Source organism: Ceratotherium simum, chromosome 8, assembly GCF_057802395.1.
Source record: "Ceratotherium simum simum isolate JZ-2026a chromosome 8, ASM5780239v1, whole genome shotgun sequence".
Taxonomy (NCBI): domain Eukaryota; kingdom Metazoa; phylum Chordata; class Mammalia; order Perissodactyla; family Rhinocerotidae; genus Ceratotherium; species Ceratotherium simum.
In genome coordinates, this window is record NC_141907.1 from 72,288,444 (window position 1) to 72,432,622 (window position 144,179).

At 40.6% G+C, this 144,179-nt stretch overlaps 1 protein-coding gene across 9 annotated transcripts; it reads right to left on the bottom strand.

The window, feature by feature from the left end:
* Positions 1-9,435: 9,435 nt before the first annotated feature.
* Positions 9,436-77,495, bottom strand: ABCG2 (ATP binding cassette subfamily G member 2 (JR blood group)). 9 transcript variants are annotated; one of them, XM_087434570.1, is made up of 16 exons: positions 77,382-77,495; positions 56,168-56,389; positions 48,402-48,461; positions 47,410-47,524; positions 46,436-46,588; positions 43,257-43,414; positions 37,092-37,243; positions 35,451-35,555; positions 33,886-34,136; positions 29,605-29,687; positions 17,355-17,444; positions 15,759-15,883; positions 14,541-14,695; positions 12,376-12,465; positions 11,393-11,475; positions 9,436-9,640 (listed from the first exon to the last, which is right to left on the bottom strand). In XM_087434570.1, exons 2-16 carry the CDS (start codon positions 56,368-56,370, stop codon positions 9,493-9,495), a joined length of 1,971 nt encoding a protein of 656 aa, XP_087290696.1. In that variant the 5' UTR covers positions 56,371-56,389; positions 77,382-77,495; the 3' UTR covers positions 9,436-9,492. The 9 variants fall into 9 exon arrangements, 8 of the variants coding, with proteins under 8 accessions (XP_087290696.1, XP_004431001.1, XP_087290692.1 ...); XM_004430944.3 differs by lacking the exon at positions 77,382-77,495 and adding an exon at positions 76,434-76,530; XM_087434566.1 differs by lacking the exon at positions 77,382-77,495 and adding an exon at positions 67,639-67,766.
* Between the last annotated feature and the right edge of the window lie 66,684 nt (positions 77,496-144,179).

A 144,179-nucleotide genomic window follows, 5' to 3' on the forward strand; every position in this document is an offset into this window, starting at 1 on the left:
GGCCAGCCCCCAAAATAATTAATTTATCCTCTACGTTATAGATCAGTTCTTCTGACATCCAAGAAAATAAAAACAAAATTCAAAAGAATATAGACATTCTGGGCGCCAGCCCAGTTAAGTGCACGCGCTCCACTTCTGCGGCCTGGAGATCGTGGGTTCGGATCCCGGGCGCACACCAACACACCACTTGTCAAGCCATGCTGTGGCGGCCTCCCAAATAAAGTAGAGGAAGATGGGCACGGATGTTATCCCAGGGCCAATCTTCCTCAGCAAAAAAGAGGAGGATTGGCAACAGATGTTAGCTCAGGGCTAATGTTCCTCACACACACAAAAAAGAATATAGACATTCCGAACTAAATTTCTATAAAGTAATATTTTCTTTTCTACTTTAAAGGACCTATGCTTTTACTTATACTTTTAAAAATGTTCTTAATTTAAAAATGGTTAAAATGGTAAATTTTATGTTATGTATTTCTTACCAAAATAATTTAAAAAGAATTATTTAAAAGGTAATTGTAATACAAAGGCAGGATACGTATAAGAGGATGTATTTAAATTCTTAATTTTACAAGTAAGTATTAAGAGGTGACGTCAGCATCATGGCGGAGTGAGCTTTCCCGTGAATTCTTCCCCCACAAGATACAACAAAAGCAACAGCCACAGACCAACAACGGAATCCCAGACAGTGAAAACCTAGAGCGGAGGGACCCACACTGCCGCACATCTGAGAACGGAACGGAACGTGCTGGGCCCCCGGAGGAAGTGGGGAGAGGTAAGGAGAACTCCGCCGCTCCCTCCCCATCAGATCAGCGATCCCGGTCCGCGAGGCTCCCAGAGAGGGGGGAGGGGCGGCCCTCGGCCGGGAAACCGTGGCTCTTCGGACTCTCTCAGCCAGTGGGAAACTCCCGCACAGAGGACTCAGAGGAGCCACAGGGCTACCATCAACACCTGAGCACCCCAGAGAGCGGATAAAGAGGGGCAAACGAGAAGCCTCCCACGTCAGGGACCCAGAGGTCAAAAGAGAGAGCTGCCCCCTCCCCGCAACCCGGACTCTGCAGCTCGACCAGACCAGACCTAGCGATCAGAGGCAGACCTGAACAAACTGGACTGGACCCGTGGATCGCAGCGGGAAAAAAAAACAAAACAAAACTGCGGATCGCAGCAGAAAAACTGGGGCAGAGCACAGGGGGCTTAGACTACACAGCCCTTTACCACCAGACAGTGGCGGCAGGTGGAAATTGCAACCAGAGACTTCCAGGATGAGGAAAATCAAAACCAACACAGGAACCACAATGCAAAAATATATGAAATCACCAGACCAGAAACAAAATGACAAGCACCCAGAAATCAACCCCGAAGACACAGAAATCCATAAACTAAATGACAGAGATTTCAAAATAGCTATCATAAAAACACTCAACGAAATACGAGACAACACAGACAAACAATTCAATGAGATTAGGAGTTTCTTCACAAAAGACATTGAAATCATAAAGAAAAACCAATCAGTGCTGATGGAGATGAAGAACACAATGGAGGAGATAAAGGAGAATCTGGAATCTTTAAAGAACAGAGCTGACAATATGGAGGAAAGAATTAGTACTTTAGAGGCTAGGAATACAGATATACTCCAGATGGAAGAAGAGAGAGAACTAAGACTAAAAAGAAATGAAGAAAGACTCCGAGAAATATCTGACTCTATTAGAAAATGTAACATAAGAATTATAGGTATTCCTGAGGGAGAGGAGAGGGAAAGAGGAACAGAGAGCCTATTCAAGGAAATAATAGCTGAAAATTTCCCAAATCTGGGGAAGGAGCAGGAAATACCAGTAAGCAAAGCCAACAGGACACCTATATATATTAACAGACAAAGGCCTTCACCACGACACCTAGTGGTAAGGCTAGCCAGGGTCAACGACAAAGAAACAATATTAAGGGCAGCTAGACAAAAACAAAAAATAACGTACAAAGGAACTCCCATCAGGCTCTCAGCGGATTTCTCAACAGAAACTTTTCAGGCTAGAAGAGACTGGAATGATATATTCAAAATACTAAAAGACAAAAACTTTCAGCCAAGAATACTCTATCCAGCAAAAATATCCTTCAAATATGATGGAGAAATAGTAACTCTCCCAGAAAAACAAAAGCTAAGGGAGTTCATGGCCACGAGACCCCCACTACAAGAAATACTCAAGAAGGCCCTCAGGCCTGAAAAAAAGAGAAAGGGAACACAAAGCTTGGAGGAAGGAGAAAAGTAGGTAGACAAAATCAGAGAAATAGTAGATCTTTACCGGAATAGGTTAGCAACCACTTAAATACTAAACTCAAAGATCAAAGGAAGAAATTCACCAAAAATAAATTTAACCTCATCACTGTAAACACACAGCCACAACACAAGATAGAATAAGGTATAACAAGAGCAACTTAGAAGGGGAAGAGGAAAGTGACTGAATTGACTTAGTATAAGGAAATAGGAGGCTATCAGATAATGGACTATCTCATACACAAGATTTTTTGCCCAAACCTCAAGGTAACCACTAAACAAATAATCAAAGCAAAACCACATATGATAAACAAAGAGAAAACTAGAAGAATCATAAGACAGAACAACCAAACTGAATTGGCAGTCCAAAACAAATGGGACAAGAAACAAAGGAAATGCAAAAGAACCAGAAAATAAGTGACAAAACAGCAACATTCAGCCCTCATATTTCAATAATTACCCTAAATGTAAATGGATTGAACTCTCCAATCAAAAGACACAGAGTGGCAGGATGGATTAAAAAGCAAGACCCAACAATATGCTGCCTTCAGGAAACACATCTTAGCACTAAAGACAAGCACAGGCTCAGAGTGAAAGGATGGAAGACAATACTCCAAGCTAATGGCAAACAAAAGAAAGCAGGTGTTGCCATACTCATATCAGACAAAGTAGACTTCAAGATAAAACAGGTTAAGAAAGACAAAGAAGGGAAATATATAATGATAAAAGGGACACTCCATCAAGAAGACCTATCACTTATAAATATATATGCACCCAACACAGGAGCACCAATGTACATAAAGCAACTATTAACAAACCTAAAAGGAGAAATCAACAACAACACAATAATAGTAGGGGATCTTAACACCCCACTTACAGCAATGGATAGATCATCCAGACAAAAAGTTAATAAAGAAATATTAGACTTAAATGAAAAACTGGACGAGATGGACCTAGTAGACATATACAGAGCACTCCATCCAAAAACAGCTGAATACACATTCTTCTCAAGCGCGCATGGAACATTCTCTAGGATAGACCATATGTTGGGAAACAAAGCAAGCCTCAATAAATTTAAGAAGATTGAAATCATAACAAGCATCTTTTCAGACCATAAGGCTATGAAACTGGAAATGAACCAGGAAAAAAAAACTGGGAAAGTGACAAAAATGTGGAGATTAAACAACATGCTACTGAACAACCAATGGATCATGGATGAAATTAAAGGAGAAATCAAAAACTATCTGGAAACAAACGAAAATGATAACATGCCATATCAAACCATATGGGATGCAGCAAAAGCGGTCCTGAGAGGGAAACTCATAGCGATACAAGCCCACCTTAACAAACAAGAAAAAGCCCTAATAGGCAACCTTAAATTACACCTAACAGAACTAGAAAAAGAAGAACAAACAAAGCCCAAAGCCAGCAGAAGGAGAGAAATAATAAAAATCAGAGCAGAAATAAATGATATTGAGACCAAAAAACAGTAGAAAGGATTAATGAAACAAAGAGTTGGTTCTTCGAGAAGATAAACAAAATAGACAAACCCTTAGCCAGGCTTACTAAGAAAAAAGAGAAAAGGCTCAAGTAAATAAAATTAGAAATGAAAGAGGAGAAATTACAACGGATACCATGGAAATACAGAGGATTATAAGAGAATACTATGAGAAATTATATGCCAACAAATTGGACAATCTAGAAGAAATGGATAAATTCTTAGACTTATACAACCTCCCAAAATTGAACCAAGAAGAAATGGAGAATCTGAATAGACCAATAACAAGTAAAGAGATTGAAATAGTAATCAAAAACCTCCCAAAAACTAAAAGTCCAGGACCAGATGGCTTCTCCAGTGAATTCTACCAACCATTCAAAGAAGATTTAATACCCATCCTCCTCAAACTATTGCAAAAATAGAGGAAGATGGAACACTTCCTGAATCATTCTATGAGGCCAACATCACCCTGATACCAAAACCAGACAAAGACAATACAAAGAAAGAAAATTACAGGCCAATATCGCTGATGAACATTGATGCAAAAATCCTCAACAAAATATTGGCAAACCGAATACAACAATATATTAAAAAGATCATATACCATGATCAAGTGGGATTTATACCAGAGACGCAGGGATGGTTCAACATCCGCAAATCAATCAACGTGATACATCACATCAACAAAACAAAGAATAAAAACCACATGATCGTCTCAATAGACGCAGAGAAGGCATTTGACAAGATACAACATCCATTTATGATAAAAACTCTCAATAAAATGGGAATAGAAGGAAAGTACCTCAACATAATAAAGGCCATATATGACAAACCCACAGCTAACATCATACTCAACGGGGAAAGACTGAAAGCCATTCCTCTGAGAACAGGAACGAGGCAGGGCTGCCCACTCTCACCACTCCTGTTCAACATAGTACTGGAGGTTTTGGCCAGAGCAATTAGGCAAGAAAAAGGAATAAAAGGAATCCAAATAGGTAACGAAGAAGTGAAACTCTCACTATTTGCAGATGACATGATTGTATATATAGAAAACCCTAAAGAATCTGTTGGAAAACTGTTAGAAACAATCAACAACTACAGCAAAGTTGCAGGGTACAAAATCAATCTACAAAAATCAGTTGCATTTCTATATGCTAATAATGAACTAAAAGAAAGAGAGCTCAAAAAGATAATACCATTTACAATTGCATCAAAAAGAATAAAATACCTAGGAATAAATCTTACCAAGGAGGTGAAGGACCTATACAATGAGAACTACAAGACATTATTGAGGGAAATCCACGACGACATAAAGAAATGGAAAGATATCCCATGCACGTGGATTGGAAGAATAAACATAGTTAAAATGTCTATATTACCTAAAGCAATCTACAGATTCAATGCAATCCCAATCAGAATCCCAATGACATTCTTCACAGAAATAGAAAAAAAATACTAAAATTTATATGGGGCAACAAAAGACCCCGAATAGCTAAAGAAATCCTAAAGAAAAAGAACAAAGCAGCAGGCATCACAATTCCTGACTTCAAAACATACTACAAAGCAATAGTAATCAAAACAGCATGGTACTGGTACAAAAACAGACACACAGATCAATGGAACAGAATTGAAAGCCCAGAAATAAAACCACACATATACGGACAGCTAATTTTCGACAAAGGTGCTAAGAACATGCAATGGAGAAAGGAAAGTCTCTTCAATAAATGGTGTTGGGAAAACTGGACAGCCACATGCAAAAGAATGAAAGTGGACCATGTGCTATCGCCATTCACAAAAATTAACTCAAAATGGATCAAAGACCTGAGGGTGAGACCTGAAACTATAAAACTCATAGAAGAAATTATAGGCAACACACTATTTGACATTGGTTTTAAAGGAATCTTTTCGGATGACATGCCTACCCAGACTAGGGAAACTAAAGAAAAAATAAACAAGTGGGACTTTATCAGATTAAAGAGCTTTTACAAGACAAATGAAACCAGAATCAAAATGAACAACCAACCAACCAGCCGGGAGAGAATATTTGCAAAACATACATCTGACAAGGGGTTGATCTCCATAATATATAAAGAACTCACACAATTGAACAACAAATAAACAAACAACCCGATCAAAAAATGGGCAGAGGAAATGAACAGACACTTCTCCAAGGAAGATATACAGATGGCCAATAGGCACATGAAAAGATGCTCAACATCACTAATCATCAGGGAAATGCAAATCAAAACAACACTAAGATACCACCTCACGCCTGTTAGAATGGCTATAATCACCAAGACAAAAAAACAACAAATGTTGGAGAGGATGTGGAGAAACAGGAACCCTCATACACAGCTGGTGGGAATGCAAATTGGTGCAGCCTCTATGGAAAACGGTATGGAGACTCCTCAAAGAATTAAAAATAGAGATGCCCTATGATCCAGCCATCCCACTACTGGGAATCTATCCAACGCACCTGAAATCAACAATCCAAAGAGGCTTATGCACCCCTATGTTCATTGCAGCATTATTCACCATAGCCAAGAAGTGGAAGCAACCTAAATGTCCCTCGACTGATGACTGGATTAAGAAAATGTGGTATATATATACAATGGAATACTACTCAGCCATAAAAAAAGACAAAATCGTCCCATTTGCAACAACATGGATGGGCCTGGAGCGTATTATGTTAAGTGAAATAAGCCAGAAAGAGAAAGACAAACACTGCATGATCTCACTCATATGTGGAATATAAACCAACACATGGACAGAGAAAACTGGACTGTGGTTACCAGGGCAGTGGGGGTGGGGGGTGGGGGGTGGGCACAAGGGGTGAAGGGAGTCATATATGTGGTGATGGACAAACAAAAATGTACAACCCAAAATTTCACAATGTTAGAAACCATTAAAACATCAATAAAAAAAAAAAAAAGTAAGTATTAATATTTTTGGCTGTTTTGTTTCACTATATTTGTGCATAAAGTATAGATATATATTTCTCTCTGTAATGAGGGCAGAGTGTAGACAGAGAACTATGAGCCAGGTTATATAAAAAGGAGAAACTGCAGGGGCCGGCCTGGTGGCGCAAGCGGTTAAGTGCACACGTTCCACTGCAGCGGCCCGGGGTTCGCCGGTTCGGATCCTGGGCGCGCACAGACGCACTGCTTGGCAAGCCGTGCTCTGGCAGCGTCCCATATAAAGTGGAGGAAGATGGGGATGGATGTTAGCCCAGGGCCAGTCTTCCTCAGCAAAAAGAGGAGGATTGGCAGATGTTAGCTCAGGGCCTATCTTCCTCACACACACAAAAAAAGGAGGAATTGTACCAAGAACAAAAACAACTGAAATAATACTGATGGTCAATAACAATAAAGTAAAAAGAGGATGTGATAATGTGTTACAAGATGAAGTTTTACTCAGATGTCATAAAAAAGATAAAAATGTTCCTTAAAGTTCAAAGATAAAAATACAATACTATGTCATCAGATTGATCTTGCAACAATATGGCAGGGCACCCACTGACGCTAACCCAAGATGACCACTCACAGGGAGGCTGCATTCTGGAGATCCTCGGCTCATTTACTTCCTATAATACTGAAAAGTATGTATGTATGTATGTATGTATGAATGTATTTATTTATTTATTTATTTTCATCCCCAAAGCTCTAGTACATAGTTTTAAGTCCTTCTACTTCTATGTGAGCCACCGCCACCACATGGCTACTGACAGATGAGTGGTGTGGTTCTGCTTCCAGGGAACCAAACCCAGTCCACTGAAGAGGAGTGTACCAAACTTTAACCACTAGGCCATCAGGGCTGGCTTGAAAAGTATTTACTTTAGGGATTACGGCCGGTCCCGTGGCTTAGCGGTTAAGTGCGCGCGCTCTGCTGCTGGTGGCCCGGGTTCGGATCCCAGGCGCGCACCGACACACCACTTCTCCAGCCATGCTGAGGCCACATCCCACATACAGCAATTAGAAGGATGTGCAGGGCCGGCCCCGTGGCTTAGCGGTTAAGTGCACGCGCTCCACTGCTGGTGGCCCGGGTTCGGATCCCGGGTGCACACTGACGCACCGCTTCTCCAGCCATGCTGAGGCTGCGTCCCACATACAGCAACTAGAGGGATGTGCAGCTATGACATACAACTATCTACTGGGGCTTTGGGGGAAAAAATAAACAAAATTATTAAAAAAAAAAAAAGAGGGATTAAATGTGATGTGATCTCCTAAACTGGATCTTGGAACAATAAACGAATATTAGTGGAAAAGTGATGAAATCTGAATAAAGTGCATGATTTAATTAACAGTAATGTACCAGTGTTAATTTCTAAGTTTTGACATCTACCATGGTATATAAAATGTCAACATTAAGGGAAGCGGGGCAAAGGGAAAATGGGAACTTTCCACACTATCTTTGCAACTTTTCTGTAAATCTAAAATTATTCCAAAATTAACAGTTTATTAAAACGGGGAGGGGGGACTTAATTAAGGATGTACCTGTGCATACAGGAACACAAAACTGAGCTCTAGTGATGTTCTGATAACACAGCAACAGAGGGGAGTACACAAGTGTCATTGCAAAAACAACCCAGAGAGAAGGGAGGACGTAGTGATTGGGAGAAGGGCACGAGGGGGCTTCCATGTGCTGGTAATGTCCTATTTCTTGACCTGCATTGGTGGTTGCATGGTATGGTCCTTTTATGATAATTCATTGAACTGTACTTTCCCCTACATTACCCTCCAATAAGAAAGAACTTAAAAAAAACAATTCCCTATTACTGGTAAAGGTTAGAATGAAGAGAAGATGTGTCAATAAATGAGATGTGTGTGTAGGGAAGAAACTGGCCTTTATAGGGCCAGTTATAATAGTTATTATATCATAAGTCTAAAATTTTCAGAGCTGGGAAGGATCTTGGAAATTGCCTGGCGTGAACAGTTCTCTACGGAAGTAGCACTGGAGGTACTGATGCAGTGGGACTCAAGGGGCCCAGACATCTGTATATGAGCAAAGTTCCTCAGGAGACTCGAATGCACACCCAGGTCACAAATCACTGAACCACCCCACAAGGGGTAAGTCACCAGACTCCAGGCCCTCTAAACCGACAGTCCAAAAGCCCAGCCAATACCCCTGAGATATTCAAATTCCACTAGAGAGAAATCTCAGTAAGTTCTAATACCCTTAAAAGGCTTATCAAAGCTTTTTCTATCATATTGCCATTTTTACCCTGTAAATAACACTGCGTTTTTTTTCAACACAGTTTAGACCTTTCACTACAGCATTTATATATATATACATTTGTTATTTATTATTTATTAAATAATGGCAGACTATAGATTCATATAATATTGAACTGAAGGGCAACTAACCCACCTATTTATTTTAAAGATGAGGAAACTGATACCAGAGAAATCAGTAACTTGTCATGAGTTTCTAGAATTCAATTCTTTTTTAGGTCAATAAACTAAACTAGATTTCTCCCCCATGGTTACTGTCTGACTAGATGAACTAATATGCAGGACATAATATCACTAGTTTATGTCTTGGTTTCCTTCACATATAATTCATGAAGTTCATTGTGATTTCTAGGAATGTTTCTGTTGAAAATAATTCTTGCTAAATAACACTATGATGGCAAATGAAAAGAAGACAACAACAAAACTTCAATGAAGACTTAAAATAATAAATCAAGGTGTTCTCTTTTTAATATGTGCGTAAATCATGTAATATAAAGAGTTTAAGAATATTTTTTAAGAAATAACAATTTTAGGTAGGCAATTGTAAGGAAGATAACAGTCATGCACACCAGGGCTACATGATTCTTCCACAGAGCCCAAGGTGACAGATCGATGCCCTGGTTTTTCAAATATTCTTCGCCCGTACATCTGAAATTCAACAGGAAAAGAATATGACTTCATTCTTAGCATCTGTCAAATTTTACTCAATACATTTACTGTTCCTTAGTTAAAGAAGCCTATAGGTTACCAAGTCTTAAATAACTATCTCTTCATATATAATAGGTAACAGTCAATGAGTACTTACAATTCTGCCAGATACTACGCTAAGCAACCTGCGTAGAGTAGTTTAGTTAATCCCTAAAACAACCCAATGGGGTAGATATTATACACATTTAAAAGATGAAGAAACTAAGGTTTAAGGTGCCTGGCCAAGGTCACAGACTCATACTTTGAACTAAGTTGCTAGCATCTCCAAATTCATTTGTTTCCAAATCTACGATGCTGCTCTCTCAAAGGGCAGAAACTTTTATCAAGTAATTTTTCATTTACTCCTGATGGGGAAAACCTCAGCTTTAGCAGATGACAACTAAGGCCCTTACAAAGATGATCAAAGCTCTTTATAGGACTCATTACACACAAATCACCCATGCAAAAGAACACAGCTAAGAATTCTAAAACTAGGAAAAGAGATGAGTAAGGGCTTCCTGCCAGAGTTGCACTCCGTTGGTTCTTATACCAAGAATGGAATGAGCATCACAGATGCTCAGCTGCAAGGCATCACCAGCAGGCCCAGTGATCAGGTGTAAGCCTTGGTGGTAGCTGGGGTAGAGCAGGATGGAGCAGCCTCACCACAGGTTAGAACAGCCCCTGGTACTAAAAATGCTGGGCACAGCCACAATTATTGCCTGGTACCATTTTTTGTGCAACTCTTAGAATTTAGCTGTTCAAAAACAAAATGTTACACCCACACCAAAAGAGAGGGACTGGGCAGGATAAAGAAAACTTCTCTTCATAAAGGTTTTCCAGCAATACTTCAAAATAGCATTTTGTCCTGTTATTAAGCATTATTTGTATTCTACTTGAATGGTCATGAGATTTAGGATGCCAGCATTCCTTTTTCTCTCATTAGTCAATGTATCAAAATTAAACCATTAACAACCATTCATCAAAAAGGAAAGTGTTACTCAATTTTTAAAACACCATCCTCTAATTTTATTAAAATCTGCATTTCTCTTTTATTGACATTATGCAAAAAATGGGATTTCCTTCTCAGCTTACTGAAATATGTGTTTCTTTCTTTAGAGGATACATCCTTCAATAGGGAGTATTCCAAGTCAGTTTAAAAATAATAATAATAACCGTGCGGACTTTGATTTCACGATGTCTCCTAAATGCAGGAGGATGAGGCAAGTGCCAGGAGTATGGCAGGAATGTTCACTCCCTTTCCGCTCCTGCTGCCCTTTCAGCTCTGACTAGCAGCCCTGGGCTGGGCTCTCAGGAACCCACGAGTTCACAGATCCACACACTTCACACAATCTGTACAGTTCAGACACCTTGCTACAAGATCAAAGCAGCTCATTACAAATTCAAATGTTCTGAAAATAAAAACTAAAATCCACAATCAAAACAGCAAAAAGATCTTTTAAAAGGTCCCAAACAAACAACACATAAGAAACACTTCTCCAACTTACATACAATTTTGACCGCAGTAGAGTACCTAGGAGTGGTACAGCACCTCACATGCAATTTAGTGTCTCGCAACTCACTTTATGGAGAAGAAAATGTAGGCTCAGAAATCAGTGTCCCTGTAAGGACTCATACCAGCTCTAAATCCAGCGGCCTTTCTACAACACACCACAACAATAAGCAAACCCATTACAACACTGAATGCAAACTTACATTGCATAGCTACAGCTATCGTTTGCTGTTGTATTGAGTCCTGGGCAGAAGTTTAGTCCCAAAAACTCGTTATACTGCAAAGCCTGTAACACAAGGAGGAGCAGGGCAACGTAGATAGTTTTAAATTTCAAAGTTTCCAAAGAATTATCCCGATCACGTCCTCCTAGTTTAATCTTCATTGTTATTTCTAAAAATAAACCAAGCTTCACATTCACAGTCTTTGTCACACCAAAGCAACTAAAATTATTTTCCCTGGCAATCAAGAGGCCTTGGGCTGGGATTTTGGCATCTAATACAAGGGAAGTAAAGTATTTGGCCAAGAAGGGAGACCTCTGGCTATATTACCCCATTGCTCTTTCTTCTTCTTTCTCCAATATTATAACCCCATAAACGCTATAATTAAAGTGATACAGTGGTACTCAATAACTATTGTTAATTTATAGCAACAATCTTTTTTATTTTCTTGTTTGTTTTCATCAAAACCAGGAATAATCTTTGGGAGTTAGAAACTCAATCATACTATATTAAGACACAGTTTTCTTTGGAGTTGATTCGCTTTCTAAAGCCAATAGGCTGTAAGTCTTATACGGTCTTTGTTTTTCTTCTAATTTCCCTTTCAATATCAAATATGTATTTTAGGCTCCCATATTCTCACTTATTTCCTTATTGAACTGAAACAAACTCTATTTTTTTACATCAGTTAGTCAGTCAATCTTTCTCCTTCACTATGAGTTATCTCCCCAGACTTCACCTCCTCAAACAACAGGGAGACTGGAGAAACCCCAAGTGACCACCAAGGTGACCTCTGGCCTTATGTTAACCAAAAATAATACAAAATTCTCATCCATTGCTCCCAAAAGGAAATTCCTGGATGGGAGACTTTCACAGCTCATGGCCAGGGACATGAGACGGTTAGGCTTTACTTTGGTTGTTCCCAGCTTGGGAACAAAGATTCGGTCACATGACAGAAAAGGAAAACTTACCGTATAGCCATATCGGGGAATGCTGAAGTACTGAAGCCATGAGAGCCAAGACGCAATGGTTCTGAGATTTACCAACAGCCCTGAAAATATCTATAAAAAGCAAATACCAAGAATCAGAATAGGTGGAGTCATCTCATGAATTCTAGAGACTATCCTCTTTAAGTCCCCTAGAACCTTGTAAACATTTCTGCTAAGGCCAACTCTTTCTTAAAATTCCTTTCACTACTCTCAAGACTTACCATATCCTCTCTGCATGTGCATACCTCTCCATAGCTGGGGCAGTTTATGGTTTTAAAGGAATGACAATATATTTATGATATATATTTCATTTAATTGGAAGATCCTTAATTGTCAAGGCTTTTACTTTCTCTATAACTGCACACAATGGGAGGTCAGTATGCACTGACTGTTCGAACGAGACAACCTCGGTATGTCCCCACCAATCAACACACTGGACTATATCCTGAGCATCTCACGCCCCTCTCTACTTCCATAATACAGTAAGATTTGTTGTTTACAATGGTTTGCATTCTATGTCCATATGACTTTAGCAATAATTTGGAGTTCAGAATGCATGCTTAAAACCAAAAGCCTAGAACTGATACACAGCATAATGTGGTGGAATGCAGCATAAAATATGGTCAATACCTTTGTTTAAATTTACCACAAAGCAGTATTACAATGGAGAGCCCAGGAAGGACCGATCCAGCAAGAGATGGCTACACAGGAAGAGATTCATATAAAACTTCTAACTGGCACTAGGCATGCTGGGATGGGCCTAACAGTGACAATGTTGCTGGTGTGACTATGTATTTTTAAACTTGACCTAACCAAGTGCTTAACATATAACATGCAGCATCTCTGAGTAAAATCCGATTTTATGACTGGTTTTAAAAGTTGTATATAGGAACCTTTAAATAATAAATCAAAGCATCTAATATATCAAACAAAACATTTTTATATATTGAAGGACATTTATTGGATGACATTAGAGGAAATGTACACAAGGTTTGTCACTTTCTCAGTAATGTTTACATTGATAGTTTTCAAACTCAGAAATGGAAGAATTATACTTTGGCAAGAGTTTGTGCTAATTACGTACCTTTTAAAGACATCTACTCCTACTCTAGTACTCTAGCAAGAAGGACATGTGTATTAAGTAAATAGCCTAAGCATTCCTGTTTCCTTGATGCAGTAGGGAAACATGGTAAGTGGTTCCCTTCACCTGTTGATTCAGCTATGTGCGTGCAAAATTGAGGGGCATGTAAGGTTAGGATTAAGTAACCGTTAAAAAAAAAAAGGTAAGCAGAAATATATTGATTTAAGAAAATGTCAGGAACCCAGATCGCAGGGGACCTAGTACTGTGTGGACTTCGGAATTTTTCAGTATTTTTTTTTTTTTTTTTTTGTGAGGAGATCAGCCCTGAGCTAACATCCGCCAATCCTCCTCTTTTTTTCGCTGAGGAAGACGGCCCTGGGCTAACATCTGTGCCTATCTTCCTCCACTTTATATGGGACGCCGCCACAGCATGGCTTACCAAGCAGTGTGTCGGTGCGCGCCCGGGATCCGAACCAGCGAACCCCGGGCCGCCGCAGCGGAGCGCGCGCACTTAACCGCTTGTGCCACCGGGCCGGCCCCTTCAGTATTTTTTTAAAACACTCCTTTTCAAAATATAGGAGGGACCCAAGATAGACTACCCATGCCACATACTGTTCTATTTCTCGTGGAGCTTAGCCTTTCCCTTGGAGAGCAAAAGATCCAACCCAACCGCCTCAGCTGCTGGTTCAATGAGCCAGCAGTTCTCCTACACCAGCATAACCTGTCGTTTTTATGAGGGAATCTTCCAACCAAAATTTTTCTGGTTTTTGAAGTTCTAATTTATCAAGGTTTCACTATGTCACCAAGAAGCATCTTTAAAAGCTCATTTATAACAACATGTTAACTAAAGTTACAGTAACTATGTTAGAACAGAAGCAGAAAAGGCTGAGAAGAGTCAAGAAAAAGCTGGTGCATTCCCTAATATAAGCTACCCTTCAATACATGGCCTCCTTAAAGCAAATAGTCCCCCTGACAAAATCCAAAGCAGGTTTTACATGACAGGTGAATTTGCAGGAGGGTGTGAGGGGAAATAATTACTTCTCAGAGAAGCACAGTTCCGACTCACCATCATAAACACAAAACAGATGGTCATGAGAAGTGTTGCGATGGAGACCACACTCTGACCTGTTGCTACGGCCAGTCCCATAGAACTGGCTGAATAAGCCACCATCATAAGGGAAAACATCATGATGAAGAAGGCCTCCACCTTTGGTTTCAATCCTTTGGAAGAAAAGAGGGAGTTAATCCAACTGCCTAGGTCACTGTGTATCTGGGATTGTTTGTTGTGCAAATAACACTATGATAACCCATAACCCTAGTCTCCTGAGACAAAGTACCATATAACTCTGGGGTTGAGGATGGGGTTAAATTAAGTTTCATAAAACTTACTATTATGGGTCGTATGATCTGAAGATTTGGAACAGCCATAAGAACACCAGTCAGGTGTCTGAGGATCTAGGTTCTATGCCTAATTCTTTATGACACACCTCTTATTTGTAAAATGTAAGTTTAAACTCAATCAGTGGATCTTCTCCTGTAGTGCTTCGTCAAAAATACATATATATATTTCTGGTGTGTTTGTGTGTTTATCAGTAAAATATAAGGAAATTCTGATGCAATGAGCCTGGGTGAAGCCTAAACACAATGCACAAATGAATCTTCTACATCTATCAAACAAGTATTTTTATTAAACCAATAAACCCCAAAAATTATTCTTTCATTATCTTTATACACATACACACACACACACACACAAATATAAATAGATAAGTAATAAATATCCCAGCTCCAGCTCCTCTAGCATAGTCACAAAGAGTTTTATGAATGCTCTCCATATTTGTATATGACACAAAGCATCTCTCAGTAAAATATAGTTTTATAAATAGTTTTAAAAGTTGGTTTGGGGGCCAGCCTGGTGGTGTAGTGGTTAAGTTTGGTGTGCTCCACTTCGGCGGCTGGGGTTCAGATCCCAGGCACGGACCTATACTACTTGTCAGCCATGCTGTGGCAGCGACCCACATACAAAATAGAGGAAGACTGGTGACAGATATTAGCTCAGAGCAAATCTTCCTCAGCACAAAAAAAAAAAAAAAAAAAAGTTGGTTTGGGAAAGTCTTGACAAAAATGTCCTCAGAGAATAGTTATTTCAGAATGTGCAGTGGATAGATGCTCCCTTATCTCATGGCTTGGTTTACAGTTTTGAGAACCAAAATACTTGCAAAAAGAAATTAGCTTCCCCTCATGCCCAAGACTAAAGACACATACTTTTTGTCTTATTGCTTACCTAACATGAAGTATATTATACAAGTAAATAAAATACTTGGTATCATCCTCATGGGTAATAAATCAGATAACAGTTTTCCAAAGAAATAAGATGACACTCTGTAGTATCCACTGATATATTCATGTCTACAAAACAAAAATTCATATCATCCATCATACATTAGTTTAAGAAGGCACAGACCAGATGATTAAACCACTTACTGAACAGATTTCTGCTGCCACCAGAGGTCTAACACCTACAGCTTGTCACATCCTCAAGGTTAACCTGCCACCCTTCATCCCTGTCAGCATCAGGCACCATCTCAGGTGGGCGTCATCCCCAAGGAGATGATGTCATACCCAAGGAGCTCTGGGCAATGAGCCCTCTTCTCATTATGGAGCCCCCTCCTCATGCCACCCACTTTGCCCTCAGTACACCTACTCCAGGTAAACAGGTTCTGCATCTCCTTCCTCTCTTCCCACACTGGCTCTCCTTGAAGAACAGCACGTCAGTAGCTGATCTCAGCAGTCGGAGAGGCTTTTCTTTCTCCCCACTTCTGATTATGAAGAAGCCCCCTAATGCAGGGGGCTTGACTATTACTCAAGCCCCCCAATGCAGCTTCAATCACTAAACTCTTTCTACTTCTACTCTCATGATAAAAAAGAAAATGATGGGACCGGCCCAGGGATGTAGCGGTTAAGTTCACACACTCTGCTTTGGCAGCCCAAGGTTTGCAGATTCGGATCCCAGGCACTGACCTACACACCACTTATCAAGCCGTGCTGTGGCAGGCGTCCCACATATAAAGTAGAGGAGGATGGGCACAGATGTTAGCCCTGGGCCAATCTTCCTCAGCAAAAAAGAGGAGGACTGGCAACAGGTGTTAGCTAGGCCTAATCTTCCTCACCAAAAAAAAAGAAAGAAAGAAAATGGCACTTCTTCCTTCAACCACCATGCCTGCCAACCATACATCCCTGTCAGCTATCATATCTTATTTTCTCCCCTCTGAAGTTCTAGATCCTTCCTCTTCCTGACAATCTTCCTGCTGTAATTCCAAACTCTTCCACCAACATCTTCATTCTTTCCCTCTCTAATGATTCCTTTCCTCAGCTTGTAAATATGGGCAAATCTCTTCCAACGTTGAAAAACACAAGAAACAAAGCAGCCCGCTCGTTATTTTAAGGCTGTCCTCTGGCTCTTTCCATCCCCCTTCCATTGAGGGCTAAGCTTGCTCTACATTCTTTGTCAACTTTATCTCCCCATTTGCAACTTGCTGCTCAATCCACTACTTTCTTTCTATCAAGCCCCTCAAACTTTACTTATGAAGGTCACCATGACTTCTCATTTGCTAAAAATAAAAGATCCTTTTCAGCCTCTTTATTGCTTGCTTTCTCTGCAGCATTTGGATTTCCTGGCTATGTCCTAATCTTGAAACTCCTTTTCCCCTTGGTATCAGGCCCCACATGCTCATGATTTTCCTCCCAGACTCTGACTGTTTTTTTGCCATCAACATTGGTAACCCCCAGGAACCAATCGTGGCCTGATTCTGGACGTGACCAGTTTGACCAACAGCCCTGATAATGGATAGCCCCCTACCTAGAACAGAGACCTACTCACATGAAGAGCTTCTTCTCGATCACGAAGAGCTCCACGACGGACACACTGGTGAAACACTGGTTGGTTGTAAGGAAGAAGAGCACCCCAGCTCTGCGATGAGAGAAAGGGAACAAAAGCACCAGTCAATTAAACCTTCTTAGGTCAATTTTCTACCCTCAAAACTCTTTCCTCAAATGATATCTTATAACAGTAGACAGACAACTGCTCTGGTTAAAGCAGAGAGGAAGTATGAGCCCCATCAGGTCTCTCCCCTACTCCTGCATCTCCACAGTGCACCCCTGGAACTCCATATAGCACAGTTTGAAATTCACGATTCTGGGCTACTATGGATTGAACTGTGTCCCACAATCCATACTTTGAAGCCCCGACCCTCGACGTGATAATATTTAGTGACAGTGTCTTTGGGAGGTAATTAGGTTTAGATGAGGTCATGAAGAAAGGGCTCTCATGATGGGATTAGCGCCCTTAAAAGAAAAACGAGAGACATCAGAGCTCTCTCTCTGACAGGCGATGACACAGCAAGAAGGCAACAAGCCAGAAGAGGGCCCACATCAGAACCCAACTATCTCCAGAACTGTAAGAAATACATTTCTGCTGTGTAAGCACCCAGTCTGTGGGTCTTTGTTACGGCAGCCATGCTGATGATTACACAGGTCGTAAAAATACTACTGCCTTGAATTTTAACTAACAAGAACACCAAGCACCATTACTATGTATGAACAGAGAAACAGTGAGCCAAATAAAGCCCGCAAAGGTTAAAAACCTTTATTGGCCACTTTTTAAAAGTTGAGTAAAGAAGAAACTAAGACATGAGGTGGCAAAATGAAAGACAGCAGAGGGAAACTTCTATCCACACGTTATTATATATATACATCCACCACACAACCATCAGCAGTCAACATGGCTTCCAGTGTGCTCAAAAATGAAAATAAAGTGGTGCTTATGAAGGAAAAATTAATTTGTGTGCCTGTAAGAAAAGAAAGACTATTAACGTTTCTTTCTCAGCAAAATAACTAAGGTAAAAAAAGAAAAGTACACAGTTAATCAATACTTCAATAGAAATATGGATTTTACAAAAGCATGCCAACATCCCTGAAACAGTGATGGGCTTCCCTTCGTAACCAAATAATTTAATTGGAATTGAGGGTGTGAGTTGAAACTGAAAGAAATAAAGTGGGGCCGGCCCCGTGGCTTAGTGGTTAAGTGCGTGCGCTCTGCTGCTGGCGGCCCGGGTTCGGATCCCGGGTGCGCACCGACACACCGCTTCTCCGGCCACGCTGAGGCCGTGTCCCACATACGGCAACTAGAAGGATGTGCAGCTATGACATACAACTACCTACTGGGGCTTTGGGGGGAAAAAATAAATAAATAAAATCTTTAAAAAAAAAAAAAAAGTGGTACATCATTTAAAAGACACAAAAATAAGAAAACATTTTAAAAAACATAAACCCAAGATTACAACCCCAAAAAGAAAAAGTCCATAGACGCTCAGTAATTGTTTTTAACACCAAAAATAAATAAATAAAGAAAGAACTTAGGGAACAGGCCGTTTTAAAAGTAAATGTTTATACAATAATTAATAAACGGAAAATAGCCAGGCCTATTACACAAGCAGCTATGCAAATTTCTATGCACAAAAAAGCCTAATATCAAGCAAAAGCTAATCTCAGAAACATGGGACATGGCAGTAATTCAGCTCAATTTGTTAGTAAGTCTTACATCTAACAGTACAATAATGTTCATAATGATTCTGAACTAGTAGATAGTGAAATGGCTTCTAAATCATAAGATAATTTATTTTATAGTAAATATAGTTTTTATTGTTAAAAAAATTTAATGTATTCTAATTCTTTCCAAGGTGGTAATCCAGGTCTGTAATATATAATTATTGATCCATATTTTTTTGAAATACCTTTCTCTTAATATACATTAATTTGTTTAGCTATCACAACTCTGTAATGTAACTATTAGGAAAAGAAGCTCATACTCTACGAGTGATTAAAACCCAGCTTGTCAGTTTACAAGTCAGAGAAAGAGCAAAGAGAACATCTCTCTGGGATAATTCATTCCCAAAGAAGAGAACCAAACCACTGGCCTCCTGAGCAATTTCAAATGATGAAAACATGGTAGCAAGCTTAAGCCAAACACACAAATTAGGGCCGCCCCATGGCTTAGCGGTTAAGTGCGTGCACTCCGCTACTGGCACCCTGGGGTTCGTATCCCGGTCAAGCACCGACGTACCGCTTCTCCGGCCATGCTGAGGCCACGTCCCACATACAGCAACTAGAAGGATGTGCAACTATGACATACAACTATCTACTGGGGCTTTGGGGAAAAAAAGGAGGAGGATTGGCAATAGATGTTAGCTCAGAGCCAGTCTTCCTCAGCAAAAAGAGGAGGATTAGCATGGATGTTAGCTCAGGGCTGATCTTGCTCACAAAAAAAAAAAAAAAACAACACAAATTAAAATAAATCCAATGCCCAATTTCTCCAGAAAACATTTGAAGAAACAGCTAAAGCTCTTCTTCATTTCTCTGGATTCTTCTACCAAGAGTTTTAATGGCTAGATTTCCAGTTCCTTTTTAAAATTCGAAATGATAACAGGTTACTCACTATTTTTTCCCAAATGCTTCCTGTTGCACAACACAAAAGGTCCATGGGCTCTAGATTCTGGGATGTATAATCTCTGCTTGGTGAAAATATGGTATCTACACAGGGTACAAACCATTAACTACTAGCAAGTTTGGAAACAAGCGAGAGAAGAACACAGCCCTCAGGGAAGGCAAAGAAAAACAACCATATAACTCTGGAAAGAGCTACAATAAAAATCCGTTGTAGAGTAATATTATCTGACTCCACACAGGAGATATTTTATTTTACCTGAGTGAGGAATTGACTTTCATGCTTATTCTTTCTTTCATAAACAATTACCCTTTTCCAGACATCAAAATAGATTCAACTTAACTTACTGCAACTTTTCTCAATAGTAAAATGGGGATAATACCATTCACTTCTGTGGCCAGGAGTGTAACCTGATTCTGTGGGTATAAAGCTTGGAGATCAGAGTCGGGCACAGTGTGGGTCTCCATACACGAAGCCCAAGGAGACTCTGGGGTCTGTGACATTGACCTATGTTCAGAGCATGCTAAAGCCCATTACAAAGTCTTATCATGAAACAGTACTTTTTTTTTTCGCTGAGGAAGATTCACCCTGAGCTAACAACTGTCACCAATCTTCCTTTATTTTGCATGTGGGTTGCTGCCTCAGCATGGCTACTGACGAGTGGTGTAGGTCCATGCCAGGGACCTGAACTTGGGCTGCCAAAGTGGAGCACATCGAACTTAACCACTAGGCCACCAGGCCGGCCCCACCCATGAAACCGTATTTTTAAGGGCACTTTATGACTAACACTAGGTAAGGTAAACTAACATTAAGTGCTAACCATATAATAGAAAAAACTGAGTCCCAGCCACCTCCTGACATCAAACAAATCAAAAAACAGAAAGGAAATTAACTCACAGGTAATAAAAGAAAAAAACAGATAAAACTGGAACTGGACTATGCCAAAATTTAAAACTTTTGTGCATCAAAGGACACTATCAACAGAGTGAGAAGAATGCACAGAATGGCAGAAAATATTAGCAAATTCCTATCTAATAAGGGGTTAATATCCAGAAATATAAAGAACTCTTACAGTTCAACAACAACAACAAAAATCCAATTAAGAAAGAGGCAAAGGAGGAGCTGGTCCCATGGCGTAGTGGTTAAGTTCGATGCGCTCCGCTTCAGCGGCCCAGGTTCAGAGGTTCAGATCCTGGGCACAGACCCACGCCACTCTTCAGCCATGCAGTGGCAGCAACCCACATACAAATTAGAGTAAGACTGGCACAGATGTTAGCTCAGGGCTAATCTTCCTCAAGCAAAAAAAGGAGGATTGGCAACAGATGTTAGCTCAGGGCAAATCTTCCTCAGGAAAAAAAGGGTGGGGGGGGGGGGCAAAGGATTTGAATAGACATTTCTCCAAAGAAGACATAATGGCCAATACGTATGCACATGAAAAGATGCTCAACATCACTAATCATTAGGGAAATGCAAATCAAAACCACAATGAGATACCACTTCATACCAATTAGGGTGGTTATTATTAAAAAAACAGAAAATAACAAGTACTGGCAAGGCTGGGAAGAAACTGAAAGCCTTGCGCACCGCTGGTAGGAATGCAAAACGGTGCAGTTGCTTTAGAAGACAGCATGGTGGTTCCTCAAAAAATTAATGGAATTATCAAATGATCCAGTAATTCCACTTTTGGGTATATACCCAAAACAATTTAAAGAAGGTGACGTCAGCAACATGGCTGAGTGAGCTGTTCCCTGTGTCTCTCTCCCTTCGAACTACAACTAAAAGGACATTCATTGATCAGCAGCGGATACCCACACAGCACATCAGGATGCCTGAGAAACCGGAACAGCTATATATCTGAAGGTGGATCGACTACCTCCTGAGGAGGTGGTGGAGATAGGTCCCCCCTGGACCCGAGGCTGTACAGGGCATGCGTGCAACTTCTTTCCCGGCTGGGGCAACCATAGCACCGCTGCGGCCCTGAGGGTGGGAGCATGCCTCAACGCGATTGTGGAAACAGGTGATGGCAGCCCTGAGCCCCCATGTGATTGCCATCTAGTGGGAGAGCCCTCAGGGCCACATGGCCCACAGAGAGCAGTGCCCGTTTGGACCCAGTGGGGAAGCCCCGCCCACCAAGCACAAAAGCTGGTGGAAACTAGGAGCAGAGGGCGGCTGAGATGCTGCCCAGGCAAACGAGCTCCTGGCTGCCGTGAACACCCATAGTACTGCTATGGCCCCGAACGGCAGAAGTGTGTCTCAGCAGGACTGTGGGAGCAGGCAGCAGTAGCCCTGAGCCCCCGTGTGATCACTCTCTCGTCCAGTGGGAGAATTGACAATCCCACCGCAGTCCCAGGGAGTGGCTTTGGCTCGGTACCCGAGGGGAGGTCCCACCCACCAAGGACAATGGTTGGTGCGACCTAGGAACAGAGGGCGGCTGAGCTCCGAGTCCGGGTGAACAAGCTCCCAGCTGCCGTGAATGCCCATAGTACCGCTGCAGCCCTGAAGCGGGGAACACAACTCCATGGGTCTGTGGGAGCAGGTGGCAGTAGACCTGAGCTCCCATGTGATCACATTCTCATCCAGTGGGAGAATCCATAATCCCACCAGGGTCCTAGGGAGTAGTTTTGGCTCAGTCCCAGAGGGGAAGTCCCACCCACCAAGCACAACAGCTGGTGTGACCTAGCAGCAGAGGGTAGCAGAAACTGAATGAGCCCCCAGCTGCTATGAATGCCCACAGTACCACTGCAGACCCAAAGCGGGGAGCACAACTCGGTGGGACTCTGGGAGTAGGTGACAGCAGCCCTGAGCCCCCCGCGTCACTACTTTCCCATTCGGTGGGAGACCCCACAGGGCCGCTGTGATCCCAAGGAGTGATCCAGGCTTGGACAGGCACAGCTGAGAGGGATTGTGGCAGCAGGCTCAGATTACACAGCTCCCGCCCATCCCCCCACCCCCCAAGTAGCAGCAGGTGGAACCTGCGTCCAGAAGCTATCACTATGCACTGGCACAAATCCACTCCATCAAACAGTATAAAGAAATATATTAATACTTCAGACCAGAAGGAAAAAGAAAAACACCCAGAAATCAATCCTGAAGGCCTGGAAATCTACAATCTAAATGACAAAGAATTCAAGACAGCCATCATAAGAAAACTCAACTAGCTACAAGAGAATTCCGGAAGACAGTTCAATGAAATCAGGAACCAAATTACTGAACAGAGGGAATTCTTCACAAAAGAGATCAAAACTATAAAGAAAAACCAAACCAAACAGAATTGTTAAAAGATGAAAAACACAATGGATGAGATAAAGAAAAATCTGGAGTCCTTAAACAACGGAGCTGACAATATGGAGGATAGAATTAGCAATCTGGAGGATAGGAACACAGAAATGCTTCAGATGGAAGAGGAGAGAGAACTTAGACTAAAAAGAAATGAAGAGGGGGCCAGCCCCATGGCGTGGCAATTAAGTGCATGCACTCTGCTGCTGGTGGCCTGGGTTCAGATCGCGGGTGCGCACCGATGCACCGCTTGTCAGGCCATGCTGTGGTGGCATCCCATATAAAGTGGGGGAAGATAGGCACAGATGTTAGCCCAGGGTCAGTCTTCCTCAGCAAAAAGAGGAGGATTGGTGTGGATGTTAGCTCAGGGCTGATTTTTCTCACAAAAAAAAATAATAAAATAAAATAATAAAATAAAATAAAAAGAAATGAAGAAACTCTCTGAGAAATATCCAACTCAATTAGGAAATGCAACATAAGGATTATAGGTATTCCAGAGGGAGAAGAGAGGGAAAAAGGAGAGGAGAGCTTGTTCAAAGAAATAATAAGAACTTCCCAAACCTGGAGAAGGAGCTGGAATTACATGTAAAAGAAGCCAACAGAGCTCCTAATTACATCACTGTAAAAAGACTTTCTCCAAGGCATGTATTAGTAAAGCTGGCTAAAGTCAATGACAAAGAAAAAATATTAAGGGCAGCAAGGCAGAAGAGAATAACCTACAAAGGAAGCCCTATCAGGCTTTCAGTGGATTTTTCAGCAGAAACCTTACAGGCTAGGAGAGAGTAGAATGATATATTCAAAATTTTGAAAGACAAAAACTTTCAGCCAAGAATCCTATATCCAGTGAAAATATCCTTCAGATATGATGGAGAAATAAAAACTTTCCCAGATAAACAAAAGCTGAGGGAGTTCACTGCCACAAGACCCCGCCTACAACATTTGATCAAGAAGGCCCTCATACCTGAAAAAAAAGAAAGAAATGCTTTATAAAGCCTTCAGCAAGGGGATAAATAGACAGACAAAATCAGAAAATTGCAACTGTCTATCAGAACAGATTAGTAAACACTTAATAATAACTCTAAAGATAAAGAGAAGGAAAACATTCAAAATAAATATTATCACTTCATTTTAACCACAAATTCACAAAACATAATGGGATAAGTTGTGACAACAGCAACTTAGAAGGGGAAGAGGGAAGGGATGAAACCTGCTCATCCTAAGGGGACAAAAGGCTATCAGGGCATGGATGATCTCATCCATGAGATCTTTCATACAAACCACATGGTAACCACTAAATAAAGAATCAGAACAAAGACACAAATGATAAATAAAGAGAAAACTGAGAAAACCATCATAGAGAGCCACCAAACTGATTAGTAGTCCAAAATACACAGGACAAGAAACAAGGGAAATACATAACACCTGAAAAACAAGTGATAAAATGTCAGCATTAAGCCCTCATATATCAATAATCACTCTAAATGTAAATGGATTGAATTCCCCAATTAAAAGACACAGAGTGGCTAGATGGATTAAAAAACAAGACCCAACAATTTGCTGCCTCCAGGAAACACATCTCAGCTCTAAAGACAAACACAGGCTCAGAGTTAAGGGATGGAAGATGATACCCTAGGCTAATGGCAAACAAAAGAAAGCAGGTGTTGCCATACTTATATCAGACAAAGTAGACTTCAAGATAAAGCAGGTAACAAGAGACAAAGAGGGGTAATAGATAATGATAAAAGGGACACTCCACTAAAAAGACATATCACTTATAAATATATATGTACCCAACAAAGGAGCACCAAAGTACATAAAGCAACTATTAACAAACCTAAAAGGAGATATCAACAACAGCACAATAATAGTAGGGGACCTTAACACCCCACTTACATCAATGGATAGATCATCCAGACAGAAAGTCAACAAGGAAATAGTGGACTTAAACAAAAAACTAGACCAGATGGACTTAACAAATATATATATAGAGTACTCGTTCCAAAAACAGCAGATTACACATTCTTCTCAAGTGCGCATGGAACATTCTCAAGGATAGACCATATGTTGGGAAACAAGGCAAACCTCTATAAATTTAAGAAGATTGAAATCATAACAAGCATCTTTTCTGACCATAATGCTATGAAACTAGAAATCAACTACAAGAAAAAAGCTGGGAAAGTGACAAAGATGTGGAGATTAAACAACATGCTACTGAACAACCAATGGATCACTGAAGAAATTAAAGGAGAAATCAGTGAATATCTGGTGACAAATGAAAATGAAAATACACCATACCAACTCACATGGGATGCAGCAAAAGCAGTCCTGAGAGGGAAATTCACAGCAATACAGGCCCACCTTAACAAACAAGAAAAATCCCAAATAAGCAATTGTAAGCTACACCTAACAGAATTAGAAAAAGAAGAACAAACAAAGCCCAAAGTCAGCAGAAGGAGGGAAATAATAAAAATTAGAGTGGAAACAAATGAAATTGAAAACAAAAAAAACAGTAGAAAGGATCAATGAAACAAAAACCTGGTTCTTTGAGAAGATAAACAAAATTGACAAACTCTTACCCAGACTCACCAAGAAAAAAAGAGAGAAGGCTCAAATAAATACAATTAGAAATGAAAGAGGAGGGGCGTGCACTCTGCTGCTGGCAGCCTGGGTTTGGATCCCAGGCATGCACTGATGCACCACTTGTCAGGCCATGTGGCGGAGTCCCACATAAAGTAGAGGAAGATGGGCACAGATGTTAGCCCAGGGACAGTCTTCCTCAGCAAAAAGAGGAGGATTGGCGTGGATGTTAGCTCAGGGCTGATCGTCATCACACACACACAAAAAAGAAATGAAAGAGGAGAGATCACAACAGATATCACAGAAATACAAAGGACTATAAGAGAATACTACGAAAAACTATATGCCAAGAAATTGGACAGTCTAGAAGAAATGCATAAATTCTTAGACTCATACAACTTCCCAAAACTGAATCAAGAAGAAATAGAGAATCTGAATAGACCAATCACAAGTAGAGACATTGAAACAGTAATCAAAAACCTCCCAAAAAGTAAAAGTCCAAGACCAGATGGCTTCTCTGGAGAATTTTACCAAACATTCAAAGAAGATTTAATACCTATCCTTCTCAAACTATTCCAAAAAATAGAGGAAGATGGAACACTTCCTAACACATTCTACGAGGCCAGCATCACTCTGATACCAAAGCCAGACAAGGACAATACAAAGAAAAATTACAGGCCAATATCACTGATGGACATAGATGCAAAAATCCTCAACAAACTATTGGCAAACTGAAAACTGCAATACATTAGAAAGATCATACACCATGATCAAGTGGGGTTTACACCAGGGATACAGGGATGGTTCAACATCTGCAAATCAATCAATGTGATATGCCACATTAACAAAATGAGGAATAAAAACCACATGATCATCTCAATAGATGCAGAGAAAGCATTTGACAAGATCCAACATCCATTTATGATAAAAACTCTCAACAAAATGAGTATAGAAGGAAAGTACCTCAACATAAAGGTCATATATGACAAACCCACAGCCAACATCATACTCAATAGGGAAAAACTGAAAGCCATCCCTCTGACAACAGGAACAAGACAAGGGTGCCCACTCTCACCACGCTTATTCAACATAGTACTGGAGGTTCTGGTCAGAGCAATTAGGCAAGAAAAAGGAATAAAAGGAATCCAAATAGGCAATGAAGAAGTGAAACGCTCACTGTTTGCAGACGACATGATTTTATATATAGAAAACCCTAAACAATCCATCAGAAAACTATTAGAAATAATCAACAACTACAACAAAGTTGCAGGGTACAAAATCAACCTACAAAAATCAGTTGCATTTCAATACTATAATAACGAACTAATAGAAGGAAAACTCAAGAATACAATCCCATTTACAACTGCAACAAAAAGAATAAAATATCTAGGAATAAATTTAACCAACGAGTTGAAAGACCTATACAATGAAAACTATAAGACATTATTGAAAGAAATCGATGATGACATAAAGAAATGGAAAGAGATCCCATGCACATGGATTGGAAGAATAAACATACTTAAAATGTCCATACTACCTAAAGCAATCTACAGATTCAATGCAATCTCAATCAGAATCCCAATGACACGCTTCACGGAAATAGAACAAAGAATCCTAAAATTAATATGGGGCAACAAAAGACCCCAAATAGCTAAAGCAATCCTGAGAAAAAAGAACAAAGCTGGAGGCAGCACAATCCCTGACTTCAAAACATACTACAAAGCTATGACAATCAAAACAGCATGGTACTGGTACAAAAACAGACACAGAGATCAATGGAACAGAATTGAAAGTCCAGAAATAAAACCACACATTTATGGACAGCTAATCTTCGACAAATGAGCTAAGAACATACAATGGAGAACGGAAAATCTCTTCAATAAATGGTGCTGAGAAAACTGGACAGCCACATGCAAAAGAATGAAAGTAGACCATTATCTTTTGCCATACACAAAAATTAACTCAAAATGGATCAAAGACTTGAAAGTAAGACCTCAAACTACAACACTCCTAGAAGAAAATATAGTCAGAACACTCTTTGACGTCAGTCTTCGAGGGATCTTTTCGAATTCCTTGCCTACTCGGATAAGGGAAACGAAAGAAAAAATAAATAAGTGGGACTTCATCAGACTAAAGAGCTTCTGCAAGGCAAAGGAAACCAGGATCAAAATGAAAAGAGAACCCACCAGCCGGGCGAAAATATTTGCAAAGCATTTATCCAACAAGGGGTTAATCTCCATAATATATAAAGAACTCACAAAACTCAACAACAAAAAAACAAATAACTCCATCAAAAAAATGGGCAGAGGATATGAACAGATATTTTTCCAAGGAAGATATACCGATGGCCCATAGGCATATGAAAAGATGTTCAACATCACTAATCATCAGGGAAATGCAAATCAAAACTACACTAAGATATCACCTTACACCCTTGAGAATGGCTATAATCACCAAGACAAAAAAATAACAAATGTTGGAGAGGGTGTGGAGAAAAGGGAACCCTCATTCACTGCTGGTGGGACTGCAAACTGGCGCAGCCTCTACGGAAAACAGTATGGAGATTCCTCAAAAAATTAAAAATAGAAATACTTTATGATCCAGCTACCCCACTTCTGGGTATTTATCCAAAGAACTTGAAATCAACAATCCAAAGAGGCTTATGCACCCCTAGGTTCACTGCAGCATTATTCACTATAGCCAAGACATGGAAGCAAAACAAGTGTTCATCAACAAATGATTGGATAAAGAAGATGTGGTATTTACATATACACAATGGAATACTACTCAGCTATATAAAAAAAAAAAAAAAGACAAAATCGTCCCATTTGCAACAACATGGATGGACCTGGAGGGTATTATGTTAAGTGAAATAAGCCAGACAGAGAAAGACAAACAGTGTATGACCTCACTCATATGTGGAATATAAACTAACACATGGACAGAGAGAACAGTTTGATGTTTACCAGGGGGAAGGGAGTTGCGGGGGGGTGGGCACAAGGGGTGAAGAGCCACATTTATATGGTGACTGACAGATAACAATGTACAACTGGAATCTCACAATGTTATAACCTATTATGACATCAATAAAAAGAGTTTAAAGCAGAGACTCAAACAGATATTTATTTGTACACCCATGTTCATAGCAGCATTATTTACAACATCCAAAATGTGGAAACAACCCAAGTGTCCATGGACAGATAAATGGATAAAGAAAATAGGGTATATCCATACATTAGAATAATATTCAGCCTTTAAAAAGAAAGAAATTCTGACATATGCTACAACATGGATGAACCTTGAAGACATTATGCTAAGAGAAATAAGCTCGTCACCAAAGGACAAATACTGTATGATTCCACTTATAAGAGGTATGTCGAATAGTCAAATTCAGAGACAGAAAGAATAATGGTGGTTTCCGAGGGCTGGGGAAAGGGGAATGGGCAGTTATTGTTCAATGGGTACAGAGATTCAGTTTGGGAAGATGAAAAAAGTTCTGGAGTTGGATAGCGATGATGGTTGCACAATAGGAATGTCATGCCACTGAACTGTACACTTAAAACTGGTTAAGAGGGTAAATTTTATGTTCTGTATATTTTACCACTATATGTATATATATAAGAAAATTAATCGCCCATTCAGCTTTCAACTCACTGAATTATCCTACTCCTCAATTTACCCTGCACTTGTCTCAAATTCAAACTTTTAATGGATTTTTCAGAAGCTTGAAAAAAGTAACAGCACTTTCTCAATATTGAGATCTAAATTTACTTACCTATTCTGGATTCCTGTAGAATCCAATTTTAGATCAAAGAAAATGGCACCTATAACCAGTCCCAGGATGATTGTTACAATTATCTTTTTGAAAAGAAAAAAAAGTTTCAATTAAAGGCAAAAACTTAACACACCATTTATTATTATAATATATATGGCTACATCATCAAGTCTCTCCATTGAGATCCTTTAAATGGCTTGGCCAAAGTCCTTGGGAGAATATAAAACAGTGTATGTTATTAGACTGCTCTCTAAATTAAAACAGAAAATAATTAATCTGAGTGTTGGGGAGACTGACAGGAGAACAACGTAGACTACTGGAAAAGTAAGACTCCTGTCAGCGCCCCCCAGGACCACCAGCTTAGGGTCCAGGTCAGGCCACTGGGCCTGCAAATGTCATCTAGAGCAGCAGAACCACACAAGCGCCCAGCAACGTGGTTTGGGGAATAAAATTAAGTGGCCTGAACTCTCAACCTTTGTGCTGGTGAACACGCACTGTTTCATATTTCAAGAGGTTCAAGTAAAAACAGGATGTCTTTATTCTTAACATTAAAAATAAATTAAATTTTTAAAACACACATAAAAAAATTCTAACAATGGAATTTTGCACATTAAGGAAGTAGGGGTATGCTGGGGCCCGTCTATCTGACCCGGGTGGGGAGCCCATGCCTGCACTGGAAAAGTGCATTGTCACCGTCACCAAAGCATTCAGCCAACTTTCTCTGCAGGCACCCAAGTGCTTCTGTTACCCTTTCTGCTGTCACTGCTTCTCTAGCAACCTCAGCCCATAGGGCCTACAGCCAACAGCGCAGAGCCAAGTTGCCAATTCTTTGCCACTCTCTCCTACTTCCACTTACTCAGTATGTTCGATGACTCCTAAGAAGACTGGAAAAACATCACTTTTGCTTTTAAGATTGATAAAATGTCTCTTAAGGACACTTCTATAAGAGAAGGGTTAACGGTTATATTATGATATAATTATTTAAGGAAATTCCACTTACTGTACTTTTAGGTTGTACTAAGTATAAAAATATAAGAAATGGTAATCTAAAGAAAACAAAATATCCCACCATGTACCTTAGAACCTTCAAAGTTCAAAATAAAAAAAAAGTCTTAGCACTACAACAGTACCATGGCATCAAGACTTGAAGTAACCTGTCAAGCACACTTTTGGCATGAAGCAAACCAAACCAGAAAACAGGATTAGGCTCTGTGAAGCCCATAGTCTGAAAAGACTATGATTTGAGACATCCTTAAAAATTCCCTTGCCATTCATGTCGACAAAACAAGCTTGCAAAATAAATAATGATGATTCCATCAACATGTGTGCATGCACATGTATACAAGCCTACACTTTTACTCAGCGTAACTTTAAGCATATTCAGACTTCTTAAACTGGCTACTCCACATGCTTTGTTTCTCTTGCATTCAAACTTGGTATCTTACACTAACAGACTGTCGGTATTATCATTAGCTTGTTTCCTAAAAGTTTCAAAGTTCTAAAAGTACTTTCAAAGTTAGCTTTCAAACACATTGACAAAATGACTAATCCTGTAATTTTGTCATGCTTTTACAAGGTGTGTCTATGTTATTCTTTCTTGTATTAAGGAAAAGCAAAACAGGCAAACTAAATGTTGCTCAAGTAGCAGGCAAAGAGATTTTATCTATGAGTTCTGTGCCTCTGGCCTCTGTTTTGAACAGAAGGAAAAAAAAGAAATTCCCTAATATGTTATTCTGTCTTCGTTCAAATGTGTTTATCAACATTTCTCAAGGTGAGTTCTGAGAGATGTTTAAGGCCGTCATTAAAAAAACTAATACATAGTCAAACATTAAATATGCTAATGTAACAATGAATCGTCAAGAGATATGATAGTGTTTTCCAAATTGATTTGATCAGAACACACTTGGCCGATTAAATGAGCATTAAATCTTCTTCTACAGATAATCCATTCATTCCAAATACCTTTGGTTAAATGCATTACCAGAAGCAAAATCTGAGTCATGTCAATGACTAAGTATGGCTGCAATACTACTGATACAAGATTATCAGTAGGAAACCATAAAACATTTTCATAGCTCCACGTTCAAATACTTAGAGAATAAATGATATTCGTGTAAGATTAAAAACTCTAAACCAGAGGTAAGCAAGCTATGGCACACAGGCCAAACAGGGCCCATCGCCCATTTCTGTTCGGCCCACAAGTTCAGAACAGTTTTTACCATTTTTTTAATGGTTGAAAAAGAAGAGAGAAGAATAATATTTCCTGCCATTTGAAATGTATATGAAATTCAAATTTCAGTGTCCATGAAGTTTTACTGGAACACAGCCATGTTCATTTGTTTATGTATTATCTATGGCTGCTTTCTCACTAAATGGCAGAGTTGACTACCTAAGACAAAGACCACATGGCCTGCAAAGCCTAACGTATTTATTATCTGGCCCTTTACAAAAAAGGCGTGCCTACTCCTGTCCTAAGTTAACACTCCAGTATTTACAAATCTGAAGAAGAGTTGCCCCCTCCAAGCAGATGCACAGTTCTGTCCTTATTCCATGAGATTGCCACAGCTCTGAACACTGTTGGGATTCCTTTTGTGGAACTGAGTTCACTAAGGAGGCACGTAGGCTTGAACATGCAACCTAGAGGCACTAGGCCTGGAGTTTGCATCTGAAGGAAGCCTAGCACCAAAAGATGCAGAATCGTGGTGTATTAGAAATAGCTCCACATTCTAATCATGCCCCGCCCAGAACTACCATGTGATTGGACAAGACACTTAAAAACCACTACTAATGGCAAGAGAAATTGTTATTATTTTCCAAGTACAAAAAAATCTAATGCACAAATCACACTCAAGAATCAACTCCATTACATCAACTCAATATTGAATACCGGGTAACCAGGTTGACCTCATTCACCAGACTTGTTTTCAAACGACATCAAATCCACTGTAAGAATAAAAATTTACCCTTGTTTGATCATACACAAAAGTGCTCATGTTCTGATAAAAATGTCAAATAACAAGTACCAAAAATGTTTGGAGCAATTAGCAGTATGGCTCAAAGAGGGATATAGGCTCTCAGTAATAATACTTAAAAGGCAACAGTACTGAAGAATGAAAATTATGGTGCATGTGGTATGAAGTCAATAATATTTCATTAGAGTGAACAACACGTCACCTTTTAGTACTCAAGAGAAATTCAATGATTGATAACAAAATGAACAACCCCAAAAATAACTGGCTAAATTGATTTCCTTAGAAAGGATGGCCTAATGAGCTGGTAGGGTTTTGTATGACAGAGTGCTTGAGAATAACAGAAAAACCATAAAGAAGTAATAATCAACAACTATCAACAGAGCTAGCCAAAAGATGACAAGAACACGATTCCATCCTAATCAAAAGTTAATCTGACAATGAATAGCCTTATTTAATGGAAGTCGAGTTTGCTTACTACCTTTGTGTTAACTGCAAACTGTTTTTGGTATCTAGCACTCTCCTAAGATTAAAGTCTCTAAATGAGGAAGGTCAGTTATAAGGACCGGCATTTGCACACAGGTTCTTCCTCCTCAGACAGCAGCCAGCCCCCCATCCCACCCTCAGGTGCATCACCTGTGGTCTAGGTGAAGGCTCCCCCGACCTCTTGATTTAAAATGCAAACTAACCCCTTTTCCCTCTCTCCGTCTTTCCCCCTCTCTTTTTCTTTCTTCCTTCTCTCTCCCTTTCTCCACTTCTCTCCTTAAACTTTCTCCATAGCCACTTTTATCGTCTGACATGCTATATATTTTATTTCTGTATGAATTTATCGTCTCTCTCTCCTCATAAGAAAATAAGCTCCATAGAGCAGAGATTTTCATTTTTGCCCATTTTGTTCACTGCTGTATACAAGCTCCCAAATGCAGCACATATTCAATAAGAACTTGTTAAATGAATCAGTAAAGGAACGTGGACAGCTAACAAAAAACCCCAAACGTAGCTAAACATTTCCTTTACCTCACAATTTTTTTTAAAAAATTTTCTACAAAGATTATCCATTACAGTTTGTCTAAATCAACAAAAATTCTGAATTATGTAGTCCAAAAAACCACTAAAAAAAAGTTTTCCATAAGTAAAAACTTAATCGTGTTTTAGTTGTTCTATTGACTATTTCTATATCCCAAACGGAGTGGGGATAAAATCAGTGGAAGGGTGGATGGAAGATAAGCATAATCCTAAAATAAATTCTATCAGAACCCAATGTTCTCCCATGAGTATTTCACAGCATAATTAGAAGAATCTGTCAGATTACCTGAGCTATAGAGGCCTGGGGATTGCCCAGTAAGTTTTTGAATGAACGCTTGGAAATCCATTTGAGCTGATGAAAGAAGGAGGTGGTGTAGGTGATCTCCTTGAAGGCTGCGCCCTTCTTGCTTTTCTGACCCCCTGAGAGTTGATCTAACTCAACTTTCATTTCTCTGCAGAAGGTAGAGTTGCCATAAAACTCAGCTAACTTTTCTATGAGAGACATCTCTCCCTGGGAAGGCTCTTCAGTCTCGTTGGCTTTGGAATAAAAGTAGATAAAGAAGGGAAACATTATTAACAAAATAACAACTGATTTAGCTCATTTTCCTGTACCCCTTTCTTAGATTCTTCCCTAACATCTTAATTCTAAAACTTGAGTATAAAAAATTATTAGATCTCTCATTGCTTTATACTTTAAAAAAATATATAGTTAATTGGCCTACTTCCCATAAACTTATGGATACAGCAAACCCACTGAGCTTTTCCTAACTATATTTGGACCCTAATACTTTTAAAATAGACTTCTTACCATAGGGAGTTATAATTCCTAATATAAAAACCTAGGGGCCAGCCCCATGGCTTAGCGGTTAAGTGTGCGTGCTCCGCTACTGGCGGCCCGGGTTCAGATCCCGGGTGCGCACCGATGCACCGCTTGTCCCGCCGTGCTGAGGCAGCGTCCCACATACAGCAACTAAAAGGATGTGCAACTATGACATACAACTATCTACTGGGGCTTTGGAGAGAAAAAGGAGGAAAAAAAGGAGGAGGATTGGCAATAGACGTTAGCTCAGGGCCGGTCTTCCTCAGCAAAAAGAGGAGGATTGGCATGGATGTTAGCTCAGGGCTGATCTTCCTCACAAAAAAAAATAATAATAATAAATAAATAAATAAATAAAACCTAGCCCTTGCTTTCTTCTATGTCCAAATGCATAAATTGCCAAGTTTCTTATTTCAAAATACTATATTAAAAATGGGCATCTTTTTAAATGGAAACTCCCCTTAGAACTGACACTATCACATAAATGCTCATTTACAAATTAAATCAAAAACACAGCATTCACGAAAAACAAAATCTGTGTTGACTGGTGCTATAGACTGAATGCTTGTGTTCCCTCAAAATTCGTATGCTGAAAACTAACCCCCACTGTGATGCTATTTGAAGGCGGGCCCTTTGAGAGGTGATTAGGTCATGAGGGTGGAGCCCTCATGCATGGGATTAGTGCCCTTATCAAAGTGGCCAGAGAGCTCTTTGTGTCCCCCCTTCCACCATGTGAGGAGGCAATGAGAAGACGGCCGTCTACGAACCAGGAAGTGGCCCCCAACTAGACATCAAATCTGCTGGCGCCTTGATCTTGGACTTCCCAGCCTCCAGAACTGTGAGAAATAAGTGTTTGTCCTTTAAGCCACCTAGACTATGGTATTTTTGTTACAGCAGCCTGAAAGGACTAAAACAACTGGTATCAAAGGACAGCACTAAGATAAATTCAAAGCCACATTTTAATGAGCTACCACATTGCTGAACTCCAGCCAGTTCAATTAGGCAATAATCTGTGACTCAACAGATTCACATACCTTTATCATCTTGGTCCTCTCTGTTTAATCTCACAGCAGAGGAGTCTCCATTAATGACATCCAGGAAGAAGTCTGCAGGGTTATTATAGGGCTCACACTGGTAACCTACAAAAGAAGGCAACTCAAGTACACAAAACTTGAAAATCCTGGAAACTACAGAGGACTTACTTTCAGAGAGTGAGGGAGGTGAGGCTAGAAGAGACCGACTCTAACAACTTCTCCCTCATCTTCTTTCTCTCTTTTTCCCTCACTAATTTACCCTTTCTTTTTATATATTCAATCACACAGCATCTCAACCACTATCTCCCAGCAAAAAAATATACTCCAAACCAACCTTGGACTCTCAGAAAGTCTTATGTTAGTGATTGGTCCTTACCCATCATAATTCACAAGACCTGAAACAGCTATCAACATGCTCTGGTGCTTATCCGAAATTCTTCAAAACTCTAAATATCGGTCCAAGAAAAAAAAATACAGGTTGAAAAATAAAAGTGGTAGCTAGGACCAATGCTCCTCAAAGCAAGGCAACAAGCAAAGCCAGCTAAGGCACAGCAGGCCTGTGACTGGGAGAGGCCTGGTGTGTTCTGTTGTCTGAGGTCACCTAGGGACTGCCAGAATGCCAATACCCATTCCAGCAATAGTTGCTTCTCTACCTACTAAATTCCAGTCCAAATTATCAGCTTTTTTGCTGCTGTAATTCCAACACAGAGACTAAATCACCAGAGCGGCATTCTCAAGAGAATGTGACGAGCATGGCACACCTGAAAGCTTACCTCTACTTCTAGCGGCATGATCATCTGAACTCAACGTGGCCTGTAGTTTGACTCTAAGAATCATCTCCCCTAGACTCCCTAGACCCATGTATACTTGATTATTTTAAATGATAGATTAAACAAAAACAAATTAAGAAAGATAGCTAGTGAATATTGTAAACTATATTTGGGGTCATGGAGCATCATCTTTAACCATATCCACACAACTCTAACACGAAGCTGACTACATGAGTCAAAAAAAAATTACACCTTTCCATTTGAAATAGAACCAGGCAGTCCAGAACTGTCAGAAATGTGGGCCCATCAAAGTCAGACTTACAACTAGCCTATTCTATTGACTGGTAAATCACTCACACACACTCAAGTCCTAAATCTGCAACCTAGTATTACTAGAAAATTAAGTAGCATCTCCATGAACCCTCATCAAGATACACCAACATCCCATGCAAGGGAACAAAATGATAAAGCCTGATCTGTTATATGGTCAAGAAGACAAATGATTTGGGGGTATTAGGCCTTTCCAAAAATGTTCAACCAACAAATAACTGGCTATGAAGCCAATATATTTATTGAACTGTTAGGAAAAGGTCACCAGAACTGGGAAGCAGAACAGATATAGGCCCAGTAGAAACACTCATACACACACAAGCATGCATACTCAAATAGGAAAGGAAAGAGACCTAAATAACAAGCCAGTGCTGCAAAATGAAAAAAAATTCTAGCACCAAACTGACCAAAGATGTTTTGGAGTGATGGAACTCATGGTATGTTTTACTCAAAGACCAAACAGCACTCCCATCAACCCCCTTTGTTCTCTTTCAGGACCCTATTAATGAAAGACCTTACTGCACAAAAAACTCAATCATACCAGCTGATGCAAAGTACTCCAAGGCCTCCTGAGCAGGCCCATGGAACATCAGTCTTCCTGAGGCCAATAAGGTGAGGCTATCAAATAACTTGAAGATGGAATAACGAGGCTGATGAATGGAGAAGATGATCGTTCGTCCCTGTTTAGACATCCTAAGTTAAAAGTGAGAAAAAAACAAGTCATTAAACATCTGAAACTTGGACTTCTTGGCAAAATACTTTATTCCTGCTTTTATAATTTTTTCCTGCTTCAACTTGATTACCTCTTACTAACTCCTTATCTCATATTATCTAATTGATAGTTAGGGGACCTAAATTCAATGCTTTTATTCAAGTAAAGGGCTTCTTAAAATGTGTTGCATGGACAGTCTAGAATCAACTAGAACATTAATTAAAACTGCAGATTCTTGGACAGTTTTTCTTAGACCTACTGGGTCCAGGGAACCCATTTTTTTTTTTCAGGAAGATTCACCCTGAGCTAACATCTGTGCCAATCTTCCTCCATTTTGTTTGTGGGTCGCTGCCACAGCATGGCCGCTGACGAATAGGTTCACACCCAAGAACCGAATCCAGGCTGCCAAAGTGGAGCACATCAAACTTAACCACTAAGCCTCGGGGCCGGCCCCTAGGCAATCCATATTTTGTGTGTGTGTGTGTGTGTGTGTGTGTGTGAGGAAGATCAGCCCTGAGCTAACATCCATGCCAATCCTCCTCTTTTTGCTGAGGAAGACTGGCCCTGGGCTAACATCTGTGCCCATCTTCCTCCACTTTATATGGGACGCCGCCACAGCATGGTCTGACAAGCGGTGCATCAGTGCGCGCCCGGGATCCAAACCAAAGCCGCCAGCAGCGGAGTGCGCGCACTTAACCACTATGCCACGGCGCCGGCCTCTAGGCAATCCATCTTTTTAACAAACACCCAGGTAACCTGTAAATACACACAAGTCTAAGAACTTATTATAGACTAAATATTAAAACAATGGCCGTATGCCCCATTCTCATTGATCGTTTAAGTCTTCTGGTTCTTCAGGAATTAGTATTCATTCTTCTGTCCTAATAATACAATTAACATCACTGAGTACTTACTATGTTTTTGCTAAATACTTTATAGATAACCTCATATAAATTTTCACAATACTTTCCCAAGGCAGTACCAATATTATCATTAGATATTATTACCTTCATTTTATAGGTAAAGCTTAGAGGGTTAAGCAACTGACCCAAAGTTTCACAGTTAATAAGGGGCAGGGCTGAGATTTGATCCCTGGTCTAATTTCACGGCCAAAACTTTGCTCAACTATCTTTACATAGGAGTTACTACTTACAGGCAGAAGAAACAAAGGCCAAAATCACTGTTTAAAAAGTGTTGTTGTTGAAAATATTTTATGAGAAAAATCACATCAATTTAAGCATTTTCTAAGCACATACTATATGCTAGCAGCGTGTACAAGTTTGTTGTGCCTCAAAGAGCATCAGGCCAGTACAGCAATCATTTCAACACAATGTGGAACAGAAGTAGCTGAGGGTTCCCTGTAAGCAAAATAGGAGACTATAACCCAGTCTGTAGATGATGTAAGTAGAGTGCTGGCGAGTAAGAAGAGAAAGGATAGTCCAGGTGGAGGAACACGGCGAACAAAGTGTGCGATAACAAGGTCTACTGAGGAAACTACACGTAGTTCAGTGTCACTGCAGAGCCGAGGTGTACATGAGGGTGCTGGGGCTGCAGGAGAGGGAAGAAGTTAACATAAGATACTGCAGCAAAAACCAAGCCCATGATGAATCCCTTCACTCAGAACTAGAAGTTTAGTCAGCAGGCGATAAGGAGCCAGTCAAGCACTAGCAGCAGGGAAGGGGACTGGTGTGAGAACCTTGCTAGTCTAAGTGCGGTCTTAGGACCAATGGCATCAGTATGACATCTCCTACCAGAAACGGAGAATCTTGGGCTTCACCTCAGAGGTATAGAAACAGACTCTGCATTTTAACGAGACCCCAGGGATTAGTGTACACAGTGGAGCTTGAAAAGGACTAGGTTAGAGCTCTCCAGCATGAGGAAAGATGCTTGTGTGCTAACTAGTCCAAAACATAATGAACCATAGTCCAGTATTCCATATCAATTCATCCTTCTCTAATGAACATTGTTAAGATAGTCACAGGTAATAAAAATATCATGGATGTGTTCCCTAACTGAACCTGAACCCCAGACCTATTACTTGGCATCTTCACTTGTATGTGCAACTGGCATCTCAAATGTTAACATATCTAAAATCTTAGACATCTTCCCATCTTCCCATTTTTTCTCATCCTCGCATAGAGACTTGCTTACGAGGGAACGGGCATCAAAGTAAGCAAGGTAACGATAAGGAGGGGAAGCCATATGAAGGCGGTGTGTCTGGCAGCTTTTAAAAAATGGGGTAAGGTGGGGGGTGGGGGGGTTCCCAGAGGTGGTGGGCAGAGGGAATGGCCAGAGTGATTGGGAGAGTGGTACACTGAACAATTAAGTTAGCTCACTGAGCAAGTAAGTAAATATATTAAGATAATCAGAGCCAAGTTTCTCACTGTCTGAAAAGTCATTTACAAACATGGAAAGGGCAAAGACTAAAAAGAATGCTCAAGTGTTAGACTAGAATTGCAAATATTATTATGAACTCATGGGTTTTTTAACATACACATACTAACAGAAAAAGCAGCAGTTACAGCTGTATGTTGACGTCTGTCATTCTATTCAAACTATATATATGTATATACATACAATATATTCAATATGGTTCCAATTCCATATATTTCCAAATTCCATATATTTCCAAATAAAATATAGAAATATATTTCTATGTTATATAAACACTCATACACATGCACACACACGTACACGTGTATTTCCTGTGTCTATCTGCTAAGAGGGTCTAAGCAATGACACTCCATTAGCAACAAGCACACTAAGTAACCAGATCTTGGTTTCTAAATTGCAACTACACCAGAAGGAACCAGGATGATGCAGGAAAAGTACAAGACCAGCCCGGAACATCTTGTTGAGCATAAAGTAAAGAAATGCTTGAAGAATGATTAGACATGCCAAAAGGACACAAAAGCCAGATTGAAGGGTGTTCCACTGGCCAAATTAGGGTTAATTTATCATAAAATAAATAAGAATATTAGGGCTGGCCCGGTGGCATAGTGGTTAAGTTCGCATGCTCCGCTTCAGTGGCCCAGGGTTCCTGGGTTCGGATCCTGGCCATGGACCTATGCACCACTTATCAAGCCATGCTGTGGCAGCGTCCCATATAAAGTAGAGGAAGATTGGCACAGATGTTAGCCCAGGGCCAATCTTCCTCAGCAAAAAGAGGAGGACTGGCAACAGATGTTAGCTCAGGGCTAATCTTCCTCACCAAAATAAAAAAATAAAAATAACAGATTATAACCCACTGAATAAAATAAGAATATGAGTAAATATAAATGAATAGAGAAACAGGAAATCTTCCTTACAGTAGAATGCCAACTAACATACGTAAAAAGAATGATGGCAATAGAAAATCACCACTGGGCCGGCCCCGTGGCTTAGCGGTGGAGTGCGAGCGCTCCGCTGCTGGCAGCCTGGGGTTCGGGTCCCGGGCTCGCACCGACGTACCGCTTCTCCGGCCATGCTAAGGCCGCGTCCCACATACAGCAACTAGAAGGATGTGCAACTATGACATACAACTATCTACTGGCGCTTTGGGGGAAAAAAAACAAAAAAAGGAAAATCACCACTTGGCAACCATCACACTAGTAGCTCATACAGGCAGGAGTTGTTAACATATGCTAAAACTGGTGGGTGGAGATTTGACGAGGAACAGGATATTGACATAATATCCGATTATCTCCTCCAACAAAATACTAATCAATTACAAAGGGAAAAATAGTTATTTCACAGCAGAGAAACCTAGCAGACACCAACATGACCAGGTGATGAAGGCTAATATCACCCATGGTGGGAGGAGTCAAAATCATGCAGCCCCTGATGTCATGCACCGAGAAGAACACAGCATCGTTTCTGTGTTATGCCTGCCAAGGATTCATGGCCTGAGTCTGGTCATAAGGAAACACTGGAGGGACCCCAGGTTGAGGGTCACCCTATGAAATGTATTCTTGAAAATGGACAAGGAGATGAGAGGCAGGGAAAGACTAAATGTTCAGGATTGGAAAAAACTGAAAAGGAATGTTTCTGGAGAGGATTCTGAACCAGAAAGGAAAAGAGGACGCTGCTGGGACAGCTGGTGAAGGTTTACTGGAGCCTGTGGGTTAGATGGTGGCAAGGGCATCAACGTTGACTTTCTGGCTGGGAGGTATGTAAGGTGGTAACGTAGGAAGAGTGTCCGTTTTTTGGAGTTTCCCTCCAGAATATTTAGGGGTGATGGGGCACGATGTCAGAAAAAGCCTATGTAGGGGGGAAGGGACAGAGGGAAAGCAAATGCAGTTAAATGATAACAGTTGAGGAATCTAGGAGAGGGGACATGGGATTTCTTTGTACTATTCTTGTAACTTTCCTGTAAGGTTGAAAATTTTATAAATTAAAAAGATATCCAAAACATAACTTTTGCAATTCCTCCTATAAATATGTTCCTTCCACTGACGTCTCTTTTGATAAAAGGAAATACCATTCCTTTTACTCCTTTCTTCCATTTTTCAAGCCCTAAATCTTAGAATTCATTCTCTCAATAATCAAACCCCACGATCAATTCATGAGCTAATCCTATTGGTTCTGTCTTCAAAATAGATCTAGAATCCACCCACTTCTCACCACCTCACCACTACCATCCTAGTCAAAGCCAACATCATATCTCAGCTAGTTACCACAGCCTCCTGACTGGTTTCCTCGCACTCACCTTTGCCCAATTATACACTCTTCCTTACACAGCTGTCACTCCTCTGTTCTAAAACTCGCTAAAAGTTTCTCAAGTCACCTAAAGACAGTAAAAGCCATAGTTCTTACAGTGGCCTACAAAAAGCCTATATAATCTGCCACCCACTCAATTCCATCTCATGTCCTATTCTTTTTTTGTGTGTGTGTGAGGAAGATCAGCCCTGAGCTAACATCCATGCCCATCCTCCTCTTTTTGCTGAGGAAGACCAGCCCTGAGCTAAGATCTACTGCCAGTCCTCCTCCTTTTGGTTTTTTTTTTTCCCTTTTTCTCCCCAAAGCCCCCATAGATAGTTGTATGTCATAGTTGCACATCCTTCTAGTTGCTGTATGTGGGACGCCGCCTCAGCATGGCCAGACAAGCGGTGCATCGGTGCGTACCCGGATCCAAACCCGGGCCACAAGTAGCGGAGCGCACGCACTTAACTGCTAAGCCACGGGGCCGGCCCCTCATGTCCTATTCTAAATGCTACGGACTGAAGAATTGTGTCCTCCCCCAGGTTCATGTGTTGAAGTCCTAAGCCCCAGTACCTCAGAAAGTGACTGTATATGGAGGCAGGATCTTTAAAGAGGTAATTAAGGTTAAATAAGGTCATATAGATGGACTTTAATCCAATAAGGACTAGTGTTCTTATAAGAAGAGGAGATCAGGACACAGACACACCAAGGGAGGATTAAGTAAAGACACAAGGAGAAGAAGTTACCTATAAGCCAAAGACAGAGGCCTCAGAAGACACCTTGATCTTGAACTTCTAGCCTCCAAGAGTGTGAAAAAAATAAGTTACTGTTGTTGAAGCCACCCAGTTTGTGGAACTTTGTTATGGCAGCCCAAGCGAACTAATATACTAACCAACCTCTATCCCCTTAGGTCGCTGGCTCCAGTCCCTGTGGCCTCTTTGATGTTCCAAACACATCAGGCATACTCTGCCTCAGGGCCACCGGCTAGTCCCTCCAACTACAACTCTCTTCTCCCAGATGTCCAGGTCTTGCTCACTTGCTCCCAGCTCAAACAGCACGTCACTGAGGTCTTCCCTGACACCTTACCAGGGAGGCGGCACCCCTGTCCCCATCACGGCTGTCTGCCCCACACTCTTACCCGCTTCATTTTTCTTCAAACACTTTGCCAATTGACTGTTTCCCTCCAACAAAGAAAGAAGAAATTTTTGTCTGTTGTGCTCACTGCTGAATCCCCTGCACCCAAGCATAATATCTGGTCCAAGCAGGTGATCAGATACTGGATGAATAAAAGAATAATGTTCCCAGAGCATTTACCTCTTCAGGAGCAAAAGGACAGCATTCGCTGTGCTGGAGTCTAAGCCAGTTGTGGGCTCGTCCAGGAACAAGACGGAGGGATCAGTAATAAGCTCCATTCCAATACTAGTCCTTTTCCTTTCTCCTCCAGACACACCACGGATAAACTGAGTTCCAACCTAAAACACAAATATTATTATCATTATCAATAATGCAATATTATTAACAATAGTAACCACAGCCACTATCGTCTCCTAACATGTGCCAGCCCTGCAGGAGGCACTTTATCTCATTATCCTCACTTATTCTGAACAGCAAATAAATGAGTACCTCGGAGAACAGACGTGGGTTTCTCTTTAATTAGATGAGTAAACTGAGGCTCAGGTCAGAGCTGGTAAGTGGCTAAGCCTGATCTGAAATCCATGTTTTTAACAGTTCTATATGTTCCTTATCAAGACAAATATTTAGTTATAAGACAGTTAAGTTAGAACTTCAAGATATGGCACTGACATAGTAAAATCATAGTCCAAAAAGGGAGATAAAGATAGGAAAGGAAAAGGTGACAGCACCTATAATTTACTAGTCTTCTGACATCCTCCTTTTCTCCCACCAAAAAAAGTCCTCAAGTGGACTTACAGCATGTCAACTTAAAAGGCAAATTCACCAGTTGTTTTACCCTCAAAACGAATTTATTTGGGAATGGCCAAAAGAACTACAATTTGTGATGTGCATACTATGGCAAGCCATCGGCAAATCCAGAAAACAAAGGAGGGGAGCTTGCTTTTACAGAGACAAAGGGAAAGGGTGGGGCTACTCGAAAGTCCATCATGGGGAAGTAACAGTTCAGGGAGGCAATGGCTCCTCACTGGCTGAGCTGCAGCTTTTCTCATTGGCTAGGCTGTTGGCAGATGGGGAAGGAAATCTTCCTTCAGTAGTAGAGAAGCTGTCTCTTCCTGTTTGGTGTGACTGACCATGTACCATAGGGCGTGAGAGCTCCCCTTACAGGCCTTCCCGACTCTGATTTAGTTAAGGTTTTTTAGATGAATTTCCACAAAGAAAAGCTTGGGCTTGGCAGCTAGGCAAGCTTACTTTCTACCATATCACATTAGCACCTCTTAAATCATCATAAGGCTTTCCAAATTGACCCTGTCTATACCTTAACTCATGGGCCAGCCCCGTGGCTTAGCGGTTAAGTGCGCACGCTCCGCTGCTGGCGGCCCGGGTTCGGATCCCGGGCGCGCACCGGCGCACCGCTTCTCCGGCCATGCTGAGGCCGTGTCCCATATACAGCAACTGGAAGGATGTGCAGCTATGACATACAACTATCTACTGGGGCTTTGGGGGAAAATAAATAAAATCTATACCTTAACTCACCAAAGAATTCCTGAACTCATCCTTTCAGACAAATTCAGAAGGCAGAATATTCTACAGGGCAACTGGCCTAGTCTTTTCAACCAGTCAGTGTCTCTGTGTGGTGGGGGAACCAGAAAGGTTTTGGGGGAGGGAGGAGATAGGAAACAATTATTATCTCTTCCAAGACTCTTTAATATTAAGAATTAAATGCTACTCATGCCCTTGATTAGATCCGATAACAATTGAGCTGTAATGGACATTTTAGAGACAATTAGGAAAAGTGAATGAATATGGTCTCGACATAGCTGATATTAAGATACTGTTAATTTTGTTGATAATGGTACTGTGGTAATGTAGGCAAATGTCCTTATTTTTTTTAAAGATGCATAATAAGTACTCAGGTGAAATACAATATTTATAACTTTCTTTAAAATAATTCAGAAAGAAAAAGCTGAAGCCATTATGGGATAAGCTGTTAACAATCAGGAAATCTAGATGAATGTTATTAAGTAATCATACCATTATATTAATTATACTACAGTCATATATTACTACAGTAATCAGACTATGCTCTACATGTCTGTTATGTTTAAAATTTCTTAAAAAGTAAAAATTTTTAAGTGTATTGTTTCAATCAATTAGATACATCAATTCTAAGAAGTCAACTATGCCTTCAGCTTATTTTCCCTGGAAACCCACAGAAGGAACTTAGGACGGTGACTGCCTAGTGGTAAGGAAGTTTTACCTAAAGGCAAAGAATGGAAAGTACCTTCCTGGAAAGACAAAATCAAATAAACAGCTTCAAAGCAAAGGGAACCCAATCACTCAAAAAACAAAAATAAGTGGTAAATGGTGGAATCTCAGAGTTATTCTTTCAAACAAAATACAACAAAACACACTTTACATCAAAGACTTTACATCAAAGACTGTCAGAAGGTATCATATGAAGAAGCAAAGCACCCAGCAGAATTCCTTCATTCTTCATTACCTCTCAGTAAGGGACCTCACAGGAGATTAAACTATAGCCATCACAATTTAAAAAGTTCATCTTCACCCACAGCTTCAAATGCCTTCCCAGCAAATCTTTCATTCCTGTTCATCAACTGTCAAGTTCACTCATTCATCTCATTTCTTCTTCCTGATCATGCACAACCCACAAAAGGACTTACTTTTGTCTCTCTTGCCCACAGCTGATATTTATAAAATCTAAAAGAGCCCAACACATGACAGTCTGCAAGTAAATACTGGCAGAAGAAAGGGAGAGGGGGATGGGAGACAAAGTGCCAAAAGAAAAGCTAGAGAAACAACTTGGAAGCTACACAAATTAGAAATAAACCCCAATCTGACTGAATATAATTCTGGAAGCTGAATTACAGCAAAGTAAAATATACAGAGCAAGAATACTTGGATTTACATCATTTATCAATTCCAGAAATATACCTCAAAAGCAATGGAACAAAGTCCCCTGGAGGAAGAGAGGAAGAAGAGTTAGAAGGGGAAAAGAAAACAGGAAGAAGGAAAGTTAGTGTAAGGACCCTGAACAAAACAGGACAAACACTAGGGTGCGGAAGGATCAAGAGCTGTAACCATGGAAAGGGCCACATGTTCTGTGCGAAGGACACTGTGACATACTAGTCCACACTGCCACACTTCATTTCCAGGATTCAATCATTTTTAGATTTTTTTACCTGGTTATTTTCCACCTTCACATCATGAAACTAGTCACTTTTCTCGTCGCCGACTTTTGACCACACACATTATAGACAACTTCTGAATACGAGTTACACCATCCACCCAGGTGAGCTCCTATTTGCTGATTAGGAGACCATCAGTTTTTTCCACATTACCTTGGAATCTGCCACTTTTTCCAGACCTAACTCTTGAATGATCTTGTTAATCCGTTCATTTTTTTCATGATTCGTCATAGTTGTTGGAAGCCGAAGAGCTGCTGAGAACTGTAAATTTTCTCTCACCGTCAGAGTCCCCATCACGACATCATCCTTGAGGCAAAATGGCATTTTAATAAGACAGATCAGGTCTTTTCTAGTACCATCACTGTTTAGTATATGTAACTTAATCCACAAAAATAACATATTCAAGGTAAAGTTTTAGCTAATGATGAACTTGCAATTATACAAATTACAGTAACTCTATATACAGACAGCTGCAAATCCTGATGGAATAATTTTCATTCCCCACCTCTACACCCAAATAGAACATAGATAATTATGACTACTACTAGCAGACATTTCCAGACTGCCTTATACAAGAATTTGCCAAAACCTTTCTAAGCTAGAAAGGAGAGAGGTGAAGGTAGGGCAAAAAAGTAAAATAGTAGTATCTTTTGGAAATGATATGATAATTAGAATTGATATCATTGCCCTTACAAGGGTCATATCCCAGGCCTTTTCATTTAACACTACTCTGCATCTTATAGAGATGACAAAAAGCTGGTGTAAAGAAAGTTGATTCTATGAGCATGGCATGTAACCAACTGGAAGCACAATGAACTATCAGCCAAGGCACCTGTCCATCTAGTAACAAGAAATCTAAAATGCAAGTCCTGGGCCGGCCCCGTGGCTTAGCGGCTGGGTGCGTGTGCTCCGCTGCTGGCGGCCCGGGTTCAGATCCCGGGTGCACACCAACACACCGCTTGTCCGGCCATGCTGAGGCCGCGTCCCACATACAGCAACTAGAAGGATGTGCAGCTATGACATACCACTATCTACTGGAGCTTTGGGGGAGAAAAATAAATAAATAAATAAAATTATATTTAAAAAATATAAGTAAATAAATAAAATGCAAATCCATGAATACTTACTTGTACCACATAACCTGAATTACATTTGAAATTGGCAGGTCGAACTGCTCCATTTATCAAGACATCTCCAGACAGTCCATGTGGATCTTTCCTTGCAGCTAAGACATCTAACAATCTGTAAAAGGACATATACATTGTTTTTTCTCCAACTGACGCTATACCTCTCAGCTACTCTGAACCCAAATTCTGCTCGTTAGAAAATTAACTGATCAAGAAATCCTATGGTTTAATTAAAATTATATATATTTTTAAATTCTCACCTCTCTTTTTTTAACTCTATGCTACAATAAAGCCTAGAAACATAAAAGCAAGGCACTGTTGGCTGATCCACTACAGATCTCGCAAACTGCCCTCCCCTGTCTGACTTCAGGGGTCCCAAGTCAGGCAATACGCTCCTTTGTCTAAGACTGAAGACTTCACTTATGCCTTTGGCTCCATCTCCCCACTTTGAATTTTATCCTCTTCCTTTTCCTCCCCATTAGCTCAAATCATAGCCAACAGCTCTATGCCAATCACTTTATCATGTCCTCTTAGTAAAGCTGACCGAATGGGACTTCCTGGTCCTCGGGGCCGGCCCAGTGGCACAAGCAGTTAAGTGCGCGCGCTCCACTGCAGCGGCCTGGGGTTCGCTGGTTCGGATCCCAGGCACGCACCGATGTACCACTTGGCAAGCCATGCTGTGGCAGCGTCCCATATAAAGTAGAGGAAGATGGGCACGGATGTTAGCCCAGGGCCAGTCTTCCTCAGCAAAAAGAGGAGGATTGGCATTGGATGTTAGCTCAGGGCTGGTCTTCCTCACAAAAAACAAAAAGACTTCCTGGTCCTCAACACAACCACAAACTAGCACAACTGCATGCTGTTATCCACAGCACCTAGAACCAGATTCGACACACATCAAATGCTCAACAAATACCTGCTCCTGTAAAAGTGATCTTGAAAAGCACATTAAAATTGCAAAGAAAAGGCTTACTTATGCTCTCTGTTATACTCACGAAGATTTGCCTCCACCTGTGGGTCCCAGAATGGCGTTGAGGCCAGGTCTCATGATCCCACTGTAAATAGAGAAACATACCGATTTACTGGCCCACTTTAAAACTAGTTCTATTAATTTAGAGTCTACATTTAACACACTCAATGAAAGTTGATGAAATTAGACAGAAAACAAGCACAAACCAACTCTTAAAGGAAACAGAAACCGAACTATCAATTAATATTAGTCTAGTATACAAAGGACATTATCACTAGTCAGAACCTATAAGAAAAATGGTTTGTGTCCCTCAAAATTCCTTTCAGTTATTCTCTAATCCACTTACATTTTTTGGAAAAGGACATACAAACTTTCAAGGCTCCTTGAAGTAACCTTCTGGTAAAGCATCTTTACACTTACTCCTCTTAACACAGTGTGAAGTGCATCACAGGTCTCAAGTAATGTTACCTTCAAGGCACCTCATCTGCTACCTAGTAAAGTTCTACACAATTAATAAATCAATGGATTTCTAGAGTCGCCAGCAGTAGTGTTCTCACTGCTCAAATCTAGTCAGACCAAGAAACAACATGCCTGAAGTAGAAATTCAATGGCTACAATAAAGTACCTCAAGGTTAAAAAGAAAACATCACCAGTTCTTAACCCTCACAAAATTCTTAATTCAATTAAAAAAGTAAAACATAGCATTTTCTTCCTCGTAAAGTGTCAGATAAGTGGACCAGAAAATTCTCAGTTTAGAAGTGGGAGACACCACTTTCTACAGAGAACAACCTTTAAGGATATACAGACATGGTGTAGACAAAGCATGTTCCAAACAAACTAAGTAGATGTTTGAGAGTAGTGAATATTGAGATAGAGAGCAGGAAGGTGGAAAAAGTTAAGGCAGTGTTAACTGTGCTGAGACTCAAGAAGAAATTGGAGAGTTTGAATTTTATCCTGAAGGTACCTGGTAGAATGGTAAGGAGAGTGGAGTGGAGGAAGGAGAATTAAGGGTGGAGCTACTGCAGCTCCACAGGCGTAATGAAATGGAGGCCTGAGGAAGCCCTTTCAGAACGCGGGGGCCTAAACCCAATCTCTCTTTGGAATTGGTAGGTATATCAAAATTTAGTCCACAGAGAAAACAGTATCTATTCCAAGTGGAAGGTCCAAAGCCAAAGGCTATTTCATTCCCAGATAATGATTTTCACAGATGGAAATACTATGATCATATAATTGTTGTGAGTGATAGACACACTTCACAACACACCTGTGTACTGCAGGTCATGCAGGAGGACCTCTGCGTTGACTAACCATTGTGCTTGAATTGTCACAACTGTAAAATGGCTGGTGGGTGCTAGGGTGAAATGTACCTTTCACTTTGCTCACTAACTGAGGTGCCTCTCACCGAAACCCTGGACAAATACAATGAGTTAGGGCAACCAGGAACAAGCTGCAGAACAGAAAATCTCTTATTCTTTTAGTGACGACCTCCCCTCTCCCCCACCTCCACCCCGGTAAAAAGACATGCTAATGGTTGGGTGAACGTTCAAGATGCATTTACCTATAACTCTTGATGCATCTTCTTTACTAATAGCTACCTAGTAACTGCTTCTAAAATGACCAGAAATAAGCTTGTTATTATTATACTAAGATTTCATTGTCAGAAAACCTTTCTAGGTTTTTTAAATATTCTCTCAAATAAAGACCAAGCAATCCTAAATGATAAACCCAAAACCGAATGTGAACGTTCTAAGACAAAGAATTTTACAGCTCCCTGGGTTGGGCTTACTTTGACACTAAACCCAGCATTACAGAAAACAACAACAATGTGCAATCACAAATGCCAGAGTTCCAGTTTGGAGCAGTCACTAATTCCCCCTCCATTCATTCAGACTCTTCCAGGTCATGAGGCAGAGCTAAGAAGAAAACAAACAAACAAACAAACAAAGCACTACACCTCATGGAATTTACATTCTAGACCAGGGATCAGCAAACTACAGCTGGTCACCTGTCTTCTGTTTCCACAAACAAAGTGTTATTGGAACAGAGCCACACTCATTCACTACGTCTATGGCTGTTTCACACTACAACAACAGAGTTGAGTAGTTGCAACACACAGGTATGGCCCATAAAACTAAAAATATTTACTATCATGCCCTTTACAGAAAAAGTTTGCTGACCTATGTTCTAGTCTAAGGTGTACAGTTCCCTTGTTTCCCCACTCCACCCCACCCTACCCTCCACTCTACTATCATTCCTCAAAACCCATTCTCCACCCTTATTTACTGCTTTACAGCACTTTCGTGCAAGAGAGTCTCCTTCACTGTACTGTAAAATCTTGTCAACAAGAATTGCGTCATCGCAGCACACTGGTCTACAGCGGGTGGAGCACTGAATAGTGAATACATGAAATGAAACCCAGCCACAGGATTCATGTCACACCTGTTACATTTTAGTAGATAATGGTTAATCCTTTGGTCTCGTTTTATGGACAAGAAATCAATGCCATTCCCACTGCTTGGAGCACAGCCCCTCCCCACGCCCTGCCCTACACACACACGCACACACACACACACACAATCCTCACTTTCTCTCTCGCCATGCCCCTGGCTCTCCAATTTAGGGTTAGGATCTTCCACGCTGTCTTCTAATCCCTCCATCACAGCAGAACGACATAATGAAGTGCTCTAGTTGTCTGAATCCCCCATTAGACTAGAAAGTTTCTGAGAACAGAGGACATATCTGTGTCACCAGCATCTTGCACAATGTCAGGCACCTAGTAAGACATTCAAAACTTGTTGAATAAATGAGTCTCTATATTTTTATAAATGACAATTAATTATAGGAAAACCAAAAAAAAAGGTTTTCAATAAAAACAAACGTCAAGAAGTAGGAAAAACTTATGGAAAATAGGTATAGTCTGACCAGAAAGAAAACTTCGTTACATTCCCCACTCATTATTTCATGTTCACATAATACACCAATCATTACTTTAGACTTCCCCTTCCCTTCTTAGTGCGAAGGTGAATGGACGTGCCGGGCGGAGGTGCAGCAACAGCCAGCACCCAGGAACAGAGGCTGCCAAGGGAGGCGGGAGGAAGAGAGGAGTCAGCCGGAGGGTGGGGAGATTGCTTATATTAAGGAGTAAGAAAACTCATTGAGCAAATCAATAAGTATATTAAGGATAATAATAGCCAGATGTTCACTTTTTGAGATGTTTAACAAACATGGAAATGTGGAAAAAAACCGTAGGGTGTTAGACTGGAATTGGAGGAATTAATGAGAAGTCCTGGGTTTTAATCTATATATACAGATAGATATAGAAAGTTTTAGATATACATATATGCACATGCGTGTACATATATACATACATATGATCCCTAGGTCTGTTCACTGAGAAGCCCAGAAGCTATGATATCTCAATAGCAATGAACATTCCAAACACCCAGATCTTGGTTTATAAATACAAAACTCCACAAAAAAGAATATCAGCTGAGTCCAGGTCTGAGGCAGGATAAGTATACAGGGAGTCTGGAACTTCTTGCTGTGCCAACAAAATATTCAAAGAATGAGAGACTATGTCAAAAGAATGAGTTTAAAAAAACAAAACACAGAACCTACCTTGAAAGGGTCTCCCACTGACCAAATCAGGAACAACAGGAGTATCAAGATGAATAATGCATTACTATTGAATGCTATTGAATAAAATACGAATCCATGAGTCTATACTATATAAATAAATTAATGAAGAGACGATGAATGAAGCTTTTTACTTTTAGTAGAATGCAAACCAACCCATATAGAAGAGATGGATGAAAACACAAAATCACCCTTTGGTAACTATCATAGTGTCAGTTACTGATTCAGGCAGGAGTCATCAATAGGGACTGAAGCTGGTAGGTTGAGGTTTAATGAGGAATAGGGTTTTGAATAACGTCAGAGTATCTCCCCTCATAATATTTATCAATTATGAAGGGGAAAATGGTGACACTATGGTGGAGGAGGCTGGCAGACACCACCATGACCAGGTGATCAAGGTTAACATCACCTGGAGTGGGACAGGAAAACACTAGGTTAGATGAGACTGAGGAGGCATGATGTGGTGTTCAGCCAACTATGTGAAAAGCATGGTTGACCTACGGCCCCTTAGGACCCACCACTGCATCCAATATGAGGCCATGCTTCCCTTGGGCTGTTCCCAGACAATGACCGAGCAGTTATATAAGAGCCGCTCTGGAAACTGTACACTGGAGGAGTTAGAGATACTGGAGCACCATATGGACAGCCTGCTCTCAAATTGTTTAGAAAAATACTAATGGCAATAGAGACAAAATGACGAGCAAATGTAATGAAATGTTAATAGGTGGGGAATCTGGGTGAAAGGGTTATGTTCCCACAGGTGTAAGTTTGAAATTATTTCAAAATAAATTAATTTAAAAAATCCCCAAATAGTATAATGAATTTCCTTGAAGATTATAGGATATCCACACAGTTCCTGGAATGGACCATTTTTCCCACAGATCTTCAGCATTAGTGAGGAAAAGCTCAAATGCTGGGTATGGAGAAAAACTAAGCATAACAGAAAGATTGTTCACAAGGTAGTAAAATCTCACTTTTTTTGAATTCTCATAGTCAGATTTTATTTTACCTTCTCCCCACAGAGAACAGCAGATTCTAGTTAACAGAGTTCTACAAATGAGATTACAAATATCCAAAGGAAAAACAAAAATCAAGATTCTCATCAGCTTTTTTGGAAGATAGTCACTATTTTGAATGGTGATAGTGCTATCAAACACAAATAAAAAAATAATATAAATGAAAGCAACCTTTCTCCCATCCTAGAAACTCTACTTAGTTGAAGCCAGCAGGTAGGAGAAAGATTAGAAATGCTACATTAAAAAAAAGGATGACCTGGGGCCAGCCCTGTGGCGTAGTAGTTAAGTTCAGCCCACTCTGCTTCAGCAGCCCAGGTTCGCGGGTTCGGACCTTGGGCGCGCACTTACACCACTCGTCAGCCATGCTGTGGCAGCGACCCACATAGAAAGTGGAGGCAGCCTGGCACAGATGTTAGCTCAGTGCTAATCTTCCTCAAGCAAAAAAAGAGGAAGATTGGCAACAGAGTTAGGTCAGGGCGAATCTTCCTCAGCAAAAAAAAAAGAGGAGGATGACCTTTCTCACAGATGCCTAAACCAGAAATGTGAATAAGCAAGAAAATCCTGGTGGCCTTTTAACTATAAATTTTAAAGAATTACAAGATTTGACTGAGTTTTTATGAATCCAGGAACACCTCTAAGGATGAACTCATCTGTTGCTGAAATGCAGGTGACTGAACCATAAAACATTATGAAGCCTTGAGCAGATGATGCTTTTAGTGTATCAAGTTACTGATCTACTAGCTTTAAAACTAAGAAAGATAAATGTACCTTTGCACAGTACTGTATGCATTTTAAATCTATATCAACCTGCACATATTCAAATCATTTGCTACCTTCACTTAACACAAAATCTGAAGTGACCAACATTTTCTTGATTATTATGTTCCACAAAAAACTTGTCAGCTTTCAATTATACACAATAGCCAAAACTTGGAAGCAACCTAAGTGCCCATCAACATATGAATGGATAAAGAACATGTGGTACATACATATAATGGAATACTGCTCAGCCATAAAAAAGATGAAATCTTGCCATTTGTGACAACATGGATGGACCTTGAGGGTATTATGCTAAGCAAAACAGTCAGATGGAGAGAGCCAAATATCATATGATTTCACTCATATGTAGAAGATAAACAAACAAAGAAACACATAGATACAGATAACAGATTGGTGGTTAACAGAGGGGAATGGGGAGGGGAAGGGCAAAAGGGGTAAAAGGGCACATGTGTACAGTGATGGATGGCAACTAGACTTGCTGGTGAACACAATGAAGTCTATACAGAAGTTGAAATATAATAATATACACTTGAAATTTATATAATGTTATAAACCAATGTGACCTCAATAAAATAAATTTTAAAAATTTAAAAATTTATAAAAATATAAAACTTGTCAGCTTTCAGAAAGGTTAGTCTATTCTACCTAGGCATGTAGCAAAAGATAAAAGCTTTGCATCTACCATTCCTCTCATCAGGAATAAGTCAATCTCCTAGTCAGGGTTTCTCAACTATTAACACAAGAAAGCAACAAGGAAGGAGGCATGACAGTAAGGTGTTACTGCACGGAGCAAGTTCTATCTAATGCTACACAGCATCTGACCTCACCACAACTCAATCAATCTCAGATCTCCATCATTTTCTTCCCCACTCACAGTCAAAAATTTCCCCCCCATTTGTCATTTCCTAGCCCTCTGGGAGCCGTTGGCTACTGGCAACAGGAAAGACCACAGTCCCATATAATGCATGAAGAAAACATGAGAAACATCTGATTCCATAAAGGTTTGCAGCCGTACCTAGCCAAAAGGCTCTTTTATAACCACTCCTCCAGTCTTGGAGAGCCAGAAAAAGCTGCTTGTTTTGCCTAGGAGTAATTATTTCCCCGATTAAACAAACAAAATAACAAAACACATAGGCCACGCTGTCTGAGCAAACCGAGATTCACTCCCCACTCCAGAGAGTAAGAACCAAGCTCAATTCTCTAGAAATCAGAAAAACATTAACAGCCCTAATGGCTATCATCTACGAAAGAACAGAGATATCTGGTACCAAGCAGATTCTATATAAATACTCACTCCCCTCCCCACTCTACTGCCCACCCACCATCACGTGATGAATCATTGCTAGATGAAGATAAGGAAAATTATAACTTTGTACTGATTTTGATTCTAAAATATAATTAAATATATTGGATCCTAAAATTCTCTTAGCACTTTGTTTTTTTTTGTTGTTGTTGTTGTTTTTTTTAAGATTTTATTTATTTATTTTCTCCCCCCAAAGCCCCAGTAAATAGTTGTATGTCATAGCTGCACATCCTTCTAGTTGCTGTATGTGGGACTCGGCCTCAGGATGGACGGAGAAGTGGTGCCTCGGTGGGCACCCGGGGTCCGAACCCCGGGCCACCAGCATCGGAGCACGTGCACTTAACCACCAAGCCATGAGGCCGGCCCTCTCTTAGCACTTTGGACTTCAACTGCATAACTTAAGCTAAGCTATAACTGTCTTGTGTTTAAATAATTTCTGTCTGTCTCCATAATGGGGGAAAGCATTAAGTAAATTGCTATAGATTGTAAACTACTATATAAACAGGCCACTCACTTAAAACAAGTCTATTTGAAAACCAAAGTACTTTCACAATATATCGTCATTTCAACCGCCTGACTCTTGCTTCTAGAACACAAAGGACATAATGTGCATAAGTACCCAAAAGTGTCTGGCTCATAAGGTACAGTGGCAGATCTTCTATTTCACAGATTAGAAAACTGAAGTTCGGAGATTACAATTATATCCCCACAATCAAGAAGTAGTAAATCATACAGCCATGACTCTTTCCACTAAACCACAAGGCTTACTCAGGAAAAACTAAATGACACATTGTTTGGTTTCGCAAACAAAAGTTGATGCACCTGGCACAACCCCTTTAAAAACAGTTTGGCAGTTCCTTTAAAAGTTAAATATACACCTAACATGTGAGCCAACCATTTCACTCTGAGTTTACCCAAAAGAAACGAAAGCATGTGTCTGTATATTTGTACAGACTTATACACAAAAGTTCAGAGCACCTTTATTTGCGACGGGCAAAACCCATTAAGTTCACTGTTTGTCAATAAAGCTGTTTAAATAAAAATTCATGCACATACTTGACATTAGTTAGTATATTTTTCTCAACTGTTTTTCGACCAAGTAGAAAGCCACTCTTCACTTTTACTCGATAGCAGATGTTATGAAAAGATAACACAGCTCCTTCAGTAAACACCTTCACATCCTTGGAGGTCTTCTTGGGGAGACCATTGATGTTTCTTTGTGACATTGGGATAGAAACTTGGTCATTACTGGAAGACATCTGGAGAGATTCTGCCTTTCTGTAGAGGGAAAAGCAACAGTAAGCTGATAGTTCAGATAAATAAACGACATTGTAAACACTAGATTAACAGGACACTTAAAAAAAGTTATAAAAAATGGGGATGTAATGTACACCATGGTGACTGTAGTTAATAACACTGTGTTATATATTTGAAAGTTGCTAATAGAGCAGATCTTAAGTCTCATTACAAAGAAAGAAAAATTTGTAACTATGTGTGGTGATGGATGTTAACCAGACTTATTGTGGTGATCATTTCACAATATATGCAAATATTAAATCATTATGTTGTACACCTGAAACTAATGTTATATGTCAATTATTATATCAATAAAAAAATTAAAAGAGATCCAAATTAAAAAAAGAATGTAAAATACCCCATTAGCCATTTTTATATTGCTTACATGTTTAAGTAAAAATATTTTGCATATATTGGGTTCAATAAAATATATTATTAAAATTTTTAAAAAACAAGTCCTGGGGCCAGCCTGGTAGCATAGTGGTTAAGTTCGCATGCTCCACTTCGGCAGCCCGGGGTTCAAAGATTCGGATACCGGGCGTGGACCTATACACTGCTCATCAAGCCATGCTGTGGCAGTGTCCCATGTACAAAATAGAGGAAGATGGGCACAGATGTTAGCTCAGGGCTAATATTCCTCAAGAAAAAAGGGGAGGATTGGCAACAGATGTTAGCTCAGGACCCATCTTCCTCACCAAAAAAAAGAGTCCGTTTTAAACTGCACTGCAATAAACAGCTCTATTTCCAATGAACGGGCCATTTCACAGTGATAAGAACAACCTTGGAGCCTATATTAGGGAGGCAGACACAACTCTGAATACATAAACTCCAATTAGGTGTCAATTAAAGACCTAATAAGTAAATAGAAAGAGTACGAAAATTACTCAAAACTCATGAAGCAGGAAAAAGGTGAGTGGGAGTTAAACTTGTCTAGCTTGAAAAGCATATCACGATACAACTCAAGATCAGAGACAGACTACATGATCACCATCACCCTGTTTTTGTTTTTGTTTTTTTAATTTTGGAGTTTATGACATAGTTATTACAAAAAGGGGCTTAGCCGGGCAGTCAGGGACAAGAGAAATTTCTCTGAATTTACAGAGAAATTTCAGGCTTTACATCCCTGGTTATTATGCTCCTTCAATCAGCTAAGAAGATATACCCTAAAATTGTTTGGGATAACACATTTCCTTAATGGGCAAAATACTTAAATTCTAAGAAGATTTAGAATTAAGTATAAAAATGATTAAGAAAATCAAACCAATAGTTAAGCAATTAAAGAATTTAAAACAAAAACTGAGTATTAAATTTATAAATGAGGTTTAAAAGGTCTCATTAACCAAGTTACAAAAGTCCCCTTTAAAAGATTTAGAGTAAGACCTTAATGTGTACTTAAAAGCTTGTGAAAGAGGTGTGAAATGTGAAACTTCCATAAACCTAGTTTTAATTTTTAAAAACCAAAGTAATCCATGAAGAACTTTCTTTCTGGCTATGATGGAGTAGCTGTTTCAAACCCATCAGCCTCCCAAGAACAACTGTAAAAGTAGATACAATATAAGATTCAACTGTTTGAAGAGTTCTCTCTGATGAGAGCAACCAAAGCAGCCAGGATTTGAGGAGCCAAAATTCTGGAGAGGAGGGAACAACATGAAGGCAAACCCAGCATTCTGTGCCCTTTCCTCTCAAGGCAAATTGCACATGCCTGGGGCAAAACTCAGAAAAACAAGGCAGAAAGAACCTGCTAGAGGCTAAAAAGCTGAGCATATATTTCAGCAGTCTCTCAGCGCTAGGGAGACAAAATTTGGACTTGCGAACCTAACAAAGAGAAGGAGCCCTGGAAACCCCAAGCTTTGAGACCCCAGAAGGTCTATGTCCTAGGAATATGGCAACCCAGAAATAGACCAGCCTCTCCTCAATCAAAGTGATCCACTCATACCTTATTTGTCTGCTTGAAGAAAGTTAAATCCATTCTCAAAGACATCATCATCCAAATTTTCAATCAAAAATTACCAGGCATGGGGGCCAGCCCTGTGGCTTAGCGGTTAAGCGCATGCGCTCTGCTACTGGCGGCCCAGGTTCAGATCCTGGGTGCACACCGACCCACCGCTTCTCCGGCCATGCTGAGGCTGCGTCCCACATACAGCAACTAGAAGGATGTGCAACTATGACATACAACTATCTACTGGGGCTTTGGGGAGAAAAAGGGGGAAAAAAAAAAAGGAGGAGGATTTGCAATAGATGTCAGCTCAGGGCAGGTCTTCCACAGCAAAAAAGAGGAAGATTGGCATGGATGTTAGCTCAGGGCTGATATTCCTCACAAAAAAAAAAAAAAAATTACCAAGCATGCCAGAAAACAGGACCTAATGTTCCAAAAACAGTAGAAATAGACCCACAGGTAATGCAGACTGAAATTATCAGACACTGACATTAAAATAATTGATTAATATGTTTAAGAAAATAAAAAGACTATCACCAAAGAACCAGAATCTATATTAAAAATAAAAAAAATGAATAGATGAATTTAACAGCAGTTTAGATGCAGATTAGGAAAGAGAATTAGTGAACTGGTAGACCGGCAGGTAGAAAACATCCAGATTGAAGTGTGGATGAAAATTATCATCATGGCAAAGAAAAAGGGAAAAAAAAAGCTCGAGACTGAAAAGGATGAAAACATAAAAAGCCTAAGAAACATATGGGACGTGATGAAAAAGGTCTGGCATACATGTAACTAGAGACCTGGGAGGGGGGAAAAATGGAGCAGAATCAATATTTGAAGAAATACTGGCCAAGCATTTTCCAAACTGATGAAGGGATCAAGCCACAGATTGAAGAAGCTCTAGCAACACCAAAGCAGGACAAATACAATGAAACTGTACCTGGGGATTATCATGTAAAACTACCAAAAACCAAAGTAATCTCTGAGTAACTGTTTCTGTACCCAAAAACTTCTCTATTGTTACCATATTTACAACACTCGGTTCAATTTGGAAACTGGAAAAGTAGGAAACCACTTAAAGATTGGCACCCAGGAAATTAAAAGTAAATAGCTTAGTTTTCATCTGTGAACACAGTGAATGGTAATAATTAGCCACAACCCTATTCTCTTCAAGCAATGAAAGAGAAGGCACAAGGCACACGTAATCTATGGACTTCACCTTTTTTTTTTTTTTTTGTGAGGAAGATCAGCCCTGAGCTAACATCCATGCCAATCCTCCTCTTTTTGCTGAGGAAGACTGGCCCTGGGCTAACATCTGTGCCCATCTTCCTCCACTTTATATGGGACGCCGCCACAGCATGGCCTGACAAGCAGTGTGTCGGTGCACCCCCAGGATCCGAACCCGGGCCGCCAGCAGTGGAGCACGCACACCTAACCACTACGTCACGGGGCCAGCCCCGAGGACCTTACCTCTTGACTTTATAAATGTATTAAGCCATCTCCCCATGTCTTCAGAAGCCAAAACATGCCAGTTTCAAGGCCAACAAACACTTCTGCTGCTGCCACCCTGTCTTGACATGAGTACAGCCATGTTTGGCCACTCCATTGACCTATAGCCACCAGCACACAAAGAAATACAAAGCTGCTTTCTGTGTGGTGGGAACTGGCCTTTTCCCAGGAACTGGCCTTTCTCCCATGGAGGGAGTTGCAAGTTGTAACAGTTCAAGGCTCTTGGAGCGTCGTAGCACGGGATGGACTGGCCACCTGTGCCGGGCTAAGACGATAACCAAAGAAAACAATGCACGTACACAACCACTGGGCTGGGAGGTTAGCCAAGGGGCTCAGTGCACGTACGCCACTGATAACTGTTTTGTGCATGGGAACACTAGATGCTTGCTCTGTAAACTCTGTAACTGCTTATATAAACTGCTGGAAGCTGAGACCTGGTGAGAGTTCCACCTGTGGAAGGGACACCTTGCCCAGGACGTGTGATCCTTGCCCAGCCGCGTCGATTGACAGAGCTCTCCCGGCAGTGGGGCGTGGATGTTGTGAGTAACTGATTTGATGTGAAGTAATTGATTTGATATGAAGTAATTGATTTGATGTGTTCTCTTTTCGGTTAACCTGGTGTTTCTCTTTCTGGTTGATTTGTGTCATTTCTCTTCAGCCGATGTGGGTATTTTCCCTTTCCAGTCGGGCTGATGTTTTTTCCCTCTTAATATTTGACCTATTTGGATCTGTTTGCAGCCTGTCACCTTTACTATCCTCTATATAATAAAATATACCTTCAGTCCATTTGTTTGGAGTGGAAAGTGTCTTTTACGTCTCCGATCGAATCCCCGAACCTCTCATAACACACCCCTACTTAATGTCCAGCCACTAAGGATACTTTCTAACCTCTCCTCCAACCAAGACATTGAGAGAATCAAATAACATACTCCTTGAATTTATATAGGTCATTGGCTCAAGATGAAAACTGTAAGAGATTTTTGCAAGATTTTCTGCTAATAAAAGATACCAACTGGAATTAAAGTACCCGAGAAAGATCATTCATGCCCACACGAGACAGAGGGCTAAAACTCCTATACATACCACTTTAGAAGTGTGCACATACATAGTTGGACTACACTGCACTGGGATTAAGTTTGTAATTCACACTGCCTAGGAGCTGCCTGGTTCCTCACTAGGTGTCTAACAACCTTCCTCAGGGAGACACAGGGCCCTAGTTGATTCATAAGTCACAAATCCAGTGATCCGACGCGTATACCTGAGACACACCATCCAGTGGAGGCATATTATATACCAAAAACAAACTTTTTCTCTTTCTAACACCAATATGGAACAACGCATTACTGAAAGATGAAACAAAAAATATGTAGTAATAATTAAAAAATAAAGAAAATACAACACCATATTAACCTCAAAGTACTCGATCTCCAGTTAATACAGGATACTGGGTTTAGATGAGTCACTAAATGTAACTGCCTCAACATTAATCTTTCCCTATGGTCAGAAGCTTCCTAGGCATATCTGTTGTTCCCATTGGATGAGCATTATCTTCTTTTTATATTAAAAAAAAACCTAAATCACGTCTAGATTTCCCTATAACAAAAATCAGCTTCCCGCCTTGCTTCCAGAGCACCTGTAGGCCTAATTGGGTTTTTATATCACGTTGTGTGTCCTGGGCCCACTGTAAAGACTAAGTCCTTAGGGCCAGCCCGCGGCTTAGCGGTTAAGTGCGCGCAGCCAGACACCCGCCCACAGTTATAATTATTGCACATGCTGGTAGGAGCCAGAGGGGCCTCAGGTCACGAGTTCAGGGCCTTCCTCGTACATTTTCTTCTTGGGGATAGTACAGTAAATGGAGAGGTGCACTCTGCCTCACAGCCATAAGGACATACTATGTAAGTACATACCTCCTTCAACTATTACTGAAATGCCAAGAGATTACAATCCTGACAAGGAGTTGGGGGCGGGAGGGGGGGGGGTCTCAAGTCACTGTCACGTGATTGCTATAAAACTTATGAATGGACAGAAATAGAAGCAGAATAGTATTGAATATTTTTAGAAAGAGAACTCAAAATCTGAATTTTAACTTCCATAAGTTATCCCTTGCTTTTAGAAAGTCCTCTATCGATCAACGGGTTTTCTGTCTCCGATTTGACAGATCCACCCTGAAGCATCCAGTGTCGACACTATATCCAGGTCCAAAGGCTGCTCAGTAACGCAGAGGTGGAGTCAGACCGCTGAAGCCTTCGGGCCCAGGCAATGATCTGAGGCCGGCACTCTAGGCCCCCACAGCATGGTCTGGGGAACGCCGCACCAAGGACAAGGTGGGCCAGAGAGGAAGAGACCCCGTCACGGAAGGTCTGCACAATCAGCAAGAAGTCACTGAGGCCCTCCAAGCAGGAAAGCCTCATGATCTTAATCAGGTTTTTAAAACACCATTCTGGCTGCTGTGTGGCAACTGTGGAAGCAAAGTCCAGTTAGAAGCTATTGCAGAAACCAAGTGAGACATGCTCGGACAAGGCAACGGGCCTGGTAATGACAGGCGGGAGGTCAGAGGTTCAAGAGCTCAGTTCCAATGCAGTAAGTTTTAGATGTCTGTGAGACATCAGCGAGAGAGAGATCTTTGGTTAAAAACTGAGAACCATCAACAAGACTCTCCTGGACGACAAACCACCTCACCCTCTTAGGGTCTTCATTATGCAATAATATATTGCTCTTTGATTTTTAAACAGTGCTACAGACCCACATTCAATTGAGCATCCAAGTGTGAACAGTTTTCCAAGAGGCACCGATGGATTTACACTGTCATACACAATCTCTCCTTCAATGATCTTGCTCCCCTACTATCTCAGCCATGCATGCTCCCGACCTTGGCACTGTGAATGAAGACACTGTCTTCTCACCCACCTATCTGTCACTTCTTCTAGCCAACTCCCATTTTTCCAGGCCACCCCCTCTGCTTTATCAGAGGCCAACTCCCCTAGAATTTCTTCTGCTCCTACCTAAGATTAACCCTCTACTTTTCATTCCCTCTTGCTTGCTCCTCTCTCCAGTAATTTCTACCACCCCTCACCTTTGCTCCCCTGCATCAATTTTCCCTTCTCTTCTGATTATAAAATTCTGTAATTCTTCTCCCTTCTCCTCCCCTCTCCTTCTATTAAGATGGCATGTAACCCCCAAATTCGGACAGCCCCTTGGAGTCATATTTTCTTCTTAGGGAAAAAAGAAAAAAAAAATCCCACAGCTCCTATCCATTGCCCTCTTCTCCCATTCCCTCTCAAAACCACTCCAATCAGGTTTTCATCCCACCTCACCCTCATACCAAAACTACTCTTGACAAAATTAGGTGAGGCCCAAAGTGACCTATCCAATGACTTTTTTGATTAAAATATAATTCACAGACCATAAAATCCACCCTTTTCAAGTGCGGACCATTAAGTAATTTCTAGTATATTAGTGATCAATTCTTAGTCGTCCCCTTAGGCAAACTACCAGCAACACTGACAGAGTGGAATACTCCCTCCTAGAAATGTTTTCTTCACTTTGATCTCAGGACACAAGATCAGGAAGCTCCGCTCGAGGCGTGTGCTTCTTACACACTCAGGGAGAGAGAAAGCAGCCGGTCGGATGTTCACAGCGAGGTGCTAGTTCACAGGAGGCCCTGGTGGTACCCACAGATGGTGCTAAGGCCCTGAAACTGGATCAGAAGGGGAGTGACTGTTGAATACACCCCTAAAGCATACCAGTTATTTTGAGCTGAAGGCATTTGAGTTCCTGAAATCCCTTATGCAGAGCCTCCCAAAAGAACTTGTCAAAACTCTCCTCCCCAGAAGCAATTAGGGAAAACTGACTCTCATCACCTGAGACAAAGAGAAGCAGGCACCACACCTAAACAGACCTGTCACAAAACTGTATCTCCCACCTATTCTCCAAAGGGCTCATTTATCTTTCCTAAAAGTCATTTGTTTTCCCTTAAGTGCCCTTCTCCCCCTCCCCTTCTCCTATTAAGATGATATTTAAGCCCCAAATTCTAATTGTCCCCTTGAGTCACACTTTTCTGTTAACTCCCTTCCCACATGATGAATCTAATCTGTCCTTCCTCCATCTAATTTGTCTTCTGTCAGTTTAATTGCAGGCCCCCCCCATCACTGAACATAAAAGAATAGAGGAAGTTTTTCCTCTCCTACGCTGTAGCTAGAGAGGAAATTCAAGGACCTAAGGATATGTTTAAAATTGTGGAGACTGGGCCGGCTCCGTGGCTTGGCGGTTAAGTGTGCGCGCTCTGATGCTGGCGGCCCGGGTTCGGATCCCGGGAGCGCCCCGAGGCACCACTTCTCCGTCCAGCGTGAGGCCGAGTCCCGCGTACAGCAACTAGAAGGATGTGAACCTATGACATACAACTGTCTACTGGGGCTTTGGGGGGAAAAAACTGAATAAATAAAATCTTTAAAAAAAAAAAAAAAAAAAAAAAAATTGTGGAGATTAAGAAGCACCAGCAAGAGATATGTAACTTGACAAAGCTAAAAATTAACAACTCCCTTCATTCCCACAAATTACACAACAAATCACTTTTGTTATAGATGGTAGGCTGGTTCCTGATGTGTAAAAAAATCTATAAATAAGGCCAAAGGAACTGATTCTTTTATGTATCACAGTTCAACATAATTGGGAGTCAGAATGAAGAGTACCTATGCTTCTTTCCACGGTCTGCAGCAATATGCAGGGGAAAAGAAAACGGTGCTGTCCACTAGACACATGTGGCTACTACCCAGCCCTTGAGATACAGCTAGGGAATTTGTATACGGTATTTAATTTCAATTCACTTAAATTTAAATAGTCACACGTAGTTAATGGTTACCATATTGGACAATGCAGGTCTAGACTGTTGACTTTTTCAAAATATATTTTCTCATTCATGCGTTGCTTTATAAATAACCAATTTTATAACCCCATGAAAGATACATATACTTGCCATATCCTGTATCAAATAAATTCTTTCCTGCGTTTCAAAAGAGCACAGAACTGTAGTACTATATTTATCTCAAAAACAGGATAGTGCTATATATTTCAGGTTGAGAGTAACAAATAAATCTATAAAATGATCAAGTGTGGCTGAAAAAGACAATGCTTCAGTTTTTTTAGAACTGTCTTCTGAACACTTGCTAAATCGAATTCAATCACTTTCCTCAAGCAAAACAAATGAGGTAAACCCTTAAAGAATTAAATCTGATTTCCAAACAATTCACATTTTACCAAAACATTTTTGACCATAACACAAATTTCATAACATTTTCATAGTGAGCTTCATACTATTTTCTTCAGAATTTCAAATACCAAAGGTAGACCAATGAAAGAAAAAGAATAATCAATTTAAATAAACTATAACCCTTCCAAACACCTTCCAGGGCTTTCCTATAAAAGTCACAAAGATCTCTAGCAATGTATGGCCAGTATTTGGATTACAGCTCTCCAAACAAATTAGCATTAAAATGTCCTGGCCCTGGCCCATAGTGTGGGAACCTTCCTCTCGTGCTCTTTGCCCTCAGCCATTCCCCATATTATAAGTAAAACAATAATACTTTTAAAGTTATCTCCTTTAGACTTGACTGCATTTCTGCCATTTCTGCAAGCCACATTTGCATTTGAAAGCTGAAAATTTGCCTGCACCTGCTATTGTAAAAGCAGGGACCTAATGTCCTCTATTTTTGTATCCTTGGGAGCTCCTCACACCCTGTTCTCAATTATTCCTACAGAACGAAAGACTAAACTACAATATGCCACACCCATTGCAGAGTAGCTTAGAGTAACTTAAGATATTATAAGCACATGGGCCAGCGTGTGGCTTAGCGGTTAAGTGCCCGCGCTCCGCTGCTGGCGGCCCGGGGTTCCGGGTTCGGATCCCGGGCGCGCACCGACGCACCGCTTCTCGGGCCATGCTGAGGCCACGTCCCACATACAGCAACCAGAAAGATGTGCAGCTGTGACATACAACTATCTACTGGGGTTTTGGGGGAAAAAATAAATAAATAAAATTATTAAAAAAAAAAAGGATATAAGCACCAGCAAGAGTAACTCACTAACCATCACATTTAGAGGAGCCATCTAGGGAAGTTAGAATCTGGTAGGATTACCAAACTACATTTAAAATTTCGAGTTTAGCTTTTGGGAGGGGGCAGTAAGAAAATGAGGCAGGAGAGGGAAGCAGAGGCCAGTATAGGGTGACATGTGCAGGCTGAGAGCTAAGACGTGACCCTGGAAACTCTGTAGGTCCCTCTGCTCACTCACCCTGTACATCCCCATCCTTCCAGCACTGAGGAGATGCTCGGTAATGCCAGCAAGGGATCTATAGAAAGTGAACGACTTAGGGAAAAAAGGTATAGATTCCAAAAAGAAAGAAAAAAAGTATGTTTTGGAAGGCATAACATTCCTTTCCATATAATGCCCACCTACTCACAGTTCAGCCTAATCTTTGTTTTTTGTCACGTTCATTGGAAACATGTCAACAGTAAACGGTATTGTAAACAGTAAAATTCACCCACTAGAAGTATAGTTTTTGGACCTTTGAAAATGTATAGTCATATAACCACCACATTCAGGATATAGAACATTGTCACCACCCCAAAGAAATTCCCTCCTCCCACCCCAGCCCCTGACAACCACAGATCTGTTTTTCTGTCCCTTTTTCAATTTAATCTTAATCTTCTCTTCAAATAGACACAAGTGCACATAAATACTCCATATGGCTATTCTTTTTTCCTTTTACATTCCCACAAAATTTGCAAGAATTTTGCCCAAATTTGCTTTAATCTATGACAGAAAACCAAAACTTTATGCTAGAAAATATTTAGTCAAATTGTGAATAAAAATGATTAGGACCAAGTGCAATTTACATGTGTGTTACACTCCAAAGTTTCTTAATCTCATCTGCAGCTGTCAGCCATTTCCCAGAGGAAAGTGAGATGTTCCATATCTAAGGCTGACCATAAAATGCCTGACCCCCATCGTGGAATGTATGGGCTTCGAGTTCCTCCTGCCCTTAAACATACCAGCCAGTAACCCTGGAGTAACCCTGGGGGAACTGCTTAGCCTCTCCAAGCCTGTTTTCATCTGTAAAGTTCATTCGACAAATATTTACTAGACTTCTATTATGTGACAGGCACCGGGGATACAGGCGTGAACAAAACAAAAACATACAAACAGCCCTGCCGTCAATGAGGTTATGTATGAAAAAAGTCAGAGTCAACAGTGCTATGGAGGAAAAAAAAGCAAAAGAGGAAAGGTGGTCAGAGAAGGCCTTTCCAGTGAGGCCTCTGAGCAGAGGCCTGAGGCTGGCTCTCTGGAGGCGCAATGCAAGTCCACGAGCTGGTTCAGGAACAGTGAGGAGGCCAGAGGGGCTGGGCTGAAGCAGAGGGAGGAAGGGAAAGAGTACGGGATGCCAAGGCAGAGGTTACAGCGCACGTGGTGCCTCCACAGACCACTGCAAGGACTTTGGCTTTGACTTCAAATGAGACTGGAAAGCATCAAAAAGTTCTGAGTGGAGGAATGACAAGATCTAACTATGTTTAAAAGGATCATTCTGACTTGGGGGGGGCGGGGGGAACTAGCGGAAGGGGCAGAGCAGGGAGACCAAGAGCCAAGATGGGGACATTGTCCTGCATCCCAACCCCACAGCCTATGACAGCTCTGTGTGCTCTGCCCAAAATACAACCACCAGACACAAGACAAGCACTCAGAAACTACAGAAACAGTACCTGGTTTCTAAGGAAGAGTGTGTTCAAATACACACCTTAGATGCCAGGAGTACACCCTGTCTGCAGCGCCCTTCTTGGTCCACAAGAAGGTACGGGCTAGGAGGACGGGGAAGGCCCAGGACTCCAGCAGGCAGAAGGCACTTTATTCCCACAGCAAGGTTTTATGATTCCCCCAGTTAGACCTGGTCTAAAACAATCCCATTTCCCCACCTCCCCCGAGCCTGCCCAATCAGGCAAAAACAAGAGCAAATCTAAATAATAATGATCCAGCTTCAGGCCCAAGGGAACTGAAGAAAACCTTATTTGCATGTAAGAGGAAACTGACAGAGATGCTCCTATGACTTTATATAAAAGGAGTTTTTGAGGAAGATGGTTGGGGACCGGCTGGAGCGGGTAGGGAGGGTGATGCTGGGGGACGGGGAGTCACCACCCTCCTCCTCCTCTCCCTTGGCACTGTCCACCACAATGCACAGCTGGAAGATGAGCAGAGGGAGAGGGCTGATTACAATATTTTGGAATCCTGAGGCCCCAAGGTGAAAACAAGAGGAACAGGCAAAAATCCAGCTGTCTTTGAGTTAGAACTTACCCGAAGTACACAGCACTGGATCTAAACCCAGTCCTTCTTCCCCAGAGTCTAATACTTGTCTGTTACATTAACGTTACTATCCCTGTACTTTCTGTTTCTAATTCAATAATCATAATCACAATCAGGCACGAAGAACTATGAACAATCAGAGCTGGATTGTAGTACTAATTCTCAAAATTCTGGGACCTACAGTAAGAAATACATTGTACGCCATGGCCCAGTATACAGAGATACAAAAGTGTGTGTGTTGTGTGTGCCCACACTTCACAAAATCGTAGAGGGGCCCATACTTATTGCAAGAGACCCTCTAATCCATGATTACAGGCACCATTGCAGGCCAAATAATGTCTCATTACATATGAAGTACTATGTGTCATTGCTAATGACTAACACAAATACGGATTTGAAATTTAACTGAATCTTTTTATCACTGTGAATTCAATCAACAGACATTAAAATTATAACTAAAATAGAGAGGGAGTATCCAAATTTTCCGGATATTAAAGGGTCCTCTGAGCTCACAAAAAGGCATGAGAAACAAAGATCTTGCCTAAAGCCCTTCTTTTCAGAATGAGGAAACAGCCTCAAAGATTTGCCCCAAGATGCGGGGGGGGGGGGGGGGGGGGGGGGGGGGGGGACCTCACATAATTTGTTTGAAGACATTTTGCACATCTCAAAGATACGACCTATGCATATCTCTCCTTTATATATATCCAGCCATTAGTCGGGATACAGTTTAATTAAGCTACTATGATACCAGCTCAACACAAGGTTGACATAAGGGGAGCCACATTGTAAAAAAGAAACCCTACTGTAACTTTGAATGACCTCTGGCTAACTAGCCCAGACATTTTCTGTGAATTTTATGGCGCCTCCCAGCTGCTGTAAATTGACAACTTTGTTCTCTTGAGTTCCTTAGGAATGTGATGACCCCTGAACAGAGAGTCTACGCTGATAGCCATCATCAAGAACAACTGAAAGATCAGGGTATAGGGCATTGCTCCAGTCTCTGATGCATATCCGGTAAAACCAAAGACTATCAGGAACTAAGACCAGATGTCTGCACCCCACTGGAGACCAGCCTCCTATATAACTGGCCTGAGATCTTTGTTCTTTGAGATGGTTTTTTTTTTCGGACATTAGTCGGCCATCTTCCCTCTTGCTAGCAAGCTGTAATAAAAAAGTCTTTTTTCTCCTACCACCTTGCCTCTTGACTATTGGCATGTCTTGCGGTGAGCAAAAGACCCCCCTTGGGCGGTAACAGCTACGGTAAAAAAAATCCTGCTTTCTTATCAGAATCTAATAAATAAAAATTCATGTGTTCATTCTGTTTGTTTTTTAAGCAACTTACGGGTCATCATTCGAGAAAAACCAGGAACTTTTGAAAGTTCCCTGCCAATTTCGTTTATTTCCCTTAAGAGACTGAACACAAACTGGCAACTACAATGAGGTCCTCTATAGTGTTTGAAATGTAAGGCATTAGTCATCTTTGTAAAGATGAGCTTGGTAGGTCACAAATCTACTAAACTTAAAAAAGTCCAAAGTAACTCCAACAACACACTTAGAGCCCAGATCTTGGTTTCCAATAATGTTCTCCAAAAAAAGGAACCAGAAAGCCTTGGAGAAATGGTTGATTCCAGGGCTGGAGCATGGAAAATGCAAAACGAGCCTGGAGCATTCCGTGATACCAGAAAGTAAGGAAATGCTTTACCTAGCAAAAGCAAATGCTTTGCCCCAAGATGGTGGGGAAGTGGGGGAGATGGTAGGATGACAGCATGTCAATAGGGTACACAGGCCAACTTTGAGCAGCAAAAATCCAGCATTGGATTATAACCATATAATAAAATAAATATCCATGAGTCAGTACTGATACAAATAGTTGAATGAATAAATGTGGGGGAAAAGAGACAGCTCTTCTTTACAGAAGAATTCTAATTAATCAACGTGGAATGAGAAAAAAATTTTAAATCACCATTAGAACAACATAGTACAATGAATAATAAATTCCACCAATGGATGCTAAAATTAGTGAATAAAAGTTTAAGGAGAAACAGGATATTTGCATAGATAAAGTGTAAGGAGAAACAGGACATCTGCATGGTCCAAGTTTCTCTCCCAAGATATCTACTAACTACAAAGGGAAAAAGGCTAACTTTCCATTGGGGACCTGGCAAACAGCACCTTGACCAATATTAACATTAGTAATAAGACATCATGTACCCCTGATACGATGCACTGGGATTACGTCTGGTATTTTTTCCCAAAATGCATAATCTCAATCTAATCACGAGAAAACATCAAGTACTAATTGAGGGACATTCTACAAAATAACTGAGCAGTACTCTTGACAAGAGTCAAGGTCATGAAAAAACAGAACGTTGAGGAATTGTCACAGATTGGAGGAAACTAAGGATATACCACAATCAAATGCAAGGTGAGATCCTAGACTGGATCCTGAACAGAAAAAGGATAGAAACAGAAAAAGCTGGTGAAATCCAAATTAAGTCTATAGTTCAGTTAATAGTATTATAGTATTGTACCAATGTTAATTTACTAGTTTGGACAATTGTTACCATAGTCATGCAAGGCGTTATGGGAATTCTCTGTACCATTTTTTTTGCAACTTTTCAGTAAGTCTAAAAGTTATTTCAAAAGAAATAATAAAATAACTAATATTCTTCAATGTTTATAATGGAAACGTAATGTTAGACTTAAAATGCCATTTTTGTTCTTGAAAAATTCCTCATCAAAATCTATACAACACAGCTATTTGTATTCTGAAAAGCATTGTTTTGTAAAGAATAAGACATCTTTTTCTTGTTACTCTGGCATACTTATGATTAGTTGCGATTCAAATGATATGAGAGTTGTGAGATCCTCCTAAAAACCAAGCTTTAGGGGCTAACTCTATCATACTGAGAGGGAAGTCAGAGCAGAAAGCTTACATATTCGTAAACTGTTCTCCAGAAGCAATTTGCACTTCTTCCGTGTTTAGGTGGAAATTATGGAGGGAGAGGAGGATAGCAAATTGCTTCTTCTTGAAAAATTCGAACCACTTGAATTTATCTCTGGGTTGAGGTGGCATATCTATGAGGCAAGACAGAACACATGTCCCTGCGGGAGAGAGGAGATATCTATCTATGTATGAAATCAGAACACAAGGAGTGGTTTGTAACTCCAGGGAACAGCTAAGTAGCAAGATAGATCTATACTGTAGCACCTGGAGTGAGTCGGCCGGCCCTGGGTTGCTAGTGATATTGGGGCATAAATCAACACTGCACATGTCAAATCAATTCTGCTCCTAGCTGAGATTCGAGATGGAAGTAGGTGAGTGGTTTGGCATGATAACAATACTACTATTAGACCTAGGGACGACTGATCTTTAACTAAATTAGCCTAGTGCTTTATGGTTTCTGAAGTACATACGTTTTATTTGAGGTACACTGAAAAGACATAACAGTGTCCCCATGTTATGAAACAGGAGAAATGGATCAGAAAGATTATAAATCAGTCAGATGGCAGGTTTGCAGAAACAAGACTCAGGTCTCTAGATTTCTTTGCCCACAGTAGTTATGTTCCAAAATAATGGACAAATATTATTTCCTAGATTCTTGCATTTCCTGCAGTTGTATTCCTTCTGTATTTATTAAGAACAGTTAGATATTAAAAAGAAGTTATTAGTTATTAAAAGCAACAAGCACATCTACAAATACATTATCTTCAGGATAAAAATAGCATCATTGAAACTAACTTCTGTCAGTGTATTAACTAACACCCCTAGACCTGTGCTACACAATACAACAGCCACTAGCCACATATGGCTATTGAACACTTGAAATGAATAGTCCAAATTGAAATGTGCTGTGCATGCAGGATACACACTAGATTTGAAGACTTAGTATGAAAAAAAGAAGGTAAAATATCTCATTAATAATTTTATATTGATTGCATATTGAAATTATAATATCTTTAATATATTGTTTCTATAGAGAGACAGATATAGAGAGTGTTTTACAGTTTCCAAACAACACTAAGTTGTGTGGTCTCATTTGAGTTATTCCCATTTTACAGTAGAGGCTATGAGCTAGTTATTGACATGCCAGGACCAGATCCTAGGTCTTTAGACTTTTACTGGCTGACGACACCACTGACTGAAGGCTTATGTAATAAAATAGCTTGAACAGTATTTATTAATAATAGTAAAGCCTTCGGCATTCCCAGTGATGGGTCAGATAAGAAACTAAGTGTTCTCAGCACACTTGACACTCTGTACTGCTATTCTGGCACTTTCAACTGATCCATACTTCACTTCTGGGCTCCTTAAAGAAAATACAGATCCTTCCATCCAAACTTATATGTTCTCCCATCCCCTGAAGAAACTGTGATGCAGTGAGATGAAATGAGTTCATCAAAGCTGGAAAATGAAGGAATGACACAGTGGTCTTAGACCCAAGTTAGGTCTGGGCCTCCCTGCTCCCTATCAACTCATACACTCTTTTCTCATCCCTGCATGCCTTTACAATGAGCTGCTCTATGTACGTGTAAGAAAAATATGAAACAAATTACCAGGCTAGATGAAAAAAAAGAAAGAAAGAAAGGCACAGTGAACTTTCACAGAGTGCAATATGGACTTTGCGTCTCAGCTGTGAGTGACCTCGTGAACTCTCAGCCTCCTCCTCTATAAATATGGGACAAAAATACCTCCCCGGAAGGCTTAGTGCCAGCATAAAAGGAGAATGGATATAAAAAACACCTGGAGCCAGTAAACACTGAACCAACCCAACCCCCCATCAATGGCCACTTCCTTTTATTGTTCTGAGGACCTACTTATCCTAAGGCATTCCAAACTAACATGCGAGTCGAGGAAAAGCAGTAAAATGGTAAAATGAACGTCTTACCCTTCTTCCTTTCTAAGTGTTCTACTGTCCCCTCTAACTTCTATCCCTTCTCCCCCACCTCGCGGTGAGAGTGAGATCAGGGTCAGGCTGTACAGGGCAGGAAGCAGAAGTTGGGGCGGCGGGGGGACCTCCTGTGTGAAAGGATCCGAAGTACGAGTACCACTCAGGCAGTCTTGCCTCTTTCCTTGTAAGACACTCACCTCCAGGGGTTTCAGAGGGAGATCAGAGGGCTTGCTGCTTTCTAGAGACTTCCATTTTTACCCTTCTGGATAACGTGAAGAACTTAAAGCAGGTGAAATGACAGAGAACTACATAATGCTACCTGGGCCTAAGGACTAACTTCCAGCCAGCCCGTTCTAAAGAGTAACAAGGTCTTTTCAGTTGAAAGCCCAAAGAGATTAGGCTAGTGACCAGCAAAGTGCAAGAAACCTGCTTCAACGGGGTTCCTGACCTTGCTAAGATTTTATTCCACTCCTGTTGCCGCAAACAAAACTTCTTCACTGAAATCAGGAGCGGAGCGGCAATTTGCCCCTACCCACACCCACCCACCTCCAGTTTAAACAATCAGGTACACTTCTAACTTTCAATGCTATGATTCTCTGAATATTTTATTTATCTCCATAAATAATTTATGTGACTCAAAAATTAGATATCTACTTTCTAACAGTCTCCTAGTGAGGGAGAATATTTGCTTCAAAAAACAATGGGGGAGGGGACTAGCAAGACAAGGGGGAGTGCTGGCTAATGAGTGGGTTTTAGGGAGAAGAATGATGAAAATGTGATGGCTGTACAAATTGTGCACTTAAATAGGTGAATTGTATGATACGTGAATTATATCTCATAAGGCTGTGGTTGGGGAAAAAAAACGAGGCCAAAATCATCTAGACATTTTATCAATTATTGATTCACATCCTGGTGTGATTTTTAAAGAATAAACTTTAGCTTTCTGTAGACCTACATATCCTATATATCCTAGGTCCTATAGAGAGGATGCTATTCAGGTTCTTTAATTTTCACTAAAAGATCTCAACCCTCACCTATAATCCCAGTAAGCAACACAGAATAACCTTCTCACTTGATAGAACATTCAACTGCTGCCAAACTTCTATCAAAACATCTTGAGGGCCAGCTCGTGGCTTAGCGGTTAAGTGTGCGCGCTCCACTACTGGCAGCCCGGTTCGGATCCCAGGCGCCCACCGACGCACCCCTTCTCCGGCCATGCTGAGGCCGCGTCCCACATACAGCAACTAAAAGGATGTGCAGCTATGACATACAACTATCTACTGCGGCTTGTTGGGGGGGTGGGGGAGGATTGGCAATAGATGTTAGCTCAGAGCAGGTCTTCCTCAGCAAAAAGAAGAGGATTAGCATGGATGTTAGCTCAGGGCTGATCTTCCTCACAAAAAAAAAAAAAAATCTTGAGAGAGAGAAACAAGAGTATGCAAAGAACATGAGGTCCACTTATCCCCTCTGTAAAATCTAGATTTATCCTGAATAAGCCCCAGGTCATCAAACAGCAGCACATGTGACCACAGGGTCTTAGCATCCAACAAGTGTTTCCCCTAACACTTAGGGTAAGGAAAATTACAACCACAGCAAGCAGTCCTAGAAAACACACTACTGCATGTATTATGGGATGGGCACACAGGATGCTCTCCCACTGCCATTCTTCAGTCTCCTCCCATCCTGTGACACAAGACATTTCCTCCAGAAGAAAATGCCAGGAAAGGCTTCTCTCAGGAACTGGCATGTTTCCCCCTTTATAGTCATTAAATTGCATGACTGATTGGTCTCTTTTTATTATGGCCTCCAGGATGCAACTTAATTTGCATGGGGTCCTTAAACTGTCCACATCCATTCTAAATGTGCTCCCCCATAGTGACCCCACTCTCAGTTGTATTTTATTTTCTATTTGTAATACTTACACTCACCTCAAATGCTTCATGGATGCTTAACAAAAACGAATGCAGAAATACATTTGGCTGTATGTGTATTTTAATACTATCTTGATGCAGAAGAATGTGTTTCCTAAGGGGGCCTTGCTGAAAGCCCAGGGTCTGGAACAAAGATGACTAGTTTGTTACTATGAATCTATTTTTTCTCTGAAAGAGGAATGAGCTTTACATTTCTACTATTAGGCAAGAAAATAAAGCTAGGCAACATTACAGGTATACTGTTTTTAACTGTTTGCTAGATTTGCAATCTAATTTTTCTTGTCTTATATTTTTCTGTACTGTTCTAACTTTTCCAGTATTATTTCTAATCAGTATTGTAATAAGCTGGTTAATTTTTTAAGTTAATCATTAAAAGTTGGGGCCGGCCCAGTGGCACAAGCGGTTAAGTGCGTGCACTCTGCTGCGGCGGCCTGGGGTTCGCCGGTTCGGATCCCGGGCCCGCACCGACGCACTACTTGTCAAGCCATGCTGTGGCGGCATCCCATATAAAGTAGAGGAAGATAGGCACGGATGTTAGCCCAGGGCCAGTCTTCCTCAGCAAAAAAAGAGGAGGATTGGCAGATGCTAGCCCAGGGCTGATCTCCTGACAAAAAAAAAAAAAAAATCATTAAAAGTCAACTATCCAGGGGCCAGCCCAGTGGCATAGTGGTTCAGTTCACGCGCTCCACTTTGGCGGCCTGGGGTTCCCAGGTTCAGATCCTGGGTGCAGACATACGCACGGCTTATCAAGCCATGCTGTGGCAGGTGTCCCACATATAAAGCAGAGGGAGTAGAGGAAGATGGGCATGGATGTTAGCCCAGGGCCAATCATCCTCAACAAAAAAAAAAAAAAAAAAAGAGGAGGATTGGCAACAGATGTTAGCTCAGGGCTAATCTTTCTCAAAAAACAAACAAACAAGTCAACTACCCACAGAAAAATTACGAAAGGGAGCTCAATAACTCTGTGGCAAACTATCCAAAGTTGTGGACAAACTTTATGTCCTGGGAATAAGAAAAAGACATAGAATATATTGGTTAATCCCTTTAAAAGTACTAATACTAACAAATTTCTCCCCCACCTTGTAGTAACTTCCATGCTCAATAAGTTTTTATCCATCCAATACCACCTCTATTTAGTTTCATATATTTGGAGAAAGGCAAGAGTCTTACCCACCAGCCCTCAACACACTACCAGACACAGAATCAGTTGCACCAACACATCGTTTTCTGGAAAACCAGTCTGAATTTTCAGTTTGTATTTCATACTCACCGACAAATGAAACTGGGAGAGACTAAATAAAAAACCTAGTTATCTCAATTGAAGAGTTTTCTATTTACTACCAAATGTACGCGCAAAACCCACCCACCTTTCAAGCCACCCACATCCCAAATGGCTTTCACTATTTACATACTCAGCTTGAGAGCGGTTCCGTTTAGCCACGGGCTCCGATCTCAGGCTCCGTGTGCTGAGAGGCAGAGCACTAACAAGCTTTTATAAAAACGCTGAGATGAGTCAGCCGGACCTTGCAAACAGACCTTAAGGAAGCACCTCCCACTTAACGATGACATCAAGCATCTGTACCGTGCTTTCTCATGCGAAGAGCTCTTCCAAAACCTTCCTGCCTGCTTTCCAGGCTGCCTCCGTCCTGCGTCTCCCCAGTCTCTGGGGGACCGTCCAGGACTCCCTCTCCCCTCCGGCGCGCTGGGACTCGGCCAGCAAGGACGCAGGACTCAGGACACAGCCCGCGCGCAGGACGAAGCCCGGCCCGGGGCGATCTTCCCCGACCCCTGCCCACAGCCCGGCGGGCAACAACCCACCCACAGCGCCCGCGGGGAGCACGGGGCGGCCAGCCCGGGAAGGCGCCGGCCCCGGGTCACGGTCAGGGGCGGAGGGTGCCGGCAGTGCAACAACCCACCCACAGCGCCCGCGGGGAGCGCGGGGCGGCCAGCCCGGGAAGGCGCCGGCCCCGCGTCACGGTCAGGGGCGGAGGGTGCCGGCAGTGCCCACGCGGGCTTCACTCCCACGACTCGAGCTGCGGGCGGGGAGAGCGCAGGACGGCGGCCCCTCCCCAGCGCCCGGGCTCCCTCGGGGTCGGTGCCCGCGGGCGGGCGGAAGGCGTGGCGCCGCCTGCCCCGCTGCTCTAAGCGCCCGGCGCCCGGGCGGAGCGCGCGCGCGTGTTGCGCGGGGACCGAGCGGGGCACTGGATCCGGCCACCACCCTCCCGCAGAGCCCGGCTCAGGGAGACGACTATTCCAGAGCACGCAGGGACAAACCCAAAACTCCCGCCTCCACCGCTTGTACGAAATGGACTGCGGCGATGAGCTCTGGGAATCACGGGACGCTACGGGCTGATCAATACCTTGTCTGGCCTGGAAGGATTTGGTCACTGCTGGTGGCCCGCGCCCCTAAGCACCGGGGGACGCGACACCTAGAAATTTTTCGGTCACACGCTTTGCACACCCGGAGAGCAAGTAGCCAGTCTCTATTGTACGAGTTTCTGAGAAATTAGGGGCGTGCGGCCCAGGGCCAATAAGATCAGGAACTGAATCTAACGGTGGGCGTGGCGTGGGGGAAGAAAACTTTTTGAATGAAAGTGATACTGTGAACAATTTAAACGTATTCTTCACACTCCTATAATAAATACTTCTCTGCAATACACTGATCGTGTGGAAAAGCTGGAAAGTGATTGTGCAGATTCACGAAAAGGGCTGATTTATCAGGCTTCATGAGTGTGCATGGATCCCAGAATTCTGCTGCATCTACCTTCGGAAATGAGTACTTGCATCTGGATATTTTCTGGTTTGCATTTACAAACAAAAATCATATTAGTTAAGTTGTTTAAAGCAACACTAGACATTACCGTTAATTCTTCACCCAATACTAGAAAGTTTTAGCCAGGAAGCCTAGCTAAGCAAATGGATTATATATAATTTTTTTAGAATATTAAAAATACCATATTGTATACTTTTAAAGGACTTAAAAGTATATATCCACTATGCACCCAAACATTGGGGTGAAAATTTATTTTGGATTAATCCGAGTCGGTTTAAAGACCCTTAAAGACCTATATACAAATACATTTGTCAGACTTCATTTTAAGCCAAGGTTGGGAAAAATTCTTCAGAGCTGCCTCTTAGCAACTTCGCAAAACTGAAAAAACACCCTCTAAAGAATAAAACTTCATTGATACTAGTAAAGATGAAAGAATTTCCAGCAAACTCTAAAGGCAGTTCCAAGTGGGGACTTTTAAAAATAGAGAAAACACACACAAAATTGATAAAAAGCACATGAAAAAACAAGACACTAAGTTGAGTATAGCATTCTGCAACTATGAAAAATAAAAACAAACCAAAAACCTGTACATAGAAAATAGCTGGCAATACGAGAAAATGTTAGTTTTCTGGATAGTAACGTTATGATTCTTTTTTTCCTTCTATTTTAGTGTAGTTTTCTAAATTTGATTTAATGTAGATATACAACATTTATATTGGAAAAAATGAATTTTGTTTCAAAGTAAAATAAATTGAGAAAATGTCAGTGTTTGTTTTTGTTCAGTAAAACTAAAGACTCACGACAATACTTAGAGTTATATCCTCATCCAAAATAGGGCTAAAACCACTAAAATGAACAAAAAAGTTTCTGCCTTGTTTTTAGTCTAATTTTTTTAAGCAGGTTTTTTATTTTTATTTTTTATTTTTTTGAGGAAGATTGGGCCTGAGCTAACATCTGTTGCCAATCTTCCTCTTTTTCTTTTTTCTCCCCAAAGCCCCTGTACATAGTTGTATATCCTAGTTGTAGGTCCTTCTAGTTCTTCTATGTGGGATGCCACCTCAGCATGGCTTGATGAGCAGTGGGTAGGTCTAGCGCCCAGGATCTGAACCAGCGAAGCCCAGGCCACCGACGTGGAACATGTGAACTTAACTGCTCTAATTTTTTAAATATTTTAGTTTGTGATTTTTTCATTTTGATATGTCAGTATAGTCACTAGCTAAAGTTATATTAGTTCCTAACTTTACCCTAATACTTTCTAAAGCTGATTACTACCATCAAATTCTGTTTGACAAATTCATATTAAAGCCAGCATTTCATAAATGTATTACATTGTAAAGAAATGAGTCATCTTAATTTATGTTACCATTTTATTTTGATGCTAATTATTTTATTTTTTGTGTGTGAGGAAGATCAGCCCTGAGCTAACATCCATGCCAATCCTCCTCTTTTTGCTGAGGAAGACTGGCCCTGAGCTAACATCGGAGCAGATCTTCCTCCACTTTATGTGGGACACTGCCACAGCATGGCCTGACAAGGGCCATGGATCAGAACCCGAGCCGCCAGCAGCAGAGTGAGTGCACTGAACCGCTACACCAAGGGGCCGGCCCAAGATTCTAATTATTTTCAAATGCCCTGTTTTCCCTTTTAGAGTTTGGGCATTTTAGGTCACAGAACATTAGAGACAGAAGAACCTAACTTCGTAATTTTATAGATGAGTCACCAGTCCAAAGGAGACCAACTTGCACAAGGTCAAAAGTTAGGACGATCAGTGGGTGACTCAGCATCCCAGACACTGCCCTCTGCCCTCCACCTCATGACCGATGTTCTTTCACCTAAAACAGTTAACCACCCAGTTCTTATAGAGCCCAGTATTGGGACTCCCGGTGAATGTGTTCTCAGTCTGGCACTTTTTCATTTCCATTTAATTAAACTATTTTTTCTCTCTTTTTAGTACATATCAAGCAAGAAGAAAATAAAAATTGCCTGTAACCCATCAGGCACATAGCATCTGCTTTTAGTCTTTTTCTATGCATACATATTTTCTCACAAAACAAAAACGGGCTTGTGTACAAAGTACAGGGATGACAGGCATCATCTCTGAAGTCAGTCTGTGTCTGAATCCTGGCTCTCCCAAACCCTGAAGTTCAACTTGACCTAGTTGCTTAGTCTTTAGGTGGTTATTGATATCAAGGGAAATAATCTCTCAGCATAGTTACAGAGATTAAATGAGCTGATGTGTATAAAACACAGAGTCATTATCACTGGTAGCACTCAACAGATGGTAGCTATCATTATTTTGTAAACTGCTATATTGCAAACATGATTCCCTGTCTTTCAATATCTTTCTACAACTTTATATTTAATGGCTGCATGGTATTCAATTGTTTATGTACCATAATTAGTTTACCAATCTTCCTATTATTCACAAAACATCCTCGTAGTTGTGTCATTCCACACATCCAGATAAATTCCAGAAGAAGAACTACTAGGGCAAAAGATATGCTCATTTAAAAATTTTTAATACATATAGCCAAATTTCCCACAAAAACTTTGTGTGAAAATCAGTGTTCCAACAATTTAAAAGGTTGCTTGTTCCTCTAAACTCTCACAAATAGCATAATAATTTTAATCTTTTTAAATTTGATAGATGACAAATGGCATATTAGTGTCTTAATTTATATTTCTTTGACTTAGTGAGTGAGAGTAAACTTTAATGTTTAATGATCATTTGTAGTTTATTTGTAAATTTTCTATGTAAGGTCATTTCCCTTTTCTTTCTATTAATTCTTTAGATGGCAGAACAAGAAAACAGAAAGAACCAGGATCTCTGATGATGTCATTGATCTACTGGGCTCTCTCTAAGCTAGTTGAAGTCCCTGTTGGTCCTGTTTTATGTGCCTTGCAATCAAACACAGAATTATTAAAATTAGGGTTTCTTTACCATCCTAATTGAAAGCTTTGGGGCCATCTGGAGTCCACACTCTTGACACACACATTAGAGATCTTAAATGGGCACTGGGTGAGGAGTGAGGTATCACTATGTACTTTTGCAGGCAGTGTGCATGGACGTAAACAGACAAATAGTGAAGGTGAAGGCAGAAGAAGGGAGCCGACAGACTCGTTCACGAAATCACTTGATGGGGCGGGGGAGTTAACACTCTTTTCCAATAATCACACCAGTGAGGGGTGATTTTCGCAAGGGTATCAGTGTTTGATGGAATATCAAGCAAAAGAAACAAATTTGTTTAATGTTGATAAAGAATATGGCTTGGGGGGCCTGCCTGGTGGCATAGTAATTGGCTTTGCACGCTCTGCTTCGGCAGCCTGGGGTTCAGGGGTTCGGATCCTGGGCACGGACCTACACACCTGTCATCAGCCGTGCTGTGGCAGTGGCCATATACAAAATAGAGAAGGATTGGCACAAATGTTATCTCAGGGACAAGCTTCCTCAAGCAAAAAGAGGAAGACTGGCAACAGATGTTAGCTCAGGGCCAATCTTCCTCACAAGAAAAAAAAAAGAATATGGCTTATTCTACAGAATGGCAACCAGAGCAAAATCAAAAACAGTCTCCTCCATGGGCCGGCCCTGTGGCTTAGTGGTTAAGTGCGCGCGCTCCGCTGCTGGCGGCCCGGGGTTCGGATCCCGGGCGCCCACCGACGCACCGCTTCTCCGGCCATGCTGAGGCCACATCCCACATACAGCAACTAGAAGGATGTGCAGCTATGACGTACAACTATCTACTGGGGCTTTGGGGGGAAAAAAAATAAATAAATAAAATTAAAAAAAAAAAAAACAGTCTCCTCCAAACACCACATGATCTCACTCACATGTGGAAGATAAACACACATGGACAAAGAGAACAGATTAGTGGTTACCAGAGGGGAAGGGGGTGGGGGGTGGGCATAAGGGGTATAGTGGCACATATATATGGTGACTGACAAATAATAATGTGCAACTGAAATTTCACAATGTTATAAATTATTATGACCTCAATAAAATTAAAAAAAAAAAACAACCAATATTAAAGGAACAAACCTCCTGGGCCTGTAACTCCACGAATCAGGCGCCCTGCTATCAAAGCTCCCGTATGGACCTGGGAGAAGTTCTCTTCATCCTTCTCACAGGATTTTTAATATCCTCCTAGCTTCTCTGAACTGCCCTGGGCTCTTAGTCTATGTGCCTGCCTGGCCACTAAGTGCAAGGAGCTGGTAAAGACCCAGTACCTTCCTTAGTGCTTACTCCAAGTGCATGGACTTCTTAGGGTCAATTTTCCCCTGGCAAGTCCAGGTTTCAGGCAGGGCTTATTACAGGTCTGGGGCATTTGGGTTATGTATATAACATCTGCATTGGGTCCAAGTACATTTATTTTCACTACCACTCTAAGTTAAAGCAAATAAGAAACAGTGCAAGAGGCTGTATGCACCATGTTCCCCCATGGTGCTTCTCACAGCTACCGGGGGCCTTTGATGAATTTCATGAGAGAAACGTCAGACCATAATGGCTTGAGCACTGACAAGTAAGCGAAAGAATGGAAACAGAGTACCATCTTCCTCAACTTACGATGGAGTTACATCCCAATAAACCCAGTGTAAATTGAAAATATCATAAGTCGAAAATGCATTTAATACATCTAACCTACCGAGTATCAGAGCTTAGCCTAGCCTACCTGAAACGTGTTCAGAACACTTACGTTAGCCCACAGTGGGGCAAAATCATCTAACACAAAGCCTATTAAGTGTTGACTATCTCAAATAATTTATTGAATACTGTACTGAAGGTGAAAACCAGCATGGTTGCATGGGTAGAGAACGGTTGTAAGTGGTTCTTCCTCGTGATCGTGGGACTGACAGGGAGCTGCGGCTGGCTGCCGCAGCCCAGCATCACAAGAGAGGATTGTAGGGCATATCGCCAGCCCAGGAAAAGATCTAAATTTGAAGTACGGTTTCTACTGAATATGTATTGCTTTTGCACCATCATAAAGTCAAAAAATCGTTAAGTAGAACCATCCTAAGTTGGGGACTGTCTGTATAGAGAACTCTTCTCAAAGGTTTCACTATAAAAGGAAGGTGAGAGAAAGGACTATACCTAAGGGCTATCTTGGGATTCAGAGAAAACATTTCTTCTTTTTTTTTTTTTTTTAAAGGCTTCTTTTCGGGCCAGCCCCGTGGCTTAGAGGTTAAGTGCGCGCGCTCCGCTGCTGGCGGCCCAGGTTCTGATCCCGGGCGCGCACCGACGCACCTCTTCTCTGGCCACGCTGAGGCCGTGTCCCACATAGAGCAACTAGAAGGATGTGCAGCTATGACATACAACTATCTACTGGGGCTTTGGGGGAAAAAATAAATAAATAAAATTATTAAAGGCTTCTTTTCTTTTCTTTTCTTTTTGGAGTAAGATTGGCCCTGAGCTAACATCTGTTGCCAATCTTCCTCCTTTTTTCTCCCCAAAGCACCAGTAGGTAGTTGTATGTCATAGCTGCACATCCTTTTAGTTGCTGTATGTGGGACGCGGCCTGAGGCAGGAAAAGCGGTGCATGGGTGCTCCCCAGGGATCCGAACCCGGGCCGCCAGCAGCGGAGCACGTGCACTTAACCACTAAGCCACGGTGCCGGCCCCATCTTATTTGGTTTAAATTAGACAGGCTAGAATATGTGTTCATGCTAAGAGGACAAGCCATAAAGAAGAAAAGGTGCTTAATTGGTATATTCCAGTTCCTTGGGAAGCATAATGGAAATAGAACCCAGAGGAATTAGCATTGGAAAAGGAAAATTTAAAAAAAAATTGTGGCAGAAGGGAAGGGAGTCAGGATGCATCCTCATGGAGTTAAATGTTTTAGTTAGGAAAAAGAGAAAATTAAAAGAAATGTCTGGCCCATAACTACACTTGCTCTCTGAAGTTGGAGGATCTGCTGAGGATACGGGTCTGAATGAGAACATAGGGGACTTGAGGAAATGATGACTACCGGAATGGGCCTGCACAGTATTTACTTCCTATGGCTACAGTAACAAATTACAACAAACTTGGCTTAAAACAGCAAAAATTTATTATCTTACATTTCTGTAGATCAGAAGTCCAACATGGGCCTCACTGGGATAAAATCAAGATGTCAGCAGGTCTTGGTTCCTTTTTGGAACGTTTTCCAGGTTCTAGAGGCCACCCTGGTTTTTGGCCCCAGTCCTCCAGTTTCCAAGCCAACCACAGAGCATCTCTGACCCTGCTTCTGTCATCATGTCTCTCTCTGACTCTCATCTTCTGCCTCCCTCTTCTACTTTTAAGGACCTCTGTAATTACATTAGACCCAAAGGATAAACCAGGATAACCTCCCTGTTTTAAAGTTATCTGATTAGCAACCTTAATTTCATCAGCAACCATAATTCTCCTTTGCCAGGTAACTTATATTCACATTATGAGTATTAGGACATGCACTTCTTTGGGAGGCCGTTATTCTGCTTACCACAAACTCTAAGGAAACAAAGAGGATGCTGATGTAGGGACCTACCCGGACCCACAAAATAAGTATAAAGATTATTTTAAACTGAAGACATTTGGGGCCGGCCCTGTGGCTTAGCGGTTAAGTGCACGCGCTCCGCTGCTGGCAGCCCGGGTTCGGATCCGGACTCGCACCGACGCACCGCTTCTCCAGCCATGCTGAGGCCGCATCCCACATACAGCAACTAGAAGGATGTGCAACTATGACATACAACTATCTACTGGGGCTTCGGGGGGAAAAAAAATAAAATAAAATAAAATAAACTGAAGACATTTGAGAAACAGCTAATGCAGAAAGAAGCCTTATTGGAGCTTCCCTTATCCAACTAAAGGCAGAGGCTTCAGAGGGTAAAGCTGCCATAAATCCCCTCTTAGGGCAGCTTCACTGCCAGTAAAAAGACCAACCACCCACACCTGGGTAGGAAATTGCATAAACAAACATTATCATAAACTGTCATATTTCCATTTGCTTTCCTAAAAGTCTACTTGTCTTTCCTAAAAGTACTTCATTTTCCCATAGAAGCCCTTTCTCTCCACTCCACCCCCTTTCCCCTATTAAGTTGTATATAAACTCTACACCTTACCTTTTCTCCTTTGACCTGTCTGTTGCCAGTTAACTTGCAGCTCCACCCCCACCCCACTGGACCTAAATTGGTAGAGGAAAAGTTTTTCCTCCCAACACTAAAGATTGACAGCAACACCAACACCTAAGATTGGATTCCATAAACGTAGTGGCATCAAAGCCACAAATGGGCATGGCTTTCCCATTCACAAAGAAGCAAAGACAGAGAAGGTTAGAAGGTTGAATAAATTCTAGGATGTAGTTTTGCTGAGTGGGTAAGGCAATAGAAAAAAAGGAGCGAGGGGTTGAGTGGGTGAAGTGATTCATCACAGGTCAGTGAAGCCAGGGAGAGACAGGTAGAAAGGGAGCCTATAGAGGGGTCACTTGGAGGCTGAAGAGCTAAAACAGGAGGCTGAGGTCACTGAATAGGAAATTGGCATTTAATATTGGCATTCCAGGTTTTGACAAGGTCCATGGTTTGAACATAACAGTAGGATTCTGAAAGTGGAAGGGAGGTGTATTTGTCTTCTGTTGCTAAGTGACAAACTACCATCAATTTAGCATCTTAACACACATTGATTCTGTTCTGAGGATCACAGTTCTGGAGGTCAGGAATCTAGGCGGGCTAGGTTAGGTTCTGCTCAGGGTATCACAGGGCCACATCAAAGTGTCAGCCAGCTAGGCTCGTATCTGGAGGATCTCATCTGAAGAATCTGCTTCCAAGGTCAGGTTGTTGGCAGAATCCAATTCCTCACAGTTTTAAGACTAAGGTCCCTGTTTCCTTGCTGACTGTCAACCAGCTCCTCCAGGCTGCTCACATTCCTTCTCATGGGACTCCCTCCATCTTCAAAGCAGGGTGAGTCCTTCTCAAACTTCAGATCTCTGGGACTTTCCCTTCTGCCTTTTAAAGGGCTTGTGTGATTAAATCAGGCCCACCTCAATAATCTCATTGTCTTAGAGTCAACGGACTTAGGACTTTAATTACAACTTGAAAATTCCTCAGAGCAGTACCTAGATAAGTGTTTGGTTAAACAACCAGTGGATGAACTGGAATCTTGGGGGCTGGGAGAGAAGGCGGTCTTTAGAATTCTGACTACCCTGGAGGTGAAGTTGGGAAGATCAAAACGCAAAGAAGCTAGGGCGATGAGTTGATCACCTAAAGAAACACAGACTTTGCCAAGGTAGTAACCATCTTGGAGAGAAGAGATACGCCAAAAACCAGTTGTTAAAGTCTTCCACAGATATGAGAGCAGAAGGTGGCATTAATACAAAGGGAGACAGCATAACATGTGATTGTGTGTGTGTGTGTGTGTGTAGGTGCATGGGTGTGTTTGTGCGTGTGTGATGGGGTGGTAGGTGTGTTAAGAGCCCAGATGCTGAAGCCAGACCACCTTGATTCATATAATTTGCTTTATATAGCAGACAAGAGACCCACTGAGAAATAATTCATTTGGTTGTCAACTTCACAGAGGTAGTTAAGCTGTAAAAAATAAGAACAGCAGGGCGGGGGGGAATACATTTGATTACGTACTCATAATTAGCCTGCTGAGTCAGAAAGTGGGGTAGAGGACATAACATTTGTCCCTGAAAGCAGGCTGAAAGGTTAAATGTTGAGAGTTCACCAAGCTAAATTTCACATACCCATAAAGTCTTTTTTTTTTTTTTTTAAAGATTTTATTTATTTATTTTTCCCCAAAGCCCCAGTACATAGTTGTCTGTCATAGCTGCACATCCTTCTAGTTGCTGTATGTGGGACGCGGCCTCAGCATGGCTGGAGGAGTGGTGCCTCGGTGCGCACCCGGGATCCGAACCCGGGCCGCCGGCAGCAGAGCGCACGCACTTAACCACTAAGCCACGGGGCCGGCCCCCCATAAAGTCTTTTAAGCAAACTTTTTAATTGAACATACATGCAGAACAACTAGAAAATCTGAGTAAACAGCTTGAAGTATATTTATAAAGTGAACACATCTGATTTATTATTTATTATTCAAGACCCCAGAAGCCTCCCTTATGCTCCACCCTAGTCACTGTCTCTTCCAAAGGTCACCACTCTTTTTTTTTTTTTTTTTTTTTAAGATTTTATTTATTGCCCCCAAAGCCCCAGTAGATAGTTGTATGTCACAGCTGCACACCCTTCTAGTCGCTGTATGTGGGACTCGGCCCCAGGATGGACAGAGAAGTGGTGCCTCGATGCGCACCCGGGATCCGAACCCGGGCCGTCAGCATCGCAGCGCGCGCACTTAACCACCAAGCCACAGGGCCGGCCCTACCACTCTTCTGACTTCTATTATTATACATAAGTTTTCTCCGTTTTTAAACTGTATACAGATGAAGTAGTTACTCTTTTGAGCCCGGCTCCTTTTATTCAACATTATGTATATGAGATTCGTCCACATATTTTCATGTAGTAGAGGCTTATTAATTTTAATCACTATATAGGATTTCATTGTCTGAATACACTGCCATTTAGCCATTCTATTATTGACGGGCCTTTGGGTTGTTTCCAGTTTTGAGATCCACCTTAAAGTGTTAGATAGGAAAGAATCCTAGTGGTCAGCTAACCCCATCATCCACTAGAATGGCAGAAATGGAGGCCTGAAATTTGAAATCCTCTTCTCCCGTTGATTATGCTTGAAACAGCATAAAGAAAAAAGAAAATTAGACAGATATCAGAGTTTTGGAAGAGAGTGAACCCATAAGCCATGATTATGTTTCTCCTTCCAGCAGATGCCAGCCAATCCCCGATTAAGCAACATTTTCCTGAGGGCTTCCCTTGCATTAGGTCCCATGTCTGGCCATGAGGAAGAGAAATAACACATAGAAAACGACAGACGGCTAAACGGATAAATCACAATGAAAACGGTATGAAAAGTGTTATAAGGGCTCTATGGATGGTTCGACTAAGTCCATCTGGAGATAAGTCCACTGAGACTGCATAGTATGCACAGAAGTTTACCAATTCCTGGGTGGTTGGGGATGATGGAAAAGTTTGAGTATAGATAGTGATATTGCGAATGTATTATATGCCACCGAACTGTACACTTATAAAGGGTTAAAATTATTCATTTTATGTTATGTATATTTTACCACAATAAAGAAATTTCCTTCTGGGCAGTTTTGTAAACAGCTTTTGTTCACTTTGTTCATGGTTTTTAATGTGAGCTCGTGGTTCTTCAGGTTCATTTGTGGTCATGAATTACCAATACTCATTGTTGCATTATAGTGTAATTATACATTAGTAGCGTAAACTGTCAAGGTCTTTACTAGTCATTTGAGCATGAATTCTTTTCAACTCCACTTTCCACATTCCGCCTTGTGTGGTAGTAATTTGTGAACCTGTGCCGGGCATGTTATAGGTGCTCAATAATATATGATGAATAACCAAATTAGGGAAAGATTGCTTTATTTTCCAAACTAGAATAAGTGTTATGAAGAAAAGAAAGATGGGGAAATGCTAGATTAAAATAAGTTAAGTAGGTTTCATCATTGCAGAACATGTATACAGCATTTGTTCACGGAACGCATCTCCCAAAAAGCATCTCAGAGGTTGTATTTTTGAACAGAAAAGTGAGAGAATCTTCTGGGGCCAAATTGTGAAGGCCTTGAATGTCAAACCAAGGAGTTTAGACTTATCTTGAGAGTGAGAAACTACTGAAAGTTTAGTGTAGAGGGATGACATTGTCAAAGTAGTGTTTTAGAAAGATTAATCAGTTCATGTATAGAATGGATGGAGGGATGTGGGAAGGCAGAGATCAGTCTGGAAATGAAAAAAAAAGACTGAACCACAGCAGTGGTGGAAAAACTCATGAGGAAAGGGGCATGAAAGAAACATTGTAAAGGATGAATTTACACTGTACCTGATACCTGATAGAACATTGACTTCAGCTGAAAACTTTATAGTGTCGTTAACGGAAATTACAAGGGTAGAAAGTATGTCTGACATCTCAGTGTATTTCCTAAATATTGCCTGGCTCAGGGCCTTGGACACAACAGATACTTGCTAAATATTTATTGACTGACTAATAAAGTGAATTTATCTTACATAGGTCAGGGGCCTATCCATCCTGACCTGAATCTGCTGTGTTGTAAAACCGGAAGAGAGTTTCATGAAAGACTGACCTCTTTCATATGATACACTAATGACTACTATAAACATTTATGGCTTATAGAGACAAGAGTTTATTCATGGGAGAAACTAAAGTGCAATGAGCATTAAATGACATATGATTCATTACATGATGTCTTCGACTTTTTTCCCCTGTCAGGCTTAATATTATAATAGCTGATGTCAACAGAGCCAAATGCTTATAACCTCACCCAGAACCCATACTAGACCAAGAAACATACATTAATTATACAAAGCAACAAGCCAATCTAGAAGTAGCCAAGTTTCATCTTACCTCCACAGTTTTTGCTATTTGACCCTTGGGTACCTCAATTTTTTCCCTTACATTAACAGTGTCACAGGGTTGAATAAAGATACAAATAAAATAGGGCCGGCCCTGTGGCTTGGTGGTTAAGTGCGCGCGCTGCGATGCTGGTGGCCCGGGTTCGGATCCCAGGTGTGCATCGAGGCACCACTTCTCCGTTCATCCTGAGGCCGAGTCCCACATACAGCAACTAGAAGGATGTGCAGCTACGACACACAACTATCCACTGGGGCTTTGGGGGGAAAAATAAAATAAATAAAATCTTTAAAAAAAAAAGATACAAATAAAATAATGTGTGTTTGGAAAACATAAGGTAACCTTAATTTTTTCCCATTGCCAATAATAACAGCTAATATTTATTGAGTACTTATACTTGCCAGGCAGTGTCCTAAGTGACTTCAGGCTTTGTGAGGTTTTATAAACCTCATTTAATCTTCACAACAACGCCTTTAGGTGGGTTCTATTAAAATCTCCATCTTACAGATGATGAAACTGAAGCCTGGTGAAATTCAGCAACTTGCCCAAGGCCATACAGCTAGGAAACAATTCATTCTCACATTTTGGCTCTTTACATTAGTGCTGATGTAAGAAATAATGGCACCATTACCTCCTGTAAAAACTACTGAAAAAAAAATTGGGGGAAAGAAGGTAAAAGGAATTCACGCACCCTTCAAAATCCTCCTCAGCCACAATGGATCAAAATGAAGAAAAACAAGAAAGACTAGGCAGTTGCAAATCCAAGACAAATATCTGCATGCATGCAGAAACGCAAAATGGTAAGAATCACTAAAGTTTGCAGGTTAAGAGCCTTGGGCCTAGAAATGGGTAATGGTGGTGAGGAGTTTTGCCGTAAAAAGGGAGCTCCAACTACACGAAGCAGGGGACTGCAGCCAGCCTCACTGCTTGAAGCCCAGGACAGGGATAGGGCTGTCACTCCTAAAAGGGTGGAGGTGGCGGGAGACAGCGCTGCTCAACTCTGCCTAGGGATGTGTGGCTGTGTTGTGTGGACAGGGATATGGAGGCAGAGACATAGTACACGGGTGGGAAGCTCCCTCAGCCCATCTTGCCTTCTTGTTGCCTCTAGAAGCCTGCGTGCCTCCCTAAAGGGGGGCAGTGGGTACTGAGAGCCACTGGAGTGGACCTCTGACTGTGAAGTGCCAGTTCTCACCTGTTGCCTCTGGGAAGGTCTCTAACACCACTGGATAGGCTGGCGTGCCTCCACTGCTCTCTGCTCAGTAACGGGGCTTCCTGAATCAGATTGTTCCTCAACAAAAGTGTGTGAGATCAAGCTACTACCACCGGCCTTGCCCAGCCTCAGCAGTTTGTAGGAGTGATAATGAAATAAATCATGTTAATCCTAAAAAAAATCGCTGCTAAACTCTGGCTAGGGATGTAGCCTATGGGCTGTTCCAGTTATAGGAAACAGGAAGACACACATCCAGTCTGACGGGCCTTCCTCCTCCTCCTCCACGTCTCTTAATCCTCCTTGCATGTTGTCCACATCTTTATCTCTCTGTGGCCATATCTCAGATAATTTCCTCAGATGTATCTTCTAAGTCACTGATTCTCTATATGGTTGTGTTACTCTTCTGTATAACCTTCTATCCATTTGAATTCTTAATTTTAATGATCAGGGTTTTTTAATTTCTAAAAGTCATATTTTGTTCTTTTTTCAAGTTGGCCTAATCATTTGATAGTCTCCTATTCTTGCTCATGTTTTCAATGCCCTTTTTTAACATTTTAAAATATTTCAAGCAGAATTATTTCTTATTTTAATTCTGATAATTATCATATCTGTAGTCTTTGTGGTTCTCTTTCTGTTATCTACGGCTTGTTTGATTTCTGTTTTATAATTTTTTATTGTGAATCTTTTGTTGGCAGTCTATCTGCAGGAATTCTTTGAGGCCTGGTTGAGGGTACGCTCATCTGAGCAAGTCCATGTTTGCTTCTCTCAGACACCTGGGGATATCACCCATCCCGATAACCTTTAAATTATATGCTTGTGTTTTGGATCATGCAAAGAATGTGGATTCAGGTTCCAAACTACCTAACATCTGACCAGTGGCAAAGGAGGCTCTTTTCTTCCTTTTTTAACTTCCATTCATAGCCCAGGCCAAGACAGGAATGTTTTTTGTGGTCTACCTTTGCACGGTGGGTTTCTTTTCTAGTTCGCCTTTTCTGAGAGTGTACCTCTCCTGGGTCCAGGCGTTATGCTTCCATTTTATGTGAACTCAAGGCTCTGTCCCAGTCCCCTCTGTGCAGTGCAGTTCAGGTCATAATGACCGTTGTTAGGTCTCAGGATATCCAGGGCTTTAAAATTGAGCTTATCTGCCTAGTCTCTGCTCCATTACTGATCTTAGTGGACTTATCCAATCATTTAAAAGGGGATTTTATTTATTTTATTTTTTTTAATTTTTTTTGTGAGGAAGATCAGCCCTGAGCTAACATCCATGCCAATCCTCCTCTTTTTTTTTTATTCTTTCTTTCTTTTTTTTGTTTTTTTTTTTTTTTTTTGCTGAGGAAGACTGGCCCTGGGCTAACATCTGTGCCTATCTTCCTCCACTTTATATGGGGCACCACCACAGCATGGCCTGACAAGTGGTGCCTCAATGCGTGCCCGAGATCCGAACCAGGGCCGCCAGCAGCGGAGTGTGCGCACTTAACCACTATGCCATGGGGCCAGCCCCAGAACAAATAATTTTATTCATAAATATTTTCATATGTATTTCATAAGTATTTTCCTGTGTTTAAAGATGTAAACTCTATCTTGGTAATTAATTTTCATATTTATCTCATATGTCATCTTTAACCAACTCTTTTAATTTAAGCTATTTACTTCCTTTTATAGGCAGATCATAGTTAAATCAAAGAGTACTCAACAAATTTTATTTTATTTATTTATTTATTTTTTTGTGAGGAGATCAGCCCTGTGCTAACATCCGCCAATCCTCCTGTTTTTTTGCTGAGGAAGACGGCCCTGGGCTAACATCTGTGCCCATCTTCCTCCACTTTATATGGGACGCCGCCACAGCATGGCCTGCCAAGCAGTGCGTCAGTGCGCGCCCGGGATCCGAACCAGCGAACCCCGGGCCGCCGCAGCGGAGCGCGCGCACTTAACCGCTTGCGCCACTGGGCCGGCCCCTCAACAAATTTTAAAACAAATTTAATTTTAAATGTCACACCTATCCTAATAATGAAATATACTTATCCTATACCTAATTTCCTTGGAGTCATAGTATTTCTCTACGTACCTTATAAACTCTGCCACATGATGGCAAATATTCTTCACCACAAAAGAAGTCAGGGCAGATGGTATCCATGAACACTAAATACTACTTAACAACAAAATTCAGCTAATTAACAGAGAGATAAAAATAAAGAACTCTAGGGGCTGGCCCAGTGGCACAGCAGTGAAGATCACACGTTCTGCCTCAGAGGCCCGGGGTTTGCTGGTTCGGATCCTGGGCACGGACCTACTCACCGCTCATCAAGCCATGCTGAGGCGGCGTCCCACACAGAAGAACTAGAAGGACCTACAACTATGTACTAGAGGCTTTGGGGAGAAAAAAGAAAAAAAGAGGAAGATTGGCAACAGATGTTAGCTCAGGGCCAATCTTCCTCAAAAAAATAATTACATAAAAAAATAAAGAACTCTGGAAAAAAGAAATAAAGATTAGTAGCATGCATTAATACATTTTTATAGAAAAATAATACTATCCACTGTGGAAATTATATTTATAGAACATAATGTAAATATTATAAAAATAAAAATTTATAAATAATAAAATCTAAGGGGGAAGTGAAAGGAGGTAGAAAGAAATGTGAGTCATTCTCATCTTTCACAGCAGGAAATCAATTGATACCAATTAAAATGAAACTATATAAAACCCATGTGTGCAACCTCCAAATATTTATTATGTCCTCAAATTAAATCAGAGAGTCTCTTTGTCAAGTGAAGCTCAAAATGTGAATTATTATTTTTATCATCCACTTTTGAAAATTTCTGCGTTGTTTGAATGTTTTAAAATGAGATATATTATTCTTATGAAAAAAAATTTTAATAAAGTTTCCAAAGTGGTAATTAGCCAATTTAACTATCTATGCTAAGGATAGTGGACAGAAAAGATACCCTACCAGATGAAGTTTTCTCTCCCATCTCTGAGAATATGCTATTAAACAACACACAAAAACTTTTTTCAGTCTTGTAGTGGTTTCAACTAGGGGCAGTATATGCCCCTCACACCCCCCAGAGGATGTTTGGAAATGTCCAGTAGCCTTTTTGGTGCATAATGTCTGAGGGTTGCTATTGGCATGTAGTAGTCATAGGCCCAGGATGGAAAGCATCCTATAAAATAAGCAAGTGTCATATCTAAGAAATCATTGCCAAATCCAATGTGGTAACAATTTCCCTCTATGTTTCCTTCTAACAGTTCTATAGTTTTAGCTCTTAGGTTTAGGTCTTCGATCCATTTTGAGTTAGTTTTCTGTCTGTAGCATAAGGAAAGGGTCCAACTTCATTCTTTTGCATGTGGATATACAGTTTTCCCATCACCATTTCTTGATGCAACTGTTGTTTTCCCTTTGAATGATCTTGGTACTCTTGTTGAAATCAATTGACAATATACGCAAGGGTTTATTCCTGGGCTATCTCTTGTATTCCATTGGTCTGTTTGTCTGTCCTTATGCCAGTACCACACTGTTTTGATTACAGTAGCTTTGTAGTAAGTTTTGAAATCAGAAAGTGTGAGAGCTCCAACTTCGTTCTTTGTTTTCAAGATTATTTTGGCTATTTGGAGTCCCTTGAGATTCAGATGAATTTCAGGATGGGTTTTTCTATCTCTGCAAAAAACGCCATTGGGATTTTGATAGTGATTGCATTCAATCTGTAGGTTGCTTGGGTAGTATTGCCACCTTAACAATATTAAATCTTCAAATCCAGCATGTCTTTCCATTTATTTATGTTTTCTTTAATTTCTTTCAGCAATATTTTGTGGTTTTCAGTGTTCAGATCTTTCACTTTCATGGTTAAATTTATTCCTAAGTATTTTATTCTTTTTGATGCTATTGTAAATGAAATGTTCTTAACTTCCTTTTCAGATTGTTCATTGATAGAGTATAGAAAAGCAACTGATTTTTGTGTGTTGATTTTGTATCCTACAACTTTGCTGAATTTGTTTATTAGCTCTAACAGTTTTTTTGTGGAATCTTTAGGGTTTTCTACATATATGATCATGTCATCAATGAACAGAGATAATTTTACTTCTTCCTTTCCAATTTAGATGCCTTTCTTTTCCTTGCCTAATTGCTCTGGCTAGAACTTCCAATACCAGTTTGAATAGGAGAGGCAAAAACAGTCATCTTTGTCTTGTTCCTGATTTGGGGGAAAAGCTTTCAGGCTTTCCCAACGAGTATGACTTTAGCGGTGGGTTTTTCATATAAGGCCTTTACCATGTTGAGGAAGTTTCTTTCCATTCCTAGTTTACTGAGTGTTTTTTTAATCATGAAAGGGTGTTGAACTTTTGTCAAATACTTTTTCTGCTCAGTTGAGATAAATCATGTGGTTTTTTCCTTCATTCTATTAACGTGGTATATACAGCAATTGGTTTTTGTATGTTGAACCATCCTCCCATTCCAGGGTTAAATTCCACCTGGTCATGGCGTATAATCCTTTTAATATGTCACTGAATTCGATTTGCTAGTAGTACGTTGAGAATTTTTGCATTTATATTTACAAGGGATAGTGGTCTATAGTTTTCCTTTCTTGTGTGTCTGTGCCTTTGGTATCAGGGGAATGCTGACTTCATAGAATGAGTCTAGGAAGTATTCTCTACTCTTCAATTTTTTGGGAAGAGTTTGAGAAGGATTAGTGTTAGTTCTTCTTTAAATAGTTGGTAGAATCTACCTGTGAAGCCATTTGACCCATCGCTTTTCTTTGGTGCAAGTTCTCTGATTAGTGATTCAATTTCCTTGCTAATTATAGGTCTATTCAGATTTTCCACTTCTTCAAGAGTTGGTTTTGGCAGATTGTATGTTTCTAGAAATTTGTCTAGGTTATCCAATTTGTCAACAGACAATTGTTCATAGTATTCTCTTATAAAACTTTTCATTTCTATAAAATCAGTAGTAATGTCCCCACTTTTGTTTCTGATTTTAGTAATTTGAGTTTTCTCTTTTTTTCCTTAGTCAGTCTAGCTGTTCATCTTTTCAAAGAAACAACTTTTGGTTTCATGGTAATAAGTATAAATATACCTACTTATAAAATATGTATAGTATCTAGTCCATAATTTTATAATTGCTTACTTATGCATTTTCCTTATGAGAGTGTGAATTACTTTTTAAGGCCAGTTTTTAGCTTTATGATAGATACGCAATAAATTCCTTGTTAAATGAATGAATGAGGTAACTTTAAAGGGGTATACAAAAAGAAATATACATAAATCATAAATGTAAAGGAGGCGTGGGATGGTTTGAGGTAAATGTGCAAAGTTGGCCCTTAGATACTGAACACAACACGGTTCCCTTAACAGCATGAGGTTTTTTTTCTTTGTTATTATTTAAAAGAACAGTCATTGAGGTGGATTTCTATTATTAAAGCCTGGTTTCTACAGAGTTCTTCCTGACTTCTCTTTGATGCCTAAATTTCTTTATCCTGAGCCAGCTAATAAATCTCTAGTCTCGTCAGGAAATACTGATTTTCTTACTCTGTACTCCTATGTTAGCTGAATTCTTGACTCCTGATGTTTTTGTTGGTCCTCAAATCCAAGCTGTGCCTCCAATGTTCCATAAAACCTTGCACACAGGCATTGCAATTAAGTCATTCAAACATGCAGGAGTTTATTTACAAAACTGGAAGGGCATTTGGTTAATTGTAAGGTCCCTTCCAACTCCACCAGTCCATGATTCTGCTGAAGATGAGTTACTCAGCTTGCTGAGTTTAAATGCCACTGAAATGCTCACTCGCCAGGGTTTCAAACTGTGGTCTGATAATCCTAGAGTATCAAGGAGCGGCTTCAGGGATTCCACCAACTTTTCATGTAAATATTGTCTTAAAGGGCTGGCCCCGTGGCTTAGCGGTTAAGTGCGTGTGCTCCGCTGCTGGCGGCCCGGGTTCGGATCCCGGGCGCACACCAACGCACCACTTCTCCGGCCATGCTGAGGCCGCGTCCCACATACAGCAACTAGAAGGATGTGCAACTATGACATACAACTATCTACTGGGGCTTTGGGGGAAAAAATAAATTAAAAAAAAAAAAAATATTGTCTTAAAAATATTTTAACCATTAGGAAAATAAACAGATAAGCCTACAGACTGAGAGAAAATATTTGCAAGTCATATATCTGATAAACAACTTGTATCCATAGCATGCATATTTTTTCCCCAATAAATAAATAACATTTATACATTTTGGTTCCATTCTGTAAATGAAATTAAAAATGTAAATAGTGCTTATGCCTTTTTTAAAAAATGTGTAGGATAGAAGAATAACTTGTATCCAGAATAAATAAAGAACACTTACAACTCAATACCAAGAAGATAAACAGCCCAGTTTAAAAATGGGCAAAAGATTTAAATAGACATTTCATCAAAGATATATGAACAGGGGTCGGCCCCGTGGCTTAGCGGTTAAGTGCACGCACTCTGCTGCTGGTGGCCCGGGTTCGGATCCCGGGTGCACACTGACGCATCGCTTCTCCAGCCATGCTGAGGCCGCGTCCCACATACAGCAACTAGAAGGATGTGCAGCTATGACATACAACTATCTACTGGGGCTTTGGGGGAAAAATAAATAAATAAAATTATTAAAAAAAAAAAAAAGATATATGAACAGCCAATAAGCACATGAAAAGATATTTATCATCATTAGTCATTATGGAAATACAAATTAAAATCACAATGAGATACCACTTCAGACCACTAGAATGGCTATAATAAAAAAGACAGACGATAACAAGTGTTGATGAGAGGATCTGGAGAAACTAGAATCTTCATACATTGCTGGTGAGAATGTAGAATGGTACAATTACTTTGGAAAACAGTTTGGCAGTTTCTTAAAAAGTGAAACATAAATTTACCGTATGACTCAGCAAATTCACTCCTAGGAATCTATCCAGGAGAAATAATAACACATATTTACACAAATGGATTTTACAGCCAGCCTTGGTGGTCTAGTGGTTAAGATTCGGTGCTCTCACCGCCACAGCCCGGGGTTTGTAGCCTGATCAGGGAATCACACCACCCATCTATCAGTTGTTATACTGTGCATATTGCTGTGATGCTGAGAGCTATGCCACCCATATTTCAAATACCAGCAGGGTCACTCATAGTGGGCAGGTTTCAATCACACTTCCAGACTAAGATAGACTAGGAAGAATGACCTGGCCACCCACTTCCAAAAAAATTGGCCATGAAAACCCTATGAATAGCCACATAGCATTGTCTGATATAACACTGGAAGATGAGAGGACGGCACAAAAAGACCAGGCAGGGTTCCACTCTGCCGTACACAGGGTCCCTAGGAGTCAGAATCGACTCAACAGCACCAACAACAAATTCACACAAAGGCCTGTAAGTACTTGTTTACAGTAGCATTATTTTTTTTTTTTTTGTGAGGAGATCAGCCCTGTGCTAACATCCACCAATCCTCCTCTTTTTTTTGCTGAGGAAGACGGCCCTGGGCTAACATCTGTGCCCATCTTCCTTCACTTTATATGGGACGCCGCCACAGCATGGCTTGCCAAGCAGTGCGTCGGTGCGCGCCCGGGATCCGAACCAGCGAACCCCGGGCCGCCGCAGCGGAGCGCGTGCACTTAACCGCTTGCACCACTGGGCCGGCCCCATACAGTAGCATTATTCATAATAGCCCCAGACTGGAAACAACTTGAATGTCCACCAACTGGTGAGTTTGGCATACAAAATTTGGTATATGCATACAATAGAATACTATTCAGGAATAAAAATGAACGATTCATGCCACAAGACAGATGAACCTCAAAAAAGTGCTAAATGAAGAAAGCCAGACAAAAAGATTGTAGGATTCCATTTAATAAAATGTCTAGAGAAGGCAAAGCCATAGTGTCAGAAAGTAGATTAGTGGTTGTCTGGGGCTTGGGGTAGGAGAGGGGAATGACTGCAAATAGGCATGAGGAATTTTTTTTTTCTTTTGTGAGGAAGATTAGCCCTGAGCTAACATCCGATGCCAATCCTCCTCTTTTTGCTGAGGAAGACTGGCCCTGGTCTAACATCCACGCCCATCTTCCTCTACTTTTATATGGGACGCCACCACAGCATGGCTTGACAAGCGGCGCAACAGTGTGCGCCCAGGATCTGAACCTGCAAACCCTGGGCCACCAAAGCAGAGCACGCTCGCTTAACCGCTACGCCACCAGGCTGGCCCCAATTTTTTTTTTTTTTTTAACACAACTCTTCCTATAATGCATTCAGCAGTTATTAGTTACAATATCTTGTGCATATTGGCTCAAAACAGTCCACCCATATACTCGTATCAGTCCATAGTCCAATTTGAGATTTGTTTCCACATCCAAAGTAAATTGTAACTGTGCCAATGGGGGATTCTAGGAACCACAGTAACTTGTGCCCCACTGTCACTAAGGGCTAACAGGCTTGACGACTTTAAGTGCCATCAAGTTCCCAATACAATCTGGCAGTGCATAAATCCTCCAGTTCCAGCTAGAGAAGGAGGGCCCCCAACCGCTGCCCTAGGCCTGTTTGTTCTTGAAAGAAGAAAGGTCTGGGTAGGAGATGGTACTGAACACATTAGGTGAACATCAGTCTGAACTGCACAGATCTCAGCAAAGGGGCCTTTCCTCTCAGTCCTCTTCCTGTTTCAGCAATGTGGTCAGGCCAGAGTGGCTTGCAACCTGGGGTCAGTCATAGACAACTATGTGATCTCCACTCCTGGCCCTCCCATACAACTAGCAGGGCTCCCTCATTTGCTAGTCAAGGAAGACGCCTCTATAGTCTCATGGGGCTTTTGCTCAAACCCATCCTTTATATCACTTCTTTCCAACCTAGTGTAGGAGTAGACCTCAGTAGATTTCATAATGGACTGCCTATCATCACCAAACACTTTATCAGTGAGGTCTGCTACTCTCCCCCAGGGCCTGTTCCACACTTGCTTAGTCAACCCTCCAGATGGGTCTCACCTGCATTTTTTCAAAAAAGCATTGTCACCCTATCAGCTCCAGAAAAAGGGAGTTTTAAATCCCATGGAGTCAATCTGCCAAAGCAGGTGGGGAAAAGTCCTATACAGTGTTGCCTCTTTTACTGAGAGACAAACAGGCCACATTTTGCAGCAGTTTTATAGGAGCAACAGTGCTCTCTCAGAAACAGAGAACACTAGAGTTTATAAAACACAGCAGTCGTTCTTTGACTACACATGGGATTCTGTATGTGAACACGCTGACATAATTTTTAGTATCGTAACTGGCAAGTATGCCCTCAATTTTGTTGGGAATTGTGTCTCTCTTCTGGTGGGCTTCCAAGGCCCTAGAGAATGTCATCTGCAACCTGCCAATCAACAAGATACCAGGGCCCCCCCGTGGTGTAGCAGTTAAGTGCACGCGCTCAGCTGCTGGTGGCCCAGCCAGCTTCGGATCCGGGGTGCGCAGCGATGCACCGCTTGTCAGGCCATGCTGTGGAGGCGTCCCATATAAAGTGGAGGAAGATGGGCACAGATGTTAGCCCAGGGCCAGTCTTCCTCAGCAAAAAAGATGAGGATTGCCATGGATGTTAGCTCAGGGCTGATCTTCCTCACACACAAAAAAAAACAAGATACAACCATACAGTGGAAATTTTGGACATCAGAAGAATTGTCCTCTGATACCACAGGAACATTCCAATTCATCATGTAACACACTATGATACCAATTTTACATAATTACACAGTGCATAAAATGAATTGGTTTACAGGCCTCTCAATGACAAAAATCACTTTTAATTTTTATCTTTCACTACAAGTTCTATAGTTATATTCAGGCACTTTTTACAGGAACACAGACCACGGATATTTTTACACAGACACTAACACACCAGCTTCCAGGAGACCATCTACTCTTCTCAGCCAGAAGGCCAGGAAAGAAGGGGGATGGGCTCTGGGGGTACAACTGGCACCAGTAAGCACAGGTTTGCAGGAAGCTGTCTGAGGTGATAGAAGGGTTCTAAAATAGGGTTAGTAATGGTTACACAACTCTGTAAATCTCCTAAAATTTATTTGATCATACACTTAAAATTTATATCTAAATTTCAATACAGCAGATTTTTTTAAAAAGCCAGTGAACAACAATGTGTTCATTCTAACTGTAAATAGAAGTATTTATTTATTTAAAACATTTAAGAAATTGTGCAAAAACATACTTACTATGCCCTTTCATTTACTATCTACCAAAGTTTAACTATTAGAAGCCTATGTGTTAACTTGTGTTATTTTTTATGTATCTCAGAATAAATCTTCTTTTGTCATCTCTGTTTAATCAGAGAAAATCATAAAATTTTAAGAACAAAACAACACAAAAACCTGAAACCATTTCTGACAACTAGCCTGTGAATCTGACTTTTCTCAATACTATGCAATCAAAACAAATGCAGAAATGAATTTATTTCAGAAGCTTTCTGCAACTATAATAAACCCTTTTCACAACATTTTGTGCTCATCAAAAATACTCTTTTCATTAAGTAACTTCTTAATAAGTAAATGCTATACACATTAACATATAAATAATAATAAATGTATTTTTTATATATTGGAGTTGTGCATTTATTTTTAATTTTTAAAAAGATTTCTGTTGCTAAAACAAAAGCAGTCTGAAGTGTCCTGCACCATAGGTGGTACAAAAAGATCAAATTCAACTACATTTTTACTAGAAGGGTGAGTAGAAACAAGCACAGTTTAAAAGAATACCTGATTACTGTCCTCTAAGGCTCCCAAAGGTAGATGAGATTTACCTGGACAGCAAAGGCTTAACTTCAAAAAACATTTTTAAAAAAATGAGGTGCTGCATTTCCTCTCTTACCTAACGTTTCATAGAAACATAGAGTGCTCTTTCTCTCTTCCTCTTTCTGTTGGCTGGGGTCCAAACAGGATGACTGGAGTTCCTGTAGCTATTTTGGACTGTGAGATGACTGAGAATGGAAGCCACAGATGGCAGAGCAATAAGATTGAAGGAATGTGGGTTCTTGAAACCATGGAACTGTTATACTGTCTCTGGAATTCCTACCTCTAGATTTCTTGAACATGAGAAAGAAATAAACATCTATATTGCTTATGCCTCTGTCTGACAACTAAACTTAATCCTAATGAGTACACTGAGATCAGAGTAGTGCAGATAGAGGGAGTGGTAGGCACAAAGGCTCTGAGATAGGAAATGCTTGGCATCTTCAAGGCTTAGCAAGGTAAATGCGGCTGGAGTATCAGTAATGGGAGGGAGAAGGGAAGGAGATAGAATGAGGGGTAATGGGACAACTGACGGGGTAGGGCTTAGTGGCTCACTGGTACTTTGAGCTTTTATTTAGATGTGGGAAGCCATTGGGGGTTTTGAAAAGAAAAGTAACCTCACTGATTCATATTTTAAAAGAATCTCTTTGTAGAAAATTGATGCTAATATCTAAAAATCCTCATGGTGAGTACATAAGTATTTATTACAATATTTTTTATACTTCTTTTATATGTTTAAAATATTCTAGGTTATAAAATTTCATGGAAAACTTTTCACAACCACTTTTATTAACTGGCCAAAGTTAAAACTGAATCATTTATAACTAGTTTTACAATAACCTATCAGAATAAAGAATGTGTTAACACAAAGGGTTCAGTCTATATAGAAACTAAAAAACAGATAGTCCAAGAAATGTTGAGAAGCCATGTGGTGTGTATGGTTGGCTTAGAGAGCTCTGTGTTTGAATCCCGCTTCTCTGGGTAGGTGACAGTGACTAAATCATTTAACCTTCCTAATCTACCAAAGCGTAATCATCTTTATCTCTGAAGATTTTGTAAGGATTAAGTGCTTAGCATAGTTCCTGGCACAGAAGAATCACTCCATAAATGGTGTCTTCATTATTATTAATCACAATTATTAGAGTTTGAGAATATGTAACCACATTTTTAACATTGGATCAGGGCAATATGAAATTTCCAGTCCCTAAAAAGGTTTTCCTCTGTTGTGGTGGAGACAGCTCACACGGCATTTTCCATTACTTGGATGAAAAAGCCTAGGGGCCAGCCCGGTGGCATAGCAGTTAAGTTCGTGAGCTCCACTTCAGCGGCCCAGGGTTCACAGGTTCAGATCCCGGGTGCAGACCGATGCACTGCTTATCAAGCCAGCTGTGGTAGCGTCCCATATAAAGTAGAGGAAGATGGGCACGGATGTTAGCCCAGGGCCAATCTTCCTCAGCAAAAAAGAGGAGGATTGGCAACGGATGTTAGCTCAGGGCTAATCTTCCTCAAAAAAAAAAAAAAAGCTCTTTAAGTGTATCCACTTTTCTTTATTCTGATACCTGAAAGTGCCTGCTTAGAGACTTGAGTATCTTAATCATAGAAAGGAATGTCCCATAAGAAAATCAATTATCATTCTGATTCATACCTCAATTTCTTATGAGTTTAGTTATTATGAATCAGCAACTATGAGCCACATCAGCCCAAGTACACTGAAAAGATCCAGTTTCTTGACCCACGAAGACGAGGCCCAGCCTCTTAACTAGGTGGATCTTATCTCAGTACTGCTTACAAGTGCCAATTACTCTGCTTGAGCAGCAAGTAATCATTGGAGAACTAGTTCAGACATAGAAACAAACAAAAAATGTGTTTGCCATGGCTGTTGAGGACAGAAATTGGCAGATAAAACCATCCAAGCAGACTTCCAATTTCTAGTCAGGCATGTAAGGATCTTGGAAGTCACCATTCTGCTGAACAAACTGAAAAATCAGTAGCTTTTCTTAGATCTTTCAGAGAAGTGAGAACACGGGGCAAACTGCTTCCCCTAAAATTGGAGAGACAGACATGCGAATAGAGAACAGAACTCTACAAATAACCTCTGTGGGAACCGGTGTCAGGGTAGGAAAACCTGAATTGTAATTGATGAATTGCTACAGGCCCAGACTGGGCAAGTCTATGAGCTAAAAACTCCACAAGGGTCTCCTCACTTTTGTGAGTTTTATCTCCTAGAGTTCTACCAAGTTCTCACAAGAAAGATCAGAGGAAAATCCCCTTGGGCTTCCCACCAGAAAAAGTCACCATTTTGATTCAAACCAGAGCATTCTGTTCTTAACAAAGCCTGCCCTCAAGAGAAACTATTTTACTGGAGCCTAACCTATTAAGGTTTTATCAGAGCCTAAATGACCTGGGAAAAAGGCAATACCCAACTCCAGCCCCTTCCAGCCATCTTGTCTTATCTAAGGTTGGGGGATAGGGTGTCTGAGAAGCACTTGTGAAATTCACAGCCTAGGAGCACAGGGTCACTAAAGGACTAAAGCCTAATCATAGGACTACGGAATGCTACCCTTCTCCTCACACTTTACCACTGTTACTGCACCAGGTCCGTTTTTGCCCGCTGCCCAGAAAGCCAATCACTGAGACGGCAAGATTGCAGAGAGACAGGGTTCAATCACAAGGCAGCCAAGTGAGGAAAACGGGAGAACAAGTCTCAAATCTACCTCCCCGAAAATAGAGACTCAGGGTATTTATGGGGAAGGGGGCAAGGTGGTCTGAAATGATTGGAGGTGAGGAGAGATGAGGTAATTGATGATCTCCGCAAGCAAGCATAGTCAGGCTTCAGGCCTCTTCATAGGACGCATGTTCACAGAATGGCGGCATTAGCATGCCCTGAGGGTGGAGTTCCAACCTCTTGCAGTCAAAAGGTCACTTATCGGACACTTGTCTGCGTGGGCCCAGTTGATGCGTTGGTGGTCTCAGTCTGGCCTGAAGTGGACAAGGGGTTCAGTTCCTGAAAAGAAATAGCTCAAACACCCATTACCACGGTGACCTCAGCTCCAGGGGGATGTTACCTATAGGAACCTACTGGGAATCAGATAGCATATTACCTAAACAGCATAGTTAACAATGAGTAAGTTTATCATGCAGATTTAAGTTCTCACCTTCCGTTCTGATAAGTTTCTAGGTAAAGCCATCCCCCCTTCTTCCTGGTACACGGAAGAAGATATCTTTACAAATGGAGATTTTCTTTACAAATGTAAATGCATCTTATAAAGGGTAACCAGAACTAAGAATGGGCTTAGCACGACCCACCCAGGTACCCAGAGGTGTCTATGGTAATGGCCTTTTCTAGGGGCAGGCCTCCCATCCCAAACTCCCTTGGTTAGTTAGTGGGGGTGGGGGTTGACAAGAGATTTCCACATATTGAGGTATATGGGGTAACTATTCAGGTTCAAAACTGAATCGGCTTGAACTAAAAAGCCTGTCTTATGGCCTATCAAACATACATCGTACATCTGCTTAATCCTTAAAGTAAAGAATGCACTCTCTTAAGGTAAAAATGCATACTTCCCCTCCTAAGTCCTATTGGTAACACCCAACGTCCTACTGGTAACGCCCAGATTAGTCCCTTTCCTGACATCACCATCACATTGACCTGTTAATTTGCAATTGAATACCTCTTTGAAACTTTGATGAAAATGTATCCTGGGCGTGTTTAATGTATATTCTTTGTTCTAAAAAGATACAACCCTGGACTGTAAACCATGCTTCTCCAGAACGCTTTCTAAGGCCTTCTTGGGTTATAATCCTCACTCCAGCTCAAGTAAACTCACCTTATTTCTCTTATCTATAGAACGGTTATTGGTTATTTTGCATCGACAGGGTCAAAATGTCATTCAGGCAGAGACATATTTTGAGTTGGCAAATTCCAATCTCCCATAGTTACTAGCTGCTTAATCATCAGTGGCTGTTTGCTGGTTTCACCGCCATATCACTAAAGGCCTATTTACCAGAGTTCCTTTTACCCCATACAATAATGTATGGCTTTGGTGTTGTATCTAAAAAGTCATCGCCATACCCAAGGTCATCTACATTTTCTCCTATGTTATCTTCTGGGAATTTTATAGTTTTGCATTTTCCATTTAGGTCTATCATCCATTTTGAGTTAATTTTTGTGAAGGTATAGGTGTGTGTCTAGAGTCCTGTTTTTGTATGTGAGTGCCCATTTGTTCCAGCACCATTTGTGGAAGACTATCTTTGCTCCATTGTATTGCCTTTGCTCCTTTGTCAAAGATCACTTGACTATATTTATGTGGGTCTTTTTCTGAATGCTCTATTCTGTTCCATGAATGATCTATTTGTCTATTCTTTCACCAATACCACACTGCCTTGGTTACTGTATAGTAAGTAAGTCTTGAACTCGGGTAGTATCAGTCTTCTGATTTTGTTCTTCTCCTTCAATATTATGTTGGCTGTTTTGGGTCTTTTGCCTCTCCATATAAACTTGGGAATAAGTTTGTCAATATCCACAAAATAATTTGCTTGGATTTTTATTGCAATTTCATTGAATCTACAGATCAAGTTGGGAAGAACTGACATCTTGAGAATATTGAGCCTTCCTATTTGAGAACATGGAATATCTCTCCACTTATTTAGTTACTTTTAGGTTTATTCCATCACAGTTTGTCTCATTGGCCAAGTTCTTAGTTTCTTCATCTGTCAAAAAGGGGACACCTATCTCCTCAGTTGCTGGGAGAACAAAATGAGTTAAACCATGTAAATTGTTTAGAAAAGTATAAGTACCCAATAAATGTTAGCTGTTGTTATTAATATTAAAAGGACAAAAAATCAACACAGCATTTTTAAAGTCCATCATGCCAGGAGATGTCATATCTACTAGGAAAAAAAAATGTGCAGATTTTCTTAATATATCACAAGTGTGGGCCCTAACATACGGTACAAAATAGCATATTATGACAAAATATGATCTATAGACAAGATAGTCTCTTTTGATATACTTAATTAAATAAGGCTATTTGGTGACAGCGTTGTGGTTTTAAGTAGAGTCATCCTTAAAATATACGGAGACACCATATACAAGTATGAGGTTCAGGTTGAGGAGGTGCAAGACTATGAAAATTGAGGAAGACACAGATCATTGCATAAAATGAGTCAAAGTGAGATTTGCAAATAAAATGTCAAACATCCTTATATTAGTCCGGAGAGCCTTGGACTGGGTTGTTTGGCAGGACAGATCTGCCATATGAACTGTTCTTTTTTTTTTAATTGAGTAATGTATTTTGTACATCCAATGTTAGACTATGTTAGGACCCCATTATTATTATTTTTTTTGTGTGTGTGAGGAAGATCGGCCCTGAGCTAACATCTGCCAATCCTCCTCTTTTTTTGCTGAGGAAGACTGGCCCTGGGCTAACATCCATGCCCATCCTCCTCTACTTTATATGGGACGCCGCCACAGCATGGCTTAACAAGTGGTGCGTCGGTGCACGCCTGGGATCCAAACCGGTGAACCCCAGGCCACTGCAGCAGAGTGCACACACTTAACCACTTGCGCCACCGGGCCGGCCCCAGGACCCCATTATTTTGATTTTTTAGTTTCTTCTGGTATTTCTATTCTAGGATTTCAGAAGGTACAGAAAAGGAAACAAGAGAGGCAACAAGAAAGTTACAACAGGCAGGGCAGAGTGTAGATAGCTGAGGATCCACAGTCCACACCAGTGGTTCTTGTATCTTGATGTGCATCAGAATCACCTGGAAGCTAAAAAGAAATACAGAGGTCCAGGTTCCTTGAAGCAGGAATGGGTCTGGGCCTTTGTATTTTTACCAAATTCTCCAAGTGATTGTAATAGGGACCAAAGTTTGATCTAGACCATCTGTCTAATCTCCCTAGCTCCTCAGGGACCAGGGAGGAGCTGCATGGGCATGGGAGCTGGTTAGAAATGCAGAATCTTATGCTCCACCCCAGATCTACAGAGTTAGAATCAGCATTTTGTCAAGATCCTCAGGTGACATGCACCTTAAGGGTTGAGAACCAGTGCTTCTGCAAGTTGGAATCTCCTGGGAGATGGGAGAGATTCTGGTTTAATTGTACGGGTTTGGCCTGGACTTTCAGGGTTTTAAAAGCTCCCCAGGCTATTTAAAATTCAGCAAAATTTGAAAAGAGATCAGAGGCTAAGATCACAGCAGCAATACAGGAGCGGTACCATCATGTTTAGCTCAAAGGGCCTTATCAACTGCAGTATTCCATGGGTTGCTCCCAACATACTACTAATGGGAAAATGTCCATTAATGCCCCCCCATCCCAAATTTAAGAGATTATATTTGTAAAATTGTTTCAATACTTAAGTAGCATAAAACTCTCCTTAGTTTCCCTTGTCTCTCTCACTCCCACCCAAATTTGTTACCCTAGGAGGGTAGGTTTCCATTTAAATATGACTTGAATGAAACTCGTGTTCAGCAAAGCACCAATAAAATGAGATTTTATTTGTAACCAATGAAAAGACTGAGGGTGATTCAGAAGACTGTACTGCAGATTATTCAGGAACTGGAGAGGTGAGAACAGAATGGGAGATGGAATTGAGGAGGAGGTAAAGAGCTGGAAGAACCGAGGGACAGACCAGAGAAAGGAAGTACTCTCCTGTTCTTTTTGGTTTTGTGAAGTGTTAATGACAACTGGATTCCAGCCACTGGATTCAACAATCCAGGGCTGCAGCTAACCGATAATCGTGGCTGTTTACAAAGAAGGTTGTAGCTAACAAACCATAGGACTATTTCTTCAAAGTGGTTTAATTAGAGTGTTCCAGTATTGGAGCTCCAAAACAACTTGAGAGCCATGCCTAAGAAACTATGTTTTCTTTACACTTCAGAAAGAAAAAGGGCAACTGAATGTTACTTATGGTACCATAATAAAATTTTGATCCCAGTGGCACAAGGTTAATTTTTACAGATTACCCTGAGGTACTCTGTATTTTTGCACCAGAAAGTCTTAAAGCAGGAGCTGGACCAATGGTGTTTCAGTTCCAAATCTGAAAAGAGAAAGTAATCCTCCACATATAATTTTTCCCTTTTAATCACTTTGCAAATGTTCTCTTTCCCCTTCTCTTTTTCTCTAGTTTTCTTCTCTTCAAGTAAAAAGGAATTTTGGTTCTTCTAAAAGAGCCAACATACCCTACCTAGAAAGAATTCAAGCAAGGCAGTCTCCTACTGTTATTCTTGTTATGCAAGAATAACAGTTATGGGATATTGACTATATTTGCTTAGTGTACCCTTTGGACACGGAATAACTTTGCTATGGATGTTCAATAATCAGCAGCATGAGCATAAAGCTGCCACACGGGTCTATGTGTATGTAAAAGTTTTGCGCATCTTCAGTACATTTTAGGTTCTGGATAAGTTGGCCTCACTTGGCAGAGCAAGAGAGCTCCATTTTATTTTGTTTGTTCTGATGCCTACAAATCAAGGGGGATAGCTGACAGCGCTTTGAAGGAATAGAGGACTTTGGTTGCTTTTGGTGAAAGAGGATTAGTTATTGTCTCCATCAGAGAAGGATTAATTGCATTGTTTTGGAAGATGTTGGCTGTGGGGATTAGAATGTTTATAGGAATATTTGATTTCATAATTAGAGTAGCGGGTTCTGCATGGAAATAGACTTGAAATCCCGGTCCTAAGCTGCCACGATATTTGTTAGTTAAATACAAAACATATTTGCAAATCCCACAAAACAGGAAGGCCTGGCTGGCCTGAACAACCCGGCTCAGCCTCTTAAGAGTACTGCCAATTCTTTGGGGTTTGCTTTCTTAAAGCTGCTTCCTCCTTGGCCAGGAGCTGTTCACTCTTTTCCTGAAGCATATCCACCAGCAGGGACACATTAGGAAATGCCCCCAAAATTCCTGTAGTTCTGTTTCCTTCGACTTCTACTGGCAGAGAAATTGACAGCCTGTCCTCTTTCCTGAAACACAACTGCCAAAGCTGTTTGTGTCTTGGGCTCTTTTCTACAATGTAGTTGAAAATCTTCCAAAGATCCTAGCAGACTGCAACATCCCAGTTTATCAGTATGCACATTATCTCTCTAGGTATGGGTTGCTTGGCTCTCCCCAGGTTTATTTGGTAAAGCCAAGATTCTAATCTTAAAATACATAAGCCTTAAACCCCTAGGGTATGCATTCCAATTACCTTTTGAGTTGCAAAAGTTCTTTTCTAGCTCAGAAAAGTAGGAGTCTAAACTTTTCTTTTCACACTACCTTCTGATATACACACTGATTCCAACTCATGTGGTATAAAAAAGAAAAACTAAAAATATAAACAACCCCCAGATGTATACTTCATTCTGAAGATCTACCCTCCTCTTTCACTTTCATAAAGGTACTCTTACCCTTCCTTTGTATGTGGCCACCAGTCTCAGCACTTCTTCCTTTACAATGTTTAAGGAATCTGTCTCTTCCCATAACCTCTGACCTTAGCTTAGCCCTTTACATCTGGACTGTTTTCTAACTATTCTCTGCCAACAATAGTCACTCCTCTAATACAACCTAAACCATCTTACACCTTGTCCCCAGGAAAATCTTTATTCTAGAACCACCAAAGTCTTTCTTCATATCATTGCCTGTTGAAAAACCATTCATTCTTCTCTCTACTAAAAGAATCAAGTCCAAACTCCTGAGCCTGAGACGCATGACCCCACCACCTGGTCCTAAGAGGCCTTTCCCAACTCTTCTTTGTAAGACAGCCTGGCTGCAGTGCTAGAGGGTCAAGATGTATCTCATGATCCTGCCTCTTATTTTCTCACCTCTTGCTTCTCAGGCCTTTCTCCACTGTCACATCCTGCATATTTCTAAGGCCAAGATTTTTTAAGACCAACCTTCTCCATGAAGCTTTCCTTGACCACTCTAGTCTACAGGGGTCTCTTCCTACTTTGAGCTCTTAACACTTATTTTCACTTCCATTTGTTTCTCACTTCCATTTATCACTTTCTGCCTCTGTCTCCAAAACCACTGTCCCAGATTATCATTTAACTCTGAGATGTTTACATCCTGTCCCGTCACCTAAATCATTAGCTCCTCCATTCATTTAACAAATATATACTGGGTTTACTAAGTACCAGGCACTATACTAGCTATGGGGAGAAAGTCCCTGTTTTCCCCGTATACTGCAATATTTTTTTTAATGCATAGCAAGTAGGTTTCAGGCATGACTGCTGTACTAGAGACCCTTGCCACACTCTTTATCATCCAACAGAGAAATCTGTCAAAGGCATTAAAGAATATTAAAAGGCTAATTTTTATTAACTTTTCCTGGGTCTTTAACACTACAGAGTTACCAATTATTACATGAGTTCAGTTGGACTCCATACCTACTGATGCTTTCATTTTAATTATATTTTTTAATTTTATTTATTTATTTATTTTCCCTCAAAGCCCCAGTAGATAGTTGTATGTCACAGCTGCACAGCCTTCTAGTTGCTGTATGTGGGACGTGGCCTCAGCATGGCCGGAGAAGCGGTGCATCGGTGTGGGCCCAGGATCCAAACCCGGGCCGCCAGCAGCGGAGCGCGTGCACTTAACCGCTAATCCACAGGGCCGGCCCTACTGATGCTTTTATAGAAATCACGTTTTAATATCATCATCAGAAGTAGACTCTGTAAGATGGTGTGATAAGGTTTACTATCAAGTGGTATAAACAAGGCTGGATCCTAGTCGTCTTCTTTTTAACTGAAGTCTTAGTGATAGGGAACTGTGGTCAATTTGAACAAATGCCCTTTAGCCACTGAGACTAGGAGGGCAAGCAACCTGCTATGGGCTGATGAGATATATTAAATTTGAGCTTTTTTGATCCTCTTGAGGGACATTTTTGTGAGCTGAAAAGCCTATTCAAAAGTTTACTTAAGTTTTAGAAATTAGTATTCGAGGGGCCAGCCCCGTGGCATAGTGGTTAGGTTCGTGCGCTCTGCTTCGGCAGCCCAGGGTTTGCAGGTTCAAATCCCAGGCGCGGACCTAACGCACCACTCATCAAGTCATGCTGTGGGGGCATCTCACATACAAAATGGAGGAAGATGGGCACAGATGTTAGCTCAGGGCTAATCTTCCTCAGCAAAAAGAGGAAGATTGGCAGTGGATGCTAGCTCAGGGCCAATCTTCCTCACCAAAAAAAAAAAAAAAAATTAATATTCAATGATTAAAATTACAAATTCAAGACTCTAGTTTTCCTAAACTGTAAATTCAGTTTACAAATGCTATTGCTCTATTTATAAGTCTAGCAAATTTTATTATTCACTTCTAAGAGATCTTTCAATAATGTTTGGGCTAATTTACAATCCTCCAAACACTTTAAACTATACTTGGAAGAAAAATATTCGCTTTCCTTAATGTGTCGAGAGTCCCCTAGACCACCGCAACAGTCTGAGATTCATGGAAGGATTCCACATTCATGGAAAGATTTATAGAACACAGTATATAGTTCTGTTCATAGCTAAGATTTATTATAGAAACGTAGTAAGGATACACAGCCAGATCATGCAGGAAAGACACAGGCAGAGTCTGGAGTATTCCATCTGCAGGCTGCCTTATGCTCTCTCCCTCCCCGAGGGGTCACAGAGCACACTCCTCCCAGCAATGAAAAGTCAACAACATGTGTGCAATATTTTGGCCCAGGAGAGCCCACTAGAGACTTAGAGCCCAAGGTTTTTATTGGGCGTGGATATGTAGGCTTGCCCTGTACCAAAATTCCAGATTCCCAAAAGGCGAGCAGGCATTCAGCATAAACTGTAATTTTTGCGTAAACAGTCTAGGCAAAGTGAACCACTGTTATCTCTTAGTTGACACCCTTAGTTAACAGTTGACTAGAAACACTCTGTGACTCAACTTCCCAGATGCCAGCCAAGGACCCATCTCGAGAGCAGGGCTTTCTAAGGATAGCAGTGTCAGACCTGCTGGGTTAACTCTTCTCTGCACACTTAGGTCCTCCCATTTTCTAATTTAACAAACTAAACCTTCCCATGTGCTCAAATAAACCATATGAAGCAAATAATTGAAATCATAAATAAGGTCAACCTTAGTTCTTTTACATGGGTCCCATTATTTTCTATAAACTCAGTAAGATTTCAACTTTAAATCAAAAGCCTAAATCATTTATTTAATTACACATTGGAAATTGAACTGACAAAATTGGTCTCATACTCTAATAGGCCAAATTCTATTGAATAACATAAATATATAAAATACCAAATAAGTAAAAATTCTTTAATACACAAATATCAACATGGATTTGATTATCTTAAACATTTCTATGAATAATCTCAAATCTTCCCAGAATGAAAGATGCTTTAACACTAAGGAAACTAAACGTTACCCCCAGAACTGTTGGCACATATCCTAGCAGCTGGTTGAGGTAGCATGTCCTGGAAACTGGAGATTTCTGCAGGAACTGATTTCTTGCCCTGACTTTGGTTTGTGGTTGATTAGGTAACCTCAAGATGAGTTCCTGGGGGCTGGCCCCGTGGCTTGGCAGTTAAGTGCGCCTGCTCCGCTACTGGCGACCTGGGTTCAGATCCCGGGCGCACACCGACGCACTGCTTCTCTGGCCATGCTGAGGCCGCGTCCCACATACAGCAATAGAAGGATGTGCAACTATGACATACAACTATCTACTGGGGCTTTGGGAAGATAAAGGGAAAAAAAGGAGGAGAATTGGCAATATATGTTAGCTCAGGGCTGGTCTTCCTCAGTAAAAAAGAGGAGGATTGGCATGGATGTTAGCTCAGGGCTGATCGTCCTCACAAAAGAAAAAAAAAAAAAAGAGACGAGTTCCTGTGCTATCCTTGCATTCATGCTACATGTTAGCTAATTCTTCTGATTACTGACCAAAGTCTGCAGTTTAGCCTAGGTTAAGCATTGATAGGATGCTGTTTTTCTTTTTTTTTAATTGTGGGAGGACCTTCATGTAACTGTCATTTAGGTCTAAATTTAAAGCTTATTGAACTTAATGAAATTCTTCATTCTTTCATATTCTTGCCATCTTTTAGGACCACACTTTTTTTAGATACAAAAATGATCTCAGATTGAATATTGGATGTGTGTATGGTTTTATCTATGTGGTCATAACTTTCAAAGTCATTTTTTTCCTTCTTTCTTATTTTTTTTAAATAAACTGTATTTTTTGAGCAGTTTTAGGTTCACAACAAAATTGAGTGGAAGATACAGGGCTTTCTCATATATCCTCTGCTTTCTTCCACAAACACACTCTCCTCCACTATCAATATACCCCACCAGACTGGTGCATTTGTTGATCAATCAATGAATCTACATTGACACATCATAATTGCCCAAAGTCTATAGTTTAAATTAGGGTACATCTTTTTTTTATTAGGAGGTCACTTTTGTTTATAACATTATATAAATTTCCAGTGTACATTGTTATATTTCAACTTCTGTATAGACTGCATCGTGTTCACCACCAAAAGTCTAGTTGCCATCCATCACCACACACATGTGCCCCTTTATCCCTTTTACCCTCCCCGTGCCCCTTTCCATTCTGGCAACCATAGGGTTTACTCTTAGTATTATACATTCTGTGGATTTTGATGAATGCATAATAACATGTATCCATCACTGTAGTTTAATACAGAATAATTTCTCTACCCTAAAAATCCTCTGAACTCCACATTCCTCCCTTCCCTATACCAACTAGCAATCAGTGATCTTTTTACTGTCTGCACAGTTTTGCCTTTTCCAGACTGTCACACACTTGGAATCATATAGTATGTAGTCTTCCCAAATTGGCTTCTTTACTTAGTATTATGTATTTAAGTTTCCTCCATGTCTTTTCATGGCTTGATAGCTCATTTCTCTTTAGCACTGAATAATATGCTGTTGTCTGGATGTACCACAGTTTATTTATCTATTCACATACTGAAGGACATCTTGGTAGCTTCCAAGTTTTGGCAACTACGAATAAAGCTGCTATAAACATCCATGTTCAGGTTTTTGTGAGGACAAGTTTTCTACTCATTTGGGTAAATACCAAGGAACATGATTGCGGGATCCTGTGGTAAGAGTATGTTTAGTTTTGTAAGAAACTGCCAAACTGTCTTCCAAAGTGGCTGTACCAATTTGCATTCCCACTAGCAATGAAAGAGAGCATTGGTGTTATTAGTGTTTTGGATTTTCACTTTTCTAATAGGTATGTAGAGGTATCTCAATCCTGTTTTAATTTGTAATTCCATAATGACATATGATGTGGAGCATCTTTTCATATGCTTATTTGCCATCTGTATATCTTCTTTGATGAGGTGTCTGTTCAGGTCTCTTGTCTATTTTTTAGTCGGGTTGTTTTCTTTTTCTTTCTTTCTTTTTTTTTTTTTTTTTTTGCTGAGGAAGATTCACCTTGAGCTAACATTTGTTGCCAATCTTCCTCTTTTTGCTTGAAGAAGATTCGCCCTGAGCTAATGTCTGCGCCAATTTTCCTCTATTTTGTATGTGGGTCACTGCCACAGCATGGCTGATGACTGGTGTAGGTCTGTGCCTGGGATCTGAACCCACAAGCCTAGGCCACAGAAGCCAAACATACCAAACTTAACCACTACACCACAGGGCTGGCTCCTGGGCTTATTTTCTTATTGTTGAGTTTTAAGTGTTCTTTGTATATTTTGGATAACAGTCCTTTATCAGATATCTTTTGCAAATATTTTCTCTTGGTCTGTGGCTTGTCTCCTCATTCCCTTGACCTTGTCTTTCACAGACCAGACTTTTTAAATTTTAAAGAAAACTAGCTTATTGATGATTTTTTTTTTATGGGTCATGTCTTTGGTGTTTTATCTAAAAGTCATCGTCATACTCAAGGTCACCTAGATTTTCTCCTATGTTATCTTCTGAGAGTTTTATAGTTTTGCATTTTCCATTGATCTATGATCCACTTTGAGTTAACTTTTGTGAAGGTATAGGTCTGTGTCTAGAGTCCTGTTTTTGTATGTGAGTGTCCATTTGTTCCAGCACCATTTGTGGAAGACTATCTTTGCTCCATTGTATTGCCTTTGCTCCTTTGTCAAAGACCAGTTAACTATATTTATATGGGTCTTTTTCTGAGTGCTCTATTCTGTTCCATGAATGATCTATTTGTCTATTCTTTCACCAATACCACACTGCCTTGGTTACTGTATAGTAAGTAAGTCTTGAACTCAGGTAGTATCAGTCCTCTGATTTTGTTCTTCTCCTTCAATATTATGTTGGTTGTTCTGAGTCTTTTATCTCTCCATATAAACTTGAGAATCAGTTTGTCAGTATCCACAAAATAATTTGCTTGGATTTTTATTGCAATTGCATTGAATCTATAGATCAAGTTGGAAAGAACTGACATCTTGACAATATTGAGTCTTCCTATCCATGAACATGGAATATCTCTTCACTTATCTAGGTTTTTTTTTTTTTTTGGTGAGGAAGATTGGCCCTGAGCTAACATCTGTTGCCAATCTTCCTCTTTTTGCTGAAGAAGATTTGCTCTGAACTTACATCTGTGCCTGTCTTCCTCTATTTTTTTGTATGTGGGACGCCTGCTACAACATGGTTTGATGAGTGGTGCATCAGTCTGCGCCTGGGATCTGAACCTGGGCAGCTGAATCGGAGTGCACAAATTTAACCACTACACCACGGGGCCGGCCCCTTATCTACTTATTTTTTCATTTTTTTCATCAGAGTTTTGTAGTTTTCCTCTTACAGGTCTTGTTCATATTTTGTTAGATTTATACCTAAGTATTTTATTTTGAGGGATGCTAAAGTAAATGGCATTGTGTTTTGAATTTCAAATTCCACTTGTTCATTGCTGGTATATAGGAAAGTGGTTGACTTTTGTAGATTACCCTGTATCCTGCAGCCTTGCTATATTACTTATTAGTTCCAGGACTTTGTGTTGTTTTGTTCATTCTTTGGGATTTTCCACATAAACAATCATGTAATCTGTAAACAAAGATAGTTTTATTTCTTCCTTCCCAATTGATATAACTTTTATTTTCTTTTCTTGTCCTATTTCATTGCTAGGAGTTCCAGTACAATGTTGAAAAGAGTGGTGAGAGGGGACATCCTTGCCTTGTTCCTGATCTTAGCAGGAAAGCTTCTAGTTTCTCACCATTAAATATGATGTTAGCTATAGGCTTTTTGTAGATGTTCTTTATCAAGTTGAAGGAGTTTTCCACTATTCCTAGTTTGCCAAGAGTTTTTTATCACGAATGGGTGTTGGAGTTTTTCAAGTGCTTTTTGTGCATCTATTGATATGATCATATGATTTTTCTTCTTTGACCTGTCGATGTGATGGATTACATTAATTTATTTCAAATGTTGAACCAGCCTTGCATACTGGGATAAATCCCTCTTGGGGTATAATCCAAGCGGTGGTTTAGTGGTTAAGATCTGGTGCTCTTACTGCCAGGGTCTGAATTTGTTTCCTCGTCAGGGAACCACATCACCTATCTGTCAGTTGTCATACTGTGGTGGCTGAATGTTGCTGTGATGCTGAAAGCTATGCCACCAGTATTTCAGATACCAGCAGGGTCACTCATGGTGGAGAGGTTTCAGTGAAGCTTTCAGACCAAGACAGACTAGAAAGAAGGACCTGGCCCCCCCACTTCTGAAAAAATTGGCCATGAAAACTCTATGAATAGCAGCATAGCATTGTCTGATACAGCACTGGAAGGTGGGAGGATGACACAAAAAGACCAGGCAGGGTTCCACTCTGCTGTACACAGGGTCACTAGGAGTTGGAATCGACAGCACCAATAACAACTAAAATCTCAAGTGGTGTATAATTCTTTTCATACACTGTTGGATTCAATTTGCTAATATTTTGTTGAGGACTTTTTGCATCTATATCATCATGAGGGATATTGGTCTGTAGTTTTCCTTTCTTATAATGTCTTTGTCTGGTGTTGGTATAGGATAATGCTGGCCTCATAGAATGAGGTAGGAAGTATTCTCTTGGCTTCTACCTTCTGAAAGAGATTGTAGAAAATTGGTATAATTTTTCCTTAAATGTTTGGTGAAATTCCCCAGTGAACCCATCTGGGCTGAGTGCTCTGTTTTAGAAGGTTATTAATTATTGATTCAATTTCTTTAAGATACGGGTCTATTCAAATTGTTTATTAGGTCTTTCATTTTTTTAAAGAAGATATTTTTGTTATCAGGAGGAATTCTCAATATCAATTATTTTAAAATTAAAATTGTTATTTTAGGCATACTCAAAAATTGAATTGATTTATGTCCAGGAACTGGATAACCTAGATCTAGTGACTAATTATAGTTAATATGTAGACATTTTAATAAACAATGTACTCATTATTTATTCATTTTGTTGTTCCTTCAACCTTATAACTTCACTAGTAAGCTGCAATGTTTTAAATTATAAGTGAAAACAGCATTATAGAGCAGTTTCTATGATCTTAGCAGTTAACAAAGCCTACTTGGTAAAAAAAAAAAAAAAAAATTGCCAGGCGAAAATCTCCTAGGCTCTCTCTTTGGCTCTTTTGGCAGATTCTTGAATATACCTACAGGCACACTAACAAACTTAAACTGATACAACTAAGTACAAAACCGTTAATAGTTGGCTTAGTGTATATCAGAATTACTTGGGGTGTTTTCAAAAATACAGACTTAAGAAACACACACATACCTGAACAAGATTCTGATTCAGTAAATAAGTCAGAAATCTAGATATTAAACAAATAGCACCAGGTGATTCTAATTCTGATGCAGGTAGTCTGCGGACCACATTTTGAGAAACAATGTGTATGGGGTAAGACAAGGCAGACTTGATCAATCTTTTTTTCCCTCCTCTTTTAGTATGCTGAAAGGGACCCAAAATTTTTTTTGTTTTGTTTTGTTTTGTTTTTTCTTTTTTGTTTTTTTTTTTAATTTTTTGTTTATTGCAGTAACATTGGTTTATAACATTGTATAAATTTCAGGTGTACATTATTGTACTTCTATTTCTGCATAGATTACATCATGTTCACCACCCATATACTAATTACAACCCGTCACCACACACATGTACCGAATTATCCCTTTCACCCTCCTCCCTCCCCCCTTCCCCTCTGGTAACCACCAATCCAATCTCTGTCCCTATGTGTTTGTTTATTGTTGTTATTATCTACTACTTAATGAAGGAAATCATGCGGTATTTGACCTTCTCCCTCTGACTTATTTCACTTTGCATTACACCCTCAATGTCCATCCATGATGTCACAAATGGCTGGATTTCATCATTTCTTATGGCTGAGTAGTATTCCATTGTGTATATATACCATAGCTTCTTTATCCATTCGTCCCTTGATGGGCACTTCGGTTGCTTCCAAGTCTTGGCTATTGTAAATAACGCTGCAATGAACACATGGGTGCATGTACCTTTATAAATTGGTGTTTTCAAGTTCTTTGGATAAATACCCAGCAGTGGGATGGCTGGATCATATGGTAGTTCCATCCTTGATTTTTTGAGGACTCTCCATACTGTTTTCCATAGTGGCTGCACCAGTTTGCACTCCCACCAGCAGTGTATGAGAGTTCCCTTCTCTCCACATCCTCTCCAACACATGTTGTTTCCTGTCTTGTTAATTATAGCCATTCTGACGGGCATCAGGTGATATCTCATTGTAGTTTTGATTTGCATTTCCCTGATAGTTAATGATTTTGAACATCTTTTCATGTGTCTGTTGGCCATCTGTATATCTTCTTTGGAGAAATGTCTGTTCAGGTCCTTTGCCCATTTTTTAATTGGGTTGGTAGTTTTTTTGTTGGTAAGATGCATGAGTTCTTTATATATTTTGGAGATTAAGCCCTTATCAGAAGTATGGTTTGCAAATACCTTCTCCCAATTGTTAGGTTGTCTTTTCGTTTTGTTGATGGTTTCCTTTGCTGTGCAGAAGCTTTTTAGTTTGATGTAGTCCCATTTGTTTATTTTTTCTATTGTTTCTCTTGCCCGGTCAGACATGGTGTTTGAGAAGATGTTGCTAAGACTGATGTCGAAGAGCGTACTGCCTATGTTTTCTTCTAGAAGTTTCACAGTTTCAGGTCTTACATTCAAGTCTTTAATCCATTTGGAGTTAATTTTTGTGTATGGTGTAAGGTAAGGGTCTACTTTCATTTTTTTGCATATGGCTATCCAGTTTTCCCAACACCGTTTGTTGAAGAGACTTTCTTTTCCCCATTGTATGTTCTTGGCTCCTTTGTCAAAGATTAGCTGTCCATAGATGTGTGGGTTTATTTCTGGGCTTTTGATTCTATTCCATTGATCTGTGTGTCTGTTTTTGTGCCAGTGCCATGCTGTTTTGGTTACCACAGCTTTGTAGTATATTTTGAAATCAGGGAGTGTGATACCTCCAGCTTTGTTCTTTTTTCTCAGGATTCCTTTAGCTATTCGGGGTCTTTTGTTGTTCCATATAAATTTTAGGATTCTTTGTTCTATTTCTGTGAAAAATGTTGTTGGAACTTTGATAGGGATTGCATTGAATCTATAGATGGCTTTAGGAAGTATGGACATCTTAACTATGTTAATTCTTCCAATCCAAGAGCACGGAATATCTTTCCATTTCTTTGTGTCTTCTTCAATTTCTTTCAGAAATGTTTTATAGTTTTCGGTGTACAGATCTTTCACCTCTTTGGTTAAGTTTATTCCTAGGTATTTTATTCTTTTTGTTGCAATTGTAAATGGGATGGTATTCTTAATTTCTCTTTCTGCTACTTCGTTGTTAGTGTACAGAAATGTAACTGATTTTTGTATGTTGATTTTGTATCCTGCAACTTTACCATATTCGTTTATTACTTCTAAAAGTTTTCTGGTGGATTCTTTGGGGTTTTCTATATATAAAATCATGTCATCTGCAAAGAGTGACAGTTTCACTTCTTCCTTTCCAATTTGGATCCCTTTTATTTCTTTCTCTTGTCTGATTGCTCTGGCTAGGACTTCCAGTACTATGTTAAATAAGAGTGGTGACAGTGAGCATCCTTGTCTGGTTCCTGTTCTTAGAGGGATGGCTTTCAGTTTTTCACCATTGAGGATGATATTAGCTGTGGGTTTCTCATATATGGTCTTTATTATGTTGAGGTACTTTCCTTCTATACCCATTTTATTCAGAGTTTTTATCATAAATGGATGCTGGATCTTGTCAAATGCTTTCTCTGCATCTATTGAGATGATCATGTGATTTTTATTCTTCATTTTATTAATGTGGTGTATTACGTTGATTGATTTGCGAATGTTAAACCATCCCTGCATCCCTGGAATAAATCCCACTTGATCATGGTGTATAATCTTTTTAACGTATTGTTGTATGCGATTTGCTAGTATTTTATTGAGGATTTTTGCATCGATGTTCATCAGTGATATTGGCCTGTAATTTTCTTTTTTTGTGTTGTCCTTGTCTGGTTTTGGTATCAGGGTAATGTCAACTTCGTAGAATGAGTTAGGGAGCTTCCCCCCCTCCTCAATTTTTTGGAAGAGTTTGAGAAGGATAGGTATTAAGTCTTCTTTGAATGTTTGGTAGAATTCACCAGGGAAGCCGTCTGGTCCTGGACTTTTATTTTTGGGGAGGTTTTTGATTACTGTTTCGATCTCCTTACTGGTGATTTGTCTATTCAAATTCTCTACTTCTTCTTGATCCAGTTTTGGAAGGTTGTATGATTCTAAGAATTTATCCATTTCTTCCAGATTGTCGGATTGGTTGGCATATAGCTTTTCATAGTATTCTCTTATAATCTTTTGTATTTCTGAGGTGTCTGTTGTAACCTCTCCTCTTTCATTTCTGATTTTACTTATTTGTGCCTTCTCTCTTTTTTTCTTGGTGAGTCTAGCTAAAGGTTTGTCAATTTGGTTGATCTTTTCAAAGAACCAGCTCTTGGTTTTATTAATTTTTCTATTGTTTTTGGTCTCTATTTCATTTATTTCTGCTCTGATTTTTATTATTTCCCTTCTTCTACTGATTTTGGGCTTTGTTTGTTCTTCTTTTTCCAGTTCCTTCAGGTGCATTGTTAGATTGTTTATTTGAGATTTTTCTTGTTTGTTGAGATAGGCCTGTATTGCTATAAACTTCCCTCTTAGAACTGCTTTTGCTGTATCCCATAAATTCTGGCATGTCGTATTTTCATTTTCATTTGTCTCCAGGTATTTTTGATTTCTTCTTTGATTTCTTCGTTAACCCAGTCGTTGTTCAGTAGCATTTTGTTTAATCTCCACGTATTTGTGGCTTTTCTGATTTTCTTCCTATAGTTGATTTCTAGTTTCATACCGTTGTGGTCAGAAAAAGATGCTTGGTATTATTTCAATCTTCTTAAATTTATGGAGACTTGTTTTGTGGCCTAATATGTGATCAATCCTGGAGAATGTTCCATGTGCCTTTGAAAAGAACGTGTATTCTTCGGTTTTTGGATGGAATGCTCTGTATATATCTACTAGGTCCATCTGTTCTAGTGTGTCGTTTAAGGCCAATGTTTCCTTATTGATCTTCTGTTTGGATGATCTATCCGTTGGTGTAAGAGGAGTGTTAAAGTCCCCTACTATTATTGTGTTACTGTCTATTTCTGTTTTTATGTCTGTTAATAATTGCTTTATATATTTAGGTGCACCTACATTGGGTGCATAGATATTTACAAGTGTTATATCCTCTTGTTGGATTGTTCCCTTGATCATTATGTAATGCCCTTCTTTGTCTCTTTTCACAGTTTTTGTTTTAAAGTCTATTTTGTCTGATTTGAGTACTGCTACCCCAGCTTTCTTTTCATTGCCATTTGCATGGAGTATCTTTTTCCATCCCTTCACTTTCAGTTTGTGAGTGTCTTTAGGTCTGAAGTGTGTCTCTTGTATGCAGCATATATATGTGTCTTGTTTTTTTATCCAGTCAGCCACCCTATGCCTTTTAATTGGAGCATTTAGTCCATTGACGTTTAAAGTAGCTATTGATAAGTATGTACTTACTGCCATTTTTTAACTTTTTTTTTTTTCTCAGTGTTTTAGTAGTCCTTCTCTGTTCCTTTCTTCTTCTATACAGAATTGATGGTCACTTTAGTTTGACCTCTGTCTGAAAGCTGTACTCTTTAACTCCCCTCCTCCCTCATGTTTTTGATATCATATCTAACCTCTTTGTTGTGCATTTGTATCCATTACATTCTAATCATGGAAATAGATAATTTTTCCTATTTGTGGGGACCCAAAATTGATTCCTAAGAAAATACTTGGCTTTGCCTTGTAAGGTCTGGTTGCCTTAACATCCATAAAAGGATTTCAACACTAAATGGTGAATATATGTGGGCTACAGAGAGAGGAGAACTTAAATTCACTCTTAACTGGAATGAGTGAAAAGAAAAAAACTATTTGTGTCAGTCAAGAATGGGTAGAGGTGGCAAGCAGAAATAACCCAGTAGGTCATGCTTCAATCCACAGAGGAATGCCAACAGTCATGTCATGGTTTTGTAAACGAGTCATATTCATTTAAGCTTAGTTAGTGTGCCTATGGCTAGATTCAAAGAACCAGGTGTAATTTCCCAAAGCATTAGCCAGCATGAAATGAAAACACATCTATTTGTACTAGCAATTCTCAAAGTCAAGCCTTTCTAAAGGCACCCTCTAGAGGAGAAGACATTAATGAATGACAGCATGTGACGATTGACTGCAACCGTTTTTCAGGAATTTTACATAAATTCTAACTATACTAAGAAGGAGAAAATGTCCCCATGACTTTGCATTTCATTTCCAATGTAATTCACTGTTAACTGGGTTGTCTCCTCGATATTCTATGGAAACTAACTCTCTTAATTTAACATGTTAAAACCACTATTCTGAAAAGAAGTATAACTAGTTTGGTACAACTGGTTCTTACAGTCCTTGTCCTAGTCCTCAATCTTTCCATGGGCCCATATACCCACGTACCATCTGTTCAATAACTCACTTCAGAATTCTGAGAGTTTGGAAGATGATGGCATAGCAGGGTCCTGAGCTTGCCTCCCCCCACAGACACAACAAATCTACAACCACATCTGGAATAATTTACTCTGAGGGAGATCTGGAAACTGGAAGAAAAAAGCCTCCACAACAAGGGACTACACCGAGAGGGGAGGAAGAGGCAGAGTTATGGTCCTGCTGAGGAAAAAACCACACCCTAGCCACATGGAGGCTAAACAACATGATACTAAACAACTGATGGGTCAACAAAGAAATCAAAATGTGTTTGTGTTTTTTCCAGTTCGTGGTAACTAAAAAGCTATAATAAATACACAAAAAACAAAGAGAAATGAATCCAAACATAACACTAAAGAAAGTCATCAAATCACAAGGGAAGACAGCAAGAGAAGAAAAGAGGAACAGAGAAAAACTACAAAAACATCCAGAAAACAAGAAACAAAATGGCAATAAGTACCTACCTTATAATAATTACATTGATTTTAGAAGGATCTTTTTGAATACCATGCCTACACAGACAAGGGAAACAACAGGAAAAATAAACAAGTGGGACTTCATCAGACTAAAGAGCTTCTGCAAGGCAAAGGAAACCAGGAACAAAACGAAAAGACAACCCACCAACTGGGAGAAAATAGTTGCAAATCATATATCCGACAAGGGGTTAATCTCCAAAATGTATAAAGAACTCACACAACTGAACAACAGAAAATCAAACAACCCGATCAAAAAATGGGCAGAGGATATGAACAGACATTTTTCCAAAGAAGACATACAGATGGCCAATAGGAACATGAAAAGATGTTCAACATCACTAATCATCAGGGAAATGCAAATTGAAACTACATTGAGATATCACCTTACACTCATTAGAATGGCTATAATCATCAAGACAAAAAATAACAAATGTTGGAGAGGATGTGGAGAAAAGGAAACCCTCATACACTGCTGGTGGGAACGCAAACTGGTGCAGTCACTATGGAAAATGGTATGGAGATTCCTCAAAAAATTAAAAATGGAAATACCATATGACCCAGCTATCCCACTACTTGGTATCTGTCCAAAGAACTTGAAATCAACAATTCAAAGAGGCTTACGCACCCCTATGTTTATTGCAGCATTATTCACAATAGCCAAGACATGGAAGCAACCCAAGTGCCCATTGACTGAAGGATGGATAAAGAAGATGTGGGGGGTGTGTGTGTGTGTGTGTATATATATATATATATATATATGTATATATACACAATGAAATACTACTCAGCCATAAAAAAGACAAAATTGTCCCATTTGCAACAACATGGATGGACCTTGAGGGTGTTACATTAAGTGAAATAAGCCAGACAGAGAAAGACAAACACCATATGATTTCACTCATATGTGGAAGATAAACAAACACATGGACAAAGAGAACAGATTAGTGGTCACCAGAGGGGAAGGGGGCTTGGGGGTGGGCATAAGGGGTAAGGGGACACATATATATGGTGACTGACAAATAATAATGTGCAACTGAAATTTCACAATGTTATAAACTATTATGACCTCAATAAAATAAAATTTAAAAATGGGCAGAGGAGTTGAATAGAGATTTTTCCAAAGAAGACATACAGATGGCCAACAGGTATATGAAAAGGTGTTCAACATCACTAATCATCAGGGAAATGCAAATCAAAACCATAATGAGGGCCAGCTTCGTGGCTTAGTGGTTAAGTGCGCGCGCTCCGCTGCTGGCGGCCCAGGTTCGGATCCCGGGAGCATACCGACGCACTGCTTCTCCAGCCGTGCTGAGGCCGCGTCCCACATACAGCAACTAGAAGGATGTGCAGCTACAACATACTGGGGCTTTGGGGGAAAAAAATAAATAAAGTTAAAAAAAAATTTTTTTTTTAAATAAAAAATTTAAAAAAATTTAAAAAAATAAACCATAATGAAATATCACCTCACACCTGTCAGAATGGCTATTATCAAAAAGAGTTGGTGAGGATGTGGAGAAAAGGGAACTCGTATGCAATCGTTGGTGGGAATGTAAATTAGTGTAACCACTATAGAAAAGAATGTGCAGGTTCTTCAAAAAATTAAAAATAGAACTACCATACAATCCAGCAATACCACTTCTGGGTACTTATCTGAAGAAAACAAAAACCCTAATTTGAAAAGATATATGCACCACTATGTTCACTGCAGCATTATTTACAATAGCCAAGATATGGAAGCAACCTAAGTGTCCATTGGTAGATGAATGGATAAAGAAGATGTGGTATATATACATACAATGAAATATTACTCAACCATAAAAAAGAATGAAATCTTCCCACTTGTGACAACATGGATGGACCTAGAGGGTATTATGCTAATGAAATAAGCCAGACAGAGAAAGAAGATCACCATATGATTTCACTTATACGTGGAATCTAAAAAAACACAAATGAATAAACAAAACAAAATAGGAACAGACTCATAGATACAGAGAATAAATTGGTGGCTGCCGGGGGGCGGGTGGGGGTGGGAGGAGGGCAAAATAGGAAAAGTGAATAAGAGGTACAAATTTATAGTCATAAAATAAATAAGCCATGGGAATATAAGAAACAGCATAGGAAATACAGTCAACGATATTGTAATAACTTTGTATGATGACAGATGGTTACCAGTCTTAGCAAGGTGATCATTTTGTAATGCAAATAAATGTCAAATCACTATATTGTACACCTGAAACTAATACAATATTGTATGTCAACTATACTTCAATATAAAAAAAGGCAAGCAAAGAGAAAAAAATTCCAAGAAGCCAAGCTTTTCAGCTATGTTTCTTTATTTATTTATATTTTTTGGTGAGGAAAATTAGCCCTGAGCTAACATCTGTTGCCAATCCTCCTCTTTTTACCAAGGAAGATTGGCCCTGGGCTAACATCTGTGCCCATCTTCCTCTACTTTATATGTGGGACGCCTACCACAGCCTGGCTTGGTAAGCAGTGTGTAGGTCCATACCTGGGATCCCACAAACCCCGGGCCGCCGAAGCGGAGCACGCAAGCTTAACTACTACACCACTGGGCAGGCCCCTCAACTTTGTTCCTTGAACCATGTACTCTTGGCTATTGGTATACCTTGAAATTTCTCCAAGAAGAAACAGCTTTTCAGTACAAATGAGGACACATGAATGGTCATTATTTGAATTTCACTGATTCATGCTTCTATCTCCATGACATAGGACCTCCAGCTTCCAAATATTTTCTGGGATCACATCCTGACATAAATTTTCTAATGCCCTTCTACTGTGGCACCCTCAATGTCTGATGTCCATGAAGCACTTGATGGTGGTGCTTCATTACTGCAGCTGACTTACACGGAAACTCCGAAGTTCCTGGCAGGGGTGCTTGTCTTTCAGGGCTCTAAAAGCTAAATGAAAGCCCCAAAGGTATCAGAACAAGGCTTCATACTCTTCAGTGCCTACTGTGCCAGAACTCTCTGTGTGGCTCACAAAAGTGGAGAGAGACGTCACACCTTGCTTCTTACCCCATCTGAACTGTTTTTACTTACAACACTTCTGACACCAAATATGTGGAGGTTTTTTCTTACACCAACCAATTCTCCAGCTCTCCAGACACCAACTGAGTGCCCTTCAATTCAACTCAATTCTGACACTAACTACTCAGAATTAGCATAGACTGCACAGGTTAAGTGTCAGTCCCACAAAACTGCCCCCACTTCAGACGTCAGTTGCAAGTCCTTGGTTGTTACCTGCACTTCTGACCAACCGGTTACAAATCCGGGGTTCCCACAGTGCCCTCCTCAGATTTGATAATTTGCTAGAACAGCTCACAGAACTCAGGAAAACAGTTACCTGTTTCTCATAAAGGATACAACTCAAGAACAGCCAAATAGAAGAGATGAGTACGGAAGAAGTGGCATGGAGCTTCCATGCCCTCTCTTGGGCGTGCCACTCTCTCAAAAACCTTGATGAGTTCCCCAACCCTGAAACTCTCCAAACCCCATCATTTAGGGGTTTTTATGGAGGTTCCGTTACAAAGGCATTATTAAGTCATTGGTCATTAACTCAATTTCCAGCACCTCTCCCCTCCCTGGAGGCTGGGGGGTAGGGCTGAAAGTTCCAACCCTCTAATCACGTGGTTGGTTTCTCTGGCAACCAGCCCCATTCCTGAAATTCTCTAGGGGCCAACCAAGAGTCATCTTATTAGCATAAACCCTGGTATGGTTGAAAGAGGCTTATTATGAATAACAAAAGATGCTCCTATCACCCCTATCACTCAGGAAATTACAGGAGTTTTAGAACCTATGTCAGGAACCAGGGACAAAGACCAAATATATACTTCTTACTGTGTCACACCCCAAGTCTCACATGTCACTCTCGAAAACAGACCGTCAGCTTCTACTCATAGGTCTTCTTTCCCTGGGGTTCAGACCTAGTCTAGGAGGACATGCTGAGGTCCAGATGCTATGTCATCCTCTCTGCACACCAAGCCATCAAACGCATTAAGTGAATCTGAATTCCAGTTTTGACTCAGTTACTACACCAAGACCCTTGTCCATTTCCAGTTTTTTGGTTCTTTTTCTACTTTCTAGATAATTGAGAACATCCTGCTTAGTCCAGTAAGTAGATAGGATTCAAACAGGATGCAGGCAGCTGAGGGCAGAGCTCAGACAAGAGGCCCATCAAGTTGAACAGAGAGTTAAATTGAGAGATCTCCAGCAGAGATTTACTAACGGATAGTCACAATGAACTAGGTGTTGGGACTCAGACATCCCATGTCGTGTGTGTGTGTGTGTGTGTGCGTGTGCGCACGCTTGTGGGGTACGGAATAGTTTCAACAGGGCTGAGACATTGGAAGGGGATAGGCAAATAGTAGGTATATCAGAACCAATACCCTGAACAGGACAAACTGAAGCCCAAGCCAGAGAAACAAGCGGCTGAAACCAATCCAGGATCAGTCCTGAGGGTCTTGTTCCTGAAACTGTGTTTTTGATGAAGGCCTTGATACACAGTGGTTCTGTAATCACATATAAAAATTATTGTGGCATACTGGGATATATTTAATTCATTAACTCAGCAAATTTATTTTGGGTACTTGCAATATACAAAGCATTGTAGATTGAGGCAGTTCTTGTTCTCAAGGAATTTATAATCCTTGAGTGACAAAGTACACAAGCCTAGATCCTAGGCAGAATATTTGCCTCATGAACAATACACACAAAGTTAATAGTGCAAAAGACAAAAAAAACTCTGTGGAGATATAAGCTGATTTAACCCCTGCAATCACAGGAAAGGTAAACAGTTATTCCTATTTTACAGGTAAGGAAACAGAGGATCAAAGATGCTTAGTAAGTTTCCCCAGGCCTAACAGCTAGGAAGTCACAGAACTGAAGGCCCACGCTCTTCTCCTTCCACGTCAGCAGAGGTGACGGGTGGAGGCCTCACAGAGGAAGTAACTTTTAGGTTTGGAGATCATAACCCTTTTCCATTTAGTGTTCTCTTACTCTGTCCTTTCCCATCTTGGTTTTTATTTGCTCTTTATAATATTTATTTCTACTTTTGAAATTTGGAAATTTTCATGCTTCCTGGGGAAGATAGAAGCAAGACTTGAACTATGCCTTAAGAATCATCTGCCATATTTCATTGATTCTAAGATGCACGCTTTACTCCCATCTGAACATCACTAAAATCAGGATGAGCTTTGTTTTTGTGTGTAGGTGTAAGAAAGACTAGCCCTGAGCTAACATCTGTGGCCAATCCTCCTCTTTTCTTGCCTGAGGAAGATTAGCCCTGAGCTAACATCTGTGCCAATCTTCCTCTACTTTTTATGTGGGTCACTGCAACAGCATGGCTGGTGAGTGATGTAGGTCTGCGCCCGGGATCCGAACCTGCGAGTCCGGGCCACTGAAGCGGAGCGTGTGGAACTTTGACTTGCCCACAGGACCGGCCCCAGGATGAGTTTTTTAATCAATGGCATTTTACAACTACTCTTGGCCAGGTGGCAATCATGACATGTTGTTGTCACTGCCTATGTAGGCCTGGACATCCAAAATATCAGCATGAAAGCTTGCAGAATGGGCATCAGTAGCTTGGACGAAATTGCTGAAACAGTACTGGACACTCTTCACCTCTAGGAATCAAATGGTTCTTTGAAGGAGGTGATGTGACACATTCAGCATTGTTCCTGGGTGTTTAGCGAAGGCCAGCTCCATATAACCGCACAGCAGCTGAAGAGCCCAGCAACAATGGCTTTTAGTTCCTTTATAGATTATTTTAAGAAGTAGCTGTATCCCAATACTCTTGAAGGCACATCTATGACTGAGTCAAAAGGGATTCAGAAGAGTTAGTCTCTGAAGGTTAAGTTTTAGAAATAACTTAATCAGTTAATTCTATTTTTATTTTCCTTCTTAAGTACGCAAAAAGTAACATGATAAAAAAAATCTCTAATCAAAGTCTATAGAAGTCTTTCAATTAGTAGAAAATAAAGATTCTAAGTGAAAAGAAAGTATTTTTTTTTTCAGGTTAATTAGTAGGAATTGTGTTTTTGGTATATGAAATAATGATGAATTTTAGATTCAAGAGAATACAGTATTAGCAATATACTAGGTTTTTTCTTGCCCAAACATACCATAAAGACAAAACAAACAAGCAAACAGAATCTCTTCTGATATTCACCATTTTTCCCAATTGTCAATGACTTTCTGACCCAGTTCTAATAGGACTGAGTAAGTTTCTCATGTTTGTGCCTTAGTGGTAGACCCCTCTTTATATACATCTAAAAGTACATCTTTTTAAAAATCAAGGCACTCTGTAGGAGTATGACTTTGTGGGTGTGCCAGACAGGTTTAGAACATTGCTAATTCACAGATGAATTGGGAATTAAATATCTTTTGATCAAATTAGATATGATTAGGTGTAAGAACGTAAGTAATCCAATGTTTTTGTGTTTGTTGAAGAGGACAAAAACAAATTGTAAATCCATTTGTGGTTGATTTTGAAATGCTCTCCCCAGCAGCCTTATCTTCTCACTTATTTTCTTGAGCTATGATTTACATTAACCTCCATTCAGTGGTGATGGAGGATGCAGCTCGAAAGTAAAAGAATGGTAGAAATAAGCCCCACAAGCCTGAGTGTGCTGCTGATAGCTAGAGATAAACAAATTTAAAAATTTAAAAGGATGGCATAAGCAAGAGTTGATTTTATTTGAGCTTGTTAAGAAGAGAGAAGAATTTGGCTTATTGAGAAAGGAGAGAATGTGGTAAATGGAGCACTTAAGAGCCATTTTCAACACCTATTCTTTTATGTTCTCAACAGGTAAGTCATGTCTAAAAGAAGAAATAAAACAAGTAGAGATACCATATAATATAGAAGATGAAAGATATACAGAAAAGAACTATGGGAATTTAGAGAACATTTTAACTACTTTCAAATGACCAAGATACTTTGAGGAATAGAGCAATTCTCTTGAAGATATAATCAAACCAGGATCGCACTTAGGGGAAAAATGGGATAGGTAATAAATATAATTAGGGAGGCGGGGTGGAGGAGATAATCTTTCTTGATCTTCTCTTCAAGATAAAAGCAAGTTTGGTCATTTTCCTCTTTCTAATCTGTGTGCCCAGAGTATTCCTAGTGATTTTCAGGAATTAGAGCTTTTAGTGTAGAGCTGGCTCATAATTAAATTGGCCATGCTTGTATTGTGCAGGGCAGGGTGTGAGCATATGTCCCAGTCTGCATGGGAAAGTCCCAGTTTACACGTATTGCCCCAAGTAATTATTAATTGTGCCCCCCTTTCACTCTCAAAAATAAATATGGCTGCCCTAGCTTTCGATGAGAAACAAAAATAATCTCTTGCTAGACTCTGGCGCCCTCTTGTGATTAAGACATGAAAAGTCTTTACGGAAACAGAAAGTTTTCATGTTCTTTTTTTTTTTTTTTTTTTTTGTGAGGAAGATCAGCCCTGAGCTAAAATCCATGCCAATCCTCCTCTTTTTGCTGAGGAAGACCAGCCCTGAGCTAACATCTATTGCCAATCCTCCTCCTTTTTTTTCCCCCAAAGCCCCAGTAGATAGTTGTATGTCATAGTTGCACATCCTTCTAGTTGCTGTATGTGGGACACGGCCTTAGCATGGCTGGACAAGCGGTGCGGCGGTGCGCACCCGGGCTCTGAACCTGGGTCGCCAGTAGCGGAGTGCGAGCACTTAACCACTAAGCCGTGGGGCTGCCCCTCCTTTCATATTCTGATATTGCTTATTGTGAGACGAGAAACCACCTCAAAATGTAAACATCCCAAAGTGGATCATCTACCAACTTCTCCCCAAAGAGCTCAGCTTTGAATTTCATGTCATCAGACTATCACTGACTACCTCTCATGGCTGCTGATATGTTTGGACTCTAGGACCCTCTTTCCCCACTGACCAGTAACTTTAGCTCCTGGTACACTGCCACTCTCTCTAACAATACTTCTGTCTTACTTCTTGATGAATTCAATATACACACAGGTGATCTTCCCAGCACGCTGGCCTCTGACTATCTTGAACTTCTCTCCTCCGATGCTCTTGTTCTCTCGCTGCCTCAGCTATGCACTCCCGGGTCATGCCATAGACATTGTCATTGCTAATCTCATTTTATGTATCTCGCTCTCTGACCACCATATCCCATCCTTCCACCTAGCTCCTTCTAGTAACCCAACTCCAACAAACCTCTGACCCCCACAAGGACCTACAATCCATTCATTTCACTAATATTTCACTGTGCCTCATTCCCCACAGTTCTCTTTTGGCACTATACCAGCTGAAATTCCATGATCATGCATTATAATAATACCCTTGCAAACACCCTCAACTCCCTTGCTCCTCTTTTGCACTGCCATTTGCTTGGCAAAACCACAAACTCTACTTAAATTCAAATCTCCCCCACTCTGTGCCTCCATCCCTGCAGCTGAATGTGAGTGGAGACAAACACATAAGAATAATGATTCATCTGATTAAAAATTCATGCTCAAGAATCTTAATGCTGGGACCCTCAATGGTGCCCAGCTACTCACACTATATCTCCTCAGCCCATTCACTCTTCTATTCTCCCATTTCAATATGTCACGATTTCTTCTTTCTTCTCAGTACCCTCTCCCACAGTCATTCTCAGCTGATAACCTTATTTCCTACTTTACTAATAAAACTGAAGTGAGCAAAACAGACTTCTAGATTCTCTCCACTATATCTGCCCACCTACCGGCATACTCTGCCTTCTCTCCTATTGCTCTGGCCTAGATGAACTGCTCATGCTCCTGTCTAAGGCCTAGGGCAACGTCTCCACTTTGCAGTAAATTCCATCCCCTCTTTCCTAACTCGACAACAGCAATTTTTCCCATTCTCTTCTACATCCTGTATAGATATAGATAATATATTTATATACTATATATCTATGTAATATATTCTTATATATCTACGTATGTTTTTTTTTTTAATAATTTTATTTATTTATTTTTCCCCTAAAGCCCCAGTAGATAGTTGTATGTCGTAGTTGCACATCCTTCTAGTTGCTGTATGTGGGACGCGGCCTCAGCATGGCGGGACAAGCAGTGCGTCAGTGCGTGCCTGGGATCCAAACCCGGGCCACCAGCAGCGGAGCGTGCACACTTAACAGTGCCGGCCCATATATCTACGTATGTTTACCTCTCTCTATTGGATCATTCCCAACAGCATACAAACATGCTGTTATTTATTTCTTTTTTTTTCCCCTCATCTCACAATATTTTTATTTAATTATTATTTCTACATGTTTTCATACACTTTCAGCTTTTGCCAATATATAACAGCAATTTTTATTTAAAAAAATTTTATTACTACTAATGGCTTTTGTTTTTTTTTTAAAGATTTTATTTTATTTTATTTTTCCCCCCAAAGCCCCGGTGGATAGTTGTATGTCGTAGCTGCACATCCTTCTAGTTGCTGTATGTGGGACTCGGCCTCAGGATGAACGGAGAAGCGGTGCCTCGATGCGCACCCGGGATCCGAACTCGGGCCACCAGCATTGCAGCGCGCACACTTAACCACCAAGCCACAGGGCCGGCCCATACTACTAATGGCTTTTGATGGAACGATACCAAGCCTAATAGGGATCACATGTTTTTCATTTTTTTTTAAAATTTTTTGTTTATTGCAGAAACATTGGTTTATAACATTGTATAAATTTCAGGTGTACATCATTATACTCCTATTTCTGCATAGATTAAATCATGTTCACCACCCATATACTAATTACAACCCATCACCACACACATGTGTCGAATTATCCCTTTCGCCCTCCTCCCTCTCCCCTTCCCCTCTGGTAACTACCAATCCAATCTCTGTCTATGTGTTTGTTTATTGTTGTTATTATCTACTACTTAATGAAGGAAATCATACGTATTTGACCTTCTCCCTCTGACTTATTTCACTTTGCATAATGCCCTCAATATCCATCCATGTTGTCACAAATGGCTGGATTTCATCGTTTCTTATGGCTGAGTAGTATTCCATTGTGTATATATACCACATCTTCGTTATCCATTCGTCCCTTGATGGGCACTTAGGTTGCTTCCAAGTCTTGGCTATCGTGAATAACGCTGCAATGAACACAGGGGTGCATGTATCTTTACGCATTGATGTTTTCAAGTTCTTTGGATAAATATTCAGCAGTGGAATAGCTGGATCATACGGTAATTCTATCCTTGATTTTTTGAGGAATCTCCATACTGTTTTCCATAGTGGCTGCACCAGTTTGCACTCCCACCAGCAGTGTATGAGAGTTCCCTTCTCTCCACATCCTCTCCAACACATGTTGTTTCCTGTCTTGTTAATTATAGCCATTCTGACGGGCGTCAGGTGATATCTCATTGTAGTTTTGATTTGCATTTCCCTGATAGTTAGTGATTTTGAACATCTTTTCATGTGTCTGTTGGCCATCTGTATATCTTCTTTGGAGAAATGTCTGTTCAGGTCTTTTGCCCATTTTTTAATTGGGTTGTTAGTTTTTTTGTTGTTGAGATGCATGAGTTCTTTATATATTTTGGAGATTAAGCCCTTATCAGATGTATGGTTTGCAAATATCTTCTCCCAATTGTTAGGTTGTCTTTTTGTTTTGTTGATGGTTTCCTTTGCTGTGCAGAAGCTTTTTAGTTTGATGTAGTCCCATTTGTTTATTTTTTCTATTGTTTCTCTTGCCCGGTCAGACATGGTGCTTGAAATATGTTGCTAAGACCGATGTCGAAGAGCGTACTGCCTACGTTTTCTTCTAGAAGTTTCACAGTTTCAGGTCTTACATTCAAGTCTTTAATCCATCTGGAGTTAACTTTTCTGTATGGTGTAAGGTAAGGGTCTACTTTCATTTTTTTGCATGTGGCTATCCAGTTTTCCCAACACCATTTGTTGAAGAGACTTTCTTTTCTCCATTATATGTTCTTGGCTCCTTTGTCAAAGATTAGTTGTCCATAGATGTGTGGGTTTATTTCTGGGCTTTCGATGCTATTCCATTGATCTGTGTGTCTGTTTTTGTGCCAGTACCATGCTGTTTTGGTTACTATAGCTTTGTAGTATATTTTGAAATCAGGGAGTGTGATACCTCCAGCTTTGTTCTTTTTTCTCAGGATTCCTTTAGCTATTCAGGGTCTTTTGTTGTTCCATATAAATTTTAGGATTCTTTGTTCTATTTCTGTGAAAAGTGTTGTTGGAACTTTGATAGGGATTGCATTGAATCTATAGATTGCTTTAGGAAGTATGGACATCTTAACTATGTTAATTCTTCCAATCCAAGAGCACAGAATATCTTTCCATTTCTTTGTGTCTTCTTCAATTTCTTTCAGAAATGTTTTATTAGTTTTCCATGTACAGCTCTTTCACCTCTTTGGTTAAGTTTATTCCTAGGTATTTTATTCTTTTTGTTGCAGTTGTAAATGGGATGATATTCTTAACTTCTCTTTCTGCTACTTCGTTGTTAGTGTATAGAAATGCAACTGATTTTTGTATGTTGATTTTGTATCCTGCAACTTTACTGTATTCGTTTATTACTTCTAAAAGTTTTCTGGTGGATTCTTTAGGGTTTTCTATATATAAAATCATGTCATCTGCAAAGAGTGACAGTTTCACTTCTTCCTTTCCAATTTGGATCCCTTTTATTTCTTTCTCTTGCCTGATTGCTCTGGCTAGGACTTCCAGTACTATGTTAAATAGGAGTGGTGAGAGTGGGCATTCTTGTCTGGTTCCTGTTCTTAGAGGGATAGCTTTCAGTTTTTCACCATTGAGGATGATATTAGCTGTGGGTTTGTCATATATGGCCTTTATTATGTTGAAGTACTTTCCTTCTATCCCCATTTTATTCAGAGTTTTTGTCATAAATGGATGCTGTATCTTGTCAAATGCTTTCTCTGCATCTATTGAGATGATCATGTGGTTTTTATTCTTCATTTTATTAATGTGGTGTATTACATTGATGGATTTGCGAATGTTGAACCATCCCCGCATACCTGGAATAAATCCCACTTGATCATGCTGTATAATCTTTTTAACGTATTGTTGTATGTGATTTGCTAGTATCTTGTTGAGGATTTTTGCATCGATGTTCATCAGTGATATTGGCCTGTAACTTTCTTTTTTTTGTGTTGTCCTTGTCTGGTTTTGGTATTAGGGTAATGTCGGCTTCGTAGAATGAATTAGGGAGCTTCCCCCCCTCCTCAATTTTTTGGAAAAGTTTGAGAAGGATAGGTATTAAGTCTTCTTTGAATGTTTGGTAGAATTCACCAGGGAAGCCATGTGGTCCTGGACTTTTATTTTTGGGGAGGTTTTTGATTACTGTTTCAATCTCCTTACTGGTGATTGGTCTATTCAAATTCTCTACTTCTTCTTGATTCAGTTTTGGAAGGTTGTATGATTCTAAGAATTTATCCATTTCTTCCAGATTGTCGAATTGGTTGGCATATAGCTTTTCATAGTATTCTCTTATAATCTTTTGTATTTCTGAGGTGTCTGTTGTAATTTCTCCTCTTTCATTTCTTTTTTTTTTTTAAAGATTTTATTTATTTATTTTTCCCCCAAAGCCCCAGTACATAGCTGCCTGTCATAGCTGCACATCCTTCCAGTTGCTGTACGTGGGACGCGGCCCCAGCATGGCCGGAGGAGCGGTGCCTCGGTGCGCACCCGGGATCCGAACCTGGGCCGCCGGCAGCGGAGCGCACGCACCCAACCGCCAAGCCACGGGGCCGGCCCTCCTCTTTCATTTCTGATTTTATTTATTTGTGCCTTCTCTCTTTTTTTCTTGGTGAGTCTAGCTAAAGGTTTGTCAATTTTGTTTATCTTTTCAAAGAACTAGCTCTTGGTTTTATTAATTTTTTCTATTCTTTTTTTGGTCTCTATTTCATTTATTTCTGCTCTGATTTTTATTATTTCCCTTCTTCTACTGATTTTGGGCTTGGTTTGTTCTTCTTTTTCCAGTTCCTATAGGTGCATTGTTAGATTGTTTATTTGAGATTTTTCTTGTTTGTTGAGATAAGCTATAAACTTCCCTCTTAGAACCGCTTTTGCTGTATCCCATAAATTCTGGCATGTCGTAGTTTCATTTTCATTTGTCTCCAGGTATTTTTTGATTTCTTCTTTGATTTCTTCGTTGACCCATTCGTTGTTCAGTATCATTTTGTTTAATCTCCATGTATTTGTGGCTTTTCTGATTTTCTTCCTATAGTTGATTTCTAGTTTCATACCGTTGTGGTCAGAAAAGATGCTTGGTATTATTTCAATCTTCTTAAATTTATGGAGACTTGTTTTGTGGCCTAATATGTGATCAGTCCTGGAGAATGTTCCATGTGCATTTGAAAAGAACACGTATTCTTTGGTTTTTGGATGGAATGCTCTGTATATATCTACTAGGTCCATCTGTTCTAGTGTGTCACTTAAGGCCAATGTTTCCTTGTTGATCTTCTGTTTGGATGATCTATCCATTGGTGTAAGTGGAGTGTTAAAGTCCCCTACTATTATTGTGTTACTGTCTATTTCTATTTTTATGTCTGTTAATAATTGCTTTATATATTTAGTTGCACCTACATTGGGTGCATAGATATTTACAAGTGTTACATCCTCTTGTTGGATTGTTCCCTTGATCATTATGTAATGCCCTTCTTTGTCTCTTTTTACAGTTTTTGTTTTAAAGTCTATTTTGTCTGATATGAGTACTGCTACCCCAGCTTTCTTTTCATTGCCATTTGCGTGGAGTATCTTTTTCCATCCCTTCATTTTCAGTTTGTGAGTGTCTTTAGGTCTGAAGTGTGTCTCTTGTATGCAGCACATATATGGGTCTTGTTGTTTTATCCAATCAGCCACCCTATGCCTTTTAATTGGAGCATTTAGTCCATTGACGTTTAAAGTAGCTATTGATAAGTATGTACTTACTGCCATTTTTTAACTTTTTTTTCCTCAGTGTTTTAGTAGTCCTTCTCTGTTCCTTTATTCTTCTATACAGAATTGATAGTCTCTTTAGTTTGACCTCTGTCTGAAAGCTCTACTCTTTAACTCCCTTCCTCCCTCCTTTTATGTTTTTGATATCATATCTACCCTCTTTTTTGTGCATTATCCGTTACCCTCTTATCATGGAAATAGATAATTTTTCCTACTTGTGGTCTTCTCTTTTCCCCTTAAATCAGTCCCTTTAACATTTCTTGTAGTACTGGTTTCTTGGTGACAAACTCCTTTAATTTTTGCTTGTCTGGGAAATTTTTGATCTCTCCTTCCATTTTGAATGATAACCTTGCCAGGTAGAGTATTCTTGGCTGTAAGTTTTTTCCTTTTAGCACTTTAAATATATCGTGCCACTCTCTTCTAGCCTGTAAGGTTTCTGCTGAGAAGTCAGCTGATAGCCTTATGGGGTTTCCTTTGTATGTAACTTGTCTTTCTCTTGCGGCTTTTAGGATTCTCTCTTTATCTTTAATTCTGGACATTTTGATTATGATGTGTCTTGGTGTGGGCCTCTTTGGGTTTATCTTGTTTGGGGCTCTCTGTGCTTCCTGTACCTGGTTGTCTGTTTTCTTCCTTAGGTTAGGGAAGTTTTCATCTATTATTTCTTGAAATAGATTCTCTGCCCCCTTGTCTCGCTCTTCTTCCGGGACACCTATAACACAGATGTTAGTGAGCTTGATGTTGTCCCAGAGGTCCCTTAGACTGTCCTCACTCTTTTTAATTCTTTTCTCTTTTACCTGTTCAGCTTGGGTAATTTCTTCTTAGTCTTTCGTCCAGCTCACAGATCTGTTCTTCTGTATCCTCTACTCTGCTTTTGAGTCCCTCTAGTGAATTTTTCATTTCCAGTACTGTATTCTTCATTTCTGATTGGTTCTTTTTTATATCTTCCATTTCTTTGTTGACATTCTCACTGAGTTCTTCTATTCTCCCCAGATCAGTGAGCATCCTTAACACTCTTTGTTTGAACTCTCTGTTGGGTAGGTTGCTCATTTCTGTTTCACTTAGTTCCTTTTCTGGGGTTTTGTCCTGTTCCCTTACTTGGAATGTATTCCTTTGCCTCCTCATTTTGCCTCTTTCCCTGTGCTTGTGTCTACGTATTAGGTAGGTCAGCTACGTCTCCTGCTCTTGGATAGGTGACCTTATGTAAGTGATGCCTTAGGAATCCTGCAGTGTGCTTCCCTCAGTTCTCAATGTTCCAGGGGTGACCCCTATGTGGGCTACGTGTGTCCTTCTGTTGTGGGCTGTTTGCTCTCCGTGTATGCACCCAGGGAGGCCGAGTTATGCTCCTGGTCAGCTGTTGTAATGCTCAGCTGCTTGCAGTTGTTGTGGGCCCTTCAGTCTCTTTATCAGGTGTGGGGAGTCCCAGCACAGTTGGCTGCAAGTTCTAATACCATATTTGTGTTGCAGTATTTCTTTTAAGTGAGTAGGCCCCCAGTGTGGCAGGTTGTTAGGCTCAGGGCCTTACAATTGCTATAAGCCTCCAGCCTTTAGGTCTCTTGTCAGCTCTCTGAGGATTGCAGCTGGGTGGGGCTGGCCTCAGGCATGGGAGCACCCAATTGTTTCAGGTTTTGTAAGGTGGGGTAAACCCCCTATGTGGGTCTTTGAGAAGCACAAGTCTTCTGCAGCTGACAAGCCCTGCCACCCACAGGTCCACACACACGTCAACACAGTCCTGCCCTGTGTGCGCGCCCCGACCTCCCGAAGCGGACCCAGTCTCTCCACAGCGGGAGCCCCACACACTCCACCACCCCCCCACACTCTCCACCTGCTCCTTCACACCCTGCCCCACTGAAGTTGGCTCAGTTGCCAGGCTGCAGAGAATCCAGTCACCAATCTATGCAGGCCCACAATTTGCCTGAGGGCTTGTTGTTGGGTGGGGCCAGTCTCTAGGGTGGGCTGCCCGCCCTGGCTGAGCTGGATTATATCGGTGCTCTAGTGGGTGGGGCAGACCCTGGCTAGCAGGCCCCAGGGAGAACTCCAATGGCGTCTGTGTCAGCACACCCACACCAGGCCACAACAATGGCCGCCGCCAATGTTCCTCCCTGGAGAGGTCTCACCTCTCACCGAGATGCACTCAGGGCCTATTAGGTGAGTCTCTTCTCACCAAAGCACTGTGCACCTTTCTTTCTGGTGATTTTAGGATGCTTTCTGAAACGGGTGAGTTTGCACGTGGGCCCTTTAAGAGCCGGTTTTAATTTCTTTGTGAACCAGGTTTTCTGGGGGTACTCCCCAATGTTTTAGTAGCAGGCAAAGTTAGATATTATGCCACTCGTCTCGATTGTGCTGGGTCCACAAAATGCCCTCAGCGGGGGCTCTCCCGGCTCAGGGCCCCGCTCCTCCAGGGAGACTGCGTACCTTTGGGCTGCTCCCGGGAGGCTGTGAGGCGCTGCGGCTTGTGAAGGCGGCGTTTTTTCTCTCCAGAAGGGAGTTTCTGCCTCTTACACCTCAATTAGGATTGTCCTTTGTTGCAGGAGTTCCTCTTATCCAGTTTTCAGTTCTGTCTCAGGGGCAATTTTTCCACGGGTAGTTGTAAATTGACTGTGTCTGCGGGAGGAGGTGAGTTCAGAGTCTGCCTATGCCGCCATCTTGACTTCCCCCCTCTCTGTTATTTATTTCTTTTTCCTTTTTTTTTGTAATTGAGCTCACATTGGTTTATAACATTACATAAATTTCAGGTGTACATAACTATATTTCAACTTCTGTATAGACTGCATCGTATTCACCACCAAAAGTCTAGTTGCGCCTGTCACTGTATACACGTGCCCTTTTACCCCTTTCGCCCTCCCTCCACCCTCTGGTAACCACTAATCTATTCTCTGTATCCATGTGTTTGTTTATCTTCCACATATGAATGAAATCATATGGTATTTGGCTTTCTCCATCCGACTTCTTTCGCTTAGCATAACACCCTCAAGGTCCATCCATATTGTTAAAAATGGCACAATTTCATCTTTTTTTATGGCTGAGTAGTATTCCATTGTATACATATATACCACATCTTCTTTATCCATTCTTCCGTTGATGGACACTTAAGTTGCTTCCAAGTCTTGGCTATTGTGAATAATGCTGTAATGAACATAGGGGTGCATATGTTTTGAATTTTTGATTTCAAGTTCTTTGGATAAATACCCAGTAGTGGGATAGCTGGATTATATGGTATTTCTATGTTTAATTTTTCGAGAAATCTCCATACTGTTTTCCATAGTGGCTGCACCAGTTTGCATTCCCATCAGCAGTATATGAGGGTTTCCTTTTCCCCACATGCTCTCCAATGCTTGTTATTTCTTGTCTTTTTAATAATAGCTATTCTGACAGGGGTGTGAGGTGATATCTCATTGTGGTGGGAATTTGTATTTCCCTAATAATTAGTGATGTTGAACATCTTTTCATGTACCTGTTGGCCATCTGCATATCTTTGGGGAAATGTCTGTTCAGATCCTCTGCCCATTTTTTGATTGGGTTGTTTGTTTTCTTGTTCTTTTGGATATTTTGGATATTAATCCCTTATTGGATATGTGATTTGCAAATATCTTCTCCCAGTTGTTAGGTTGTCTTTTTGTTTTGGTGATGGTTTCCTTTGCTGTGCAGAAGCTTTTTAGTTTAATGTAGTCTCATTTGTTTATTTTTTCTTTTGTTTCCCTATCTTTCAATATTTTGAATATATTTTTCCACTCTCTCCTGGCCTGTAGAGTTTCTGCTGAGAAATCTGCTGACAGCCTAATGGAGATTCCCTTGTAGGTTGTTTTCTTTTTCTCTCTGAAATTTTTTTAAAAATATTCTTTCTTTGTCATTGATTTTTGACAGTTTTATTATCATGTGTGTTGGAGAAGGTCTTTCTGCATTGAGATAATTGGTTGGTCTTAGCTTCACTGATTTGTATATCCAGTTCCTTCCCCAGGTTTGGGAAGTTCGCCGCTATTATTTCTTTAAATAAGCTATCTGCTCTCTTCTCTCTCTCTTCTCCTTCTGGAATACCTGTTATCCATATAGTGCCATTTCTAATGAAGTCAGATAATTCTTGTAGAATTTCTACATTTTTTTAAAGCCTTAGTTCTCTCTCCTCTTCTACTTGCATCATTTCTCGGTTTCTATCTTCAAGCTCACTAATTCTCTCTGCCATATGATCTGCTCTATTTCCAATGCTTTTTAATGCATTCTTCATCTCATTTATTGAGTTCTTCAGCTCCAGAATTTCTGTTTGGTTCTTTTTTAAAGTTTCAATCTCTTTGGTAAAGTATTCCTCCTGTTCATTGATTTTATTTGTGAGCTCACTGAACGGCCTTTCTGAGTCTTCTTGTAGCTTGTTGAGTCTCTTCATGACAGCTATTTTGAATTCTTTATCAGTTAGATCACAACCTTCCATGACTGTATGTTTGATTTCTGGAGAACTGTTTTCTTTCTGTAACACCACAGTACAGTGGCTTTTTGTGGTGCTTGCTGAGTTATTCTTCTGTTGGCACATTTGTCATACTAAACACGTCTTATTTAGGTATGGTTAGTTTTGATTCAAACTTTTCAATTGCTTGGAGATTAGAAGCCTTTCTTTTGTTTTTCAGTAGGTGGTGCTATAGTGCTAGTTTTTGATTTCTCTTGCCTGAACTGCCTCTGGCTATGTTTGAGGATCTGCATATTCCACCCTCCACAGCCTCAGTTCAGGGTGTTGATACTCTCATTGTTGCTGCTGGTGCTACTGGGGGTCATGGATGCCTTGCTGTCGCTAGTGTCACTGTGGTCAACCCAGAACACAGAGATGGTTGATAACTCAGCTGCATCCGGGGTCACCTGGGTCGGAAGCTCTGACACTGTGGTGGGGCGAGGAAGAGAGTGGGGAGGGAGCCTGGTACAAGGCGGTGGTTGGGATGTAGGAGTCCTGTGCTTACCTCTGCTGCTGCTACCAGGCTCTGAGCAGAGGAGGGTGGGGAGTAGGTCACTGGCTCTGCCTCTGCTGTTCCTCCATGTGCTTCAATTCACCCACCTTTGTATGGATGGATGTGTGGATCTTTCTGACATCCTGGTGTGTTGTGCAATGCAGCCTTTGTTGAGTTATGGATGTTTTACTCACTGTAGATTTTTTTTTTTTTAAAGATTTTTATTTATTTATTTTTCCCCCCAAAGCCCCAGTAGATAGTTGTGTGTCATAGCTGCACATCCTTCTAGTTGCTGTATGTGGGACGCGGCCTCAGCATGGCCGGAGAAGCAGCGCGTCGGTGCGAGCCCGGGATCCGAACCCGGGTCGCCAGCAGTGGAGCGCGCTCACTTAACCACCAAGCCACGGGGCCGGCCCCTACTCACTGTAGATTGAGGGGAGAGACAAAGGAATCTTTGCAGGCCGCCATGATGATGATGTTTCCTGTTATTTCTTTCATCTTCAACAACGTCTCTCTCTTCATCTCACATCTTCCAACCATTGCTCTTTTGCTCTGCTCTATTTTACAACAAAACTCTTCAAAAGAATTCTCTGTACTTGCTTCTCCAATCCCTCTCCCATTCTCTCTCAAATCCACTCAATCAGAACCATAACAATAACTTACTGTTTTAGGCCTCTTAGTTTCAGAGCATTTTGTTTTGCAGCAATTGATAACTGGAACAATACCTCAGAGCGAGTAGCATGAGGCCTGCTCTAGGAGGAGAGAGCTTATATTCCGACAGAGTAAAACAACTTTGCCAACCTGTAACAAAAGAAGTCTGGGGAAGAGCTGAGGGTATAGATTCTAAGCGTGTTAAGCCAATGGGGATAAAATATAATACTCAGTCAAGCCAAATTCATTGACATGCATGCACTCCTCCAGGTTTTGGAATATAACATGTTGGTTGGAATACTGGGGATAGTGCTAACAGTTTGAAAAGGTTGGCTAATGAGAGTCTGGACTCAGTGCTAGCCTAGAGGTTGACTCAATGATATCAATGAGGTTGAAATGCCAGAAATTCTCTAGCATACTGTAGGCAAAGGAATGCAAGTTTCAGGAGAATAGGAACGGATCCACTATGTGCAACCTGCTCAGCCACCTCCGAACTAGACCCCTCTGGGAGGTTTAAAAGACACTCCTTTCACCAAGAGATTAGGAAATTCATTAGTGAGGCAGGCACCAGCATCCTCAAGGAGCTCTGTAGGTCAGAGGTATTGGCACATGAGGCTGCAGTGAAAAGTATACCCTTATCTCAGTGGGAATAACAGGATTCAGTGTGGAAAGGTCAAGTATAGTGCTGAACTGTTAGGGACAGTGTGGCTACCACAGCAAGCCACAGAGATGGGGCATATAATCAGTGTTTTGACCTGCTGTGTTTTGTGCCAATGGCTAATTGATTATGGAGTCCTGATAAATCAGAAGTTGACAGCTTAATAAGATGCGGCTTGACATATGTAGGTGGAAAAAAATCTAAGTCTACACAGCAGAACCTGACTAAAGTTGCCAAAGTGTGCCTTGTACCCAATACCCGGCCCCTTTGAGGGGAAATCTGGGTACTTTTGAGAAAAGATCCTGCAACACGGCCATAGGTGTATACCATGAATCTTCCTCTAAGCCAGTGTTTCTCAGCCTTGGCACTCCTGACATTC

What these genes read in the sequence shown, in the direction of transcription:
- ABCG2 (XM_087434570.1), bottom strand. Translation starts at nt 56,370, where the DNA reads ATGTCTTCCAGTAATGACCAAGTTTCTATCCCAATGTCACAAAGAAAC. An exon ending in AATATACTAACTAATGTCAA is followed by an intron (nt 48,462 to 56,167) that starts GTATGTGCATGA and finishes CTCTATTTACAG; the next exon opens with TGGGATCATGAGACCTGGCC. An exon ending in ATCGAGAAGAAGCTCTTCAT is followed by an intron (nt 15,884 to 17,354) that starts GTGAGTAGGTCT and finishes TTTGTTTTGTAG; the next exon opens with ACATGAATATATCAGTGGAT.